Here is a 103,280-nt window from a genome sequence, read left to right as displayed (position 1 = left end):
AAAATTTTTATGCAATATTTTCTCTCATACAAGAAAGAAGATTAATGATAAAAGAAAACGTGAGAAAAAAGGAGTCTCGTCATGACAAAGAGTTGAAGAAAAAAACATGAATCTAGTTTTTTAAATATTATTATTTTGTTTTAAAAGTGTTTGTCAGATGCTTTTCATTTTTGTCGTTTTGCCATGCGTGTCCTAAATTTTTATTATTTTTGTTGTTTCGTCTTGCAATATATATATTACATTTATCCAACCAAACTACACATTTTTAAAAAATGCTAATTGTTTTAAAATATTTTACATTTCATATTTTAAAATATCCAACCAAAATATACATTTTTAAAAAATGCTAATTGTTTTACATGCTGTTTGTTGATATATTTATGTTACATAAACAATTACAAATCAGTTTAAAAAATTTAAATAAATATTTAGTGAATAAGATAAAATAATGTACGTAGTTTGTTGAGATATTTATGAAAATTCAAAATATTAGTTTTCATTATATTTTATTAGTGTCCGTCTTTCAGCTTTTTTTTATTGCACTTTAAAATTGTGAACGGTGTTTTTTTTTTTATGAAATTTTGATTTTGATTAAAATTAAAAATATAAATGTTTGTTGTTTTTTTATTAATGACACCAACAACAATCTTTATAATAAAAAAAGTTGTTTAAGGGTATAATTGGAATAATGATAACGTATATATATATATATATATATATATATATATATATATATATATATATCGTGTTTTGTTACATTTTTTTTAAATATTTAAATTTATTCTTATTTACTTGTTACATATGTTATTTGAATTGAAAATTGAAGACATTTTTTGAAAGAGAAAAAGTCATTTCAAAAGAGCTGAAAAGGTTGTTTTCTTTATATATAGTATAGCTATTTTAATTTTTTTTATGTATGTGTATCACTCCAATGTTAATTTTATTTTACTTTTTTTTTTTTTTTGAATTTTTGTTACATACTTTTCGTATGTTTCTTCATATAATTAAACTCAAAAGTAAAATAAAATTAACATTGGAGTGATACGCGTACATAAAAAAATTAAAATAGCTATACTATATATAAAGAAAACAACTTCTTTCAGCTCTTTTGGAATGACTTTTTCAAGTTTAGTGACTTGTTTAAGTTTAGTGATTTATTTTTAAAAATACTTTTTTTTAAGGATCCGTTGATATCAGGTGTAAGTCAAAAGACTTACACCAAATCTCAACCATTAAATCAAATTAATTCAATGGCTCACAAATGTTTCCGAAGAGATGCATGATAGTCCTTTCTTTTTTTTTTCTTCTTATTTTTCATGGTAACAAAAAATTCTCCATTTACTACAACTTCAAAGAAAACGAACACCGCCTGTGCAGCTTAATCTTTGATCAATTTTTGGCTAAACCTCACTTTTCTTCCCTGCACATACGTTATTCATCGAGCAAATAGAGCTTCGTGATATGGAAAAATAAAAAATCAAATAAATTTGAATAAGTTGGAACCTAATTTGCGATTGAGATTTGAGGCAGTCAAGTTTTTTTCTTTCTCTCACGGAAATAACATTGGTTTGATCAATAAATCATGACAGAACAAACCGTATATAATTAAGCTTGGATCCAAAGTTGGGGGTTTTCATTGTGCACATGTGTTGGAAACAAATGGGCAATAGAAGCAACTTAGTCACAAGAGTGGGTTCGTATAAATAAATTAAGGCATATGAATTAAGCAATTGAAATTTAGAAAAGAAGCCATAAGAATTAAAGCAATAGAAGCTTGAATCCCATTTCTTTGAAGTTGTTGTGAATGTGGGAATTTTCTTGTTCCCGTGAAAAACTAGAAAAAGGACTTCCATACATCTTTTAGGAGACGTTTATGAACCATTTGATTAATTTGATTTAATGGTTAAGATTTGATATAAGTCTTTTGACTTATATCTGGTGTCAACTAATTCTGCCTCATATATAATTTTGTAAACTAAATTTAAATAGAGTTAGAATGATGCCTATGTGGCACTACTAAAAAAAATTCTCATAGTATTAACAACTTGACTTTCTATCTTACTATGTGTATGTTTGGTTCATCTTTTATCTTTTATAAGAATTGATTTTGAGTGAATTGATTATGTAAATTTGATTGTGGACAAAACTAAGTTGAATGTAAAGTGATTTATGTAAAAGTTGATTTAGCAATTAATCTAAGGCTAAAATCAATTGGAGAAGACAAAAGCTACAAATTATAACTTCAAGTAGAATCAATCCTACAAACGAAATCAATTATACTTTAAATCATCCAAACATCATAAAATCAATTCTACAATCTCTAGAATCACTTTTGGCCTACCAGAATTGAAACCAAACATATTATATAACAATTAAATTAAATAAATCTCAAATTCATGAGTTTCCCCAACTATATAAATTCCATTTAATATTTACACCAAAAAACAAAATGCTTAAACTTCTTAAAGCTCCTTCTACTTATAAGAAGAAAAAAAAAAAACAGACCGGTAGTATACACGTAAGTAGTCCTAAAAACCAAAAGATTTTAGCGTTTATTACTCTATAATTAAATTCCACAATTTCTAACATTAAAAATGATCTTAAAAAAAAAAATATATATATTAAAAATGATTATGCTCTAATAAGTTTATTACTCCGTCTCCATGCCAAAAAACGTAACATTAAAAATGATTATGGTGCTTTAATAAGTTTCATGCATATAAGGTGGATAAAACCGGAAAACCGATCACAAAATTATGTCTCACAATGAACCATTTGAAACCTTTCTATCAGCTGAAGATATCGCATCATTTAAAACTTTTCAGGACATCCACTTGATGTATTCTTTTTGAGCAAGGAGTTGACTTGCTAATAACAGTCAGTCAAGTCTTCAATAATCACGTCCCTTTTACAACATTTCCTGCAAAATACCGATTTCAGATGATCCAGTTTCCAGAATATTAAGCATACAGCTCCCCAAACATACAATTAATTGCTTCTAAGGCTGTTAAAATTCAGTTGAGATGCCTATAATTGAAGAAAATTTAAGTTTCACCATAGTGATTCATGATAAGAATGTCCAACATGCATTATATATCAACGTGGAACATTAAGCATGCATTAATTTATTGGAGATGGCTGATTTTGCCAACAGTAGGGGTAAAATATATGAAATTATACCGTACAAATTTGAAGTTCCTAATCATAGTATATGACAAGAAATCAAGATCAAAATAACTGCTAAAATAAAATATAAGAAATGCTTATCTAACGACCATTTTTAAGAAATTAAATTATGAGTAAAACATGGAAGTTCTTACAGGTTGGTAACTCGGCATGTATAAAGCTTGCGTAGGATGACCAAGAAGCTGTCCGTACTGCAATTAGATAGTAAGCAATTACCGTAAAGCCTTTAAGCATCCATATTCTCGCAACAGTCACCAGAGAGATACTACAAGTGATATCATACCTGCGGTGCATTTGGATGAAAGTATGCTTGAGTTGGCATTTGGGATACCTGTGGATTATATATGATAGGTTGATGCCCAATATAACTAGGTCCAACCTGCAGACCATATGTGAAAAAGATAGTTTGTGAACAGTACCGAGGCATAAAAGAAATTAAGTCTCGTTTGCAAATTATTTAACCAGCTCTATAAAACACATCTCCAGAATATCAAAATTAAAGTCCCCTATCCGCAAAACAGGGGATGAATAGCTACCAGAAATTCAAAATAAACTTTAAGCACATGACAGTAGTGATTGTGCTAGGTGAATTTGGCAGTTTGTCATAATTCTTTAATCTAATGATGCAAGTTAAATTTAGAAGTAACCTTTAAGTAACTCCAACCCATAACTAAGCACTTCTACATGTTCAATAAATACTATGAATGACTTACCCCAATACTCATGGGCACGCCTGGCATACTTGGTACAGTAGTTACATTAGGTTGAAAATAGAAGGAACTATCAGACACCGGAGTGGGAGACCGAGCAGGTGATGGAATAAAACTCTTTGCATTAGAGTTGAGCTTGAATTCCTTACAACATGAAAGGAAAACAGGAGAAGCTCAGACATTGGTTAATAATTTAGAAAACAAGAATCAGCTAGTGAAATATTCCTTCTTGAGCTACACCTTTGCATTGAGATTCAAAGACGATTTCTCAGAAGACAATGAACCAACTGACGAACTTGGAGATAAACCAGGACCAGAAGATCCTGCCACACCTCTCACAGAATCTGACCCAGATGATGCCCCACGTGAATCTATATATTTTGTTGCCCCATTAGCTTTGTGATATGCTAAACCCTCAGTAGAATCCCCAGGGGATCCCGTCTTCTCACGAGATTTTAATGATATATGAGATGATGGGGCATAGGAGCTGGCATTAGGAGATAATACCCCTTTATCAGAGCCATCTTTCTTGAAGTACAGTGATGCCTGTGAATCTGCACAAAAATTTGCTAAGATCAGAGGAATACACATGATTGAAAAAGCAGCCACAAAAATCAAGTCTCAAATCTGTGTTAGAGCTGCCATTCAGAAGTACTATTGACACTAACAGAAAGCTACTGCACTCCCTATATAAGTTAATAAGGTATATATCAGACAAAATAATTCTTAACACCAGAATGGTTTAGTTTCATCTGCATCATTTCAGATAACATTTTGGAGCTGCTCAAATCTGAGGAAGGAAGCTGAATGAATTTTTTTACATACCCTCATATTTAGACAGTTGAACATCCTCACCTTGCTGCACCTAATAAAGAAAATAAAAATAAGATTGAGTCAGATTAGAAATACTAGCAGTCTCACATGAGAAGTTTATGTAGATAAATGTTTGAGCAGTAATGCTGAAACTTCAACTTACTATAAGATTTTCTTCCTTGGTGTTACCACTGGCTCCACGTAGATTATGAACTGGGTTCTCCTGAATCCTGTAATGTTGTTCGGTATGAAAATTTGTAAAATTATATATGCTTATAGTTTGTGGAAACAAGTATTGATTTACACAAGAGAAAAAGGTAACACCTGCTTTCCCCATCCAAAAAAGAGTAGCTTTTGGAAGGGATTTCAGACGTAAACTGCTTAGCATGATCATAAGCACTAGATCGGCTTAAATCTACACCAGTATTTGACTGCGATGACTGTGGGCGATCCTGCATACACAATGACAATATACACAAATTGCAATATTTAGAAAGCAAAACAATTACTTCATATGATGAGATGAAAAATGCAAAAGAAAAAGAGGGAGAACATGGAAAGAACTTGAAAAGAACAGTGATATCAACATTTTCCTGGTCAAGGCAATCTTTAGTTAGAAGTATGGTTAGATGTTAAATCTGCACTAATATACAAAGCACCATCTAGTTCTACAGTGTCAGTTATCAGGTAATCATTGAACTCCTACAAAGCACAAAATGGTTGAGAAAATGATTGAGAATTACTAATTGCCAGCACTTTTGATAATTAAATAATGAAATGAGGAGATACCATGAAAGAGGAATTTGCCAATGCATGAGCTGCATCATTGCCTTCTCCACTATTCATTTCATCAGACCTCTCATCGACTGAACCGAATATACCACTAAACATCTCAGAATTGTGTGAATCCATCAGCATGTCTTCATTTTCCTCATATGCATCATCAACATGTTTACCCCTATAGACCGAAGAGAATCTAGTTTCTTCGTCAATGTCAAATTCTCCATCTAAGTGAAGACCTCTTTCCTGTTGAAAAAAAAAAAAATAGTTTGTGGATTTTAAATAGACAATTAAATATAAAACTGCTGAAACTCACAAGTGGCAAAAAAAATACAAGAGCAGGGGTTTTTAAGCAAAACTAACCTCAGCAAGATGAAGATCTTGAGTTTCCTCGCCCTCAATTTCTCTTTCTATTCTTAAAGCTTGCAGTTCTAGTTCTCTTGTCCGTGGCCCTTTTTCAAGCTTTGTTGTATAAAGTTCCTCATTGAATGTGCTTTTTACCCCAAACAATGCCTTATTTGTTGCAAACTGATCCCATCCCCTTGAAAATTACAGAAAAGAAGGTTAATGGAATTGTCTATGCAAACCTAAATGAATATGCTGGGAAAAAATTGAAACATGAAAAAAAAAGGGAAAACCTGTATATAAAATTATGACAGTCCCGAAGGGACAATTTCATATACTCAACCAAACCTCCCTCAGTGATTATTGATATGCCACAAAAATAACCTTTTGATAAATCACCCATAAACAATCCTTAATTTCTATAAATGATCATGGTCCTACAGCCCGAAAATATACGCAATGCAGCACAAGAAAGAAGTTGATACCCATCAAATGTCAGATAGATCTTTTGCGAAAATCACGTTCCAAACACAAGAGTTTAGTGAATCACAACAGGTTGATTGGTCCCTAACAAGAAATATGGTTCCAAAAGTCACAAAAAAGAATGGGGAACATATGCTTATAAAGTTTGTGAAATTCGTTGGTTTTAAGGAGACAAAAAGAATTATGCACACACTATTACACAGTATCAATATCTAGCAAGGCATATTACTTCTTGCCATCTAAATTTCATTTGTCCTGAATACCAAAATATCAAGTGTTTTTCATAGCAATGGAAGATAAATATCTTCAGTTTAAAAATAAAATGGAGTAAGACTAATAGGCCATTATGAAATCTGCCACTTACAGATGGACTCTTATTTTAAAGAAAATTCCTATCCTAGAATATAAAACATACATAGTATAGTTTCTCGATCTTCTGAACTCGAGAATAAAGGCAATTGACAGGCATACATGTTGCTGCCAAAGTTTCAAGAAAAGAGACAATTTTACAGTTCATCAAATTTATTTCATTAAGATAAACAACCTATTCCAGTGGCCGTCAAAGATATTATCCAGTTCAGGGCATTGTGGATCATCTTCATCAGGTACCCAGGGTTCTAGTTCTCTTCCTAGCTCAGCATGATGAGATTGAGATATCAGTGAGTCAACCATGATTTCCTGATTCCTACCATGCTGAGGTTCACTAGGTAGGCCATCCTTAGTAACAGCAACACCCTGCCATACACCAAAAGTATCATGAGGAAACAAGTTGCAATGTCTTTAATAAACTTCACCTAACCCTACGACCTAGATTAAACTTTCCAATACCATTGCTTACTATACAGCATTTTAATAAAAACTCATGTGTCTGCATATATTTAGCATGAGTAGCCACCACAATTTCAGAAGTAATTGCAAATACTTGAAAAGTAGCAAACCTGTGCTATAACTTGCACAAGTTCTTTGGCAGGTATAATTAAAATCTTTGAAGGAGCCTTGCTGACAAATTCTGCACCAGACTTCTTCCCTTGCGAAGATGCATCCTTTGTCAAGCGAGCCATTTTCAAAATGATTCCTAGAAGAGTATGATATACGAAGCAACGTGAGTCAAGTTCTCTCTGATTGTTAGGAAACAATATGAGAAGTGTCTGAACACAATAGGCTTAAAAAATTATTAGTGAGGTGGCTAAGTAGTGTTAAGTAGGTCATTAGTAAGTGGCCCATTAAGGTTAAATAATAAAAGCCTCATTATGGTTAAATAATAGAATGTTCTCTTTATTTGTATATTAAGAGAAATTTTTAGGCTCTGTTTGGGAGTTTGGAGGGGAAGGGAGGAGAGGGTTTTGGAGGGATGAGATTAGAGGAAAAAAATAGAGAAATCTTTCAAATTTTTTTGAGAGTGGTTTTGTAGAGAATGATAAATTAATACTTATGATCAATGTATTTTTAACTTTGAAAGTATTATAACTAACATAGGTTGAATTTGAAAAACTTACTCAAACCCCCCAAAACCCTCCAATACAATTTTTTAGTTCCCCCAAATTAGGGGGAATTTGTATTATGAAGAAAACTAAACCTCCAAAGCCCGACTCTCGTAGCTTTCCATTCTTTCCACTTCTTCCTTCCTTTTTTCACAAACCCTCCCCTCCCCTCAAAACTCCCAAACAGAGCCTTAGAAGTTGGAAGGTATGATGATAATAACTTTCTGTTCGGGCGAGAGTGGGATACATCTCTATGTTGTGTCGGAGCTTTGCTTTGGGGAAGTACAGAAGCCGTCTATCTATTATCATTCTATTTTCAATAAAACACTACTATTTATTTATCCATTGTTATCTCTTATTTTCATTATTGTTTCCTTACTTGATTTTGGGGTTCGCATCAATGATATAAAAATCTAACACTGAAAACAGGAATATTGATGTAGAACAAAACATAGTCAAATCCTAATCAAACTATAACTTCTAAATTAAAAACTCATTAAAAGTTCCCAATTTTTTTTTTTTTTTTTTTTATCAATTATCCTAAATAACATGTATTTCCATTTTACAATATGAAGCGCCAACACTTCGGGTTGAATACGAGTCCAATGTCTAACACTCCATTCAGTGTCAGAATAAAAAAACAGACGCCTTGAGAACACGGCTTGGACACCTAAACAACACTTCCATTTGGCTAGCCGCCAAGACATGAAAAGAGACATGTCCAGTATCAAAATTTTCAACAAGAAATGATCATTTACTGGCAAAAGGCCCTAACTTGATTAATTCCTTTTCAGCTTTTTGGTTCTATATGGATTGATTGAAGGTGAAAAACATAGTTCTTTATAGCTATGCAATAATATAATACTAATAGAAGAACATACCAAAATCTTTGTCTGTATCTGTTGCATGAAATATTCCAGAGTATATGGACCCATTTTTGACTTGGATTTCTACCTGCTGCCCAATTAGGCATGTTGTTACATATACTAGTCGGTCATGTGAACTACCATCTTTAGACTGCCCAGGTTGCAAACTCATCCTAGATAAAATACATAGAAATTTCAATTATAACTAGGTTTCAACATGCAAGAAACAAGAAATAACATTAACAGTAAATGGAGCTACGAATGAATAAAGTGAATAACTAAAACGAATTTGTTGAGTAATGTGAGTTAGAAGAAGTAATTGGAAAAACGAATTTGCGAACCTTTGATCACAAGTACCGACCGGAGATGGTGAGAGGCGGTGGTTTTTCAGATTTTGAAGGGAGGTGCAAGAAACGAAAGAGCGCTCAAAAGCATAAACAATAATCTGCTGTGCTCACGTGTATCCTATATTCTAGTGTCGTAGGCTCTTTTACACTATTTATTTCAATTTTATAAAATCTATGTTAAATAATTTATCAATATTTCAGTTTCAATATTCATAAGTTTTTTAATTTAAAGTCAAAAGGAAGCTGTTTTATTTTTTGACGAAAGGCATCGATATTATATTTGAATCAACAACTACTAGTTTTTTTTAAAGTCAGTGCATAAACAGCTACTCATGCATTCGTTGTCTGCGTTGTACGACTCGCTCTAGTTGTCATCCTTCAAACAAGAAAATTGTTCACTCATATACCTAAATGCTCGACTCCACAATGTGGTTTCAAAGTTTATGGTTACGTTACTTTCAAATCCTCCAAATTCAAACTAAAAGTTTGACCGACCTCAAGTATACAACACTGCATTTCTGAGTTATTATCTATTTTGAATCTTGTGTAAAACGATCACGATATTTTTCTTTGTGAAAGGTGCATCGATGCATCTATTTCAGTTTTAATATTCATTATGTATTTTTAAATTTAAATCTGAAAAGAAATTGCATTGTTAAGGATAAATTTATACAAAAATAGAATAAAAATATCAAACACAAATAATACTTTCCTATATACAAAATACCATATTTTGCAATAGAATGAGAAAAGTTGTCGAGCATCTACTTTTGAAGTAAGATACAAAACATAAACAATAGTTATACTTATAACTCCTACCTCTCCTTCAAAAAAAAAAAAAAAAAAAAACTCCTACCTCTCTTATTGAAACACCAAGATATAAATACACTATTCTTTTTTTAAGATATATATACACACTGCTCTTTTTTGAATGGCTATTTATACATTATAAAGTTTCTCTAAGAAACTTTTCTTGTAATCACTTTTACTCAATAAAATTCATCCTTTCAATTACATAAATTTATTTAAGCACTTTGGTGTTTTTTCTTATATGCCGTAACCGACAGTTTGTTGTGCCAAATGTTTGACTTTAGTACTTGAATTGGAAAGGGTCAATTGTTTCAATCAAGTTTGTTAATATGCACACGTTAATATACGGAGTAATGATACATAGACCACCTAATAACATAACGTTTGATAGATAATCAGAAAATGTTCTCATCATTTATTTTTTGAGGGGATGTTCTCATCATTGTTCATGCACGCAATCGTGCCATCTAAAATATGGGGCTTGACTGGCTTCCACCCTCTTTATAATAAAAAAAAAGTAGGATTTCGTTAACTAGTATTTTGAAACAATCTTTAACGATTTTATTAAAAATTTATTTTTTAACAAAATTAAATATACTTCATTTTTCAATGCGTTAAATGCATAAATTTATATAAAAACTTGTCATTTAAAATCTTTAAAGAATACTCTGAACACATTTGTTAGCATTTTCCTTATGTTATGGTATTTTATTGGTAATAAATGAAAGGTTTATTTGATTCAATGGTCCCTCAAATAATTTCAAATTTTTATTTTGGTCCCATAATTAATAAAACGCACCTTTTGGTCCCCCACTTTTTTTCCGTTTGCCAAATAAATCCTCACAATTAAGTTCAACCCAAATGATGTCTATGGTGGGCCAACCTTAAGAGTGGTCTACCATAGATCCTATTAATTATTTTAATTTAAACTGTTTGATCTTTTTTTTTAAAAGAGAATCGTTGGATCACGTAGGTGTATTTTATCTTACGTTGAACCTTCAACACTTAACTTTTTTTTCTTTTTCTTCATCTTCCTCCTCTTCTTATTCTTCATCTTCATTGTTATCTTCATACACCTTCATCTTCATCCATATAAAACCCAAAAAATTATTAAATATTAAAAACTCAAAAAATAAAACTAGATCTCATTAACTCTTCAAAGCACAACACTGTTTTTTTTCTCATAGATCAACGGTTTTTATTAGCTAATGGATAATTTTAGCAAGGTGAAAATTTCTGAAATTTTTTAAAGGTGTTGACAACATTTTGTCCAACACATTTGAAAAATTTCAGGAGCTTTCGCCTCTCACTATCTAGCATTATGTGAATAAAGTGGTATCTAAGGAGCATTTTTCACTCATTGTCATGTCACATTTTTATATAATTTTATTTTAAAATAAATTTAAATGTTAGTTTTTTTTGCCTACACAGTATTGATACCCAACAAAGGCAAATTCTATGGTACACCCAAAATTTTGAGTGTACCGGTGCACCAAACCTTTAAATTAATAATTAAATTAGTTGTTTTTTTGAAGAAAAAAAATCATTTTCTATCATTGAAAATTATAATACTTAAATCCTATTTACCAAAAGCATCGATAAATGTAAAATTGAATTTTTTTGAATTTTTATTACTCATAAGAAAGAATATTTATTATTTTTTATGAGAAAATGTTAAAAATTTAATATGATTCTTATAAATATTGAAATGAAGTTTTTTTCTTATGAAATGATGTTTTCTAAAATATAATATTGACAAATACCTATTTATTTCATAAAATGATCGTTAATTTATAAATTTATGAAGTAAGAGTACCGGTATACCTCAATTTGTGAGGTGTGCCGTAGAAGTTCCCCCCAACAAAACTCTAAGATATGTTAGAATTTAGCTTAAAATTAGGCAAATTATTATTGTGACCTTTAACTTAAATTCAACTAACGATTTTGTCCTTTATATTTTTTCATGTAATTTCCGTCCTTTCTCTTAATTTGCATATGAATTTTCAAGATTCAAATCTATAATTATGATTTCATATGAGTTTTAGATATTATGTTTGAAAATTCATATGCAAAATGACATAAACAAAAGATAAAGAATGAAATTAAATTAAGTTAGGGGTATTTTTGCAAGTTATTTTTATGTATCTCATCAAAACATGTACACGGCCATCATTAAATAACACAACCGTGTTGACAAATAAAGTACACAACACTCTTTCGACAAATCAAAGTAAAAGTCCACCCAAAAGCAACCCATGCTTTCTAGAAAAGGATTGCAATTTCAATGTTGAAATGTTCAAACTCAAATTTGTCAACTAATTACACATTTCTTGATCACAACCACAACACCTAACTAACAGTATAAATACACACCCTTCACCAGCTGATTAAATATCTTAAACTTAACTTCTTCAATACCTCTCTCATAATATGACTATGATGGGAAACAAATCACTAAGCATATGTATGGCAACACTTGCCATAGCCTTTTTTATTATGATCATGGTTCCAAAAAATGTTAGTGCTCAAAATTGTGGGTGTGCTGAAGGAGTGTGTTGCAGCCAATACGGGTATTGTGGTAATGGTGATGCATATTGTGGCACAGGGTGCAAACAAGGTCCTTGTTATGCAGGCCAAACACCACCAAGTTTGCCTAACAATGATGCTAATGTGGCTGACATCCTTACACAAGATTTCTTCAATCGTATAATTGATCAAGCTGATTCTAGTTGTGCAGGAAAGAACTTCTACACAAGAGCTGCTTTTCTCGATGCCCTCAATTCTTATAATCAGTTTGGTAGGTCTGGATCTTTGGATGACTCCAAACGTGAGGTTGCTGCTGCTTTTGCTCATTTCACACATGAAACTGGACGTAAGTATTCATTTACCATCAACCAAACAAAACTAACGATATATTTAAACTGTGTTAACTAATAATTTGTTGTCAAATTTGGTAACACAACTATTGGATAAATGTTAAGAGTCCCACATTGAATATGACATGGTCTGACAATGTGTTTATAAATGGGGACAATCGTCACCTCACAAGCTGGTTTTGTGGGGTTGTGTTAGACCCAACCACCATCTCTAAGAGTAAATTTCATGATTTTTAATCTCATATATATTATCTTTTTATTAAGGTCGTTTTTTTTTTTTTTTTTTTTTCTGTGACGGCCGGGGTTCGAACCCAGGTCTTACCTATTTCATGCATTGTCCCTACAAACTGAGCTAAGTTCACGAGGACAACTAGGGTCTTGTTTATGAACACACATAACATGTGATATTAATGTTGTGCAGATTTTTGCTATACTGAAGAGATTGATGGTCCATCAAAGGACTACTGTGATGAAGGCAACACAGAGTGGCCATGTGCCCCTAACAAAGGTTACTATGGTCGTGGACCGATTCAACTATCTTGGAACTACAACTATGGACCAGCTGGAAGAGACAATGGTTTTGATGGATTGAACTCACCTGAAACAGTGGCCAATGATCCTACAGTGTCCTTCAAGACAGCATTATGGTATTGGATGAATAACGTGCACGGTGTCATCAACCAAGGTTTTGGTGCAACCATTAGAGCCATTAATGGTCGACTTGAATGTGATGGTGCTAACCCATCCACAGTTCAGACTCGTGTTGGTTACTACACTCAATATTGTAGTGAGTTGGGTGTTGCTCCTGGTGATAACCTTACTTGCTAAGCTAGCTAGCCATACAATATATACTTAGTATATATATTTGAATAAATGATATCATAATGTTGGACTCATGAAAATGATATCATAATACATGTATACACACAATTCTTTATAGGAAAAATAATGTATACACAATTCAATATAAGCCATACTCAATCACACCAACTTAATGATTATATTGATATTACTTTAAAATCATAGATTGTTTCAACAACTAATAGCGTCTATTCAGCTTGTGAGGTTGTGGAATGATTTCACATTTCACACGTTTGACAAACTGGTTACGAGATATGGAAAGGGGAATTTTTTTTGCAAGGAATTTACTTCCAAAATTCCCATTCTATGCATTAATTAGGCATACACAAACTATACTCCATCTAATACATACCTTTGACTTTGAACATCCCAAAAGAAAAAAGTTTTGCAATTTGCAACTCCAAAGTCCAAACCCACATTTAGAGAGATGGTGGAATCTGAAGAAGCGTTGGAAAAGGACACTTAAGGGTGTCAAATTGAGCTCAACTATGGTGATGATAAAATGTTGTTTGGTTTGGAGGGATGGTTTTTCTTTAGGTTGGGTGGTTTTTAGGGTTTTTTTTGGATGAGTAGCGAGCGATTGGTGTTTATGGACTTTGTTTTTTCAGTGGTTGTTTTGCAACTGGGTTTTAATTTACGCGGTGACGTTGATGTTGGTGGGTGTTTGTTAATGGTGTTGAAGGTAGGTCTTGATAAGGTGGTGGGGTTTTAGTGTCTATTTGAAGTTTTCTTTTAAGTGTTCCGCCTATATACGGCACCTTTGTCTTGTAATTTCTGAATGACCAATTTTTGTTCGCCTTGTGCAAGGATCGAGTTTTTTTAATAAAATTTGCCATTAAAAAAAAAAAAAAAACAAAAACTCTTATGCAATACATACATACATCCTATATATAAAGGATGATACATCCAAACTATCTTCCAGTTACAAGAATAATGTTTGTTCTTACCAAGTTACCAGAGTATGAAGCGCAAGAATATGTGGCAAAAACACTTAAAATAATACTAATTTACTCTCCATGCACAGTCAGCTAGAATTTGATTGGTTAAATATCCTATTTTGCATTCTTGTATTTCTTAGAGAAATCCTTCATAAAAAAAATAGCATTATTGATGCTGTTATAAAAAGCCGCTGACAAATCATCACCATCAACATCACTCAACAAGTCAGTATATAATAAAAAAAAATCTTAAAATGTTATTGCTTCCTTTAAAAAAATTCTTCAAAACAATGGTCCTTTCATATGCTTTTATGAACAATTTTTGCTCTATGTTTTTAAATAAACTCATATTATAAGAATTTTTGAATTTTTGCTCTTGAATTTTTGAATGGATTTATGGGGCACATTTAAAATATTATAAGAATTTTTTTCACACAAATTTATAATTTTAAAGAAAAGATGAATTAAATATAATTTTTTAACGTTAGGAGCTTCCATATTAACGTCTTTGAATAAACAATATGATTTATTTTTAAATGACCAACCAGTAGATAGATCAATTTTTTTATTTTATTTTTATTTTTATGGGAGATAGGTCAATTTTTTTTTTTTTTTAAGAAAAGGTCAATGTTATTAAGTTCAATTTTAAGATGTACCATGATATTTTAGAGAGAATGACTTTTTCTCAGGAGTGACAAGCACCAACTAAAATTCACACATAGAGAAGATTTTAAATTTGAATCTCGATAATCACAAAAAATATCCGACTCGATATGATATATATCCTTTTACAATTATATTTACAATAATGTATTTAGATATACTAAAAATTGATGTAAGCTAATGTGCTTAAATTAATAAAAATGTTTTAATACAAGGTACAGATATAATATTGTTAATAATAAAAATATCAATATTTATTTAAAAAGACTGACATGGTAAATGGGAAAGACTCTTTTGTGGATTAAATTTTAACACTTTTAACTAAATAAAATTATAAATAATCTTAATTTTATCTATTTAAATATGTGCTTTATCAATACATTTATATTGATAGTAGGTGCTTGATACAATAGACAGGGACTTGAATCGCAAATGAATGTTGACTTAGTTGGTAAAAAGTTGACTTACTCGTAAAATTTTGTGTTCAACTTTTATTGTGAATGTGATTAACTTTTTGTCGGATGATTTCTTACCAATTGAGTCAACATTCATTTTTGATTAATTTCCACTTAATTCTAAGAGCACCTCCAATGGTGCAACCCAACATAGTATTATAGGTGGGGTCCACACCACCACATCATTTCAAAGTAACTCATCTATTTTATACTCCAATGGTGTAACTCTTAAAAAATTATATTGGGCCCATGATTTTAACTAATCTATTTTATACCAAAGTGATTTGGAGTTTGTCATGGTTCACTTTCTTCTCTGAACAAAAATGAATTGCAGATAAAGCAAGAAACAAAATTAACTTCCTCTCTTCAATATCCTCAAAACAACAATACTATTAAATATACAATTGGTGTCAGAAAGCAACGTTACTTGCTGAAGTAACGATAACTCCAGCTTGGCAGACTCCAACAAATGAACCCATGAAAAACTGATATTTGTGTTGTGACATGTTGACGGACTGGGTCAAAATACTACCACTGTAGTTGCTCTAACAATTCCCAAAACATCAGTCTTCATGCATATTCAGATCTTGGTTAATCTTGGAGTTCAAGTCAACTAAATTTTTATGCATAAAAAGAAAGAAGATAGTTGCTTGAACTCGAAGTAGACCGTCAATATATTTGAATCAGTTTGATTTATTTTCATCCGTAACCGAAATTTTGTGTTGAATGTTTGATTTGAACCCTTAAGTTGGGCAAATGTCAATTGTTTCAATCAAGTTGGTTGATATGCACAACGTTGATAGATATAACGCGGGAACCGTAAAGTTTTTTTTTTGGTTACACGGGAACCGTAAAGTTTGATAAACTACGTATTTCTCACTGTTAATTGTTTATTTTATTTTACTATCACGATCATTACCATTATTATATCACTAACCATTTGTTTTTTCATTTCTTTCACTCATGTCATTGTCTTTTGTAAAAATAAAAAAACTATTGCATTATGTAATTAGCAAACTATCTTTTAATTTTCCTGCTTTTTTTGCTATTATGTTTTCTGAGTTTTGGCCCTTTTTTTTGTGCTTAAATTTAGTGCTTTTAGTAGTTTTTAGCTTATACTAAAAAATTTAGTTGCATTACAACATCAAATTAGTTCATGTATACCATAATTCAATTAAGTAAAATTATTGTGACATTTGTACCCCAAAAAAAATTGTGGCTATCTTCATTTGATAACACAACCGTGTTGAAGAAGGTACTATTACTCTATAGACAAGTCAAAGTAAAAGTCCACCCACAACGTAACCAATGCTTTAATTTCTAGAAAAGGATTGGAATTTTGATCTTGAAATGTTCAAACTTAAATCTCGTCCACATAATTAGTTACATGTTTCTTTATCACATTCAGAGCACCGTGCTATCAATATAAGAGAAATGCTAGAAACACTCTCTCTAACTAACACTCATCGTCCTATTGGATGAAACTCATGTGGGTCTCATCACTTTATGTGGAATCCATTTTCAATGTGTGGTACCCACATGAATTTCACCCAATAAAAAAGTGGGTATTAGAAAGAGAGTGTCCATAGCACTCCTCGTCAATATAAATATACACCACATCTCCACCACCTGATTAAATATCTTAACTCAACTTCAATACCTCCCACCAATAATATCACTATGATGGGAAAAAAGTTACCAAGCATGTCTATAGTAAAACTTGCTATAACCTTTCAAAAAATACGAGTGCTCAAAATTGTGGGTGTGAGGAAGGCTTATGTTGTAGCGAACATGGATATTGTGGTAACACTGATCCATATTGTGGCACAGGGTGCAAACAAGGTCCTTGTTATGCGGGCCAAATTTCACCTAGTACTCCTGGTCCTAGCAATGATGTCAACGTGGCTGACATTGTTACACAAGAATTCTTCAATAGTATAATTGATCAAGCTGATTCTAGTTGTGCAGGAAAGAACTTCTATTCAAGAGCTGTTTTTCTTGATGCCCTCGGTTCTTATAATCAGTTTGGTAGGGTTGGTTCTGTAGATGACTCCAAACGCGAAATCGCAGCTGCTTTTGCACATTTCACTCATGAAACTGGACGTAAGTATTATAACTCATTTAAAGAATCAATCACAATTTAGTTTTCATGCATATTGATTACTAAAATTAACAAAATTTTAGAATGGTATTTAAAATTTAATATTTTCTACCATGCCAGTTTCAAGACAATTTCAGTGATTAAATTGATTGAACTAAGAACTAATATGATCAATGGTTATTATTTTCAATAATCATTTGAGAATTTAGTTAATAAAAAAAATATATTTGTCAAAAACCTTTACAATTTCAATTAACTTTTATTAGCATTTCAGCTTGGTCAACAGTTGTTTGAGACTAACCAGACCTCATTTAGTTCAATTCTTGTTCTAGCGTATAAGCTATATGGTTTGGCTAGGTTTAATTTTGTGCATACATACATACATACATCTATAAGACTAATAACTAAATTTCACGTTTCTTGATCTCCATTTTCTCAGTTTTTCGACATACATAACGTGTGAAATTACCATTGATGCAGATTTTTGCTATATAGAAGAGAAGGATGGTGCATCAAAGGACTACTGCGATGAAAGCAACACAGAGTACCCGTGTGCCCCTAACAAAGGATACTATGGCCGTGGACCGATTCAATTATCTTGGAACTTTAATTACGGACCAGCTGGAAAGGACAGTGGTTTTGATGAATTGAACTCTCCTGAAACAGTGGCCAATGATCCTTTAGTGTCCTTCAAGACAGCATTATGGTATTGGATGAATCATGTGCACAATGTCATGAACCAACAAGGCTTTGGTGCAACGGTTAGAGCCATTAATGGTCGACTTGAATGTGACGGTGTTGACCCCAACACAGTTAAGGCTCGTGTTGATTACTACACTCAATATTGTAGTCAACTGGGTGTTGCTCCTGGTGATAAGCTTAACTGCTAAGCTAGCAATCCATACAATAGATTTTATAGTATTTGATTTGATGATTATATATGTATTATGAATAAATGATGTCATAATGTATAGGCAATTCATCAAATCAAATCATCAAATATGTTAGATAATAAAGTAATGAGCTATGTTATTTGCTCTGTTAGTTTAGAGTCAATTGGGTTTTATATATATTCTCTAGTAATCTTTTGTAATGTTAAGCAATTGATATTCTATGAAACCATAACCGTTTTTGTCAGTTGTTTTGTGTTATTCTATATTCTCCATTGAAAATTGGTATTTATAGGTCTTGTGCTACCATTGTGTTAGAAGGTCATTTAGCATTAACCCGTGAGTTTAGTTTAGTTGATAGGAATATTGCATATTATATGCAGATGCCTGAATTCGAACCATGGACAGTCCACTCATCCACATTTAAAATGTGTGAGCTCTAGTTACTAGACTACTTAACAAAAAAATATCATTTAGCATTGATTTTGGTTGAAATGATTTTGTCCTACGTGGATTTCTTTGCTTGATTCTTGTTGCTATTGATTGGTAAAATAAAAATCCAACTTCGGTTTCAACGGGTGTTTGGGAACACTCTCCCAGTTTGTTTGTATGCGTCTTTAGTTCTCTATTTGACTGGTTGATGGTCCTTGCTGCTTCCTCTATCTTAATAACTCACTTTGGTTGTTGTTCTTCATTAGTCATGCTATTAGCTGATTTAGTTTATTTTCAGGGTTAATTTATAATAAACTAAAAGTTTAGTAAGCTTTAACTTGAGGTGTAGTGTTAAAAGTTTATATTATTTAGGGTTAATAGTGTTTTTCACCCCTTTAATATAGGTTATTTCCGGTTTTCGCCTCTATAAAATTTTCGGTTTGAATTGCATCATTGTAAAACTTTTTTTCCGGAAAACACCCCACCCAACTCAGCAAACTCGCTTACATGGCGCTGATTTGGCATTTTTTTTTTAATTGGCCATGTGTAAAAAATATATCCACATCAGATTTTATTTTTAAAATATTTAAAAATATTTTGTTTAAAAAAAATCCAAAAAAACATAAAAATATTCAGTTTTTTTTTCTTCCAAAAATTTACAAAGTTCAAAAAAATATTAAGATTTTTCCGAAATATAAAAAAACAAAAAAATAGTCATATTTGTTTCCAAAAAATAAAAAAATATAAAAAAAGATATATTTTATTTTTCAAAAATTAGAAAAAAAAATCAGAAAATATAATCATATTTTTTAAAAAATTAAAAATATTTTAAAAAATTCTGGAATTTAATTTTCAAAATAAAAAAAAGAAAATTTTCAAAATTACAAAAGAGGTCAGATTTTTTTAAAAAAAAAAAATATCTGAAATTTTTTTTAAAATCTGTATACAAATATAGAAAAAATTCATATTTTTTATTCGAAAAATTTTATTCCAAATTTTAATAAAATATTGGGAAAAAAATCATTTCATTCCACAAATATAAGATTTATGATTTCTACCTCCTCTAAGGAAAAGCATAATTCTAGGAAAATGAAATTTCCACGACTTTTTTAAAACCCTCTAAATTTGTATTCAGATTTTTAAAAATTATATTTTTTTTCCATAATGTTTTTATAAAATCTGACCTTTTTTTTAATTTTGAAAATTTACTTTTTTTGTATTTTGAAAATTAAATTCCAGAATTTTTTAAAATCTTTTTAATCGAAAAAAATCTTAATAGTTTTTTTTTTTCTAATTTTTGAAAAAAAAATCTAATTTTTTTTTCGATTTTTCCAAAAAACAAAACTATTTTTCTGTTTTTTTTTATATTTTGGAAAAAATCTTAATATTTTTTCTGAATTTTTTTAAAATTATTTTTCGATTTTTTAAATTTTTGAAAAAAAAAATGAATATTTTAATGATTTTTTGGATTTTGTTTATTTTTAAAAAATAAAATCTGATGTGGATATATTTTTTACACATGGCCAATTAAAAAAAATGCCAAATCAGCGTCACGTAAGCGAATTTGCTGAGTTGGATGGGGGAAGGGTGTTTTCCAGAAAAAAAAAAAAAAAAAAAAAAGTTTTACAAGGATGCAATTCAAACCGAAAATTTTATAGGGGCGAAAACCGGAAATGACCTATATTACAGGGGTGAAAAACACTATTAACCCTATTATTTAGTATGCTTTCTTATTTTGTTTGACAAACTCACAATGTTTCTTGTTGATCAATCATGAGTTTAAAGATAAGTGTTAGATAATAATAAAATAATGATGTTATTGGACCAATTAGTTTAGAGTCAATTAGGTTTGATATATATATATATATTCTCTAATAACCTTTTATAATGTTAAACAATTGATATTCTATGAAACTCTAACAGTTTTTGTTAGTCTCTTTGTTATTCTATCTGATTATCTATATTAATATAACTGAACTCAAGCATGGTATATGGAGAACGAAAAAAACACACAATTCCTACGCTTTTGGTTTTGGCCTCCATTGATCAATTAAGTCCCATCTCGAACTCAGCATCTCTGATAGGATTAAACTGTTTGTGGCAGTAGTGCTTCTTGCAGGAGGAGTCTTTCCTTTCTGCTCAAAGCAAACAGCCAAAGAATGAATATCTGACATGGTATGTATCACTGAATTCATCTGCTGATCTTCTTTCACTTAATTTCTCTCATTTTCACAATGAATACACTCAAATGAATATCTACCATGACATGTATAACTTAGTAGCATGTATTCAACTTGTGACGACGTTGTGGAATGATTTCACCCGTTTGAAGCCTGGTTGCAAGATATGAAAAGGAAAAACTTGCAAAGGAAGTTGCATCCAAACTTCCCATTCCATGCCTTAATTAGGCATACATCCAAAATTCCCACCAACAAATCATCTTCATCACTCAACAAAAGTTTATAATTCTTCCATTTTATAATTTTTAAACAAAAAAAGAGTTAAATATGAATTTTAAACGTTAAAAACATAAAAATTCATATATAATTCATATATTGTTAAAAAGTTATATATAAACATTTGCAAGAAAGATTTTGATATTGAATTAAACATAACTCAAAAATAGCTCAAATTTTGAAATTACACATAATTTGATTTAGAAGCAGTGATCAAAATTGTCAATTGAAAATATTTGAAGTACATTGTTTAAAAAAAAACAATTAGGCGTACTAAAATCGTAATATAATATATTTGAAGGACCAAAAACTTAATTAATCTTTAAAATTTGAAATGAATGAACCTAGATATGAAAATAAACTAGGCCTAGCTAGAAAGTTTTTTTTTTTTTTTGCCAACTTTAAGTCTAGTATGATAAATAAATTCAAGGTTTAAGCCTTATTGACATGTTTTCTATATTAAGTTTACTTTTTTCTATATTAAGTTTACTTTTTTAGTGTGTCTGACATTTTAAAAAGTGTATATGATTTGTCAATCTATTTAAAAGTTTATTTCATATTAATGTCTTTAAATGTATGACTTATTTTTCATGATTAGATAAGTCAATGTTATTAAGTTCAATTTTGAGAATGATTTTATTTTTGTAGAAAATAGAAGTGACAAACACTAACTAAAATTCCCAAATTCAAATTTGGTTAATCACAAAAATTATCCAATCTAACAACCATGACAATGCGAGCAAGAGTTAGGTGTTACGGACTAAAGAGAATGACTTTATATGAGATACAACAACCAAACTTTATCTCATTAAATTGGATTGATTATATAAATAAAAGGTCAAATGCATCTAAAGGTCTTTTAAGTTTTTCGTTTTTCCCAAAGTGGTCCTTTAAGTTTCAAAAGTCTCAAACAAGTCTTTTTAGTTTTTGAATCGTTTCAAACAAGTCCTATCATAGATAGCATAATTGATAATTGCTTTCTTGAACTCATCTTTGGTACCAAATCTGGCTTCTAACACCCACTTAAAATTAGTCATCTTTTTAGGCATGACAAATGGTGGATGATGCTCTTTGTTGTTATCATCTGAATCATCATCATCATCATCATCCTCTAAAAAGACTTGTTTGAAACGATTCAAAAACTAAAAGGACTTGTTTGGGACTTTTGAAACTTAAAGGACCACTTTGAGAAAAACGAAAAACTTAAAGGATCTTTAGATGCATTTGACCTAAATAAAACGATACCATAATGTTCTATCAAAAATTATATCTTTCTCCAACTCATTTATCTTTAGTTCATTCATAACCATTGATAAAAATGAATTTGAATTGTGATCGATGACACTTTATCTTCCCTCGTGTAAATTAATACTCCCTCCGTCCCTATATATAAGACCCTTTTCGCCAAAATCACGGGAATTAAGATAGTGAATATTTGTATTAAAGTTGTTTGTAATCACTATTGTTTTTACAATTTTATCCTTTAAGTTAGTTTATGTTTTCAACATATTATTTATTGTTGATTGAAGAAAAAGATGTATAATATATAAGGGCATGTATGTAAAGAAATAATTAATGTAGTTGGAAATAACAAAGGGGTCTTATAAAAAGGGACAAAATTTTTTTTTCAAAAGGGTCTTATAATTAGGGACGGAGGGAGCAATATATTTCCGCTATCATCGTTTAATAACACAACCGTGTTTGACAAGTACACTCTATAGACAAGTCAAAGTAAATGTCTACCCACAGAGCAACCCATGCTTTCCAGAAAAGGATTGGAAATTCGATCTTGAAATGTTCAAACTCAAACCTCGTCCACATAACTAATTATACATATTTCTTCATCACATCCACAACACCTCTCCACCAGCTGATTAAATATCTTAACTCAACTTCAATACCTCCCATAATATGACTATGATAGGAAACAAATCACTAAGCATGTCTATAGCAAAACTTGCTATAGCCTTTTTTATTATGATTATGGTTCCAAAAAGTATTAGTGCTCAAAATTGTGGGTGTGAGGAAGGTTTATGTTGTAGCCAATTTGGGTACTGTGGTAACACTGATCCATATTGTGGCACAGGGTGCAAACAAGGTCCTTGTTATGCAGGCCGAACACCACCAAGTTTGCCTAGCAATGATGTCAAATTTACATGTCAAAATAACACAACTCTTATGTAAATTTCATGATTTTTATCTGATCTTCTCTTTAATATTGGGCCATGTTTATGAACACACATAACATGTGAAATTAATGTTGATGCAGATTTCTGCTATACTGAAGAGATTGATGGTGCATCATAAGACTACTGTGATGAAAGCAATGCAGAGTACACATGTGCCCCTAACAAAGGGTTCTATGGTTGTGGACCGATTCAATTATCTGGAAAGGACAATGGTTCTGATGGATTGAACTCTCCTGAAACAGTGGCCAATGATCCTGTATTGGACGAAACATGTGTGTGCAAAATGTCATGGACCAAGGCTTTGGTGCAACCACTAGAGCCATTAATGGTCGACTTGAATGTGATGGTGCTAAGCCAACTACAGTTCAGACTCGTGTTGGTTGCTACACTCAATATTGTAGTCAATTGGGTGTTGCTCCTGGTGATAAGCTTACTTTCTAAGCTAGCAATCCATACAATAGATTTTATAGTATTTGATTTGATGATTATATATGTAGCAATGAATAAATGATATCATAATGTATACGCAATTCAACAATTCAATTCCTCCTTTTACCACTGCATTAATTGCTTACTTTGATTAACTTACTATCTTAACAAGAAAATAGGAAACCTTAAACAAAATAAATATTTGTATTTTAGAAAATAACTGAACTCAAACATGGTATAAGAAGAAACAAAAACAAAAAAAACACAATTCCTACCCTTTTGGTTTTGGCTTCTATTGATCAAGTCTCATCACAAACATCAGTAGTGCTTCTTGCAGGAGGAGTATTTCCTTTCTGCTCAAAGTAAACTGGCAAAGAATGAATATTTGGCATGGTATGTATCCCTGCATTCATCTGCTGATATTCCTGTACTTAATTTCTCATTTTCACAATTAATACACTCAAATGAATATAGTAGTAGCATGTATTCAACTTGTGAAGTTGTGGAGTGATTTCACCCGTTTGAAGTCTGCTTGCAACTGCAAGATATGGAAAGGAAAAAACTTGCAAAGGAAGTTACATCCAAAATTTCCATTCCATGCCAAAATAAGAGGGCAATAAAGTGATCATTGAGTTAGGTAAAGAGTCTTTGGCAGAAAGGAGTATACCAGGTTTATATATCACACATATGAATTGTACTTGATATATTCATTTATGTATATTGAGAATTGACAAGAGTTTGAACAAACATATACAAAAATACAACGATAAGAATTTTAATTTAATTTATGCGGATAAACCAAGAAAAATAGAAAGAGCAACACCAAGCGAGTAAGCTCCAACAAAACCCCCAAGCAGCACCGGACCAGATTTCGCAACAGTACCAATTCCAACAATTCCAGCAACACCAACAGGAACTCTTACAATCAACGCTTTACCAGCAGAAGCCAAAACAGCGTCAGTGTAAAGACACCGAGCCCATTCCTTGAAAACCGGAAGTCGAAGGACGCTGTCGCGGTTGTGATCGGGTCGAAGGACACGGCGGAGAGCGGAGTCAACTTGGGTTCGATCGGGAGGAGATGGGACCCAGTTGTGGATGAGGGGATGATTGGTGAGGAGGGTGTGGATTTGATCGGAAGCGGTTTTGAGTTGATAGGGTAAGACTCCTTCGAAGGTGTGTTGTGTTAGGGAGAGGCAGTGGGTGAAGGTTGTCTCGCAGGCTGAGTTGAATTCGGAGGAGGTTTGGAAAGTGGTGTTAACTCTCTTTGATGCTGAACACCCCATCTTTCTTTTTTGATCTCTTCTTCCTCTCAACTCAATTCAATTTCAACTTATCAATGGAATTTTAATTTAAACAGCCAAACAATAAATGGATATTTCATACCTCTAACTTGCACTTTTCTTAACATAACTTTTACGTTCATTAAAAAAAAGAATGTACTGTATAATCTTGTGGTTAATTTACCATCTATCTATATATCAAATTATTATAAAAATCACAACTTTACGTTCATTGGTATCATAATAATTTTTCTACTTGCATTTTTCTACATGTAACATGCATTTTTCAATCAAATTATTATAATCAATAAACTAACATAACTTATTTTTAATTCTATTTATTTTGATATCATATGTCCAGAATTTTTAAGATCAATCAACCTGCTAGTAGTATATTATCTAATAGTCTTTTTTTTTTTGAAGAAATATTACACTCATTGATTCAATGTTTTTTTTCGGTTGATTTATAACTGTACTTTTGTTTTTGAGATTTTTTTGTCTGTAATGTATCTTTAAATTTATTGACCCTTTTAAAATCTTAAAAATCCGTTAAAATCCTTTAAAATCTATATCATGAATCCATCAAAATCTTGCAAAAAATCTTAATTGTAAAAAGTCTTTCAAAAAAAGTCTTTTAAAATCCTAATAAATCAATACAATCCAATAATCTTTTAAAATCTCAATCTAATACACTCCTAATTATGGGTCTCATCATTAGTTTTAATGAATTGATTTTGTCGACAATGAGTTGTAGAGGAAAATATAAAAAATTAAGTATAGGTCTCATCATTAGTTCGATTCAAATTGAAGATCAAATGTAGCCTATTTGTCGACAATGAGCATGTGTGTTGTTTCAAGATTTTGTAGAGCGCGGTTATGTTCATCCACAAATTCATAAATGACAAACTTTCCATTCTTATATACAAGGGAAATTATTGCTTTGCAATTTTTTTTAGCCTTAACATTGTGGATCTTAACAAAAGGATCACTCTTGCTTGCTTTTTGAAGACCTTCCTTAGAACAAACAAACCTAAATGATGATATAGTGTTGTCATTCTTATTCTTGTTCGCATAGCATTTTCTAACTCCAAAGTTGACCTGCACACTATGTGTATGCCAAATTCATAAGCCCCATCCATATTCTTAAATGTTATTTCATTCATATAAATCTTTTTAGGAATAATTGTGTAAGGATAATAGATTATCCTCTTGTCATGTCAACTATGGTTGAATATGGTTTATCCAGGTGTTTGAAATTAGTTCTTCATGGGGGATACTAAGCAATTGATGAAGAGTAATGATATGAATTGGAATCAAGGAATTGAGCAAAGGACTTTTTGGGTAATGTCTTGCCATTTCTTGTGGAGTTAGAGGAATAAAGAAATTCATGATGTGAATTTTAAGAGGCTGATTCATCAAGCACAACATATTTTAAAGAGTGTCAAAGATTCCTATGTAATAGATAAGGATAGCAAATTGGCGATGAAGAATCACATAATGTGGTTCTTATTGCGTGGAAACCTCATCTGATGCTTGTAAAAAGTTGTATAATTATTACTTAATCAAAGATAAAAACTTAAATTTTTAAGATAAAAATTCAACTTTTGGATTTCACCCGTGCCCCGGAGGCGTAGTTAACAAACCCTAAAAATATATAATTGTTTCTCAATCTTATATAATTCTTTTCTATATTTTTAAAAAATATGTGTATGCTCATTCCTCATCCATCCATTTATTCAAGGGTAGGGATGTAAATGGATATCCATGGATGCGGAGAGTGTGATATCCGTGTCCACTCGTTAGATAAATATGAAATCCGTACCCTATCCATATCCATGCGGATATTCATTTAGCGGATAATCCATGGATTTTGAGGTATCCACGGATTTATACGGATATCCATGGATAACATTCATAAGAAAAAAATTTGTTTATTTTTTTAGGTAAATTTAAAACCAAAAATTCATAACATGCATTTTTTTTTAGCAAAACATAATATCGATAGATTATAACAACAACAAAGATCCTTGACTCAATAAAAACATAAATAAAGTTCACTACATTTAATAGAAATAAAATTCTTTGATTAAACAAAACATAAAATAAAATTCATCATCAACAAAAACAGCTTATAGCTTCAGCAATGTCAATCACTTTCACTTCCTAGCTCCTGAAGTTGTCTTTTTTAGCTTCAACAATGTCATTCACCGATAATGTCAGCATCCATATTTGCCAATACTGAATTAATTTCAATGATATCAACATTTGATTTTGCTGAACCTGAAAAAGAAAAGAAAAAGTCAATAATAACATTTTATAATTAATCTTGCACCAAAAAAAATATATAATTAATCATTATAAAATAAAACTTGTTATAAACTTGATTACTTTTCACATCAGTCCATAGTCAATCTTGAGCACACATCAATGCCTCTAAAGTATCTGAACGCAATCTGCTACGATGAGGAGTAAGAATCCGGCCACTAGTGCTAAAAGAAGACTCTGACGCAACAGTTGAAATAGGAATTGCTAAGAAATCTCTGGCGATCATTTGCAAGATTGGATACTTTAATCCATTAGCCTTCCACCAACCTAAGATGTCAAAATTTTCATCATCCGGCAAGGTTTTATATTGAGCATCTCGTTTTGCTGCTCTATCAAACACATCTCTATAGTGTATGGCAACAACAAGCATTAAAAATGTAGAATTCCACCTAGTCTTGCAATCTTGAACAAGCTTTTTATCATAAGAAATGTTCACTTGGCCACATGTCTCTATGAATTTCTCCTCTCTTTTTGGTGTTGCTGTCCAATAGACAGCACTTTCTCTAATATTCTCAATGGCACCAGAGATTATGGACAAGCCATCCTTCACAATTAAATTCAATATATGCGTCGAACAGCGCATGTGAAACAATTGACCACCCAATACAAATAACCTAGGTGAACTTTCAAAATGCGGTCAATCATAACATCATTGGTAGAACAATTATCAACAGTCAATGTGAACAACTTTATATCTAGATTCCAATCCATCAAACACTGAACCAAGGTATCAGCTAGAACTTTGCTAGTATGAGGAGCAGGCACATAAATGAACCTAATAATCATATGGATGAACAAAATAATTAACTAAGGCAAGGTAACTTTAATAAGCTCTAAAGTGTCAATACTGAAGCACATACATCAAGCAATCTCCAAAGAACTTATAAATAACTATCATAACAAAAACTAATCAAAATAGTTTAGTATTATTACCTTACAAGTCGACTTTGAAGGGTCCACGAGTCATCAATAAAGTGGGCTGTGACTGTCATATAACCTTTATTTTGGTTACTTGAAGTCCACATATCACTAGTGATTGCAATACGACTTTGATTTTTGGACAACAACTTCCTTGTATTCTCTTTCTCCTCCTCATAAATCTTCATGATGTCAGTCTTGATAGTGTTACGAGAAACCACACTAAATAAAGGTTGCATAGAAGCACAAAATTCTTTAAAACCAATATGTTCAACCATCGCTAGAGGATACTCATGAAGAATTATCATCTTAGCAACTTTCTGCCTTGCTATGTCTTGATTAAATGCATAAGAACCAACCATTATAGCTTTACCATCAACACATTCAGTTTTGATCAAAGCTTGCCTTATATCTCGATTTTTTCGATTTGGGCAAGCCTTCCAGTGTGTCTTTAAGTGTGACGTTCCTTGTTTTGGAACACCCACAAGTTTTTTACCACAATAGTTGCAAATGGCCTTCATCTTTCCATCTATCATTTTCCTTTTGAAATGATTCCAAACATCAGAAGTTAGCTTTGTTTTACAACCTTCAATCTCAGGTTCATATGGTATTGGGCTTTCAATTTCATTAGGACTTGAATTAGGCTCTACATTCGAAACAGTTGAAACAATGGCATTAGACTCATCCACATTTAAGGGTGTCAAATTATCTTGCACTTCTTCTAAAGGAGTTAATGTTTGTTCAAAAGACATTCTACAGAAATAAAGAACTATGTTAATAAATAAACAAGATGTGCAAAAAAGAAAGTACAAGATAAATCGGTGAACATTAAAAATACTGAACTCATAATTTCCAAATAACAGGCTATGCTAAATTCTGATGATTAAAAAACAAACAATCGAGCACAATAAAAATAGAACAAGATCAAACATAGTAAGTGTGAGAATGGCTGCAAAACAACAAAAATAAATAAAGAAGCAACAACTCAACAAACAAGCACAACAGAAGGAAAACGAACCCTAACACGATCAAGCAAAACAAATTGCGACAAACATTATACTTAATCACATTATTGATACAACTTATGTCCCTGACATAATCGCATGAACAGATAAACCTAACATGAAGCACTTGAAAGGACGGCGACGGCGATTAGAGGCTACAACTTGAAGGGATGCGAGTTAGAGAATGAGAAGAAGAATCGTGAGTCTGAGAGAGGTCAGAGAGAAGAAGTGAAGTCTGAGAGAGGTCAGAGGAGAATAAATAAGTGTAATGTAGATTTGTAATAACTAATAACAATAGTACCGAGGTTCCAAAGAAAGCCAGTACCGAGGTTAGTTTTTTTTTTTTTTATAGGAAGTTAAAAGGCATTAAGGATATTTACGTAATTCACTCAGTTTAATAGCGGGTGCGGATACCATTAAATCCGCATCCGTATTCATTAATTAACGGGTAGTTAAAATATCCATTTATTTTATCCGTGGATATCCATTAAGGTATCCGTTCCGTGTCCGTGACGGATTTTATCCGCGGATATCCACGGATGCGGATTTTTTGCCATCCCTGTTCAAGGGTTTCCAATTTACCTCTCTCTTTCTCCCATCTTCTCTTCCCCCGAAATCATAATCTTCCTGAACACGCACCGCTGCTACTTCAATTTTCATCTCTCTCTCTCCAACGTCTTTGTTTCTTCATCTTCCAAGGACCAAGATGATACTAAGACCAAGCGCATGGATATTCCAAACGGAATTGCTTTTCCCACCCTTAAATTCAACAACCAACAACAGAAGCAAAGCAACAACAGTAGTATGCGGTCTCCGTTCCTGCAAAAACAAGAAACCACCTTCAATGGTAATTTCCAAAGAAAGCGTTCAAGTTATTCACGCTCTTAAACTCGCTAAAAATTCTGAAGAAAAGCTCAACCAAGTTCTCAAGTCTAAATTGCTTAGGTTATTGAAGCCTGATGTTTTAATTGTCTTGGCTGAATTGCATAGACAAAATCAACTCCATTTATCTCTCAAGGTAAAAATCACAATTAACTATTGCACCAAGACCCTGTTTGGTTAAGGTTTAAGCACTTATAGCATAAGTGTATAAGTGATTATCATGTACATGTTATTATGCACTTATTTGAGCTTATTTACTAATATAACTTGAGAATCTTTAAGAAAGCTTATAAAAATACTTATGAATATGACCATAAGTTGTTTTCATCTTGTTTCTAATAAGCTCCCTAGGACGGCTTATGAAAACAACTTATAACTTATATGAAAATGATATGGCTTTATTTTATCTTTTGATTGATAAATATCTCATTCATAAGAAATTATATGATTAACACTTAATCAAGTTGTTTATCCAAACAGAGCCAATATCAAACTATTATCTTATAAGCTATAAGCTGTTTTCATAAGTTATTTTAATATCAAACTATTATCTTATAAGCTATAAGCTGTTTTCATAAGTTATTCTGGAGAACTTGTGAAAATAAGCTGAAAACAACTTACAGACATGTCAAAAACTGTTTTCTCTAGTTTTTTTGAGCAGTCTCATAAGTTTTTGACCTAATAAAGAGACTTAAACAAGTAAATTCAAACACCCTCATTACACTTGTGACTAGCTATTTTTGTGCGTCTAAATTCTCTGTTCTTATAGAAAATGATATCTAACTAATTAGAAGTTCTGCTGATCGTTAAGTTGGTAAAAAATTATTTCATCTAGGTATAAACTCATACTAATTTAATAAATTTGATCTTTGTTGAAGGACATTAACCTATATGTAGTACCGACACTTAAAACATTCAAGGTCTTAGGATCGAAGGTGTCTTTGGTGTCACATGACACAACATAAGCAGTCACCTTCGATCATGCCTATTTTCTCATAGTATTATCAGTGTTATGTGTGGGTGCCATGTCTGTTGTTAATGTATGTGTCAATGCTTTGCATGCATTAACAACTTGCTTCCAATCAGTTAGTTACCAGTAGCTAATAATTCTAACTACTCTTTCGCATTATTTTTTCATTTTAATTTTGGATTTGATAATTGTAACATAGGTTTTGGAGTTTATTATTAGTGATGAGGAAGCTGGGTATGATAAATTGCTGCTGCCATTGTATTCTGACACTATTCTGTTGCTGGGAAAGAACAAGATGATTGAGAAGGCGGAAGAGATGTTCTATGAAGTTGTGGAAAAGGGGTTGAAACCAGATACGAGGTTGTTCAATGAGATGATTGGGGTTTATTTGCAAGTTGGTAATACAGAGAAGGCGATGGAGGTTTACAGATCCATGAAGGCTTCAGGGTGTTTGCCGGATGCATTGACATTCACGATACTGATTAGGAATCTGATGAATAATGGAGAAAATGAACTGGTTGAAACTTTGAAAAAAGAGAGTTTTGACTATGTCAATAAACCTGATAAATTTGTTCAGAAAGTCCAGCTGAAACATGTGAGTTTTCAAATTGTATGGTGTTATGTTGTGCAACTATTGTTTTCTCTTTCTCTGATTTTTTAAGTGACATTTTGGAATTATACATTTTGTGAACTTGTAGTGTCTCGTATGGGAAGAGTAATGGAATTAGCTAATTTTGTAAATTTGTTTTTCTGTTTGTTTCAGCCAAAAAAGAGACACATCAATTTGGTTATCTAATTTCCTGCATTTGATGGGGTTCTACTTATACTGTTTCATTTTCATCATTTCTACTGGAGGAGATTCACACTGGGAGCATTCCAGACATTTGAGCTACAATTTCAAAATTACTTTTGTGCTTGTTGGTGGTGACTGCCAATTTCGGTTGTATTGATGTAGTCTGTGAATGTGATAGACTGATAGGTACTGATTGGCATGGTTAGTTCTTACCAATCTATATACTAGTTATGTTACACCGTTGATAAGATCATTTTGTACTTTTGAATTGAATATTTATAACAATGAGAAAGGGTTCTTGCAGCTCAAGTTATTCTGTTTACGATATGCTCTTTCCTTGTTGCGAAAATAATGGTAGAATTTTAGCTGGTAGCATTCAGAATAAAAGTTCTGCACTTGTAAAAATGCCTGTCTGTGTACATTTGCAGTTTTAAATCAACTAAAGCATCATTGACACAATAACAATACAAGACAATCCAAATCATCAATATAATTGAAAATTAACTGTCTCCTAACTCCCGTTGGTGTCACATAACAAAGACACATGCAGTTATCTTCAACCATTTGTATTTTCTCAAATTATTTTTGGTGTTTATGTGCTGATATCGTGTATGGTGTCCATGTATGTGTTAATGCTTCACGTGCATTAACAACTTGCTTCCAGTAGCTAATCACTCTAACTCTTACTACTCTAAATTTCTATTTTTTAATTTCAATGTCGAATTTGATAGTTGATATGAAGAATCTGTTGAAGAAGTTGTTGGAGTTTGCACTGAGGTCGGTCTTTTGCATTATTGTCAATTCTCTGTTTTACTAGCTAATTTGGTTAATTACAAGTTTTTTTTGCTCGTTCTTGAGTTTAGTAATTAATTTTGCTTCTATTTAAATTACTTTTTGTTTCTTGAGTTTAACTAATTTGATAGTATATTTTGTGAGTAGACTGTCATTTTGGTCCTTGAATATGCGAGTAGTTTGTTCATATAGTCTCTGAATATATCAAAATTACGAAAATATACCAAAATATCTATTTTGTTTGTCATTTTGGTTATCACAAGTGTTCTTCATTTATTAATTTGATCGTTGAATTTCGAATGTATCTTCCGTTAGTTGATTTAGTGCATGAAATTACTAACAGAAAACACTCTTGTGGAGTTTTTGTAATTTCAATATATTTAGGGACTACAGTGACACCGCGTCACACATTTAGGAACCATGGTAACTGTTCACTCTAATTTTAAATTAGTTTTAGGAAAGATGCCATGTTTGAAGGGCCTCCTTTCCATGACTTTGATGAACATAGGGAGTAAGCATAAGATTAATGATTAATTGAGTATAAAACTGCTTCGTAGCTGCGCTACACTTTCATTGTTAGCATTCCTTGTCACCCTGCTTTGGATGTGTTCAACTTTATTCACTGTTGATTTTTAGACATTGCATGTGTTGTATCCATGTTCATGTTGTGTCTAGTTCGATTTTTAGATGTTCACAGGGTTTCTGACACGTCACCATACCTTTTGGTCTCTCTCCACACACACACATAGTGATCATCCATAATCCCCTATTTGTGTGGTGCTTGCAGCAGCCTTGCAATCTCTGGTTATTAAAATGGGTTCTGAAAGGAATGTGTATGTGGCCAGCGCTCTGATTGATATGTATTCAAAGGGGGGTGACATTGATGAGGCTCAATGTGTGTTGGATCAGACTTCTAAAAAGAACACTGTGTTGTGGACATCCATGATCATGGGTTATGCTCAATGTGGGAGAGGTTTAGACGCTTTGGAACTTTTCGATTATTTATTAACCAAGAAAGAGTTAATTCCTGATCATGTCTGCTTTACTGCATTCTTAACAGCTTGCAATCATGCAGGATTTATCAACAAAGGGGAGGAATATTTCAACAAAATGATAACAAAGTATGGCTTGTCTCCTGATATAGATATATATGCTTGCTTGATTGATCTTTATGCTAGAAATGGAAATCTAAGGAAGGCAACGGATTTGATGGAGGAAATGCCTTATGATCCAAATTGTATAATCTGGAGTTCCTTCTTGAGTGCTTGCAAGATTTATGGAGATGTAGAGCTTGGAAGGGAGGCCGCTAATCAGCTCATTAAGATGGAACCATGTAATGCAGCTCCATATTTAACTCTAGCACACATTTATACAACAAAAGGATTATGGAACAAAGCTTCTGAAGTTAGAAGCCTTATGCAACAAAGGGTTAAAAGAAAACCTGCAGGATGGAGCCTTGGAGTTGGGTAAAGGACTAAAGGTAGATAAGCAGATTCACGTGTTTGCAGTTGATGATGCTACCCTTCAAACAATCAAATGAAATCTATTGACTTTGGAATTTTAGAAGCTTCACCCTATGTAGTAGAGGATATCAGTATTCAAGCATATTTTTACCCACTTCACACGTGGAATTGCATGTTCCAATTTATGATGAAAAAAGTTATTACTTTCATGCCATTAATCAGTGCATGACTGTTGATGATTAGTTGATCACAAACAATGGTTGAATTTCACTTCCTGAGAACCATAAAAATTGCCTACAACACTCTTGTGGATCTGTGATATTTTACACAACTCAAGGATTTGTTCTGTCTACTGTTTGACTTGGAGATAATGGTGTCAAGGTGATTGTAAAGCTAGTAAGTAGTTCAAGTATATGAAAAGGTGATTGCCGAGATGATAATGGTGTCAAGGCAACATTATAAGCCTCTCCGCAGCAGATGGAACTGATCCGTATTAGTTCAAGTTCCCATCACAATGACACTTTAGGAGGCTTTGTAAACCATGGTATATCCTTTTCTGACATCTATTAACTGTAGTTCTACTTTAGCAAAATAAGAATGAGATCGCATTAGCAAACAAAATCTCTTTCATACTTCAGCCACTTGAATGTCTCTAATAGGCTGACACTTTAATATATATTGTGATATTGCATATGGTCGTATACTATTTTCAACTTTATAATTTATACTGTTAGGAAAGTCTAGGAGATGGATGTTTGGAGATGATGTTGCAGTACTTTGCACTGTAATCTATACTCTGTTGGGAAAGTCTAGGAGATGGATGTGGGATGACAAAATAGGGTTGGTTGTGTCTGCTCTTATTTCATATACATAGATACATAGACATTTTATCTGATATGTAAAATTCTTTGAAATCCAAGTTGAATTTTACAAATCAAATAAAATGTCTAATATGCAACTAGGAGTTAAAAATAGGAGGATTTTTCAGTAACCTAGAAAAGAGAATAGGGGATCAAGAAGAAGTTAGGAGTTTTTTCTGTCTATGAAATCAATATTTTCATGTTTTGGTAATTTGCAATGTAAATTTAGAATATATCATTTGCATTGTTTGAATGTCTTTCTTTCAATCAACTGATCAAGGTTGTCAAATAGGAACTTTAGCTTTGCTATAGCGCTATGTAGCAAAACCTGAACAAACCACTATTGTTTTGCGATCCACTATTTAGTACAAAGTGTTGTCAAATAGCAGTTATAGTGGCACTATAGCACTATAGCGTTGTGAAATTTGATCAACCAGGGATGTCAAATAGCTGCTGTAGCGCTATAGTGTAGCAGAATATGAATAAACCACTATTGTTCTGCGATCCGCTATGTAGTACCACATGTTGTCATGTAGAGGCTATGGTGGTGTTATAGCACTGAAACGTAGCGGAAAATTGACCAAACCGCTATCTTCTGCGATCTGCGATTAACAACACTGCTTTCAACTATAATTGTGCTAAAAAACATATCAAATGCAATCTAGACACAGCCTTTCTCCACTACCTTTGGCTGGCATGCAATGACTTTTATGATTTTTTACTCAAGTAGTTTCTTCTGTACGGATTTTGTTAGTACACCTAAACTATTTTTGGAGCTTCACTTGATTTGTGAAATAAAGTCCATACTTACCTTGTTGCCTGTGGATTCTGTGGCTATGATTGAATTGAACAGATTTTCAGCACATTCCGAGTATGGAGGTCCTGGTACACTCTTGGTTGATCCTTTCATTGACATGGCTGATATTGTAAATGACCGAGGATTGCCTGGAGGACCGCAAGCTGCACGTACTGCTATCAATTGGGCCCAAGCTCATGTTGACAAGGACTGGAATGAATGGACAGGTGGTAATAGCAACCAATGAAGTGTCTCTTGTTGTATGTTAAGTACTTATTTAGTTCTCTAGCATCTGCGATGCACTTGTGCTTATGTTGTAAGAGCTAAATGAGCAGTTTTGATATTTATGATCTCTATGCCTTAGTTTAGAATGATTGTAGGAGAAAATTACTTGTATAGTGTATAGAAGAGTTAATTATTTGCTTATTCTGAGAACATGGTACTTGAAGCATTTGGCATGTGTTTTTAATTGTGTTTTACATTCAAAATCTATTTTCAAACCCTGTGATGTGTTGTTTGAAGCAATGTTTAAAAAATTGAACCAACATCGAATTGGCGATACCTCTAGGTCATGGTCCAAACTTTAAAGGCTTTAGACAGTTCAAATCGGGGCAAAACTGTGGTCAAACAACGCACTCAAATAACTGAACTGTAGGCGGTGTTAGTTTACGGTTGAATTGCCCGGTTTGGTTTTTAAAACTTTAAAACATTGGTTTCAAGCGGCTAGGCTACAGTGGTATTGTGAAGAAAAAACTAGATGTTGTAAACATGAAGTAGGGGGAAAAGAAAAACAATAGGATACTTGGTGTTTCAACATTTAAATTTTAGACCTGCCTTTTTCCCCCTCAAATTTTACGATGAAAAAGAAGAACTATAATACGACTAAATTCGAGTAGGGGTCATGCTCTAGGATTTAGAGAGAGAGGCAAACATTGATTATATTTTTCATTGATTTCATTATGAAGTTATACAATGTTTATATAAATAAATTCATGCCCACAATAAGACAAATGGCATCCTAACATATCTAATATTACCATCTAACATAATGTATATTAGATCTTTCTCTAGATTACGGTGAATCATATTTTCTTCTTGAACTAGCTAAATCGCCACATGAGTGCTCCTTATTTTGTAAGTATACCATCAAACTACCAAATAAAGATCATTTAGCATCTCAGTAGTACACGTGACGTTTATAACATAAGCAATTATGCATCGATCTTGCTCAAAATGCGATTTTGTATCGAATTAGTTTGAAGGGGATGAGTCGGAGAGCAAACTCGTATGATCTTGTGAATTAATTAAATTGTGATTTTAGGATATTAGTAAGGGGGTGGAGGATATCGTTGATGATATTAAGTTTTTGCCTTGGCAATGGTGGTTGAAAAGGTTGAAGATTCCAACCTGCCTCTTCTACGAGTGGAGTTGGAATTTAAGGGATTGTCTTTTAAGATAGTTAGTTGCTTTTTTTAAGTGCGTTAGGAGTTTTTTTTTGGAGTTTTTATTGATTGGTTTTGGGTGGCTGCATATTTACGGTGCCTTTTGTAGTTTGCCTCTTTTCGCTTAGCCGTTCCTCTTATGCGGTGTAGCTTTAATAATATGATGTTTAAAAATAAAAAAATTATGATCTTGATCAATAGCATTACTTAAAGTAGATAGGTGGGTTATTTTGAACACAACATTATTTCGAGAATATTACTGAAACATGAAGCTCCCATACTCCACTCCAAAAAAGGATACATGTCAACGTCATATTCATTCCCATTGGACATAACACTCTTGTAAATTAAGAGACGCTAGAAGGAGGGGTTGAACCTCCGACCTTGTGGTTAACAGCCACACGCTCTAACCAACTGAGCTATTCCAGCTTGTTGATACTACCTCCATCTCAGAGGGTATATGAAGATAATATGCACATCTTAAACAAAAGTATTACTTATACTACTTTTTTTTCTTCAAAATAATGTTAGTATTTTTGTACTCATTTATTTTCATTCCCATTATTTACTCAACTTTTTTGTTAGTACAAGAGGGCAAAAGTCCAGTTTTTTTTTTTTTTTTTTTTTAATAAATAAAGGTAACATTGGAAAAGTAATATTATTTACTCATTTATCCTAATCTCTCAAACCTGATATGATTGCAATAAGTGGCAAAACTCACCCTTCAAAATATTTAACATTGTTACATTCAAATAATTGAATTCTAACTCAAAACCTCTTATTAATCTGAAAGAGATTCTTTACCATATTATTCAGGTGCTCTAACGTAATAGACACTTTGTTTATCTAATTTTATATATTTTTTATAAAAAATAAAATCGAAACATGACACTTAATATCAGACGACATAATGTGTAATAAATTGTGTGTCGGACACCATATTGTATTTTCATATAATACACTCTCTATCCAAAATATAAGAAAAATAATTCAAGACACTTGATGTATTTGGTGTATTGTTGTTTCAAATACATCAACTTTTTTTCACTCATTTTTGTTTCTATATTCGGACGATATATAGTAAAGCTCATTTGGTAAAAAAAAATATCAGCCTAGTCCCCCTTCAAAAATAAAATAAAATTGTAAGCCTAGTCCCCTTACATTTACATCAACTTGTATTTGCGTGACAGGGCTATTTTAAGTAAAAACTCGATTGATAAAAAAAACTCATTTAGTGTTTAACATTGTCAACCTAGTCCCCTTCAAAAAAAAAAAAAAATTGTCAGCCTAGTTCCCCTACATTATCATAATTTCATTTTGTTGTCTAAAATTATAAATGAACAAAGAAAGATTAGTCCCGTCATGTGTACCAGTAATATTAGGATTGTTGATGTATCAAGCTGACAAGATACGACCTTTTAGTTAGTAACAACTTGGTATGAGATCAAATCTTATTACCTATCCACGTCGTTCAACCAATTCATCTCACAAATATGAGGAATCAAATTGAGGCAAATACAATTAAGAGTTATAAACATTGACCCTCTTCCATCTTGATCCCGATAAGATTTCAGCGATGGACCTCTATAATGAAGTACTCAATGGTCAGGCAGCATGGTGGAGAAAGGTAGATGATAAAATTTATGTGCATTTCTTTAGGTGTTGTTTTTCGTATGATTCTTAATTTATAAATACATTATTTGTAGTTATAACAAACTTTGAGAAAATTGCAGAATAAACTAAATCGTGCTTAAATTAAGAACCATGCGAAATGCACACAAATTTTTTTCAATGGGCAACCTCTAAATAACATAACATAGACACAATAAAAAAATAAAAAAATAAAAACATTTCATAGAGTTCAGCATGTCATCATTTCAAACCATGTTGACCTTAACTCATTAAACTCAATGACTAAATTGAACTTTAGGCCTGATTTTATTTACCTTGCTTCATACATCATTGATTTATGGTAGTGTATGTATGCTAATAGGTTTTTCAGATATTTTGTACATAAAGAGTAAGGTTTTTCATGTTAAATACCCAATCATCACCCCCACTGTTGGTTGTATTGTCACGGATCTCTTGTTAACCTACCTATGTACTCCTTTTCTTTATTTAATTTATCTATAAAAGTGTTCAGATGCTCGGAGGAAGATAAATCAATGAACTGGTTTTTGAAGACCAGCTTCTAAACACTGTGATAGACAAGAATCTGGATTCAGTGAACAGACTTACTATCAACATCTCAATGCTTTTGATATTTTATCCCGGTGTTATACCACCAGGTGTGCGTGGAAAATGCACTACACATTGATCTTGCTGCGTACAACAAACTAGCTAAAGTACAAGATGTATTTGATGAGTGGGCATTGAGCCAATATTAATACTATTACCACAAGAAATGAAACATCACTTTCAGCCAAGAAGCATAATTATTAATTAGTGTAATAATAATCATGTCCGCAATAGACAATAAAGAGTTTTTGGTCTACCATATCCCCAAGAATGAAAATCACAAAATCCCACTTCAAGTGGCTAATGGGAATCTTTCACTCTGCACCCTTTGACAGAAATTGAAAAACTTATGATGTTAAAGATTACTATCATTGGCACTGCTGGCTGCTGAGGGCCAATACCCAGCTTGTATCAGTAAAACTACATTGAACTAGAAAACATTACCAAATGGCCATGAACAGTGATATAGAACTAGTTCAAAATCGTTCGTTTGTGAGGTTTTGATTGCTATATAATTGACACCAATAAATGAAAGAACTGACAACAGTCCGTATATTGAAGGTGTTCATCCAAAAAATAACCATTAATTGTGGCATGAATGAATTAACCTACATAGTCTTCCTGAACTTGGCCATCTGTAGAATCAGAGAAAGCATAGCAAGGTTTAACACTACACACAAATGAAAAGATACATGTACATTAAAGATGAACAAACATTTATGATTTTGAAAGCCTCACCAGCAAGATTAACAGCCAAATTTGCTTGAGCATCAGCCTCGGAGTTCAAGTCCTTGACAAAGGAAACATAAAGTTCAAGTCCAATATTAGCTACTAGGGAATTATGCCTATCAAGTCATCAACAAATTGCAACTAAGAAAGCAAATTTAACCAGGGAGCCGGTGCGTTTATAGGATTCAATGAAAACGTATCTAATGTTGCTAAATAGCGGTCATGGTGGAATGGCGTGGCCAATTTTTTGTCAACCGCCATAGGAAATTTGTGAAGGGATGCCTGTTATGGTGGCACCATAGGCATCAATGGAATGTTCATACGGCGAACTTTCGGCCTTCAGCCATTTGCCACCGACAACACTATGTACCACTAAGGAGGCAATGCCATTTAGTAGACGTGTGTATCTAAGGACAGAAGAAAACATATAGATTACACTCTATGTTTGATGGATTTAAACTTGAATACATTTTGGTTCCTCTAAAAAGATTGATACTAAGAAGAATGGAACAATATTCTGTTCTATTCGTGCGCCAAATACTGCCTTCAACTCGTTGATTTTTAGCGTTAAATACTTAATAAATAATACCCTTACGTTCAATGGATTCCAGCAATTTATGTATAAGATAAACAGACCCCTTTTAAGTAAAGGGGGAAATCATAAGCTTCAGAAGTTCTAGTCTTCTAGAAGGCATCACCTATTCACATTTTTTTGTTTTTATTGTTTTTTGAGTTTGACTGAAAACACATATTTCTCATACTCGATAAATAGCTAATATAAAGCCGAATATAATTCCATTCCATATACACCAAGAGTTCAGTAAACTGTGCATACCCTTAGAACATGACTGATCTTGAATGAAACAAATTTATCCTTGAGTTCTTTGGCCACCTTATACAATGTAGATAAATTCTCATTCTTGACCTTCCATAAACCATCAATCTGTTTCATGTAGCATTGGAAAGTTGAAGAGAAACAAATTGTAAATTATAATAACCATATGCTAGCAAATGAAAATGATGTAGACTAGAATACTTCTGTTCAACCATTTGTTAATGGTTTTAATTGTGTAATTATGGACTTGTTATAATTTTTGTTAGCTAGTGATTTTATTCTATTTTGGACTGTCTTGTTCCAACTTAGAACAGAAACAGCTTATTAGAGTGTTTGGATTTAATAGATCTATCTATAAGCCTTCAAGGTAATAACTTGAGATTCAGAGGACTACATCCTAGAGAAGTACTACAGGTTTTTCATGGAGGAGTATCCTGCAATGACAAATCCTATTGGATTATTCTGCATCAGAAATAAGGTTAGAAACTGAAATGTCCTAGATGAAAATTAGATGCTTTTCTCATACTTAGTTGACATGTTAAAGGGTAACGTGATTTACACTAAAATTACTTTTCCCTGATGTGGCATATAAAATACCTGACTGCAATCTGTGGTTTGTTCCATTATTGTGTCCCCTAGGGCCCTATGGTACAAACTAGAAAGAAAAAAAGGTGTTCAAAGTGTATTCATGTGTCGGTGATGCTGCTGCTAGCTGGTGCATAATGGATGGACAGAGAAAACGTATGTGAGTGATAACAGTATCAAGTACAGGATGGTAGAGTCAATCTATACATCACATCACTAGGACACGGTAATTTCAGGTAAATCACATTGGAAAGCTGTAATTTATTCTATTCAAAGATGATAACACAATACACAATAAAGCTGTAATTTTAAGTTTTTATCATAACTTAATACAGCAGAAGACAAATTTGATAATTTAAACCATCTTTGTCAAGTTGATTTCAAAAGATATGTCCATCGTTAAAGTAAAAAACGTCACAACCAACCTACTGTTTTTCTTGATACAATTAAGATTTTAAACTTGGGGTTATCAAAACCAGTGAGTGAGTAAACTATGTTTACAAGATACTTAATTTTTAAAGGCTGAAAGGCAAAGCTGGGTTGACAGTAAAGGCTAGGCTATGTTTATTGCTTCAAGTAGCAAAGTTTTTCCACATTTTGGTTACCAATCAAGTGGTAAAACAAGGTCAGGGGATGAGGCACGATTGGCTCCTGCTTCAAAGTGAGACCAAATGCATGTTTTGCACACAGAATTCAATGGAGCAAAGTATTATATTATGTTTTCCACAATTCCACTCTTAATAAAACCAATGTGTACTACTTTTTCAACGGCATGCCTAGTCCTGTTTTATTTAAAATTTTAAAATGTACTAATAACACATTTTGTCTGATCTAACTCATCTATCAAATGCAGCCAATGGAAATGAAACCTGACATTTAGTGCTTCCATAGGATGCTAGGTCCCGTAAGACTACTGGCAAAGAAGCAACATCTATGAACATAAACTTCGGGTATTCTCTCAAAATTAATCAAGTTTATCACAATACTGTTGATATTTTATACATAGTTTTCTGATAAATGTTCAATCTAAAGTAAGGAAAATATTACAACACTAAAAGATGCGAAAACTAAAGAAACAATGGAAATATACTGTAATAAAATGTATATACATTTAATTATGTTAGAATAAACTTAACATGAGAATATAAATGGCTAACCTGCATGCACACAAGTTTAGAGTCCCCTTGTATACAGATACTGGTGAATCCTTTTTTAAGAGCATGTCTCATTCCCAATATCATTGCACGATATTCGGCAACATTGTTTGTTGCTATACCCACACCTTCACGAACCCTATAAATCTTTAAAGTAATAACAATTAAAGAGATCAGATCCCGTAATTGAATGGAAATTATGCATATTCATAGAAACATCAGATGTGTACCAAATTCCCATCTTTAGATCGCAGAATAGCACCAGCACCAGCTTTTCCAGGATTTCCTTTTGACGCACCATCGAATTCAACAATACAAGTTTTCTGCACAAGGATATATGACTATGAATACATAAATAATACAGAATTAATCAAAAGATTTCATTCAAAACTATACAGAATACAAATCAATAATAGCAACTAGAGAGCCTCCAGTGACCACCCTATAATCATTGAGTCTGCAATTACAATAACGAGTAGGAAATAATGTAACTAGCCCTGATTGCATCCAATATCTTAGGATAAAATACAAAGAACCCCTTTAACCTTCAACTACAAGTCAATTGCATAAAACCCACTATGGTCCAAAACTTAACAAGTTCAAGGAGAGGAGACCAATTGCTATGTTTTCAACCCCATGGTGGTTTTCACGTTTCTGCAAGAGCATTGCTACACGGTAAGATTTTTATGTATGCTCCATTCACAAATTGTCTTGGGTGAGTTTAAGTGAACAAATTCTAATTTAAAGTAAAGAAAGTTACATTCCAGTAAAAATCAGGCCACATCCTGTCTTTTGCGGAGAACCGGCATTACTCTTTCAATAATTGACCTATAACTGAAGGGAGTTAGACACTAGGATGCATTTTAATACTTTTCAAGGTGCAAAGAAATTAAGACAGTACCCAAGTAGTTAACATCCTATACTGGAAGATCTCATAAAATGTGACATTCAAGTCAAAAAGTAAAGCAACATAATGCCATTGGCCCCGACTATCATGCAATAGGTTTACAGGTTAAAATATCCACAGTTACATAATAGCACATGCATATGGAGAAGATGCACCGATGATTGTTGTAGAAATAGGGGAACCCTGAGTAAACATAATTTTGCATACATGCGCATTAATATGGTATCTGCTTACATTTGCAAGTGAAGATGCTACGCCCGGAGCAGCACGGTCTAACTTGACTTGCTTTCTCAAGGGATCTTCAGAGATGGATGTCAAACCAGTTGCTTTCTGCTAAGCAATTAAAAAACTTATATGTTAAAACATTTACACAAATAAAAAGGTCTGGATAGTGCATCCAGTAATGAAGAATCAACACATTAAGAAAAGAGACCCAAACTGTGACCCTAATCACACGGCAATACCACCAATAATTGTGTCAAAGACCTTTGGCATGTTTGATTAGAGAAAATGGTTTCGTTTACTGTTTTCAATTAATAATAACAAAAGTACCACCTAACTTTCAATTTATTTCCTATTTTCAATGTTATTTGTATATGAAACAATGAAAACATTTATTTTTCTTTTGGTGTTTCTGGAAACAGTGATGTGATAATTTGTAATTATTAGTAAAAACAAGAAAGATTCTCTCAAACCAAACAAGTCCTTAATAACTTACAACCAAAAATGTCCTTAATAACTTACATCAACAACATTTTCTCATGTCTCGACTAATATTAGACTCGATGGAGGTTTCTGGCTAAAAATCTGTGTACACTTTTCTCAATATGAGAATGATGACAAATTGATAAGAGAAATGATATTTGTACAATTATTTTGTGACAATTTTCTCTCTCATACTCACATGCTGTTCTTATCCTCTCTTTATTTTTCTCTTTCTTTTGTTTTTGACCAAAAAGAGAGAAAAGGAAGGTTGTCACAAAAGTTGTCATCATATGATTGTACAAATATCATTACTCAATTGATGATTGCAGATACATAATCTTGGATCTGTGCCTTCCTTGTAAGCATGTTATAAAATCAAATTGTACTGAACTCACCACATTATTTTGTTCAAGCACTTCTAGAGCTCTCTTTTTAGATGAATCTGCATTTGATGTGGTCCCTTGGGTAGAAGAAGGATCCTGAGACACATAATAAATCTTCTGATTTTCTTCATAAACAAATTTAAAACCACATTAAAGGTGTCTGGGGAGAAAAAATACAACAAGGGAGCAGAAATGTGCCAGCAATGATATAGAATACTATCTTTAAAAGTTTTAAAAACAAAATACAGTCATCTACAACCTGATTATTTTATGATGTATTGTATCCACAAAATAGCTTTTACAAAATTGTAATTGAGGAACTGAACCTAGCGATTGATAATTGAAAATGTATTGGACATTTTAAAGGAACCTAGTGATTGTCTTGCAAGAATATAAAAGTCAAAGAGAAATTATATATAATTACTCCCATCAATCACCAATGCCCTACCGATTTAAATGTGATTTACGTTATCTAAGAGCACGTTATGCTGCAAAGTCAAATACAGGCTTACTTTAAACAAGGAAAAAGATAACTTTAAGAAGTTGATGCAGGTTTTAAAAAAATTGAATATCTTCACTCTTCAACTCACAGAAAACTCTTTCCTCTAGACAAGATAATTTATCAAAAAAGAAGGGAAAATCAAACACACTGAAACTGCTATTTACCTGGAAAGGACAAGGAACAAGCGTGCCAAACAAATCCTCTTTCAAATCAGAAGCTCTAATTGTGTACAAAGCATTCTTTAATCCATGCGAGAGAAGGTACTCCTCAGTTTCATTCGACATTGAATATCCCTTGTATACACTAACAGGAGGATCACATACCTAACACAAAAGAAACATCAAAAGTTCAATACTTCACGCTTTAGAACCGTTGAAGATTACATTTCAATTTTGACATAATGAAATGTAAACCACGCGTACAAATACCATGTCCAATCAAACAGCTATGTTTCAGCATTAAAGAAAAAGGTGATTTCAAAGCTAGCAACCGAAAGTCATGCCACAAAGATCATAAGCATGACAGAAATGCTACTTTGACAACAAATATTAACAACAATTTGGATAGGTTAACATAATTTAGGGTTGTTGACAAATATAACAAGGTATTGCAACTCATTACTCATCCACCAATGTAATTAATTAACCACATTTTCAGGTGTTCAATTGTACAGCATATCCATTACCCATCCAAATTGTGTCCAAATATACATGATTATCAGGTGTTAAAATATACACATGAAAATTGTTATTAACTGTATTTAGTGAATGATTAATATTAATAAATTTCTACACTGTGTTATATGCGTTAATCATTCACTGAACATAATTAACAATGCATTTGAACTACATTAACTATCAAAATTATTGTCTCATATTGTGTCAAAAGAACAAAGCTCTAACCATAACCACAATCTACATTCTTCTACTCACATTGAATTTCATTACCAATAAAAACAAGATCTTTAAAAACAGTAAAAACCAAAATGAAGAGAAGAATTACCGAAGATCCAACTTGAGCTTGGGAATCAGTGAGAGTATTATAAATTCCAACAACATCCCCTTTCCTTACAACATAAAAAGCATCACTTTCATTTTGTTCCTGATTCATTGTCGTTTCAGCTTCAACCTTGTGCAACTTGGAAGAACCAGTTTTTCGTAATTTTCTAGTGGAATAGCAGCGAGTAACTGTTGTTAAAACGAATTGAGAATGAAATGAGGTAAGAAGAGAATGGTGTGATTTAACTGGGAATGAGAAAGTGTGAGGAGTTGTGTGGAGAGAACGGTTTGCTACGAATTGAGTTGTTCTTGCGAGGATGGTAGATGTGAATGATGAGAGGTGAGAGAACAAAGCGTTCATGGCATTGGATTGAATGTATGGAGAATTAGAATGGGTTTTGTTGTTGTTGATGATGTGAAAGTGAAGGAAAATGCATTGTTGTGAAATTTGAGTTGCGGAATTTACAACAGAATTTGGAGTTGAAAGAGTGAGAGCGATTGGTGTGGTGGCGGTGGTAGACTGGTGTGGTGGTGAACGGCTGAGGTGTGGTGGAACGTGGGAGAAGAAAGAAAGGGAGAGTGTTCTGCGTTGGGATACTTTAAAAAGTTGTGTCCTCCATGTAATATGCAATATCCATATCAACCAATTGAGTTAAGTTCAATCGTGTTTTTCTATTTAGGTAACAAAACATTTTTCGATTTTAATTTTTTTCACCTACTCATTTTTGTGTGCCCTATTTTTTTTTTTATTTTTTTTTTGGAAAATGTATCACCATCAATTCTGAATTTGTTTTATTTTTTTTAAGACCAATTCTGAATTTGTTTATAATCAATTTAAAAATCATGTTAATCTTTCCTAATTCTTATCTCCTATTTTAAGTCATTATTAGTTGTTCATGTTTGAAAATCCGATTTTTGGACTACTTGATCAAATTGCTCCAAAACTTTCATAAAAAATCAGAAAAAACTCAAGGATCAAAACTCTTGTATAAAAAACTACTTTTTACGGGACTTCGCCCCTTAAAATCCAAAATTTCATCGTTTAGACCCACTTTTCATTTTTTTAATTTTTTTTCATATTCTAATAAAAATCCGAAAAAATTTGCATCAGCTTTATTTAATTTTTAGAATTTTTTGGTGGTATTTTTATGATTTTATTTGAGAGATTTTACTTTGTTTTCTCATAATTTGGATTTTATAATCCAAACACAATTTATATGGTATTCGCACCCGCGGATATCTGTATTCGCTATTAAACTAAGTAAATTACATAAATAATATTACCACCATGTCGACTTCAATGAAAAAAAAAACACCAATACTTACAATATTATTACATGACGTAGTCAAAAAAATATTATTATTATTACATTACACTTCAATTCTCCTCTAAAACAAATATCTTTCTTTAATCAAAGAACTTCATTTTTTTTTAAATGTGTTTAGTTTCTTCTTTTGTTAGAAATGTACAACTCCGACCACCACAAAAAAAATAAATTGAAATGTACAAAAACCGTGGATAATCTGTTTAGCGGATATCCGCATGGAAATGGAGAGGACACATATATCATTTTTATCTAATAGAGCGGACACGGATATCATACTATCCACACACATGGATATCCATTTACATCCCTGACACCACTGCTTAAAATTTCAAAAGTTTGTTAAACTAAAAATCACAACAAGGTTGATTTGTTGACTCTAATCGAGCAAGTTTGTTGATTCTAATAATGTCATGTGTGAATGTGATAGCTACTGCTGGTTTTGGCATGGTTAGCAGGTAGCCAAGCTATACACTGGCGATGCTGCAATTTGATGAGATCATTTGTACTTTAGATTTGAACAATCATTTATAACAATGAACAATGAGGATTGTTGCTATTCTGTATTTCTGTTTTATGATATGATCTTTCCTTGTTGAGAAAATAATGTAGAATTCAGAATATGAGTTGTGTGCTCATAAGCAATGACTGTTTTAGCATACTTGCAGCTTTAAATCAACTAAGCAAAGCATCATTGACATAAAATCATACAAGACCATCCAAATCATCAATATAACTGAAAATTAACTCCCATTGGTTGTTGACATTGCTAGGTCTGAAGATTTAATACAACAAAATTAGCTTCTATCTCCAGTTTATTTTTACCTCTCCTTTACAAGATATTACATTGCAAAATAAAAGTAAGAATGTTAAAAAAAAAATTAGTTCATCTATATGAAACAAGCACCACATACTAAAGGGTAAAAAAGTAGGATGGAATGAGGAAAAAGCTGCAAATAGAAAAACTAAATACATAAATTCAGCAGAGGCATTTAGGCAGCTAAATGGCTAGGAGAGTTGTTAAACATGCTGTGCCACATAAATGCACGAGAGAGTACCATCTCGAGTTCCTGATCAGTCCAGTTCTGAGTTGGAAGGTGTTGAAGGAACATTACTAACTCTTGAAAATCAAGCTTCTGAACTTCGTCTGACCACTGAAAAAACGACCATAGATATTAGAGAACATTTACTTTTCTACTGTATAATCATTGCTAAAGCAAATAATCAAAAGCAACCATACTGAAAATAGAAGAGTTAAATCCTCTCCTACACATTAAAAATAAAGAATGCCAAAGAAAGAACAAGGGTAAGGAGCTTCACAGCAACATACATGAACAATCTATAACCTAACATGCTAAATGGAACCAATAAAAAGGGTATGTGAGATTGTGGCTCTAGGTTCCTAGTTCGGCACAAAAATTTCAGATAACATAAAGAAAACTGTGTATATGCAACGATCGTTAAAATACATCCATCCCATCTGAGATGAACACAAAGCGTTTTAACCGCTGTTTACTGAAATCTACCAGTTGGAGTGGGGCACATAACATATTGACCAAAAATTACCAGTCCTTATCATCTCGACTACAAGAGAAATTTAATCCAAACAAATTATAATAAAAATGGGACAAAGTATAGTGACTCACCGTAAGAAGAAAACTAGCAAATATATACACAAGGAAGTCTGGTAAGGCATCTCCTTCGGCTAGATATGTGTCCCAAAGGCGTGTGACAAGATGGAAGGGTATCTGATAAAACAAATCAGACATCACACTTAAAAAGACATAAAAAGCTGTGTCAAATTTGTTCAGTCCATTATCTCGTGAAATTTAATATGCAGTCCCTTTATTTATTTTTTTGAAGAAGCTAAATTAGCCCACCCAAATTGGCACCGGAGAGAATCAAACCTAAGACCTTGAGAAGGAGCACACTCCCAGGTCCCAAGCCAATACCACTAGGCCAACCCAAGTGGGTTTATGCAGTCCCTTTATTAATTTTAGTGTTGTTCTTCTGTAGAAATTTATTGAACTAGTAAGAAAAAAAAATCAGGGCAAACCTCGCGGATTAGAAGACAGTTGAACCAGCGGAAAGCAAATTGAAGAAATTCCAGTCCCTGATTCTCCATATGGCTTGAAACAGGATCTGGCACAGCTCAAAGTTTCAGTAGCAGATTGCAACATATTTGTTTTAGATAATAAATTTCATTTTATTTTATGTCACTTTGGAAAACCATTAAAGCAGTATCTAATGGTATCTCCGCAAAGTGAATAAAGAAAGAGCCTTGATGAAGACTGAGGATATAATTTAGTCAAATGTAGTTTTACTTCTCTAAAACTGAGGGCATATAATGGCTTTTACATTCACTGTACAAAAAACATAAACTGATGTATTGAAATAGAGGTAGTAAATAACAAACAAAATAAGTTAGTTTGGTAATACTAATACATATCCAAATCCAAACGCAAAAATGGGGTATTAAGTTCATACAATCATAGATACTAGTATATTTGAAGAAAAACAACAGGCCTGAGAAAAAGGTTACCATCAATCCTCCTGACCAATTCCTTCAACTTAAAGACAAGCCTTTGAATTCCTGGTTGAGCAAATGTATAATGGTCTTGCATACCATCAAGCAATTTTGACAAGCACCAATAGCAGTCAGCCTCTACATTAGAGATTTTATCTGAAGATAAATCGGACATTGTCCAGTTATTTATGCTCCCTTCTAAATATTCTGATAGGAAAACAACAAAAAATGGCGTGACAAGATCATTTATCCCCTGAACATATCCACTTGCTGGATGCCGAATGGCCCTGGAAGAAGATGAGGTTATCATGTAAGTAAAATAACCATGATATATTATCACAGATTTCGCAAGCAAAAAATAGTCGCAAGAAGGCTAATCGCCTAATCCATAACTAAAGATCTCAAGAGTATCCGTCTCAAGCATAGATCGCAACCGATCCGATTTATTACTGTGTTATGTACTATGCGGAAGGTAGATCACAAAAGACTGTCAGTGTTCTTGCATCTTTTATCTAGTTTCTTTTCCTGCGTCGTGGCTCTAAACTGCCACTAGGAAGAAACAGAAGTATGTGAAACAAGAGCAAATATTCTCAGCATCTTTTGAAAGTGCATTAAATATCCACACTGTTTTACATGCTTCTAAAGCTTAATCCATTTCTAGAAGGGAATCTACAAACAGTGTCCATCAAGATTATCAATCAGTAAGATAATTGGAACAAAATCTAGGATTAGTCTAGCTTCAGTGATAACTATTTCATCTAAAAGGGAATCTACAAAACAGTCTAATTTCATCTGCTAACTATTTCAGACAAGATTGAATACAATATCAAAAAGAAAGTACAAATCCCGCCTTATAAACCCTGTCTAACCATCTTACTCAAACTAAAATCCATCTTTTGACCTCAGAATAAAAAATCCACAACAAAGAACACTAGAATGAAAATAATATCAGGCCGGACAAACAGGTTATCTGTAATATACCATGCATAAAGAATACGCTCCAGTGATTTCTGAACTTGTGGTTGCTGGAAGAATGCAACATCAGGTACAGTTCTTGGACAATCAACGGCAATCTAACAAACATAAAAAGTAAACGTTAAAAAAAAAAAGTATTTATTTTCGTCAATAATTAAGAGTGACATAATTAAGGATACCTGGCGAAGCATGCTGATCTCATCGTCTGAGCGTTCCGTATCAGGAATATCATAATACTGAGAAACACAATCAAGATACTCGAGCCGCTTCCTTCTCAAAACTCCCTCCCTTCTATCTGAATTAGTTGGTGCATATCCCTGTTGTCAGTTCATCTTTAAATTTCAAGAAGAAAAATTAACCATGGAAAATCATGATATTGATCTATTACTTAAAATGATTATCAATAGGCCAAATACCCCTAATTTTTCTTTTTCAAAATCATTTGTATGATTTTTTTCCAATGCAATTTTCATATAAGAAGCATTAAATCTCCATGAAAGAATAATTCTGAAACCCACCCTCAATAATTTGTTTAGATATCACCAAAATATAACAAGAATACACATATCCTAAAAAATTCTGATCTGAACTCTAAGATTATAGTTATTGTGCTTATTGAAGATCATAGAGCTTACCAAGAGAAGTCTCCACACTGTAGGACGCATATAATCTGGAACACCACTCCAAGCTAATTCACGCAATTTATCTACAGGATAGTTAAGGAAGAAAATTATGGTTTGCATAATAAGTTTAACACTGAAAAATGGAAAACTAAATAAATATTATTCAGGCATAATTGCTTTATAGCATAAGCAAGCAAAAATGATAGATGCTTGACGATGAATAACATTTTGGGCCAAAATCAAGGGAATGAAAGACACTCGAAGTAGTTAATTTTTTATTAGTGGAATATAGCTTCTTGTTGCGATGGGAGTATATATTTACTATGAATCGTTTGTGCATATAAACCAACAACAACCTGAAAAGGCAGATATCAATTGTTTATGTCTGATTATGATAAAGCAGTAAATGGTGAGACAAGTACATAACTATATATATAATAATTGATAACCAAACCTAAGTTCACATAAAACTCGACAACTAAAAAATCGGAAGAGAGAAAATATCAAGTTATTTAGAATGGCAACATGTTAGACTTATTATGGCAGATACAGGCAGTTAATATGTCAGTTATGTTGTTTAATTTAAGGAATAAATAGAGAAGTGAAAGGAGAAAGTGATGATGGGATAGTTTTTGCATGGTTTTGGGAGGGAGACCAAGCTTTCAAATTCTTGGAAGGGAGAAACCAAGACTCTTGAATTTCTTGGATCGTCGTAATTGTGTATGCGTGAATTCTACATTATCTACAGTGTGTAACTCTGTTTGTTGTAAAGGTTTCTGCCATCAATAAAAGTCAATTTCTACTATTAAAATATATTTTGGTACTAGTTTCTAACACAATATTTCAGTTTTTCTTACAATTTTATTTTGAACTGTACATCGTAGAACCGTACGTATGTTTATCTGGGCATGTACCTCAGAATTACATATGATGTTTTCATAACTGGAAGTGGTTATTTAGGAGCAAATATAGAATAAGTCAATATGTGATTTAAAAGAAAATAGAAATACAGAAGATAAAAGTATACCTAATATAACCATGGTTCCAGAAAGAACCTTTGTGAACTTCATAACTCTTGCAGAATCGGTAGTCCTACCACCTATGGAAGATTTCCGGATTTCTTCAGTTGGGTTCTCTGCATGTGAGGTTGATGTTTTTAATTTACTATTGTTGGTAATACCAAATGGTTTGCTTCCACTGTGAACTTCCTCCTGTGTTATAAGAGTAGAAGTCACACTTGATGAAATGATATCTATCAGTCTTATAGATATAGTTAATCAGACATAACTGCAAAATATGAATACTAGAATTACCTCTACTGTCTCAGTTGCGCGATCGCTCGTGCCAGTATCACTATATGAGGAACTCCTTTGATAAGTTGGCGAGTATAAGCCCGAATTATCTATCGGATCTACCCTCTGGGTCAATAATATTTTACCAGGAATGCTACGACCCTTGAGTAACCTTGACAAAGAAACAACATATAAATTGTTTAAGGTACAAACTATCTCTCTGAAACATATAAATCTATAAACAAAACAAATTATTGTTCATCAATCAACTCACTAAAGAGGAAGAAAAATAAAAACATGAAGTACCAACTTTGAAAATCCATGATACATAAAAAGTTCTCTAGAAGAATAACAAATAACTAATTCACTAAAAACATATTTTTTATATCATCTCCAATTCTAACAGCAATCAAAAAATGTTAAGAACTGAAACAGGGCTCAATCATTCATACTCTTCTAACTTCAATTATCACCACATTTCATAACAATTATGCACAACACAAAGAAAAAATCATCCAATTTGATTACACAGATCAGATGAAAATTGGGGGTTAATTATCATTTATCTAACACACAACATAATAATCATTCATAATCATTGATCTTAGTGTTAAAAAAATCAACTTTTTTAATAGGTTTTTCCTATATCCGATGATAAACTAATCAACAAATCGGGCAGCATAATTCTCGAGATCATGAACATTCATGAAATGCCTTTTTTTTTTGGGGGGGTAAAATTAAGAAAAAATAATATTTTTACAAGGAACTAATTTAAAGAAGAAAAAAAAAACATACCCTTGAACATTTCTGAGGGTTTGGTTGAATCGAGAATCAAGGATTCCTATGGTACTAGTGTCTTTGTTGTTGTTGCTGTTGTTGTTCATGGTTGATATGTTGGAATTTGATTTGGTTTTGGTTTGTTTGGTTTGGTAGTTAAGAGTGATGAGTGAGTAGCAGTGAATGAGTGCAGCAAGCAAGCAACATCATCACTTAACCAAAATTCACAAACATCTTTCCCTTCCTTCAACCACACCAAACTTCATTTTCTTTTCTTTTACTACCCTTTTTCTTTTTGTTTAAGGTTTTTTTTTTTTCTTTTAGAATAATAGTATATAATTTACTTAATTAGAGATTCTCTTTTCCAGAGATAATCTTATTTAAACACCGGTAAAATATGAATGTTTTTCATAATCATAATTCAAATATTAGTTCTTTATGTTATAAGAGTCTAACCATTTTTATTAATCCTCATTGATTTATTAATTTTTTTTTTTACAAAATTGTCTTTTCAGTCAATGACGATAAGACAAATACTAACAATTTTTTTTTTTGCACTTCTTATGTACTCCTTAAGTTTTGTTTAAATTTAATTCACTTGTTGTTTCACAAGCATGTCCCATGGTGTGTTATTATATTTGTCAAAGAATACTTTTTTGTAACATTGATGATGCGTATGACATGGCAGCCATTGTGGAGATTGGAGAACAAGTTTTTTGCAAGAACAAGTTATTATTAGCAATTGTGGATGGATTGTAGGACTCACTAAGTGTGTGTTTTGGTTCCCTCAAAAAAAAAGTGTGTGTTTGGTATGACAACGGTGAAAATTAATTTTGATAGAATTGAATAAGGTATTTATATGTAGTAAATCAGAGAAGAAGGTATGTGTATATTCGTAAGTATATTTGTGTTTGAAAAGTTAAAGGTAGAATTATGTTTGCCATGCCGTAGAAGCTACGAATTTCAGCTTCATCTCTACCGACGTTTTGGAGCAAAACGTGGGTTTCACATATACACTTTTCTGTCACCCAAATAACACAAAAGTTTAAAATGGCGTTTGGCGAAGAAAACGCTGGTTTTAAAGAGAAAAACTTGATGCCAAAGAGGCACTAAGCAAGTTAAAAATGTAAATTGAGTTGTTTACATTGGAGGGAAAAGATAGAATATTTTCAATCATACAGTAAAATTTGATTGAGAGGAAAAATAAGGAGGTAGCAAGCCTTTAATTTCACCGTTTATATTAGGAAGAAGTGATGTTGTATAAACCGCAGAAGAAAGAAATGAATATGTGTTTCAAATTTGAGAAGATTAATGTAATGGTAGAAGAAATGAATTAGGAAGAAGTGAATCTATGAATTGTTGTGTTTTTTTTTTAGTTTTTTTTTTATTAATAATGGGATCTAACTAATTTGAGATTTTAGTGAATAGTGAAGATTCAATCGATTCTTATTTTTTATGGTTTTGTTTGTTCAATTTTTTTGGGTTTATATGAATTTAATAATTAAGATGACGAAGATCAAGAGGAGTAAGAGGGAAGGAGAAGAAGAAGAAAAGGAAAAAAAAATAAAAAATCAGATGTTGGTAGTTCACTATTATATACAATGGATCTGCAATCGGATGGTTGAAGTTATATCAACATTATTAGACATTAAAAAACTAACGAAGATGATTAAAATATGTAACAACGTAATATATAGAGGACCAAATTGAGACGTTTAATAGTTAGGGGACCAAAATAAAAAACGAAAATAAGTTAAGGGACCAAATGATGTATTAAGCCAAAAAAAAATTGCTTAAACAATAATTATGACGACATGGAGATAGTAATCAACAATGATTTTATCATTCGTTTTTTCCCTCCTCTACCACTTCATTGCTCTTATTTTGACTACAACTAACCTGGATCTTACCAAAGTTGGAGCTAAGTCTAAGCTCCTAGCATACCAATTTGTTCATCTCAGTGATGATTTCTAACATTCATACAAACAAAATTTAACTCCCGATTGTTTCGTAGAACCAATGTATACAAGAGAAAGAACTAGAATGAACTATCTCAATGACTGGTTTTTCGTGAAACAACACTAAAGATCGTTGAATATATGCAGATTATGATTATACAGACAGTGTTACAAGACAGCCCCAATCTCCCAGTCGAGCTTTCAATGAGCACTATCCCCAACCTTCCGCATTGACGCATATCCTTCTAGAACCACCATTAACAGCACATCTGCCAGCCGACCATGGCCTCCTCCAACCACCAATGCAGCCACAAGCCACCCATCTCCACCTTGAACCGCCACAAAACCTGTGATGTCTAATAACCGCCACCAAAACTCAACGTCCAACCTTGAAGTCCCTTTCTCATTCTTCTCCATCGAGAATTACCCACACTATGCTTCCTACTATATGCAACAAGTCAACAATATGGTCCATTCGAAGTTTGAAGATTGCAGATCTTGACGGAAAATAAGAGATTCAAACAAGATAGAAGCACAAATACATTCAACAAAGAAATAGAAGAAGGAAAAAAAAACATCTAGCCAAGTCGTCAATTCCCACCCAACAAATCAACTTATTTTCCACCAAACATGCGTTGTAATCATTTTCACATTGGTTTGCCCCTAAAACCAATTTACCTTTTAATTTTTCAGAGAATGGAAATGGTTCTCGTCAATGTTTAAATTAACTCAATGTTAAAGAACTTCAGAGACAAGCCAACCACTTAGTTATACAGGTGGTTCACACTCGAATTTACCATATAAAGGTGGTTCTGATGAATAATGTTGACATTTAAGGAAGAGTACATCAAAAGAAATGCAATTTAAGGTGTACTACAAAACTTATGCAGTTATGCAAGTTTACATTCATTCTAGACAAAAAAATAATACATGTACTTAGAAATAGTTGCATCCTGCATATTCAAAGTAAACGATGACAAGGTATAAAGGTAGGGATAATATCTTATTTTCTGAAGATCCCGCTTCCACTAAAACCAAGAACCGATCTAGGGAAAGAAAAACAGAAAACTGCAATTAAAATTAGGATATACATGAATTCTGCAGCTTCAGTGTCTTCATTTGAAATGCTGATGATTCTCTCTTCTCTTTAATGTACTTTTCTTTAATGTACTTGAACACACTAACTAAATTCACCAAATCATTGACTGGTGTCATTTCCCCATACATTGTCCCAAGAACCACTTGGAGCAGCCTTTGGTGCCTCAATGTAGTTCATATTTCCAGAAGAATTGTGTTGTCCTTGATGTGGATATCCATTCGGACCTTGATGTGGATATCCATTCGGACCTGGTGGGTTAACCTTATTGGCCTTAGTTTTGATCCCGAGCAACCGCAACACAAATCTAGCTAGCTCCCCATACAACATGCCGGAGCGATCAAACAGCTGCAGCAAACACCAAGTGATCATCTAAAATTAAACTATATTCACAACACATGATAAAATGCAATTATGGAATGGGTTCCCAGTGTTGGCAAGTTCAAAGAAAACAAAAATAGAATAACTAATAAATCAAAATGAACATCACAAAAGGTAAAACGAGTGCATTGATGTGAAATACTAAAATAATAGATTCATCAAGCAGTATGTGCTCAAAATTTAAATTAGATGTTTTGGTTATTTTCATACTTTTTTTCTTCAGAAAAGCAGGACAAAGTTGCTTTTGGTTTTACCTGAATATGTTGTTGTTCATCATGTATGACGGAAATAACCTTAAAATATTTGTAACTAGACAAGTTAACACATCACAAATCATATATATAAGCTATGCTGTCACTTGTGCATCCATATAACATAGATTCAATGATTCTTAAATTGGTTCCACAAACCTCAATTAACATTATACAATTTAGATCCAAAATCTATCATGTTTACATAATTTGATACCAGAATTAATATTTCCTGATAATATCCAAAGGATAACAGTTTCACCGCATACTTTTTAGACAACTTTCCAATATGAAAAGTTGATTTGTTAAATAGGACTAAAAGTCAAACTCAAGAGTCTGCATAAAGTCGTAAGATCTTCGTAGACTCTACATGTAGACTTGTAAGATTTTACTTCATACAAAAGCAACGGATAAAACATCCATCACAATTATAAAATAATGGACAAATTCACAAATCATGAGATAGGTGCGTAACTCAGCAGCCAGCACATAAAAATAGCATAACAAGTTCAAAGTCTATGGTCAAGCTGACAACTAAGTCATGAGGTTTAAAACGAGTGAAGGTTGGTGGGACTTGGTTCCCCTAGCTCATGAGGGATTCAACTCAATAGAGCTAGAACGCATCAGAGTTGGGTTCACTTACCCTGAGTTTGATAACCATAAAAAAATTCCCAAAACCAATCCTTGTATGTATAAGCTTTAGTGCTTCGCCAAAGCAAAAAAATCACAACTCAAATCACACAAATAGAGCATATATGATTTTGTTTTTTTACTTTAATTTCAATCTTTAAACAACCATGGGAGGTGGGTACACAATTAGCAAATAAATAAATCACAAAAAAGAGGACGATGAAGGCCAAACCTGAAGCATGGCGGTCATGAACAAATGGAATGCCTGGGTGTTCTGGTCTATGAGTATTGATATCCGACCGAAAAAATTAACCACACCTTGCATCTGTCATTAGAGGGAAATAAGTTCAACATGTACCAAGCATATTTGTGGACAACAAATAACAAAAAAAAAAGATCAATATTCATATTAAAACAATCCGAAGGGGAAAAAAAAGAGGAGAGAAGCAATGGTGGATCACGGTAAGAGTAAGAAGAGTTCACAAAAATGTACCCTAAATACAAATCACAATGTTCATGATCATATGCAGCTTTACTAACTGGATGCTTCTAGATACAAAGGGTTTCATTACAGGCCACTAACATGATTACTGTTTCTATTGTGTCTTGCCTCAAAGGAAATCCTATTCCTAACTAATATCATGAACATGATTTTTTATCAATAACATCCAAAGACAAAATATATTGTCCTAAATACAGTTTAATCGGAAATATAACCATTGCAAACATGAAAATGTCAGCAATAAAAAAAACTACACGCAACTTCACAATCCAGTTAAACAAAACGGGAAAAACATTGACCATGGTACATGTTGATCAATTATTCCCATGGAAGAAAAAATAAGTTCCAAAAGTATCATATGGCTTACCACGCGCATCACAGAAATCCAAAATCCTGGCGGGGATGGAGGGGCGCCATATGGATTATTGGGATCTTGCTCACCACCATAAGGACCAACTCCCATGCCATACCCACCCATTCCACCCATTGGACCCCCAAGGCCACTATTATACATTCCACCTCCTCCATACATCCCAGATGACCCGTAAAGGCCGCTTCCATATCCTCCTCTGTACATACTGTTACCATACATCCCACCGCCACCATACATTCCTCCTCCTAGCCCGCCTCCGAGCCCGCCACCATAAGAAGATCCATACATCCCAGATCCATATCCAGAATTATAATTCATTGTAGAACCATATCCTACAGATTACAAGAAGAAGAAAAAAATTAAAAAAGATTACTTGAAATAGGCAAACAAGGAAAATGTTGAAAGGAGATGAAGAGCTACAAATTAAAACAAACATACCACCTAACGCACCACCTCCATAGCTGTTAGTTCCATAATTCTGCTCCCATGGCCTTGTGGGAACAGGCCTGGCGAGAGTATTCCTGTTGACAGCTGCACTTCTATCAGCGGCGGTAACAATTTCCCCAGGTTTTGCAGTCCCTGAAGCCTCAACAACGTCACTTGTGCTTCCACCTGATGGCGGTCTAAAAGGTGCGGGACCAGATGAAGAACCTGCTCGTTCCCAGGGTTTTGGTGGAGGATTACTTGCTGCAACACAAATTTATTTAAACAATAAACACATGGCAAAATGTTTCAATAATGAAGCACAATCTGCAATGGTTATACTTTAGGGCCTGTCTGGATTGGCTTATGAAAACAGCTTATAGCTTATATGAAAACAAGTTAACTTAATTTTATCTTTTGGTATAGAAAAGTGATTGTGATATAAGCTGTTTATCGAAACAGGATGGTTCTTCTCACAACAGCTAGGAAGACCCTTGAATTATTATACCAGGAATGAAGAAAAAAATGATTTTTTATTTTATTTTTATGGATTAAGGTGTTAAATTAAAAAGAAAAACTCCCACAACAAGCAAATCTCTGGATTGAATTTTAGGGTTCCGAAAAAATTGATGATGAGAGAGAGAGAGAGAGAGAATTGTAATGAATTGATGTGGTAAACGGCAATGAAACACTAACCCTAACAGAGAATGATGATTTAATTTAATAGAGAAAAAGAGGAGAAAGAGAAGGAACCTGCCTGATGGTTGAGGGTTGGAAGCCATTAAATTAAATGAAAGAATTTAATCGATTATTATTGAAGAATAAGAGAAAACAAACACCCTATAATCGATTAAGTGATATCCAATTCAAAACCCTTTCTTTCAGCGCCGAGCGAGATTGATTAAGTGATTATTATTGGATTGGAAGGAAGAAAGTAGAAGAAGGAAAGGGATGATCTACATCATCATCGTTTAATCTTCAACACTCGGACTCGGTAATTGGGCCCCACCACTTGTCAACTTTATTTAATCAACAAACACATGCTTTCAATTCACACCAACAACCAAACCTCTTTCATTTCATCCGTTTATTATTCTGCAAATTGGATAAATATTTTTTATTACAATTTTATTTACAAATATTGAAAGAAAAAAACAATTATAAAGTAATTTTCTTCTTCTTTTTTTTTTTTGAGGGAGAAATTTTGTTCTTTTTAAATCCCACGAATTGTTTATTTAGGATGGGTCAAGACTCTTCATTTTTGTAAGATTCTCTCCGTTTTTAATTATCTCTATTTTGTCTATTTGTAAAGTTTTACAAATATAAATATATATCGTGGTTTCTTCAAAATATATATATATATATATATTATATATATATATCGTGATATTTAATTCATCCGATCATTTCTTATTATTTAGCTCAAGTAGTATTTGTAACTATTCAAATTAGCATTTGTAAAAACTATTAAATTCAAGGCTATTTGCACGTAATTTTTTTTATTAAATTCTGATATTTTTTATGGAAATAGCCTATTATAGCCTTGAAATAGGGACAAATAACCTTTATCAGAATTTTTACATGCAAATAGTCTTGAAATAGATATTTATAGATTAATTTGTAGTAAAAAAATTTGAAAAAGATATTTATCTAATTTCACTAGGTTGATGAAGAATAAAAACTTTATTAAGTCAGCAACACACATTCCAAAGCTTTTCTTTCATACATAGTTCCACTTGAATATCTATGTCACTGTCAATATATCATTAAAATCGAAGAAGCAACCATCAACATAATTATATTACTTTTTAACAATAATCATATTTATTTATAGAAAAGAGTTGGTGTAATCGTTAAAGTTGTCACTACTTGACTTGTATTCACATCTCTTATTCATACAACCACTTTGTACACTTTTCTTTTCTATATTTATTGTCATCATAATTTTAATTATAACATCTCTTGGGAAATATATACAACAAACTGACATTACATTACAGCACTGCTGAGCCACCACTACTACTACAACAAATTTCTATGCTACTGCTGCTATGTGTGATCAAGATATACAGAACTATAAGGGAAAATCTGTGAACAAAGCTGTGGAGTTTGGACTTGGAGAAAGTAAATGTGCACAGCCTTACCTCAAAATTTGAACAACAACCTTATCATTGTGTCGAGGCTCGCTAATATATTCAACATGCAAGTATGCAGAACCCCCATAAGATTGTGAATATACCATCAAAATCTTGTCTAAGCAAAAACTAGAATTTTTATACTATGAGCTGCCTCCCAAGTAGCAACTGCTACTGCCAGAGCTGCCAAAAGTACAAGGAATATCGCGAACAAGAAACCTGGCATTATGTGTCCCCATGTCATTCAATATTTCCAAACACACTTGCAAATCTGAGTCGTTCACTAACATCACCCATTCTTCTTCATCATCTAGATATTTGAGCTGGAATGATCCGTCTTGTAGTTTGAATCTTGCTGCAACTTCTTCATATAGTTTATAATAACCTGTGGATGGATCAAACTTGAAACGAATGGTGTCTTCTCCATAGGTAGCTTTCACAACGATTTTAGACCCGCTATCAACTATGGTTGATTTGCCTTTGGACGGCTTCTGGTTCTTAAAGTTCTGATAACCTGATGAACTGCCATGTATCATTGAACCAGAGCCATTAGACGAATCTGTCAAGCTTGAAGAAGTAGGATGGTTGTGTTCAACAACATCATCATCATCCCCATCCGCACCAGTGTCCATCTCATCAACAGCAAAGGAACTTGTCCTCTGGCCAATAGTACTATGTTTACGTTTTTCTTCTCTCAAACCGCCATTGTTTAGAACCCATTCATCACATTTTGCAAGAACGGAACCAATATAAGCTTGTTCAGGACAATCATCCATTGCAAATGATTTTGAATCTTCACTGCAATCGATCGAACAAGTATTGGTTTCCTTCAATTTTCCCTCCCACTTATTTTCCAAATTCTCATCTTCACTAGGAACCGATACAGCATTTTGTGACATAGGCTCAGAGTCTTGTGTAGTACTTCTCTCAGGGAAAAGGAGACTTTTATTTTCATTGATTTCTTCTGTGGTTGTCCCTCCTGCCACAAATGCTCCCGAGGAAGGATCAAACTTCAACCCGCCTTCAACTCCCTGAACAGAGTCCAGCACAGTCTGAATTTTCTTCAAAGAACGATTCACTTTATTAATCTTGCGGGATGGCCATCTTGAAATTCCGTGATGCCTGCATATCCTTTTCAGAGTTGTCGGGCAAACTGCTCAAAGAATAATTCAATTGTTAAAAACAAACATGTTTCAATAAATAAGAATAGCTTTCAGAAACATAAAACATCTTTGGACAATGAAAGGATATTTTTTGTTTTAGATGGAACAGTCAAGGTAAATGGATGTCAATTTCAATCGTTCGTAACGATGGTGATATTTTTATTTAAGTACACTAAGCTTTGAAGTTATCATACTGCATATCTCACTTTGTAAACATCTCTCTTGTAAATTTCAATATAAATTTGACAATCAAGTGATGCTTAATACACAGGTGTAACATGCAATCAGAACCGTTGAAACAATTTCTTTATAAAATACTTACTTTGCTTTCATTGTTTTGCCTAGAAGTGGTAAACTATGGAAGGAATTAAAACCATAATGCCTCTCAAAACCTAAATGTGTTTGGATAAGAGATTTTATGGAGGAAATATAATTCTTGCAAGAATTCAAAATGCAGAAGTATAAAATAACCTGTTTGGGGGTAGTTGAAACAGGAATCTAAAACATCACTAGAAATTTTATTCAGGTTAATTTTTTTTCTCAAAATGGAGAATTTTAAATTCTACCTCTTGAGATCAAGTTTTGAAAATCCACCAATTACACTAACACATCTTACTATCAATCGTTGTGGCTTCAGATCCACATTCCATATAGAGAAGCGCTATATGGTCATATTCTTGCAGATCATGTGAAAAACTATGCTGTCAAAAGTCTCGATTTTGTCTGGGGAAAGGTTAAGCATATATGAGAGTTAGGGAGGCAGAGGAGAAAGTGTTTGTGGCATCAATCACCCGCAGATGATGGTGTAGAAAAGGCTGTACTGGTTTAGGGTAGCTATAGCTAAAGATGGACATAGTGTAGTTGGTAAGAGGAGGCTTTGCTTTTATGTTGTGGCTGGTGAGGATGCATAATGGTGGTAGCAAGAAACGAGAACAAATATCACAAATACTTATCCAAACAACAAATTAATTAAGCATGCGGTTTTAAATTGCTGCATTACAATACCACTGTATTTTAACTTATCTAATATTTCGAATGACTTAATCCAAACACAACATTAAGGTATACATTTTAAATTATGGTTAAGATCCACCTATATAACTCAAGCAAATGCAGATATGATATAAATTGATATCTGTCACCATAATCCAAAATAAATAAGCCAGGTCAACTTGTTCAAAAAAAGATAAGCCAGGTCAATAAATAAATATACAGAAATCAGGACAAATAACGTTGGAGCCTAACCACCAATGCTTTTTGCAGCATCCTTCAGACTACCAGAAAAGTATTGCTGAAGAACACTCAAGCTAACATTCTTCTCTGATGTGTTTCTTTTTTTCTCAACTCGCCTTCTCGATCCATTATTTTCCTGCACAAAAACAAAGTTAAATCTCAGGAAACACTAAAAACAGTCATACCATCAATAACTTAAAAAAATTGATGCATAAATTCTTTCAATTTTTTTCCCTATTAGTATACTCCTTTATAGCATACATGAAGTGTGATAGAGGTTTTGTATTTTTGGTCCCTTGTTCTACTCCATGATTCACAATCATTTTTAACAAATGCTTCCTCAGATAGAGATGCAATTTTACATTAAATTTCACTGTTATCATCATAATGATAAATTTCAGACATTTCATTATAAACATTATGAAATTCAGAAATGCTTACCAAATACATTGGCTAGTCATTCACTCATTCTCATTTATGAGGGAAAGTTATTACAAGTTTAAACATTAAGAAGAACATGCTATAAACAATTCTGCAAGATAATAAAACTCATTCATTAGGCTAAAGGATGGTAGGTGTAAACCTGATTACAAGAAGGCTTGTTTCCATTGTTTCTCAGGTTAGAAGTATCCAATGATAGCTTCTGAACAGAACCATCCTTTTCATTTATTAATGATACCTGAGAGTTCCTCGTAGATGTGGAGGGGAAACTTGGGACATTTTTCTTTCCAAACCCCACCACTGAGCTTTCCATTCCTGATATTTCAGCGCCTGAAACTGTCCTCAAACTCTTACAAATTTTCTGCATGGTACCTGAGAGGTTGTCTAATAAGAGTTGCTGTTCTGAACTCCCTTTCATATTGATAGGAAGAAAGAATTCCAATATGTAATCATCATTATTGGTATAAATACTCCTTAGCCTGATTGCAACTGCAGCACCCAAATTGAACTTGCGTGCATGATGAACAAGCGGATACTCGCTAATATCATATGTTTTCACGTCAGAATAGAAGAAAGGATGGTTTGATTGAAGTGCTTTCCCAGCTACACCATTCCCTTCCTCAAGAGGATGTTCAATGCATGCATGCACAAATCCTTCCATCACTCTATCAGTTATATAGCAAGCTGATTCTTCAATACACAGTATGTTTTTTTCTCTAGAACTTGAATTACCCTCTTTAATTTGTATTCTAGTAGTTTCGTCTCTTGTGCCGTCAGTATAAAAACAGGGAATCCATGTTAGTGCCAATGGCAATCTATGTGCATAACACACAGATCGTAACACATCTACTATCTCTGTTAAAGCAGCTCTTTTATTGGTCGAAAGACACTGCGGAAGAAGAAATAATATTCTAAGAAGTGAAAAACCAGTGGGAAAATAAAAAATCATGTTTAAGAAAATACCTCAGGAAGCAGCCGAGAAGACGCAGTAGTCCTTAAATTTACAAGCTGCAGAAAGACATGAGAAATACATGTATCATTACCACCTTCAGTTGTGATATAATATGAAAATTTATAAAAATTAAAATGTATTAATTCTTCTAAGAAACTGAAGAGTGCATCAATAACTGAATCGACTGAGATATGTGATGGTCTTTGAGAGATCTTGGTAAAAGATAAATAGGTCTATGTTAGACATCATATCTGACAAAATACATGTCTTTTATGAATCTTATAGCGGAATTAGATGCTTTGAATATGTGCCGCAACTGCTCATATATGTGCCGCAATATGCAAGACAGGTATAAACTATAATGTATAAACATGTAATGTCTATAAATTTTAATTTTTCAATTTAGCTATGACCCCTAATGCAAAGACAGGAAACACGACCACCCGATACACATCCATAGAAATTTTTCTTCCTAAGTGCTCCTCAACCCTGGTGTGGAACAACATTGTACATTATTAAGTACCGACCAATCACCAACGAACACATAAGATACTTTGCTGGCCAAACTACAAAATTCTCCGTGATATCTTTGTATTGAGACATCTAAGTCCTGAATGGTGATGTAAAAATAACAATAAGTCTCAAATAATGTATTTATGCAACACATATCTGTCAAAATAATTTCCAAACAGAATTGCATCACGTTGTGGGCTAAATATTGTTCCAAATTCCTTAAATGCTTATTAAACCAGGGTAATATAGATACAAATAAATTCACAGTCGAACAGAAATAAATTGAAGGCAAAGAAATTCCTGAACTGTATATACTGTATGTGAAGGGAACCAGGTCAACTTCTATCAGACTCAACATGAAAAGCAGTGAGACAGAGAAAGTGCAAAAAGGAAAGTTAGAATGGAAACAGAAAAGGAAATGCCTACCTGAAGTGACCGACAAATTATTTCCAACTCTCTGTCAAAATCAAGCTTTTCCTTTGTAGTGACAAGTTCCAAGACAGCAGAACATGGCAGTCCAGAGTGCAGATCAAATATGGGAAAAGCAATCGATCCACGAACCTCGTGATTTCTTGCATGCTCAGCCCTCAAGTACTCCTTTGGATTGTAATAACCAACATTGGAAGTCCACTCAGGAACTTTGGAGATAAACACACGGCCAGGAAGACCCGGTATACAACCTGGTTTCCCTTCTGTAGAAAATCTAAATGTCCTTGAAACTTCACGATACCCTGCAAGCATTTGATCTAGTAAATAAGGTTGCTCGCTGGTGCTTAAGAGTACTTGACCATCATGCTTTATGGGTACCCAAACTTGTGCCAATATTCCCCCACCAGCTGATTCTTTAAAGAAGGACAAGGCTTTCAGCATTCTCTCATCAAGTGACAAAGCAGGTGGCCTGGAGATTAAAGCTTGTGGCCTGGCAATAACGTAATTGCCCATATCAAAGGCGTTGACATGTTGCGAAGGGTCGTCAAATTTTTGCCTAGAACTTGAGTTATTTGCATCATTGCTATTGTCTAAGAAACCAAGTAGGGTATCCATTTGCTGACACACAATTTTCTCCCCAAAAATAGGGGAGCTTTCGAAATTATTGTAATTTCCACCATAGAATTGTCCACTGTTCGGTTCGACTGGATTGAATCCATCAGGCAATTGATACAATGCTGAGGCAAGAGATGGAAGCTCATTAGTCATAATCTGATCGGTCGTGGATGGGCCAGAACACAAACCAGCATAAGTATCAAAGTTCATGAGCTCGGAGAAGCTGTTAGGCATATCTTCTGACACCAAATTGTTGATTCCACCATCTAATGATGTTGGCCCTTCGAACTGAGTTCCAGGAGACTGCCAATACCCAATTCCTCCTCCCTTAGAATAATAAGGGTATTCCATACTTTGGTCAACCAATTGTTAGAGTCCTTCTGCGTAAAAAAATTCACAAGACATTGCTTCCTTGTTCACCGGTATTCTTGAAGCCTATAAGTTTGTATACTCAAAATCAGTTACTTTTATCATAAAGCAAATTAAACATGAGCGATTGAGCATAAACCCTAAGACTAAATCTACAAAATAATAAATTAGCAAACACCACATTCATCAACAACAAAAAATCATAAGAATTGCTGCAGAGTCGAACTTGTAAGGTAAGCACTGCAAAAGCGGATTCTCCACAGCTCAAGTGAAGACATTGAATAAAAATTCAGCTAAAAATCTTTGAAAATAAGAAAAAGGACAATCTCAACTTCTCAATCAAAAATTTGTGTTGCATATGTAAAACACCCCGTGTTAAAATTGTTTGTGCACGAGAAACTTGCTTGAGAGAATTTCTCTTGATAACAAAACAGAATTCTATCATGAATATTTAGAACTTGATAATAACAATGAGTACTGTGCCATTGAGCTGAAGTCCTCTAATTATTAACTATTAATCCATCATCCACCACTCTTTAATTAAATCTTATCTTTTGGAACTAGAGAGAATCAAAATTCAGGAATTGCAACCTATACTCTATAGTTCCCATACTTCAAAGCTATACACCAAATCCCCAAAAGATAATTTCAATCTTCAAAAGTACACGATTGAAACAAATGCCTTAAACAACAAGCCATCAAAATCCAATAAATACAACAAAAAAACTATGAAATTAGGGGCACCAAAAACCTGAATGCTCCTCCAAAACCTGAATGTTGGGGACCAAATCTCCAAAAGAAGATCAACACTGATATTTAGACACAATTTCAACACCGTATACCTGACACCATATAAAATACACCCAGTTTCAGTATGTTCGGATTCCAATGAGAGAAAATAATTACTATAAATCGAAAGTCGTATAGAATGTGCTCAGAATACGGTGTCTGGTGTCAAATTCTGATGTCTAAAAAACATTTCAAAAGGAAGGTAAAGGGTCACAACAAATTGTGAAGATTTATGAATTCTATTTATAGCTATTGTATGCAATGCAAATCTTTAACAATATAATAAGAAACTAAAAAAGCTGAAAATTTGAGAATGAAATTGGGAATTGTTGAACCCTAAAAAATGGGATTTTGATAATGATAAAGGAAACAAGAACCGACCTTAAAATCCTCGAAGATGACGAAATCTTTGTTTCATAGAATTGAACAAGAACAGCTCCGAAGTGAAGTGAAAGGGTGAAAGCAGTTAAAGAAATGAAGTGGTTACTATAAAAGGAAAGAAAAAAACAAAGCAAAGTTGGGACGTAAGATTCAGCGATTTGAGGTTGCTATAAATGGTATGACGGTGTTTCCAAGCCGTTTTCTATCTTTGTACGGTGTTTCTTAACTAAACTTTCTCATCATCATTGTCAAACTTTCTTTTTTGTTATTTTTATAAATAAAAATTAATTTTCAAATTAAGACTTTGTGTGTTTCAACTTTGTTGTTGAGATTTAAAAAACGAGAAAAGATATTTGGAAGACTGTTTTATGATAATTTTTGTGATAATTTTCTCTTTCATATGATATTGTATTATATTTTTAATTTTTTTCTATTGTTTTGATTTGTCTATTAATATCTACTTTTCTTTATAATTTATAGTTGTCGCATAAATTGTTATAAAATTGTTGTTCAAATAGCACACTTCTAATAGAATTAATTAACAAAGTGCCCTCTCATTATGTCGTGGAATCCCATAGATGGATTAACAACTTTATTTTTGGGTTTTCATTTGTTTTAAGAAGAAAATTTGGTGGTAAAAAGAAAAGTCTTGATTCAAGGATAGATAATGTTTTAGATCGAAGAATCATTTCTTTATCCAAATTTGTTTTCATCTTAGGAAGTGAGAGGACTTTCATAAAAAATAAAGTGAGATAAATCTGAAATAAAGATGTTTTTTTTCTAAATAAAGATATTAAGTTGGTTTCGTGGTTATGGAAGAGTGGTAATAGCGATCTTCGGTTCTTTTTTTGTATTAACATTTGTGGTTTTGAAGTAAGGTGAAAAATATATTATTAAAAAAAGATTTGAGAAATATATTCGATATCTTGTATCCCCATGATGCAAAACGATGGAGAAATAGAGAGAGAGGTAAACCATCAAACTCAAGTTGGATGGCTAAAACGATGTTGTATTCATCATATGTGTGGAAAAACTACAATGAATAGGATTATAAACGACAATATTAGAGAGAGAGAGAGAGAGGGGGGGGAGGGAGAGAGAGAGAGGGTGAAAAATACCTTGAAATACTATAAGGAAAACTGTTAAAAAAGATGTAGAGATTAATGAGTTTGATAGAAATATAGTATATGAAAGAAAATCATGACATCGTTCGATACATATAACACGCTCTACTTAATGGAATAAAATTTAGTTGTTATCAAATTCATAAGTGAAGGAATATTATTTCCCAAATAATAATTATTGTGGTTGAAGATGGCAAAAATATCCAGGGTAGATTTTTTTTTTATCTAAAAATAATACTTTTTCGTCCCTACAAAATAAAATCTACATGCAATTTTCTGGTTGTTAAAGCCAAATTTATTTAACCATCCTTAAAATTTAAAATTTTAAAATGATTATTAAAACACTATAATTTTAGTCCATCACGCATAATATGTTAATGGTGTTAAAAAGACGGTTTAGTAACCATAACTAAGTTGTTTGATCTTTTATTTTTGGCTCCCTCTATTTTAAAAAACATAAAGCGTTTATTTTTATTTATTTTTTGGATTACAAGAGGGCCGAATCTCAAAGAAAAGAGATAACTATCGTTTAATTAGCCGCAACGTGGAAATACCATTAGAATCAGCTAACATTAACAAACTAATCTGAGCCGGAGAATGCTCATAAAATCGATGGAAGAAAAACCTCACAAGCCATATTTACCAACTCTTTTGCATAAGCATTTGCTTCTATGTAATAGTGTCAGATTTGGACCTTCCAATTCAAACTCAATAATTTCTAATGTTTTACAAAAGACTTCAAACCGCAAGTGATCCCCATTTCGTCGAAGTAATAGTAGATACTACTACTCAAAAGTCCACGTGAAGCTCCAATATTTTATTCCCACGAGAACGATCAATTTTCAAACCTTTAAAATACTCCCCACTATTCCTTCCAAAAAAAAAAAATACTCAAACCTTTCGAAAAACCGCACATCAAAGCACCATTTTCTCCCCGATGACTCCTCCACAACCAGCAAGAAGGCGGCAAAGCATAAAGTGTTTAGGAGAAATAGGAATCACATGGAAGGAGTTGTGTGTGCAAGGGAGTAAGAAGGAGGTTATATAATATAGTATTAGTAGAAAAAGAGGGTCATGGAATATGTATGATATAAATCTTCTAGCCAGCACCTTATCTTTATCTTCTTATTCTATTTTCTCGACATTGAAATATGGAAGAGTTATGTTTCTATCTTAAAATATGTCTAACTTTTTATTTGATAAAATATATTTGACTTTAAAAAAGTGTCTTTAATCCTTTCACTATAAATATATGGTTTTATTATAAGAGAATGAAATCAATCATTACCAATTAAATTAAAGTTTTATAACATTAATATTTGAAGGTGAAACAAAGATAAAAAAAATAAAAATAAAAAATAAAAATAAAAAATCTCACACAAAACATGAAATTTTATAATATCAAACTTTTATTCATTCAGTATTGCACATACACAATACACATTACATTGAGTTAATTCCCTGGAGAAGCTAGCTGTTGGAGAAGGAGCACCATCATCATAAGCAACAGGCTTTAGTGGAGAAGGCACTTTCCAGCAGAGGCCACAAAGGTTTATGAAACAATAAGCACAGTTTTTATTATCAGCATCACCAGCAATTGCTAATGACATTAAAACAACAAGAAAAATAAGAACTGTAGTTGTTTATAGAATCATAAGTTTGGTCTCACATTAAAGAATTTGGTTTGACATTAAGTGATTTAAACAAGTTAGTTAAAGAATAATTAGTATAAATGGCATATCAAAGGGTGTGTGTGTGTGATTATTATACCGTAAATGTTTCTTCAGAAATATTGCTAACTATTTTTTTTTTTTTACAAAGAAATGCTAACTATTAGGAAGGTTGGTAGTGGAATATATACTATTTTTTAATTAAAATAAAAAGGATTTCCAATTCTATAAAATAAAGGGTTAAATGTATTTTACGTGCCAATAAAATTACCAACTTTCACTTTTCGTGACAATGTGTTTTCAATAAAATTCCAATGTGTTTTCAACCTATAGGAGTTATATATAGCATGTTTCACTTGCATGAATGAATATAGCAAATGAGAAATCCAAGAAGGGCATGAATGAAGAGGACGTTTTTTGTCTCCATAGCTCAAACAAGCTAAAAGACCCTATGAAACGGGTTCTAGGATTGTTAAAGAGAAACATTCAACGTCGTCAATGTATATTTTATTGCATTATGACCTTCTTGTATTGAAATGTATAAATATTCTTTTACAATCTCAATATCGGGCACGGGGCAACAAATTTCAAATTTTGGCTCCATGGAAATCGTTCCAAAAATGAATCTCTTAGTTCTTTACTTAATAGTCTCCAAGAGAGAAACAAAATTTCCATGTAACAAACATTCAACACCTTTTCAGACGTGTTCTTCAACTCTTTGCTGCTAGTGGTCTTCAAATTCATGAGTTATTGCAAACAGTTGGCAGCAAGGAACGCAAATATAAGTAAAAGAATATTTTTCCTTGATACAAAATATAATTTTGATGGAAGAATAGAAACATGATGTTGGATAGAAGGTAAAGTTTGTTTTGGTGATTAGACTTACGGTGGAAGGGAAATGATATAAAAATTGGAAAGTTTAGAAAGCATTGGGAACAATTTATGATTACATCCCTTAATTTATATTTAAATTGTTTTAAAATAAATGAGTAACAACAGCTATAGGATTGCCAATACCTTCATGTGGCATCACCATTTGCAATTGTCATTGCCATGAGAACAACAACTAAAACATAGTTGAAGAATGCTAGCAACACTCTCTCAAACACTCACTCTTTTATTGGATGAAATCAATATATATCTCATCACTTTACGTGGGTTTCATTTTCAAAACGTATAACTCATATTGATTTAAGTCAATTAGAGAGTGAGTTTTAGAAAGAGTGTTTAAAAGAAAGTGTTGCTGGCACTACTCAACACAATTTTAAAACCAATTTTCTCTTATAACTTTGATTAATTTTTGGATTTTGTAATATGGACAAGCTTCACCGGTAAATCCTCATATTTTTTGTAAGTCTTAATAAGATATTACTTTTATTCTAAATATTAATTTGTTATTATTATAAAATTTATTTTTTTACTAAAAATGGTAAAGGTCCAAATTTAGACTACTTTTAGAGGTGACCCTTATGGTTTTGTTTATATATGGAATAAGATTGAAACAAATTTACACCAATTTACTGAACCATGACATTTGGTTACACATTTAACAGTTTTGCATCACATTAAAGCATTGAAAGAAACTAACCATGTGATTTGTATTCATTAATTGATTTCACATGCAAAGAACTTGGTGAAAATGGTGAAACAAAGAAAATGTGTATAGTTATACTTGCTATAAGGATAAATGTTTAATTAGTAATACTACATTGTTTATATTTTGAAATGGTGATCGTAATTGTTACTCCCTCCATTTTTAAATATAAGTAAATTTTACTTTTTAGATTCATTCAATTAATGATGTATGTGGTTCATAATATGGACTACATACATCATTAATTAAATGAATTTAAAAAGTAAAATTTATTTATATTTAGAAACGGAAGGAGTACTAGTTAATATAGTAAATGCTATGATCATATTAAAAAAAAAGCAAGCTAGATGAACCACTCATGTTTAATGTTTAATATTTAACTCTCCTTTCATTCCACATTTCTTCATTGGATCCCTTTTATTTTAGAATTAAAATACTCATAACAAAAAATCTTATGCAAACCACTTTTCTAAGATTTTTTTTTTCATCTGGATTAAAAAATTAATCAATTTATCTTTGCGAGAAAATTTGTAGATATTAATAATTTCACCAGCTAAAATCAATTTTAATTTGTAGATATTAATAATTTCACCAGCTAAAATCAATTTTAAATAAATAAGTTACATGGTATTTCTCCCTTAAAAAAAAGAAATTACATGGTATTTTGTCAATATTATACCTAAATCTTTAGGGTATGTTTGGTTTAGAAGAGAAGTTGTGAAGAGAGAAATAGGTAAGAGAGTATGAGAAGAGAGAAAGAGGTGAGAAATAGAGTAGCTTTGAGGGATTGTTTGGTATAAGAGAAAGATAAAAGAAATAGAGAAGAGAGAAGTTTTGATTATATCTAAAAGTACAAAAATACCCATGTGGTAAAAAATCCCATAAAAATAATTTAATTAATCTAATCACTTGATATAATTTAGAATAATTTAAATAGCTAGATTAATTTGACTACCTATTATATTACTTATTAATTATTAGTTTAAATAGTTTAGTTATTTTATTTTATTTTTTTGTCTTAGATGAAGTGGTAATCCACTGAAAATAAACTCACACACAACTGTGAGGTACCGGGTCATGACGTCCGACCTTGCAATTTCGGCATTTGCCAGTTGAGCTAGGACTTCTAGACGTTTAGTTATTTTAATTATTAACTAATTTGACTAATTTAATGTGTAATAAAAAAATGAACTCACGTAGCTTCAAAAGAAAAAAATAACTCACGCCTTCGAGAAAAATATGAAAGGAACTCACACCTTAAAAAAGAAAATATGAAAGGAGAAAAAAGCTCCCTCAAAAAAAAAAGGTAGGAAAAAAGGGAAGAAAAAAAAATGCTCAATACTACCATAACCAATCAACTCGCCCACCCTCGTAAGTTTCTTTTATTAACAAAAAAAAATCTATCGGAGCAATTTAAGAAATTAAATTAGAGAACAATTTGGTAATTAAATAGGATAAGTGTCTGGAATTAAAGCTTCAAGGGGATACATTCTTTAAATTTTCTGCAATTTTTTAGGAGTTTGAAACAAGGAAGAAGATAAGGGCAAATGTGGAATTTTGAAAAATATACCCATTTCTCAGCTAGAGAAATAAAAAAACATGTGGGTCCCACATGTTTTAACTCCCCCCCCCCCCCCCCCCCCCCTATTTCTCTAGCTTCCAAACAAGAGAAATAACCAACTTCTCTTCTATCTCTCTCCCCTCAACTTCTCTCTCCCCTATTTCTTCTCTACCAAACACATTGTTAAGGATTCGTATTTGTAAAGCCCAATGATACTTGAATTAGACACGTTTTTGTGTTTGAGCCACGAGGTTTTATTTACTTTAGACACAAGTCAGGTGTCGTGCATTCACCCTATATTTCTCTTTAACCACCCAGCATGATATTATTTGACAAAAACAAAACGATGTTAATGCATTCAAATTGATAAAGTACATTAACAAAAATAAATCATATATTTAATACCGTTAAAAATAATATGCTTGCAAATTCATAACATCTAAATTAATAGCATAAAACGACAAAATACCTACAAATAATATGATCAAATCAAAGTGACCGAAATATTTGTTCATTCAGATTTGTAACATTGTTGGCCAAATTATTAATTGAATTTGTAATTGATTGATGTCAATCTTTCATTATAAACCAAACGAAAAAACAAACAACGTCACACAAGATACATGTCACAAACATATATTTTTTGCCATATGTTATGCATCTATGCACTTAAATGGACTAAATCGATAACCTCTTAAATTAAATAAATTTGAACTCAAGCACGACCTATATTAAGTACCAGAAGCACGTGTTTTCTTTTTACTATATTTTTGTTTTTTGTTGTGTTTTTTATAGTACTTACTGACATGTGATTTTCTGCCCTCCTTTACTAATAAGTTTGACAAAGCGTTATCTAATATGTTTTTTCAAGTTTATATGCATCGAGTTTTTTATTTAAAAAGTCGAAAACAATGGTCATGTACTAGATTTGATACTGTGAAATAAAGAAACATTCATGGTATTAACATTTGAACCAATTGGTTACATATGTTTGGAACCATTTACCTAGGCATGGCAACAAAACCCATGCCCGGATACCCGCCCAAACCAACCCCGATTTGATTGGGTTTGGGTATGGGTTTGGGTGCGGGACGGGTAATGGATATATATGTACCCACCCTGAACCCATACACAAACCCTACCCGAATGTAGAAAGGTCATATTTTTGTTTTTGTTAAGGAGGTTGATAATGATATGTCATGTTATTTGGTTTGATAATTGTCATGATATAAGAACTTTCACGGATAGTTAAAGGAGCAATCGAATTATTTGGTAACAAAATTTTAAAATGAGCGCAAATTGTTGGATAATGCATTACAACATTACCATTGAAGCTTAAAAAAACTCTTTTTATCTTAAAATTATTGATTCACTGCGGGGACGGGGATGTGGTGGGAATACCAAAACCCATTGGGGACGGGGATGAGATTCAATTTCTCATATCCAACATTCTCATCCCCGTTGGATATGGGTAGGGTAACGGGTAAGTATATGGAAGTAGGGGATGGGGATGGGGAAGGCGAAACACGTCCCCACCCCCGCCCCATTGCCATGCCTACATTTACCTATTTAATTAGTTTCAAATTTATGGGAGGTTTGAAAGTATAAAATTTACAAATGATTTTTATTCTATGCTTTTTCAGGATTGACATGAAGTATAATTTTACAAATGAATTATTGTGTTTTTAGTAAATTAGAAGGATTTACATGTGTAGTGGATTTACCACCACGAGTAGTATTGCAGTCAACAGAAAAACAATTGGTTAAGGAACCAATATATTTCAACATTGAGTAAATTGGATTCATAATTCCTAGCCAGCCTGTCCTAGGAGACTTTTTATCTTTTGTATGTTTGGTGAATTTTGACTAACATCATTCCTTGTGTTGTTGTCATACATGGTCTTCCTCTCCTTATAGAAAGGACTCTTAGGGTCCATATTATCATCTGATTGGTACTATTCTTGTGCTTATTGAACTGGTTTTTTTTATAGAGCCAATTTTCTCATCTTCCTTATCATCTCTTGTGGCAGAGAGTTGTAACTACTATAACTTAGGGTCCATATTTATATTATGTGTATATTCTGTTTTCATGCATACAAATCTATTTTATTTATGATTTTGTGTTTAACTATTACATTAACATAAATCCAGTATTACTTGAAAAAGTAACTACTATCATTTTGGATTTGTCTACAAACATGACCATGATTTTTACCATCAAAACAGTTTGTTGTGAATGCATATAATTTCTTTATAGAAGACTTCCATTGAGTTGTTTGTGATTGCATTTTTCAGAATTATGTGCAAGTGTGTCTCTTGTGATTCAAGGAAGCGGACACAGAGTGAATGGGAAAGACATACAGGAAGCAGAGCTAAAAAAATGGAAATGCAGTGTGAAAGTGAAAAGCACAATGCTACCACTTGAAAAATGGTCTGTATTAGTTCTTTCTATATCAGAGTCAAGGCAAATATGCATGTTGGTTTTCAATGAATGGTCAGGAAGTATATAGTTATTTATGAGGGGCATGGTTATTAATGTGCCTTTTGTATTACGAGGTGTTTCTTTCTCATTTTTTGACTCACATAAACTACACATCACATAGGACACTCCAGAAGATGGAATGTGCTATGTGATATGTAGTTTATATGAGTCAAAAATGAGAAAGAAGCACCTTGTAATAAAAAAGGCACAATAATAACCATGTACGTCGTAAAACACTATATTCTTCATTACCATTAATTCAAAACCAACCGACATATTTCCATGACTCTGATATAGAAAGAACTAATACAAACCCATTTTTCAAGTGGTAGCATTGTACTTTTCACTTTCACATTGTATTTCCATTTTTTGGCTATGCTTCCTGTATGTCTTTCTCATTCACTCGTTGTCTGCTTCCTTAAATCACAAGAAATACACTTGAACATAATTCTCAAAAATGCAATCACAAACAACTCAATGGATGTCTTATGTAAAGAAATTATATGCATTCACAACAAATTGTTTTTATGGTAAATATCATAGTCAGATTTGTAGATAAATCCAGATTGACAGTAGTTACTTTTTCAAGTATTACTGGATTTATGCTAATGTAATAGTTAAATACCAAATCATAAATAAAAATATTTATATGTGTCATACCCCAAATTTTGACCACTTTCCTCTATTCTTACCCATTTTATTCGTATTTTTAAAGTTGAGAATTTTCGCCGTTTCAGACGAAATTTTGGCAAAGAGGTTACTTTGAAGTACCTCATTTTTTATTCCGAGTCGGACCCTCTTTTCTCTTTTTATTTTCTTTTATTAATTTTAATTTTAAGATTAGTTACTTTTTTTTATATTTAATAATTTTTTATTTTCCATCTTTTAATTTTATTTTTCTTTACATGATTTAGTTTAATTTGTTTTATTTTATTTCGTATTAGATTTATTTTATTTCTTTTTAATTAATTAGTGTAAAAAAAAAACAAAGTGTCAATAGGTCCAAAATAAAATGTACAAGATCTAAAAAAATTTTCAAGTCAAGTGTCAACTTTAACATTCCTTTTTCAAAATTCACCATAATTGTCCATCATTTCCATTAAACCATTTTTCCTTTTTTCATCAACCTCCTCACCTATAAATAGAGCCCTCATTCCACACAATTTCACACACCAAAAGTTCTCTTGAGTTGTCAAAGAACTTTTCTCTCTTCTCCCTCTTTAGCTTGTGTTGACGAGCTATTCTTTTCTTCTCCCTCCTTTTTCTGTCCCTTCGGAATAAGTCCCTTCGGAATTTTGTCCCTTCGGTAATTTTTGTCCCTTCGGTTGTCCATTTCTTTTATTTTCTTGCATTTTATTTCTTTTTAGCATTTTTGCATTTTTATTTTATTTTATTTAGCATTTTAATTATTGTTATTTATTTTCCAGCAATTAGAATGTATTTAGGTCCAATGTAAATATAAATGAGAAAAGTGTGTGGGTGTGTGTGTCCTTTTATTTCTTTACCGCCTTAGATATATCCAAAAATGCAAAAAATTAGATTAGGGATTTTGTGGTGATCCAACGTCACTACAAAAATCCACGTGCTTATATTTTTTATTGCTCCGTTAGTTTAATTTTCATTTAATATTCCAAAAAACAACAAAAACATGCAAATAATCTGCAAAACTCCAAAAATATTTTCTTAATAAACCTTGGTTTGTAACCCAAGTGTCTTTCCTTTTTATTTTCTTAATCAAATGCTTAATTGAATTAATATTCATATTAGACTTGATTTTCTTGTAATTAAAACGTGAACAACCTCACCTTATTTTTTCTCTCATGCCTTGAGGCCTCTTTCTTTTCTTAAAACCCATTTTCAAAAATCTTAAAATCAACCTAACCCACCAAAGAAATTTTTGAGGTGAACTACATTGGTTTTGATCCCTTTTCTTTAAGGGTATGTAGGCATAGGATTTTTTATCCTTCCAAATCAAATAAAAATAACCAAAAACATACTTCTTCTCCCTCCATTCTTTCACTTAGATTTTTAGGTAATAATTTTCAAGTAAGCAAATCAATTTAGCACAAGGTAAATTAGGTAAGAGGTTCCTACGGAATACCGTAGATGCTTAGGGTGCTAGCACCTTCCCTTTGCATAACCAACCCCCGAATCCAAAGTCTCGATGAGGGTTTTTACTCATTTTTTCCCTTCCCACGAATAAAAATCGAGAGTTCAAAGATTAACGATTCATATCAATTAATGGTTTGATATCCGAAAATCACGAGCACAGAAATGGCGACTTCACTGGGGACTTAAATTCTACGCGGGTTAAACCCACCTTACTTTATTTATTTTGTGCTGTACTATTTGCTTATGCTTTGTAAATATTTTGCTTACATACCTTGTTACATGAGTGGTGAGATAAGTCCTACACCCGGGCTTGAGTGAAACATAAGATAGGACGGAGTACGATCATAGTGCCATACCAGGAGCGGTCCTGCGATATGTGTACACATGATGTAACTCCACTCAACGTAGGTCTTTCAAAAGTAATAATATGTCGTCATGAGCAGTCGTGATTGGCGTTATTATTTTTGAAGTCCGCTAAACGTTGAGGACCTTTAGATCACCCTTAACACATCTTGGCCTTTTTTAGGACGTAGTGCGGTGGCTAAACCAAGAGCAGTCTTGACTTTGGTCGACACGCGATACTACACTCAAACTAGACTTACTTATGGATGTTATTGGACTAGGAGCGGTCCTATACACCGATATGTTCATAAGGGAAGTTGTAATTTGGGAACTTGGTAGAACCCGTGATACAGGTACAATTTGAAACCATAGTCCTTACCAAATGATGTTGTTACCCTTGACTCCAACATTGTGGAACTTAAACATCCTCATGTATTCAATGTACTTTATTATAACCATGCATACATGCATTTATTCATAAATATATTTTTCCATCAAAAATTGAAGGACTTAGACAAGTTTTTTGCAAACATTATGGATATGGACCTTGTAAGAATGAACACCAAGAGATACAACTTCAAAAAATCTTAACTAAGCTTTAGCTTTTGTTAAGAACTTTTTCCTTGGTTTCGATTTTACCTTTTGAAAAAAGAACCTTTTGCAATATCTTCACAATTTTCAAATGAAACCATGTTTCTCTACCATGTTTAAAAATTAACTTTGATAAGTCCTTCAAAAAAAAAAAAATTTTACATTTTTGCATAAATATATCATTCATCATCTTTGCATTCATATTTCTAGTCTGTATCTCATATTTTGTTTCTACCAGCAAAAGGTCAATCCATCCGTAAAGTCGTTCAATGTCTTCATCCAAGTTCGGCTCGCATATGCAGACACTCGTGCAAACAGGAAAAATGGATCGACTTGAGCAAGAGGTCCACGAGCTTCGTGGAGAGGTAACAACACTTCGGGCTGAGGTAGAGAAGTTAACTAGCCTAGTATCTTCATTGATGGCTACAAAGGATCCACCGCTTGTTCAGCAAAGGCCTCAGCTACTATGTCAGCCAACATGCATGAAACGGCCTCGACAACAGGGTTCTCAGTCGCTTATTCCTCAAAATCAGGTCCGAAAAGCATCTCAGTGTGACCCAATTCCGGTGAAATATGCGGATTTGCTTCCCATTTTGCTTAAGAAGAACCTTGTTCAAACCCTGCCACCTCCTCAGATGCCGAATCCGCTGCCACCTTGGTATCGCCCTGACCTCAACTGTGTATTCCATCAAGGGGCGCCAGGTCATGACACTGAGCAGTGCTATCCTTTGAAGGAAGAAGTTCAGAAGTTGATTGAAAATAATGTCTGGTCCTTCGATGACCCTGATATAAAAGTGCTACTTCAACAACAACATATGTCTTCTCACTCTATTGCCACTCTTAGGTCCATCACCAATGTTGTTCAAGATCCGGGCTATCAATCCCAATTTCAGCAATATCAACAACAACCTCGACAACGAGCTTCGGGACAACCACAATTTGATTCGATCCCCATGAAATATGCAGTGTTGTTTCCCGATTTGCTTAGGAGGAAGCTTGTCCAGACCAGACCGCCTCCTCGTATGCCTGAGAAATTGCCAACTGGGTATAGGCCCGACCTCTCTTGTGTCTTCCATCAAGGGGCACCTGGTCATGATATTGAGCGTTGTTTTGCTTTTAGGAATGAAGTTCAGAAGTTGATCCAAGATAAGGTCTTACGCTTCTAAGATTGAACGCAGACATGCAAGTTAATCCGCTATCGGATCTTGAAGCCTAATGTTGATATATGGAATGTTTAGCTACAATTGGGTCTTTGCTGATGTTTATTTCTACTACTCATTTGTTCAATTAGTATGTTTGTTTGTTGCTTTATGTTTTTCAAAAAAAAAAATAAAAAAAATCCTTCCGTCCCACCCGAGGCGAGAGTGAATTTGTTTAGGGCTTTTTGCTTTATGTATTTTCATCATTAATGAAAGGTCGTCTTGATCCCGACCTCGTTTTTATTTTGTGCTTTTTCTGGAAAAATGGTAATACAAAAAACCAAAAAAAATCTTTCCCTTTAACCATTTTCACATATCTGCATAATCATAATGTTTATATCAATAATCAACTCATGCATTAATAAACCCGTTGAACACTTAAACCTTGTACTCTTTCTCGACTTTGAGTTCCTTGTATCTGGGGCTGAAGAAGAGGATGATGAAGAAGTTTCCACTGAGGTTTCTCGCATATTGGGGCATCTTGGCCGTCGTAGCTGCAAATATGAAGAAAGAATGTCCAGAAGAGGACTTTCATGTACAAAGATTGGCACGAGATGCTACCATCTGCCTTGCAGGGATATTGTACTTCATGCACATTTCAACAGGGGCAGCCCCCCCGCCATCCCTCAGTATTCAATGTAAAGGCACTGTGCCACATGAAGGTCAAAGTCCTGTCAACGGAAGTTCCAAAGAAAGCCAAAATTGATTGAACTTAAAAGTGTTATTGCCGGGTGCCATGGACAGTCATATCAAGAGGATAAAGCAAGTATTCGACAAAGAAGGCTCGTCCCCGTGAATGTCAAGAAAGTGGCTTTGTGCTTAAAAATATGTTACCCAATTCTAGGGGCAAATGGATGCCAAATTACAAAGAATGGTGGTAAACTTGTATGTCCTGTAAATACCGATGCAGTCAAGAAATACTTTGTTAAAATGAAAAAGCTCGATAAGTCGCAAACCTGAAAAAGCGGCTTAGGCAAAAAAGAGCGTCTCGATGGACTGAAAACCCGAAAGGGCGGTCCATGCAAAAGTTAGAGACATTTATAAAAAAATGATTATCCTGATAGGTTGAAACCCGCAAGGGCAATCTATGCAAAAGTTAAGGATCATGACAAAGTAACTGCATCTGGTCGGACATGACTCACTTGGGGCATTTCAGCTGTCAAAAGACCTCCGGCTCATTGCAAGGTAATTGCACCAAATCATATATGATTCATCTGGGGTATCTTAGCTGTTAAAGGGCTTCCGATCTGAAGCGTCTGCAAATCAAAGACTCAGAACAGTGGAATTCAAAGTCGGTAGAGGAAACAGTAGTTATTGTGTTCAATGTACCTTTTCCATATAATTACCATTTTCCAAACTCTTTTTTTAAAATCCGTGGAGCCACGCCTTTGGCAGGCCACCACTCCATTTACATTAATTTGAGCCTATGTCCATTTATTTGAAATTCTCATTTATTCTGTTTTGTAAATTTCTCTTCTATTTTTGATGTTAATACGTAAAGCAAAATAGAAACTTTTAAAAACTTTTTTCATGTCTTCTGAAAAGCATAAACAACAGGTACATCTTCTTCGAACTTATGAGTAGGTGAAGCATACATCAACATCCGTCTCAAGTACAGTTAAACTCTACAAGGTAAGCATGACCAAAAGTTGTGAGATGACCTCTGTCAAAAAACAAATATATACAAAAAAAAAAAAAAAAGCTCGCTAAGTCGAAAACCCGAAAGGGCGGCTTAAGCCAAAAATGAGCGTCCTGGTGGATTGAAAACCCGAAAGGGCAGTCCAGGCAAAAATTAGGGGCATACAAAAAAAGATTTATTCCCGGTGGATTGAAAACCCGAAAGGGCGGTCCAGGCAAAAGTTAGGGATTTTAAAAATAAAAAAAAAAATACAAAAAATTCAAAAAATGAATGAAAAAGACAGAGGCATCACAGCTCAAGTGGGTCGACTGGAAGAATCACTTTGTACTGATTTATAAATGGCGACTTCTGCCATAATGATTGATTGATGGGTTTCATCCCGAGAAATGGCGACTTTTGCCTGTGCTTTGATAGATGGTGATTTCTACCGGTGGTTTGAATAAATGACGACTTCTGCCATAATGATTGATTGATGAGTTTCACCCCGAGAAATGACGACCTGCCAATGGTTTGTTTCAATGGCGATTTTTGCTTGTGCCTTGTTTAAATGGCGATTTTTGGTTATGCTTTGTTTAAATGGCGACCTTTGACTGTGCTTTGATTGATGGGTTGGCAACTTCTGCCGGGTTTCGGATCGGTGAGCTTTATCCCCAAGGAATGATTACTTAACCATCAACTGAGACATTATATTGGGTCGTATCCCCATCAGTGCTTTGATTATTGGGTCGTATCTCCCATCAGTGATGTGTTCATTGGGCCGTTTACCCTTTTTGCGGTATGATTAATGGGCAGTTACCCCTTCAGTGGTTGAATTAACGGTTTGTTACCCCTTCAGTGGTTGAATTACTGATTTGTTACCTCTTCAGTGGTATGATTGATGGGTCGTTACCCCTTTAGCGGTATGATTAGTGGGCAGTTGTCCCTTCGGTGGTTGAATCAACGTGTTGTTACCTCTTCAGTTAAGGCGTGACCCCGCCGTTGGTTTTGATTAGTGGGCAGGTACCCCTTCAGTGGTTGAGTAAATGGTTTGTTACCTTTGTTACCTCTTCGGTGATATGATGGATGGGCCGATACCCCTTTAGCGGTATGATTAGTGGACAGTTACCCGGTCAGTGGTTGGATTAACGTTTTGTTACCTCTTCAATAGTATGGTTATAAGGCGTGACCCTGCCGTTGGTTTTGATTGTGGAGTTGTTACCCCTCCAGTGTTTGTTTCTTAGGGCCTTACCCCACCGGTTGGTTTGGATATGGGGTTTTACCCTGTAAGTTGGTTTGGATATGGGTCGTATCCCATCAGTAGTTTGAATATGGATTTTACCCCATCAGTTGGGTGACTGTTGGTTCGTATCCCCATCAGCAGTTTGATTATTGGGTTGTATCCCTATCATTGGTTTGATTATTGGGTTGTATCCCTATCATTAGTTTGATTATTGGTTTGTTCTCCTATCAGGGGTTTGATTTTGAGCTTTACCCCACTAATGTTTTGTTTGGACGGATTTACCCCGTCAGTGTTTGACTCACCTCCTGTATTGGTATCCCCGTTGAAGATTCTCAAGTGTTTGTGCTGCGATGCCGGGCTACTTCCTTTTAGGACCTGTCCAAATCTTGTCTCAACAGTCTTCCGTTGTACTGTTATATGTGTCTCGTACATGTTCATTCATTCATGCATACATAGCATGCATACAAATATCATTCATGCATGGTTGCATTATTACCTAGTGTCTTATTCCAGTGTACCTCGTAAAAGTGTCATACCCAATGTGTCTGATTCAGGAATGTTACCAATTGAGTTTATTTCAAGGGGCAGGTCCCATCCAATAGTCTTTGTATCAATATATTTCGGCTCCCTGGTACCTTATGTGAGCTATCCTTGTACCGAAAGCATGTGCCTTTTATCTATGTTGGTCGTTACCCGAGTTGAGGTAACTGACAGTATTTTCTTTTCGTAAGTTGGTCGTTATTCGAGTTGAGGTAACTGACAGTATTCCTTTTTGTATGTTGGTCGTTATTCGAGTTGAGGTAACTGACAGTATTCCTTTTTGTATGTTGGTCGTTACCCGAGTTGAGGTAACTAACGGTATTTCCTTTTTGTATGTTGGTCGTTACCCGAGTTGAGGTAATTGACCGTATTTCCTTTTTGTATCTTGGTCGTTATCCGAGTTGAGGTACCTGACGGTATTTCCTTTTTCTATGTTGGTCGTTATCCGTGATGAGGTAACTGACGGTATTTCGTATCTCCCTTTTTGTTGGTCGTTACCCGTGTTGAGGTAATTGACAGTATTTTCTTTTCATATGTTGGCCGTTATCTCAGTAAAGGTAACTGACAGTATTTTCTTTTCGTAAGTTGGTCGTTACCCGTGTTGAGGTAACTGACGGTATTTTCTTTTCGTAAGTTGGTCGTTATCCGTGTTGAGGTAACTGACAGTATTTCCTTTTCGTATGTTGGTCGTTATCCGTGTTGAGGTAATTGACGGTATCTTCTCTTTCGTATTTTGGTCGTTACCCGTGTTGAGGTAACTGACGGTATTTCCTTTTCGTATGTTGGTCGTTATCCGTGTTGAGGTAATTGACGGTATCTTCTCTTTCGTATTTTGGTCGTTACCCGTGTTGAGGTAACTGACGGTATTTCCTTTTCTTATGTTGGTCGTTATCCGTGTTGAGGTAATTGACAGTATCTTCTCTTTCGTATTTTGGTCGTTACCCGTGTTGAGGTAACTGACGGTATTTCCTTCCATATGTTGGTCTTTACTCCAATAAAGGTAATTGACAGTATTTCCTTTTTAAATGTTGGTCGTTACCCGTGTTGAGGTAACTAACGGTATTTCCTTTTTCTATGTTGGTCGTTACCCGTGATGAGGTAATTGACGGTATTTCCTTCTGTATGTTGGTCTTTACCCCAGTAAAGGTAATTGACAGTATTTTCTTTTCGTATGTTGGTCGTTACCCAGTAAAGGTAATTGACGGTATTTCCTTTCGTACGTTGGTTTTTACCCCAGTAAAGGTAATTGACGGTATTTCGTTTCGTATGTGGGTCGTTACCCCTGTAAAGGTAACTGACGGTTTTTCCTTTCCTATGTTGCTCGTTACCCCAGTAAAGGTAATAGACAGTATTTCATTTCGTATGTTCGTCTTTACCGCAGTAACGGTAATAAAATAATATTTCCTCCCTAGTGATATCTATCAGTTTTTTCCCCAGTCAATGTATTTTTGTCGTCCTTGCATTCATACTTGCATCGCAGACATTCATACCAGTATATTCATAAGCATTGCATTCTCAGCATTTCAACTGGTCAAAAATTGGTGTACTTAGTATTTAAGTCTCTTCGACCCGTTGATTTAAAATTTTCATTTTTTTAAATCTCCGTGACGGAGAAACTTAAATAGGGGCATCTGTCATACCCCAAATTTTGACCACTTTCCTCTATTCTTACCCATTTTATTCGTATTTTTAAAGTTGAGAATTTTCGCCGTTTCAGACGAAATTTTGGCAAAGAGGTTACTTTGAAGTACCTCATTTTTTATTCCGAGTCGGACCCTCTTTTCTCTTTTTATTTTCTTTTATTAATTTTAATTTTAAGATTAGTTACTTTTTTTTATATTTAATAATTTTTTATTTTCCATCTTTTAATTTTATTTTTCTTTACATGATTTAGTTTAATTTGTTTTATTTTATTTCGTATTAGATTTATTTTATTTCTTTTTAATTAATTAGTGTAAAAAAAAAACAAAGTGTCAATAGGTCCAAAATAAAATGTACAAGATCTAAAAAAATTTTCAAGTCAAGTGTCAACTTTAACATTCCTTTTTCAAAATTCACCATAATTGTCCATCATTTCCATTAAACCATTTTTCCTTTTTTCATCAACCTCCTCACCTATAAATAGAGCCCTCATTCCACACAATTTCACACACCAAAAGTTCTCTTGAGTTGTCAAAGAACTTTTCTCTCTTCTCCCTCTTTAGCTTGTGTTGACGAGCTATTCTTTTCTTCTCCCTCCTTTTTCTGTCCCTTCGGAATAAGTCCCTTCGGAATTTTGTCCCTTCGGTAATTTTTGTCCCTTCGGTTGTCCATTTCTTTTATTTTCTTGCATTTTATTTCTTTTTAGCATTTTTGCATTTTTATTTTATTTTATTTAGCATTTTAATTATTGTTATTTATTTTCCAGCAATTAGAATGTATTTAGGTCCAATGTAAATATAAATGAGAAAAGTGTGTGGGTGTGTGTGTCCTTTTATTTCTTTACCGCCTTAGATATATCCAAAAATGCAAAAAATTAGATTAGGGATTTTGTGGTGATCCAACGTCACTACAAAAATCCACGTGCTTATATTTTTTATTGCTCCGTTAGTTTAATTTTCATTTAATATTCCAAAAAACAACAAAAACATGCAAATAATCTGCAAAACTCCAAAAATATTTTCTTAATAAACCTTGGTTTGTAACCCAAGTGTCTTTCCTTTTTATTTTCTTAATCAAATGCTTAATTGAATTAATATTCATATTAGACTTGATTTTCTTGTAATTAAAACGTGAACAACCTCACCTTATTTTTTCTCTCATGCCTTGAGGCCTCTTTCTTTTCTTAAAACCCATTTTCAAAAATCTTAAAATCAACCTAACCCACCAAAGAAATTTTTGAGGTGAACTACATTGGTTTTGATCCCTTTTCTTTAAGGGTATGTAGGCATAGGATTTTTTATCCTTCCAAATCAAATAAAAATAACCAAAAACATACTTCTTCTCCCTCCATTCTTTCACTTAGATTTTTAGGTAATAATTTTCAAGTAAGCAAATCAATTTAGCACAAGGTAAATTAGGTAAGAGGTTCCTACGGAATACCGTAGATGCTTAGGGTGCTAGCACCTTCCCTTTGCATAACCAACCCCCGAATCCAAAGTCTCGATGAGGGTTTTTACTCATTTTTTCCCTTCCCACGAATAAAAATCGAGAGTTCAAAGATTAACGATTCATATCAATTAATGGTTTGATATCCGAAAATCACGAGCACAATATGCATAAAAACAGAATATACACATAAATATAAATATGGACCCTAAGCTATAGTAGTTACAACTCTCTACCCGAAGAGATGACAAGGAAGATGGAAGAATTGGCTTTATCAACAAAAAAACAGCTCAATAAGCATAGGAATAGAAGCAATCAGATGATAATATGAACCCTAAGAGTCCTTTCTATAAGGAGAGGAAGACCATGTATGACAACCAACACAATAATGGTTAAATCGAATAGAAACCGAATTGGAAATTAAAGCACAAAATTACAGCATGTAGAACAGATATGAGGGTCAAATCAATTACCTCTCTAACTCACTCAAGCAACAACGATATAATCTCTGCCTCAATTATGGCTTGCCTATCATCATAAGCTTTGCGTGCCATAATCATCAAAATATATGAAATATTCTCTTGACATTTAGGTGAATCTGAGAATGAAGATTTCTCCAAGGAGTCCAACGAGAGGAGAAATTGCTTCGACTAATGCAAACGAGCCTATTCGCACCGAAGATAGAAGAATAAGAAGGGATGATTCGAGCAATGAACAATGAGCGATAAAGGAGGTAAATGAATTACTTTCTCAAGTTTTGGGTTTTATGATAGTGAGAGGAAGAAGAAAAATAATGAATATTTGGATGTAATCAATTGATGAAGGTGAAGAAGAGATAGAAGAAGAAGAATATGGCGATGAAGAGAGATAAAGAGAGGAGGAAAATGATTTTGAACTAAGAGATTTATGTGTTACATGGGAGGGCACAAAAGTAATATCCCATGTTGCACTTAATTTTTTTTTTTTTCAGACATACAATGAAACAATCTTTTTTTGTGAAACCTATTATTGAAGGTCATTTTGAGAGGACCATGAGTGGACCTTTAAAATTGAGGACCATATTAGGGGCTTCCTGGTTTTCATTTCCTCTTAAAGTCTTTATTATCATTTCAGCAAAGTAAGGTAATACATCGATGGGTGTGGGCATGTAGAGGACGTGAACCATCTGATCATGTCTTCTCTGTATTTTGGTGCGTTGTGGTCGTTGGTCCGGGCTTGGCTCGGTGTAGTATGGGTCGATTCTCAGGTTATTTCAGACCATTTCTTGCAATTTATTAATTGCATAGGTGGTTTGAAATGGCTCCTCTGTATTTGGGTTTTGTGGAATGAGAGGAATGATAGAGTTTTCAGGAATAAACAAAACTCTCTTCTGCATATGTTAAATAAAGTAAAATCATATTCCTTGTGGTGGTTGAAAGCTAGTAATGTTTTTCTTTTTTAGCTTTGACACTACTAATAATTAGTGGTCGAACCTACTCTTATGTCTGGGTATCGACTGATTGTTTTGTAATTCTGAATGCGCTGTATTTCTTTCCGTGATTGTTATAACACACCTTATGCTGCATCAATTACGTTGTCGGTGTTAATATATTTCATTTTTGTTTGTTAAAAAAAAAAGTAAGGTAATACATTATAACATTAAAGAAAGAAACAAGTAAAGTCAATAAGTTGAAAAACAAAAAAAAAATGCAACAAACCTTAAATAAAGAAAATCAATTTAAAAAATGACCTATATTGAAATTAATTTTCACCTAGATATGAAGAATGAACAAGATTTGAGTACATTAATTAATGGTTGACAACAACAATTTTTTTTTCTTTCTAAAAGACTTTAAATGGAGAAGGGCTAATCATTAAAACGTAATCCATGCATAAAAAAAGTAGAAGATACTAACACAATCATTCCAACTTTGAAAGAGGACCGAATCATTCACATTTTAAAGTTAGTGGAAGCTCACACCAACACTAAATCTTCAACCAAAGCAATATGTAAATTCAAAAATGCAAATGTTAAGAAATCAAAAAACACAAAGATTGCGGAAAATTATACTGGGGAAAATCAAAACCCTAACTCGGTGAAGATCAAATCTCAATTGGCTGCGAACAAAAAATGGCGGAAGCAAAATATAGGATGGTGGTGGGAGATAGCCATATAGAGTGATGAATTAATTTCCCTAAATGACGAACGAAAATGGGGAGAGGGAAGGATTTTGAGGTTTTTCACCCAAATTTAATTCACGCTAATACTATTCAAACCATGATCGGTACAATCTGTTGGAACCATTTACCATTTTCTTTGTATTTGAAGGTGTTGTGTAAGAAGATGATCATTTAGAAAGGTGATCATTTTCCCTCCTTTTTTTATGTTGGGTTGTTGGTGTCACACCATGTTTGGAGGTAAATATGAAGCTAAAATATCACTTTGAAGAGCAAAATTCACCATTTTCAAGGCATAAAACATGGATTGAGACCAAAATTACAACAAATATAAAACTAAAGTTAAATTTATAAAAATGATTTTTTTTTTTTGTTTTACTAAAATAGGAGTCCAAAGGTAATATTAAACCTATAATCTTTGTGACTCACATGTCACCTAATATACCTTTTTTTTTTGTTAAAAATATAAGGTCCTCTAGGAGAAAAGAAAGCAAGAAACAAATTCATTCTCCAAAGAAGTCCATTTACCCTTGTGTATATTTAGCATGTTTATTTTATCAATAATTAACATGATTTGTTTTCATAAAATTATATTTATTTTTTTGAGCAAGTTTTCATAAAGTTTTATAATGCACTGTTTATACTTTATACATTAACATGATTTGTTTTCATAAAGTTATATATATTTTTTTAGCAAGTTTTTATAATGCATTGTTTATACTTTTGAAAAGAATGATAATTTCTCATAAAAAAGGACAATGAGAATTTTTTTCTTTTGAGGGGGAAACGATGAGATTTATATAGTATATATTAATAGTCAATGGATAAGTTCCAAAAAATAAAAAATAGTCAATGATCCCTTAAGAATAGATTTTTGAATATATTAATGGTTAAGAACAACAAACATATTTTCAAATGACACTCGATGAAGCAAATATAATAAAAAAAAACATAATCCTTACATAAAAAAAAAAGTAAGATACTCACAATATCATTCCATCTTTGAAGAAGACTAAAATATTCAAGCTTGAACGTTAGTGAAAATTCACACAAACACCAGATCTGCAACTAAGAAAATAGGTAAATTAACAAACGCAAATGATAAGAAATTTAAATACACAGAGGTGGCAGAAAATTGTATTAGGAAAAAACAAAACACTAATTCACTGGAGATCGAACTTCAGTTCACAAAAATGATGGCTCTGAAAGATGGTGAGAATGAAGAGTTTTGAGGGCTCTGAAAGAAGATATGAAGATACTGACAATAAACTAAAGAAGCGGTAAATCAAGTTTTTTACTTAAGTCTTGGATTTTTATGTTTTTGAATATAGATCAAGTATTCTTGAAACTAAATTTTTTCTTCTCTTGTTGAACAATCCGAAAAGTGAGATTTAGACAAAAAAATTGAGATTTTTCGGAAAAGATCAAAGAAGATAATCAGATAGAGATGATGAAGGTGTGGTGAGTGTTGTGTTGCTGAGTTTTTTGTGTGCGAGAAATGATGAGTGTGGCGGCTGCTGAGAGGTAGAGAGAGACGATGGAGGTGTGGTGGTGAGTTCATGTTTCTACTTTCTAGGGTTTCTAGGGTTATGTATATATTAGATAATTTAGTTGGACTGAACTTTTAGTTTTTGGCCTGCAAATAACAAAAAAACATTGGGCTTAGTTGTATTTTCGGTTGATTTCAGCTAGGCCGGTTTTGGATTTAATAAAACTAGGCTCAACCGTTTAAGCCCAAACAAACCCATTTTTTCTTATTTCTTCACCCGAGACTCGCTTATTTCGGGGAGAAAGTCTTGCACAGATACAAACACAAATAAAATTATTTGGGCGCACACACAACAATGAAGAAAATTAAATGATAAATAAATCAATCACATCATTCAAAATCATTAAACCAATTTATCTTTTAAAAAATAAGCATTTGTGTGAGTGTGCCCAAACTTTTTGCATCTGGGTTTGTCCCTAAGCAAGACTTTCTCTATTTCGGGTTGCGGACGGGTTCAGATATTATCTCTGTCCTACTAAAATATATTTAACAAAGAACAAACTCATCCTCATATGAAGCCCATTTACCCTTACACATAGTTAGCATGATTTTATTTTATTTTTTATCAATAATTATGAGGATTTGTTTTCATAAAATTATTCTTTGTACACTATTTACATATACTTTTAGAAAAAAATGACAATTTCTCATAAAAAATAAAATAATGAGATTTATAAAGTAGTTATTAATAGTTGATGAAGAAATTAAAAAAAAAAGTTAATGATCTCGTAATAAAAAAATACCCCTTTAAAGAAAGTTCCCAAAAAATAAAATTTGTCAACGATCAGATAAAAAAAGAAGTCAATGATAAAAATTAGGATATTATATTATAAAAACATATCAATTTAATGATTTCTTAATATGTGTTTTTTAGGAGGTATTGAAAATATTAAATCACTAAAAATATAATACCATGAAAGAGTATTAAAATCTTTTCACAAAAAATATAATATTGTGCATGAATTGTCTCTTCATTCCTTTGGAAAAAAAATGTATGAATTATTTCTCCATAAATCTTTATTATGTTAAATGTTAGCAATTTAGAATGAAAAACTTATTGGATTAATGACTTGAAAAACATTGTTGATTGATTAAAGAATGATTAATTAATCAAATTGTTTCTATAATATACATGAAATTTGAAAAATACCAATGTTAAAATAAACACAGATTCTATCCCTACTTTGTTTATTTACTTTTATCTATTATGACAGTATGAGCGAGAACATGCAAAATGGTCGACAGAAAGATGTGTTATTTATAGATTGGTCGAAAATTAGGAGGATAATAAAATTATCATCAGTAACAAGTGTTTCAATTATTGTTGATAATCTTTACCCCTTAGTTGTAGAATTATTTATTTTTTATTATTTACATTTTTTTCAAATTTACGGGGTGTTTAAGATAGTGATGTGAATTATATATGTTTTCTTGTTTATTATGCACTAGTCAAATAGCAGTCCACCAAGAATGCTATGGTGCAAAGCATGTTCAGGATTTTACTTCTTAGGTTTGTAGAGCATTTGAAACTCCTGATGTTGAAAGAGAATGTTGTTTTTGTCCAGAAAAACGGTATTTTGATTGTTATATATATAAAAAAAAAACTGCATTTTCATTCATTCATCAATGTTATTATTAAAGGGGGGAAAATAGCGACAAGACATGGTGAAGAAACTCTTCTCTTCCTGAATTTGTGAGTAACTCCAATTTTTTGAGATCTCCCTTACTACCAATCTCACAGACTTGAATGATTCTTCTACGATCCTTTATAATTTTTACCCAATTGCGTTTTAGTATGATTTTCATGATTTTCTTTTAGAATATTCTTTTTCCATTTCAGCAAAGTAAAGTAAATTTTTATTCTCTACTTTATAACCCCAAGGAAAGAAACATGTAAATTCAATATGAGTTGAAAAACAAAATGCAATGAATCCTAAACAAAGAAAATTAATTTATAAAAATTAATGATCTAGATTGAAATTAATGTTCACCTGGATATGAAGAATAGATTTTTGAATATATTAATGATTAACAACAACAAAAATATTTTCAAAATACACTGAATAGAGCAAATCTAATCACAAGAAAAAACATAATTCATGCATCATAAAAGTAAGATACTCACAATATCATTCCATCATTGAAGAAGACTTAAATATTCTAGCTTGAACGTCAATGGAAATTCACACAAACATTAGATCTGCAACCAAGAAAATATATAAATTAAAAAACGCAAATGATAAGAAATTTAAATACAGAGGGATGGTAGAAAATTGTATTGGGGAAAACAAAACACTAACTCACTGGAAATCGATCCTCAGTTCACAAAAACGATGGCTCTGAAGGATGGTGAGAATGGAGAGTTTGACGACTTTGAAAGAAGAGATGAAGAAATATAATTGATAATAAACCAAAGAAGTAGTAGATATGGTGAGAAGCAGTATATCAAGCTCTTTACTTAAGTCATGAATTTTTATATTTTTGAATCTAGATCCAGTATTCTTGAAACTGAGTTTTTTCTTCTCATGTTGAAGAATCCGAAAAGTGAGATTTAGAAAGAAAAAATTGAGATTTTTCGGACAAGATCAGATTAGAGAATCAGATAGAGATGAAGAAGGTGTGGTGAGTGTTGTGTTGGTGAGTTTTTTATGTGTGAGAGTTGTTGAGCGTAGCGGCTGCTGAGAGGTAGAGAGAGATGATGGACGTGTGGTGGTGAGTTCATGTTTCTACGTTCTAGGGTTTCTAAGGCTATATATGTTGGATAATTCAGTTGGACTGGACTTTTAGTTTTGGGCCTACAAGTAACAAAAAAAATATTGGGCTTAGTTGGATCTTCGGTCAGTTTCGGCTAGACCGGTTTTATATTTAACAAAATCGGGCTCGACCGTTTAAGCTCAAACAAACCCATTTATTCTTACACATAGTTAGTATATATTTCTTTTTATCAAATAATTATCATGACTTGTTTTCATAATATGATTCTTTGTGCACTACTTATATACACTTTTATAAAAGAACAAGAATTTCTCATAAAAAAAATAAAAGAATGAGATTTATAAAGTAGTTAATAATAGTCAATGAATAAGTTCCAAAAAAATAGTCAACGTTTTGGTAAAAAAAATACCCCCTTAAAGAATGTTCCAAAAAAGTAAAAATAGTCAACGATCAGGTCAAAGAGAAAAAGTCAACGATAAAATAAAGACATTGCAATATGAAAACATATCAATTAAATGATTTCTCAATATGTGTTTTTTTATGTGGGTATTTAAAATATTAGATCACTAAAAATATAATACCATGAAGAAGTATTAAAATATTTTCACTAAAAATATATTATTTTGCATCAATTATCTCCCCATTCCTCTGAAAAATATTTATGAATTATTTCTCCATAAATCATTATTATGTTAAACGTTAGCAATATGGAATTAAAAACATATTTGATTAATGACCTAAAAAAACATGGTTGATTGATTAAAGAATGATTAATTGTTCAAATTTTCCTATAATATATATGAAATTTGAAAATTGCCTATGTTAAAATAAACATAGATTCAATCCCTACAATTTGAGATTCTTCATTTCGTTTATCTTCCAACAGTCTAGTCACATAGAAGGCGATGTTGTGACAGAGAATCTTGCCACTTGGCTACTGCAATGTGGATATTTTTAATGACATGGCAATTTGTCGCCTCAAAAAATATTCCTCGTATTTTTTTAAAAAAATTTAAAAGGTTCCTCGCAATATTTTCTTCTACCAAAATATGATTTTTTTTTCAAGAAATTTATAATTTTAGGCAACGAAAAATCATAATTAGTTCGTTACTTGTTTAAAAACTATAAAATTTTATGATGTTGACTGATATGGAAGACCGTATCACATACACTTTATTATACTTTGACTATTCAACATGTCCAGCTCTGGTTGACCGTTCAGGTCATGCGAACTCCACTTTCAGTGTGCTTAGCTCAACTTGATCGTTCATGTCATGTCTAGCTCAACTCCACCCTTCATAATGTTGAGCTCAACATAACCATTTAGATCATGTCTAGCTGAACTCCACAATTCAGCATGTCTAACTCAGCTCCACCATTCAACATGTTAGCTCAACTCCACCCATCATAATGTGGATCTCGGCCTAACCATTCAGGTCGTGCTTAGCTTAACTCCACGATTCAACAATCCTATCCTAACTCCACCACTTACCACGCCCAGCTCAGCTCCACCCTTCAAAATGCTGAGCTAAGCTTGACCATTTAGGTCATGGTTGGCTCATTACTACCATTCAAGTAATGCTTAGCCCAACTTGACCATTTAGCGAAACTAGAAATTTACCTCTTTCTCATGTTAATGTCCAAGTGAAAGTTGTGGTCCTCGTAAGAAGTGTTTCAAGGCATGCCACACGTCATGCACAAACGGGTGATGTAGATGTCCGTGCTCCAGCTCTACGTGTCATGCACGGAGGAGCTTCATAGAGAATGAGCAACCAACTCCACTTGTGGGCCGGGACATCTAAAGAGAGACCCTTTAGGTTAAGAAAGTGATGACTATAAAAAATGACACTTGGAAAGCAAAAGGGGATCCATTCATTCTGGCGTAAACATTGTATTTCCACCTTAGTGATTTTGGAGTGTTCTTGGAGCTCCTCCTAGAACGATCCATTGAATAACTCATCTATTGTAACTTGTGTTTACATATGTGAACATGGTGTTATGAACATGTCTACGAAATTGGGGACCGAAATTAGGTTCATGCATGCTTACTCGAAACAAGTTTGCGATTTTGCATGTTTTGACCAAAAAATTAAAATAAATTGATGCGTCTTTAGAAAGTTATGAAACTTTGCAGATCTTTTTTATGTATTTTTTATAGAGGCATTTCAAAAGAATCAGCTCAAAATTTGATTTATATGTCAAGATTTCAGTTGTTTTGATTTTTGAGTTTTTAACACTTTAAAAATTTATAGTTAATCCGTCCTTTGTCGGAAAATTTTAATTTTACAAAGGAGAATTTATTTCAACGTCCTAAATATGGCTGCGAAAAACCATGAAAAAGATCAATTACTAAGTCACTTTTTATGGATTTTATGCCTACAAAGAAGAAATTGTCCTGTTTTTTATTATTATTTCAGCCCCTCAATTATCTTTAGAAAAATCATTTAAGGCAACAAATTGCCGTGTCATCAGGAAAAATACATGTTACAAGAGCCACGCGACAAGATTTTATTTTTTGAGGACAAAAATTGGAAGAACATCAAATTACAGTGGTAAAATCTGTGTTTTGTACATAGGCATTTTTCAATATATTACATGAGCAATTAAAAAATTAACTCATTAAAGAAACGTGCCATAAGATTTAATTACTAATACATTTAAAATTAAACAACAAAAGTAATATAAGATATTTTTTTTAAATGTGCACCGGATTATGATGTTTGATTTTTGCAAATTTGAATCATATTTGATTTTTTTGGCTAAAATATTTATTTATCTATTTATTTTATATTTATCAAGGACAGATTTGTTTTGTGTTTTTTATATTTATCAAAAATAAATATTTGTCTCGTATTTTTTTATGTCTCAATGACAAATATGTGTCCCATGTTTTTTTTAAAAAAAAAATATTTATCAGCGAAAAATATTTGTTATGTATTATTTTATGTATAGTGTCAAATATTTGTCCAAAGTTTCCTCAGTTTTGTTAATCTTGGAAACAAGTTTCTCATCATTCTTAAGCAAGGTTGTCTCCAAGTTGTTAGAAACGACTACTTGATCTTGCCATGTTTTCATATGAGAAACCCTGGGATGTTTAGAACTTTGCCTGGTAATATACCGTTGCACTAGGTCTTAGATGATCGGTCCCATCTTAGGAGATTTAGAGTAGTGATATAAGTACAACCATTTGGTACAACTTTGATAACAACTTTCATTTTCTCTTTCCATTGGTCCAAAACAACAGAGAGAGAAAAATTAAAAGAGAGAATAAGAATATAATGTGAGTATGAGAGAGAAAGTTGTAAAAAAGTTGTAATAAAGTGGTTGTACAAATATCATTTCTCGGAGATTTATTAGTTCCAACGTCACTAAAGACTGGGATCTTGCTGGTGGCAAACCTATCAAACAATGAGGTTTTATCCACCTGCTTATCTCCTTGTATGGATTCAGCTGATCTGGACTTAGGATGCCGAACTTATTTGATGACTTCCTTCCCTTTATAGTTGCTCTAACCTCCTTATCAGTTAACTTAAACATCTTTGCCAAACCTACTAAGAATCAACGACCATCTCTCTCCCACCCTCGTATTAGTTAGTTTAAACATGACATCCTTAATAGTCTTTTGAATGACTTTTTGAAATACAGTGTAATTAATTATTACATCGCTGTAGATATGCTATTTGCTATACCTCTTGTCTTTGTTCTCCTCGAATATAGAAATATCATGACCATTTAATAACTGAATCAGCTAATTCTTAAGTGGATAGTCAAATATTTGGTCAACTCTATGGATGTCAAATGTGTATAATGTTTTGTCTTCTAATGAACTTATATTCTTGCCTTTGACTGACCTTAAGGAAATATAAGTATAGCTTTTCCCTTTCATGGTTCAAGCCGTTAAGGGTCCGTTTGGTTCGAGAAATATGAGGGGAGGGGAGGGGAGTTATTTTAATTAAAATTGTGTTTGGTTCGCAAGGGGAGGGGACGAATTTTAAAATCATTTTACTATTTTACCCTTAAAGTTAATTAAATAAGGATAATAGAGTAACGAGACAATAACGATGTAATCGATAACAACATGATGTAAACGATGGAATATTGGATTAGTAATATGGTTGTTGGAAGTAGTAATAAAAGTTGTTACAAGAAAAAGTTTTTACAAGGATAATATAACCTAATAATAATAAAAGTTGTTACAAGATAATATAGCCTATAACCTAATAATAATAATAATAAAAGTTGTTTCACTCTCTAAAAAAAAATAAAAATAAAAGTTGTTTCAAGGATAATATAACCTAATAATAATAATAAGGCCAAATACCTCCAGGTGTCCTTTAAGTTTCACATTTGTTTCAGATAGGTCATTTAAGTTTATAAGGTTTCAGATAGGTCCTTTAAGTTTCGAGTTTGTTTGGATAGGTCCTTTAAGTTTCTAAAGTTTCAGATAGATCCTTTAAGTTTCGAGTTTGTTTCAGATAGGTCATTTCTATCAAATCAACCTTGGCTTAAAAACTCTATTTTCTTCTTAAACATTATTTTCTCTCACTCTTTAACCGACTAACCGACCCATCTACATGCTCCTTACCTATTCTTCCAATAAATACAAATATTTAAATTAATACTACCTAACAACCAATACTAATAATAGCAATAATACTAATATTATCTAATAATAATATTAATAAACTAATATTAAAAATCGGGCACTAACGGGCTTCAAGCTTTATCAAGTCGGGCCAAAAAGCCTGGTTGTAATATAATTTTTTTTGTTATGCGGACTAACGGGCTACCAGACCCATACGGGCTAACCCAAACGTGTATCGGACTATTAGGATCGGGTTAAAAAACCCCATAAAAATCCGGATCCAAAATTTAAGGTCCAAAACCCCCAATTAGCCGGGCTTAACGGACAGACGACCATATGGGCTAACCCATTTTAACAGCTCTAGTAACAGTTGTAACGCCCTAGTTATTTATTTAATTAATTTTATACTATGTGGAACATATATATATATTATTATATATGATGTTGGTGTTTTATGTGGAGTATATGCATGTATTTATATATATGTGATTTTTGGGTGATTTATATGGTGTATCATTTTATTATATGGTTTATTTAATAATAATTAGAATAAGTATGAAATATTAGTTATTTTGGAGTTAGGGGAGTTATTTAATATTTATTAAAATTAATGGGGAGTTAATGGAAATATTAGGGAGTTAAGTTAGAGGGAAGTTGGGAAATAGATGTCAGAAGCAGTTTACGTGAAACCAAGCCAAGGGAGAGAAAACCAGGAACAAGAGAGGAGAACCAAGAGTTGATCATTGCTGTGCATTTCTTCTTCAATTTCTAAGGTAAGGGTGAGGTTTACTTCAATAGTATAGATTTTAAAGTCTGATTTGAGTTTAACAGGTTTTTGGAGTGAAATTGAGGAATTGGGTTTTAATTGAATTTATGGTTTTTGGAGTAGATATTGCTGTTCTGAAGTTAGAATTTGGTTTTGGTTGCATAGAAACATTCATTTCTCATCTGTAAACTGATTTGGGGAGTGATTGGAAGGAAAATGGGATTTTTGGGAAAAACCAGTTTTCTGCCCGTACAGAAGTTCATCGCTCGCCTCGCGAGTAGCTGTGCTCGCCATGGCGAGTGAGCAACTTCATCGCTCGCCTCGCGAGCAGTCCAACTCGCCATGGCGAGTAAGCCCAGATAAAAGTTGATTTTTGAAAAGTTGTTATAAGATGTTTTGGGAATGGTTTAAGGTACCTAGATGATAATAAAGATGAATGGTGGAAGTTTTAGGTTAAAAAGATGAATAGGGAGCTTAGAATTGGAGTTTGAGTGAGAAAATAGCATTTTTTTCCCGAGAGCACCTAATTTTCACTCGCCTCGAGTTCGCCTTGAACTCGCCATGGCGAGCTAGTGTTTTTGTGAACTCGCCATGGCGAGTAGATGTGCTCGCGAGGCGAGCTACTCAGTGCCTGAATGTTGAATTTCGTGCTTGAATGGTAGTACCTTAATGTTGTTGTGTTGAGCATAGTTACATGTAATTATGCATTATTGTGGTTGTTTTGATTGCTGGATTGATGATTGCTGATGATGAATGAAATGTATGCAAAGTATCGAATCATACATGTTGTTTAAGTTGAGTCACATGGAGTTGCATTGCATGGTCAGTTGTATGTAGATATACACAAGTAGGTCCATTGCATATGCATAAAACAGCGGTGAGGGCTTCGGTCCTGGAGTACTAGTTGCTCAACAGCGGTGAGGGCTTCGGTCCTGATGAATGCTTTAACCATTCAAAAGCGGTGAGGGCCTCGGTCCTGATTGGTACCACATGCATTATTGCATTTCATTTAAGAAGTCTAAGATGGTGTCTTAGCAGTGGTCATGTCATTTGCATGAGTCTTAGTGGTTATTCAGTTGTTATCTGATAAAATGGTTCTGGTGTTGAATATGTGATATATATATATATATATATATATATATATATATATATTATACTCATTGTGATTATGGTGTGTTGTTGATGTTGTTGTTGCTTGTGGCTTATACCTATATATGTCTACAAGATAATGTGTTGTTGCTTAGGGTGTTAGATTCAATTGATGATTTTTAATATCTATATTTATTGTTGTGAATCTCACCCCTTCTGCTTGAAAACGTTGCCCTTCCTATGGGTAACTTGCAGGTGATCCTGAGTAGTTGGTGGTGGCTCAAAGTCGTGTCTAGGGCTCTGATACGTGGGATGGGATTTATCTTTATTGTTATTGTTGCTTTTCCTTTCCATGTATCAAATTTTGGAACTTGTGGTGTGGAGCCTTTTATTGTCTTTTGAACAATGTTGATGAATTATGCTAAGGCCTTTAATGCCGTAGGATGTTGTTGGATTGAAAACTATTCCGCTGCTATGTTTTCATATTTTATCAAGTGGATTGATTAAATAGTTCTATTTTCTATTTAAGAATTTTGAGTTTGCAATGTAGCATGCCCGTTTGGTGAAATACTCTGATGTTTATATGCTATTTAATTGCTTTTGGGTAACGGGGTGTTACAATTTGGTATCAGAGCAGGTTGGTCCGTCCGGCCAAGTAGTAGAGTCGTGTTGAGCCACCTAGGATAGAGTGTCAACTTTAATGTTGCTTTTTGTTGTTGTTCTGAGTTGTTGTTTGTCGTGTAGAATCTCGAGATGACTGGAAGTAGTGATGCTGCTCTTGTTGCTGCGCTTGAGGTTGTAGCTCAAGCTGTTCAACAGCAACCTAAGGTTGAGACGGGTGGTGATGGAACCAGGATGCTAGAGACTTTCCTGAGGAATCATCCACCGACTTTCAAGGGTAGGTATGATCCTGACGGTGCTCAGAAGTGGCTGAAGGAAATTGAAAGGATATTCAGGGTCATGCAATGTTCCGAGGTTCAAAAGGTGCGGTTTGGGACGCACATGCTAGCTGAAGAGGCCGATGATTGGTGGATTAGTTTGTTGCCTGTTCTGGAGCAAGATGATGCTGTGGTAACCTGGGCCGTGTTCAGGAAAGAGTTTCTGGGCAGGTATTTTCCAGAGGATGTCAGAGGTAAGAAGGAGATTGAGTTTCTGGAGCTGAAACAGGGTGATATGTCCGTTACGGAGTATGCTGCTAGGTTTGTGGAACTTGCCAAGTTCTACCCTCACTATAGTGTGGAGACAGCTGAGTTCTCTAAGTGTATCAAATTTGAGAATGGGTTGAGAGCTGACATCAAAAGAGCTATTGGGTATCAGCAGATCAGAGTCTTCTCTGAGTTGGTAAACAGATGTAGAATTTATGAAGAAGACACCAAAGCTCATTACAAGATAATGAGTGAGAGGAGGGGTAAGGGACAGCAGAATCGTCCTAAGCCTTACGGTGCTCCTGCTGACAAAGGAAAGCAGAGGATGGGTGATGATAGGAGGCCCAAGAGGAGAGATGCTCCTGTTGAGATTGTTTGCTACAAGTGTGGTGAGAAAGGCCACAAGAGTAATGTTTGTGGGAGAGATGATAGGAAGTGCTTCAGGTGTGGTCAGAAGGGTCACAGTTTAGCTGAATGCAAGCGTGGGGACATTGTCTGTTACAACTGCAATGGGGAAGGTCATATCAGCTCACAGTGTCCTGAGCCGAAGAAGACTAGAATTGGTGGAAAGGTGTTTGCTTTGACTGGTACGCAGACTCCTAATGAAGACCGACTTATCAGAGGTACTTGTTTCTTTAATAGTACTCCTTTAATTGCTATTATTGATACTGGTGCTACTCATTGTTTTATTGCTATTGAATGTGCATATAAGTTGGGTTTGGATGTGTCTGATATGAAAGGGGAAATGGTTGTTGAAACTCCAGCTAAGGGTTCAGTAACCACTTCTCTTGTTTGTCTGCGGTGTCCTATATCTATGTTTGGTAGAGATTTTGTGATTGATTTAGTTTGTCTACCGTTGACGGGTATGGATGTTATTTTTGGTATGAATTGGTTAGAGTATAATCGAGTTCATATCAACTGCTTTAATAAGACGGTACATTTCTCTTCTGCTGAAGAAGAAGGTGAGGTTGAGCTTCTGTCTACAAAACAGATGAAACAGTTTGAACGTGATGGTATTCTGATGTATTCTCTAATGGCACAATTGTCGTTAGAAAATCAAGCTGTGATTGATGGTTTACCGGTAGTGAATGAATTTCCAGAAGTATTTCCTGATGAGATTCCTGATGTGCCACCAGAGAGGGAGGTTGAATTTTCAATTGATCTTGTTCCAGGAACTAAGCCGGTGTCGATGGCACCGTACCGTATGTCAGCTTCTGAGTTAGCTGAGTTGAAGAAACAGTTGGAGGACCTGTTAGATAAGAAGTTTGTAAGACCCAGTGTTTCACCTT

At 33.2% G+C, this 103,280-nt stretch overlaps 9 protein-coding genes, 1 non-coding gene and 1 pseudogene across 26 annotated transcripts; 4 read left to right on the top strand and 7 right to left on the bottom strand.

Annotated features, from left to right (window-relative positions):
* Positions 1-2,600: 2,600 nt before the first annotated feature.
* LOC11435252 (polyadenylate-binding protein-interacting protein 3) lies at positions 2,601-9,146 on the bottom strand. Of its 2 annotated transcripts, XM_024775811.2 has the most exons (14): positions 9,006-9,146; positions 8,680-8,837; positions 7,256-7,392; positions 6,862-7,052; positions 5,853-6,030; positions 5,499-5,735; positions 5,034-5,161; positions 4,873-4,939; positions 4,722-4,761; positions 4,137-4,450; positions 3,900-4,040; positions 3,470-3,565; positions 3,321-3,377; positions 2,601-2,920 (listed from the first exon to the last, which is right to left on the bottom strand). In XM_024775811.2, exons 2-14 carry the CDS (start codon positions 8,834-8,836, stop codon positions 2,909-2,911), a joined length of 1,755 nt encoding a protein of 584 aa, XP_024631579.1. In that variant the 5' UTR covers position 8,837; positions 9,006-9,146; the 3' UTR covers positions 2,601-2,908. The 2 variants fall into 2 exon arrangements, with proteins under 2 accessions (XP_024631579.1, XP_024631580.1); XM_024775812.2 differs by lacking the exon at positions 7,256-7,392.
* A 3,059-nt stretch (positions 9,147-12,205) lies between these two features.
* On the top strand, positions 12,206-13,698 carry LOC11435251 (endochitinase PR4). The gene is made up of 2 exons (XM_003597500.4): positions 12,206-12,693; positions 13,119-13,698. Exons 1-2 carry the CDS (start codon positions 12,252-12,254, stop codon positions 13,523-13,525), a joined length of 849 nt encoding a protein of 282 aa, XP_003597548.2. The 5' UTR covers positions 12,206-12,251; the 3' UTR covers positions 13,526-13,698.
* Positions 13,699-17,287: 3,589 nt separating this feature from the next.
* On the top strand, positions 17,288-18,850 carry LOC25487916 (endochitinase PR4; the record flags this gene model as incomplete). The annotated part of the gene is made up of 2 exons (XM_024776816.2): positions 17,288-17,717; positions 18,196-18,850. Coding segments are annotated over 2 exons (840 nt in total), but the record flags the coding sequence as incomplete, so codon positions are not given.
* A 4,626-nt stretch (positions 18,851-23,476) lies between these two features.
* LOC11436337 (endochitinase PR4-like) lies at positions 23,477-24,237 on the top strand (annotated as a pseudogene).
* Positions 24,238-24,758: 521 nt separating this feature from the next.
* LOC11432935 (uncharacterized) lies at positions 24,759-25,453 on the bottom strand. The gene has a single exon (XM_003597497.4). It carries the CDS (start codon positions 25,392-25,394, stop codon positions 24,897-24,899), a length of 498 nt encoding a protein of 165 aa, XP_003597545.2. The 5' UTR covers positions 25,395-25,453; the 3' UTR covers positions 24,759-24,896.
* Positions 25,454-30,198: 4,745 nt separating this feature from the next.
* On the top strand, positions 30,199-36,642 carry LOC11431429 (pentatricopeptide repeat-containing protein At3g04760, chloroplastic). 6 transcript variants are annotated; one of them, XR_005644224.1, is made up of 5 exons: positions 30,199-30,656; positions 31,690-32,085; positions 32,254-32,469; positions 33,866-35,082; positions 36,252-36,568. XR_005644224.1 is itself a non-coding variant. In XM_003597495.4 (3 exons), the coding sequence occupies exons 1-3, from the start codon at positions 30,345-30,347 to the stop codon at positions 32,284-32,286; spliced, it is 741 nt and encodes a 246-aa protein (XP_003597543.1). In that variant the 5' UTR covers positions 30,199-30,344; the 3' UTR covers positions 32,287-32,608. The 6 variants fall into 6 exon arrangements, 1 of the variants encoding a protein (XP_003597543.1); XR_005644223.1 differs by having other exon boundaries at positions 33,863-35,082; XR_005644222.1 differs by having other exon boundaries at positions 32,254-32,484.
* A 1,349-nt stretch (positions 36,643-37,991) lies between these two features.
* Positions 37,992-38,065, bottom strand: TRNAN-GUU (transfer RNA asparagine (anticodon GUU)). The gene has a single exon. It is a non-coding gene; the product is annotated as a tRNA-Asn (tRNA).
* Positions 38,066-39,993: 1,928 nt separating this feature from the next.
* LOC112419059 (uncharacterized) lies at positions 39,994-47,284 on the bottom strand. Of its 2 annotated transcripts, none has more exons than XM_024775868.2 (9): positions 46,677-47,284; positions 45,839-45,997; positions 45,185-45,268; positions 44,319-44,417; positions 43,408-43,500; positions 43,181-43,324; positions 41,439-41,546; positions 40,613-40,664; positions 39,994-40,509 (listed from the first exon to the last, which is right to left on the bottom strand). In XM_024775868.2, exons 1-9 carry the CDS (start codon positions 47,031-47,033, stop codon positions 40,478-40,480), a joined length of 1,128 nt encoding a protein of 375 aa, XP_024631636.1. In that variant the 5' UTR covers positions 47,034-47,284; the 3' UTR covers positions 39,994-40,477. The 2 variants fall into 2 exon arrangements, with proteins under 2 accessions (XP_024631636.1, XP_024631637.1); XM_024775869.2 differs by having other exon boundaries at positions 44,319-44,414.
* A 1,437-nt stretch (positions 47,285-48,721) lies between these two features.
* On the bottom strand, positions 48,722-54,410 carry LOC11431879 (GTPase-activating protein GYP1). Its single transcript, XM_003597493.4, has 10 exons — positions 54,210-54,410; positions 53,436-53,586; positions 53,150-53,333; positions 52,135-52,205; positions 51,679-51,816; positions 51,506-51,597; positions 50,540-50,811; positions 50,054-50,139; positions 49,644-49,745; positions 48,722-49,151 (listed from the first exon to the last, which is right to left on the bottom strand). The coding sequence occupies exons 1-10, from the start codon at positions 54,296-54,298 to the stop codon at positions 48,990-48,992; spliced, it is 1,347 nt and encodes a 448-aa protein (XP_003597541.1). The 5' UTR covers positions 54,299-54,410; the 3' UTR covers positions 48,722-48,989.
* A 2,503-nt stretch (positions 54,411-56,913) lies between these two features.
* Positions 56,914-60,812, bottom strand: LOC11431877 (peroxisomal membrane protein 13). Of its 2 annotated transcripts, none has more exons than XM_003597491.4 (5): positions 60,563-60,808; positions 59,821-60,069; positions 59,377-59,714; positions 58,740-58,832; positions 56,914-57,593 (listed from the first exon to the last, which is right to left on the bottom strand). In XM_003597491.4, the coding sequence occupies exons 1-5, from the start codon at positions 60,585-60,587 to the stop codon at positions 57,348-57,350; spliced, it is 951 nt and encodes a 316-aa protein (XP_003597539.2). In that variant the 5' UTR covers positions 60,588-60,808; the 3' UTR covers positions 56,914-57,347. The 2 variants fall into 2 exon arrangements, with proteins under 2 accessions (XP_003597539.2, XP_013465467.2); XM_013610013.3 differs by having other exon boundaries at positions 56,997-57,593; positions 59,824-60,069; positions 60,563-60,812.
* An 840-nt stretch (positions 60,813-61,652) lies between these two features.
* Positions 61,653-94,102, bottom strand: LOC11423270 (protein NLP9). 9 transcript variants are annotated; one of them, XM_039830879.1, is made up of 9 exons: positions 93,996-94,102; positions 93,817-93,891; positions 91,130-91,204; positions 68,400-68,497; positions 66,669-67,721; positions 65,741-65,785; positions 64,920-65,666; positions 64,349-64,472; positions 61,653-63,093 (listed from the first exon to the last, which is right to left on the bottom strand). In XM_039830879.1, exons 5-9 carry the CDS (start codon positions 67,635-67,637, stop codon positions 62,084-62,086), a joined length of 2,895 nt encoding a protein of 964 aa, XP_039686813.1. In that variant the 5' UTR covers positions 67,638-67,721; positions 68,400-68,497; positions 91,130-91,204; positions 93,817-93,891; positions 93,996-94,102; the 3' UTR covers positions 61,653-62,083. The 9 variants fall into 9 exon arrangements, with proteins under 9 accessions (XP_039686813.1, XP_039686815.1, XP_039686814.1 ...); XM_039830881.1 differs by having other exon boundaries at positions 66,669-67,666; XM_039830880.1 differs by lacking the exon at positions 68,400-68,497.
* Positions 94,103-103,280: the final 9,178 nt, after the last annotated feature.

This window comes from Medicago truncatula, chromosome 2 (assembly GCF_003473485.1).
Source record: "Medicago truncatula cultivar Jemalong A17 chromosome 2, MtrunA17r5.0-ANR, whole genome shotgun sequence".
NCBI classification, from domain to species: domain Eukaryota; kingdom Viridiplantae; phylum Streptophyta; class Magnoliopsida; order Fabales; family Fabaceae; genus Medicago; species Medicago truncatula.
Note: the sequence above shows the minus strand (reverse complement) of the source record. Positions and strands in the feature narration are given on the sequence as shown.

Coding starts and splice junctions, on each gene's coding strand:
- LOC11435252 (XM_024775811.2), bottom strand. CDS start 8,836: ATGAGTTTGCAACCTGGGCAGTCTAAAGATGGTAGTTCACATGACCGA. Junction 5,162..5,498: donor TGGCAAATTCCTCTTTCATG/GTATCTCCTCAT, acceptor TTGTGTATGCAG/GATCGCCCACAGTCATCGCA. Junction 4,041..4,136: donor CTTTGAATCTCAATGCAAAG/GTGTAGCTCAAG, acceptor TCATGTTGTAAG/GAATTCAAGCTCAACTCTAA.
- LOC11431877 (XM_003597491.4), bottom strand. CDS start 60,587: ATGGCTTCCAACCCTCAACCATCAG. Junction 59,715..59,820: donor TGGAGGTGGTGCGTTAGGTG/GTATGTTTGTTT, acceptor TGTAATCTGTAG/GATATGGTTCTACAATGAAT. Junction 57,594..58,739: donor TCATGACCGCCATGCTTCAG/GTTTGGCCTTCA, acceptor TGTTTGCTGCAG/CTGTTTGATCGCTCCGGCAT.
- LOC11431429 (XM_003597495.4), top strand. CDS start 30,345: ATGATACTAAGACCAAGCGCATGGATATTCCAAACGGAATTGCTTTTC. Junction 30,657..31,689: donor AACTCCATTTATCTCTCAAG/GTAAAAATCACA, acceptor ATTGTAACATAG/GTTTTGGAGTTTATTATTAG. Junction 32,086..32,253: donor AGAAAGTCCAGCTGAAACAT/GTGAGTTTTCAA, acceptor TGTTTGTTTCAG/CCAAAAAAGAGACACATCAA.
- LOC11431879 (XM_003597493.4), bottom strand. CDS start 54,298: ATGAACAACAACAGCAACAACAACAAAGACACTAGTACCATAGGAATC. Junction 53,587..54,209: donor ACCCTCAGAAATGTTCAAGG/GTATGTTTTTTT, acceptor TTCTTTGTCAAG/GTTACTCAAGGGTCGTAGCA. Junction 53,334..53,435: donor GCGCAACTGAGACAGTAGAG/GTAATTCTAGTA, acceptor CTTATAACACAG/GAGGAAGTTCACAGTGGAAG.
- LOC11435251 (XM_003597500.4), top strand. CDS start 12,252: ATGACTATGATGGGAAACAAATCACTAAGCATATGTATGGCAACACTT. Junction 12,694..13,118: donor TTTCACACATGAAACTGGAC/GTAAGTATTCAT, acceptor AATGTTGTGCAG/ATTTTTGCTATACTGAAGAG.
- LOC11432935 (XM_003597497.4), bottom strand. CDS start 25,394: ATGGGGTGTTCAGCATCAAAGAGAGTTAACACCACTTTCCAAACCTCC.
- LOC11423270 (XM_039830879.1), bottom strand. CDS start 67,637: ATGGAATACCCTTATTATTCTAAGGGAGGAGGAATTGGGTATTGGCAG. Junction 65,667..65,740: donor CTTCTCGGCTGCTTCCTGAG/GTATTTTCTTAA, acceptor CTTCTTCCGCAG/TGTCTTTCGACCAATAAAAG. Junction 64,473..64,919: donor ACAAGCCTTCTTGTAATCAG/GTTTACACCTAC, acceptor GTTTTTGTGCAG/GAAAATAATGGATCGAGAAG.
- LOC112419059 (XM_024775868.2), bottom strand. CDS start 47,033: ATGAACGCTTTGTTCTCTCACCTCTCATCATTCACATCTACCATCCTC. Junction 45,998..46,676: donor AAGCTCAAGTTGGATCTTCG/GTAATTCTTCTC, acceptor CTTTTGTGTTAG/GTATGTGATCCTCCTGTTAG. Junction 44,418..45,184: donor TGCTTGAACAAAATAATGTG/GTGAGTTCAGTA, acceptor TTAATTGCTTAG/CAGAAAGCAACTGGTTTGAC.